Source organism: Lissotriton helveticus, chromosome 6 (genome assembly GCF_964261635.1).
Source record: "Lissotriton helveticus chromosome 6, aLisHel1.1, whole genome shotgun sequence".
Classification (NCBI taxonomy): Eukaryota; Metazoa; Chordata; class Amphibia; order Caudata; family Salamandridae; genus Lissotriton; species Lissotriton helveticus.
In genome coordinates, this window is record NC_136067.1 from 1367022621 (window position 1) to 1367166799 (window position 144179).

Genomic DNA, 144179 nt, shown 5'->3' on the forward strand with positions numbered 1-144179 from the left:
ATCCGGAAAATGGATTTTTTGGACTGTACCAAAAATGATTCATAATGTAAATTGGATCGTGCCTCATGTTGAATAACCACTTTTTAAGCCCTCACAGTTACCAAAATTGCCATTTTTACAGAGTTTTGCTTACCCAAAAGCTTCAATTTTGACCAATTTCGGGCACAGAAATGACTTTAAAGACACGTATTTTAGATGAAAAAGTCATAATTCACATCCAACAGTCATTTACAGTCAAAAAAATAAATGTTAAAATTTCATCCTTATTGACCATTTTGGGAACGTTCGACAGGTCCGGAGCCATCGTTTTTCATCAGAAAATAGATTTTTTGGACTGTACCAAAAATGATTCAAAATGTAAATTGGATCGTGCCTCATGTTGAATAACCACTTTTTAAACCCTAACAGTGACCAAAATTGCCATTTTTACAGAGTTTTGCTTACTCAAACGCTTCAATTTTGACCATTTCAGGGACAGAAATGACTTTAAACACACGTATTTTAGATGAAAAAGTCATTATTCACATCCAACAGTCATTTACAGTCAAAAAAATAAATGTGAAAATTTCATCCTTATTGACCATTTTGGGAACGTTCGACAGGTCCGGAGTCATCGTTTTTCATCCGAAAATGGATTTTTTGGACTGTACCAAAAATGATTCATAATGTAAATTTGATCGTGCCTCATGTTGAATAACCACTTTTTAAGCCCTCACAGTGACCAAAATTGCCATGTTTACAGAGTTTTGCTTACTCAAAAGCTTCATTTTTGACCAATTTCAGGCACAGAAATGACTTTCAACACATTTATTTTAGTTGAAAAAGTCATAATTCACATCCAACAGTCATTTACAGTCAAAAAATGTAAATGTTAAAATTTCATCCATATTGACCATTTTGGGAACGTTCGACAGGTCCGGAGTCATCGTTTTTCATCCGAAAATGGATTTTTTGGACTGTACCAAAAATGATTCATAATGTAAATTGGATCGTGCCTCATGTTGAATAACCACTTTTTAAGCCCTCACAGTGACCAAAATTGCTATTTTTACAGAGTTTTGCTTACTCAAAAGCTTCATTTTTGACCAATTTCAGGCACAGAAATGACTTTAAACACATTTATTTTAGTAGAAAAAGTCATAATTCACATCCAACAATCATTTACAGTCAAAAAATTAAATGTTAAAATTTCATCCATATTGACCATATTGGGAACGTTCGACAGGTCCGGAGTCATCGTTTTTCATCCGAAAATGGATTTTTTGGACTGTACCAAAAATGATTCATAATGTAAATTGGATCGTGCCTCATGTTGAATAACCACTTTTTAAGCCCTCACAGTGACCAAAATTGCCATTTTTACAGAGTTTTGCTTACTCAAAAGCTTCATTTTTGACCAATTTCGGGCACAGAAATTACTTTAAACACATTTATTTTAGTTGAAAAAGTCATAATTCACATCCAACAGTCATTTACCGTCAAAAAATTACATGTTAAAATTTCATCCATATTGACCATTTTGGGAACGTTCGACAGGTCCGGAGTCATCGTTTTTTATCCGAAAATGGATTTTTTGGACTGTACCAAAAATGATTCATAATGTAAATTGGATCGTGCCTCATGTTGAATAACCACTTTTTAAGCCCTCACAGTGACCAAAATTGCCATGTTTACAGAGTTTTGCTTACTCAAAAGCTTCATTTTTGACCAATTTCAGGCACAGAAATGACTTTCAACACATTTATTTTAGTTGAAAAAGTCATAATTCACATCCAACAGTCATTTACAGTCAAAAAATTAAATGTTAAAATTTCATCCATATTGACCATTTTGGGAACGTGCGACAGGTCCGGAGTCATCGTTTTTCATCCGAAAATGGATTTTTTGGACTGTACCAAAAATGATTCATAATGTAAATTGGATCGTGCCTCATGTTGAATATTCACTTTTTAAGCCCTCACAGTGACCAAAATTGCCATTTTTACAGAGTTTTGCTTACTCAAAAGCTTCATTTTTGACCAATTTCAGGCACAGAAATGACTTTAAACACATTTATTTTAGTTGAAAAAGTAATAATTCACATCCAACAGTCATTTACAGTCAAAAAATTAAATGTTAAAATTTCATCCATATTGACCTTTTTGGGAATGTTCGACAGGTTCGGAGTCATCGTTTTTCGTCCGAAAATTGATTTTTTGGACTGTACCAAAAATGATTCAAAATGTAAATTGGATCGTGCCTCATGTTGAATAACCACTTTTTAAACCCTCACAGTGACCAAAATTGCCATTTTTACAGAGTTTTGCTTACTCAAAAGCTTCATTTTTGACCAATTTCAGGCACAGAAATGACTTTAAACACATTTATTTTAGTTGAAAAAGTCATAATTCACATCCAACAGTCATTTACAGACAAAAAATTAAATGTTAAAATTTCATCCATATTGACCATTTCGGGAACGATCGACAGGTCCGGAGTCATCGTTTTTCATCTGAAAATTGATTTTTTGGACTGTACCAAAAATGATTCAAAATGTAAATTGGATCGTGCCTCATGTTGAATAACCACTTTTTAAACCCTCACAGTGACCAAAATTGCCATTTTTACAGAGTTTTGCCTACTCAAAAGCTTCATTTTTGACCAATTTCAGGCACAGAAATGACTTTAAACACATTTATTTTAGTTGAAAAAGTCATAATTCACATCCAACAGTCATTTACAGTCAAAAAATTAAATGTTTAAATTTCATCCATATTGACCATTGTGGGAACGTTCGACAGGTCCGGAGTCATCGTTTTTCATCCGAAAATTGATTTTTTGGACTGTACCAAAAATGATTCAAAATGTGAATTGGATCGTGCCTCATGTTGAATAACCACTTTTTAAACCCTAACAGTGACCAAAATTGCCATTTTTACAGAGTTTTGCTTACCCAAAAGCTTCAATTTTGACCAATTTCGGGCACAGAAATTACTTTAAAGACACGTATTTTAGATGAAAAAGTCATAATTCACATCCAACAGTCATTTACAGTCAAAAAAATAAATGTTAAAATTTCATCCTTATTGACCATTTTGGGAACGTTCGACAGGTCCGGAGCCATCGTTTTTCATCAGAAAATTGATTTTTTGGACTGTACCAAAAATGATTCAAAATGTAAATTGGATCGTGCCTCATGTTGAATAACCACTTTTTAAACCCTAACAGTGACCAAAATTGCCATTTTTACAGAGTTATGCTTACTCAAACGCTTCAATTTTGACCAATTTCAGGGACAGAAATGACTTTAAACACACGTATTTTAGATGAAAAAGTCATAATTCACATCCAACAGTCATTTACAGTCAAAAAAATAAATGTGAAAATTTCATCCTTATTGACCATTTTGGGAACGTTCGACAGGTCCGGAGCCATCGTTTTTCATCAGAAAATTGATTTTTTGGACTGTACCAAAAATGATTCAAAATGTAAATTGGATCGTGCCTCATGTTGAATAACCACTTTTTAAACCCTCACAGTGACCAAAATTGCCATTTTTACAGAGTTTTGCTTACTCAAAAGCTTTAATTGTGACCAACTTCAGGGACAGAAATTACTTTAAACACACTTATTTTAGTTGGAAAAGTCATAATTCAGATTCCAACAGTCATTTACAGTCAAAAAATTAAATGTTAAAATTTCATCCATATTGACCTTTTTGGGAATGTTCGACAGGTTCGGAGTCATCGTTTTTCATCCGAAAATTGATTTTTTGGACTGTACCAAAAATGATTCAAAATGTAAATTGGATCGTGCCTCATGTTGAATAACCACTTTTTAAACCCTCACAGTGACCAAAATTGCCATTTTTACAGAGTTTTCCTTACTCAAAAGCTTCATTTTTGACCAATTTCAGGCACAGAAATGACTTTAAACACACTTATTTTAGTTGAAAAAGTCATAATTCACATCCAACAGTCATTTACAGTCAAAAAAATAAATGTTAAAATTTCATCCATATTGACCATTTTGGGAACGTTCGACAGGTCCGGAGCCATCGTTTTTCATCAGAAAATTGATTTTTTGGACTGTACCAAAATTATTCAAAATGTAAATTGGATCATGCCTCATGTTAAATAACCACTTTTTAAACCCTCACAGTGACCAAAATTGCCATTTTTACAAAGTTTTGCTTACTCAAAAGCTTCAATTTTGACCAGATTCAGGCACAGAAATGACTTTAAACACACTTATTTTAGTTGAAAAAGTCATAATTCACATCCAAGAGTCATTTACAGTCAAAAAATTAAATGTTAAAATTTCATCCATATTGACCATTTTGGGAACGTTCGACAGGTCTGGAGTCATCGTTTTTCATCCGAAAACTGATTTTTTGGACTGTACCAAAAATGATTCAAAATGTAAATTGGATCGTGCCTCATGTTGAATAACCACTTTTTAAACCCTAACAGTGACCAAAATTGCCATTTTTACAGAGTTTTGCTTACTCAAAAGCTTCAATTTTGACCAATTTCAGGCACAGAAATGACTTTAAACACACATATTTTAGATGAAAAATTCATAATTCACATCCAACAGTCATTTACAGTCAAAAAAATAAATGTTAAAATTTCATCCTTATTGACCATTTTGGGAACGTTCGACAGGTCCGGAGCCATCGTTTTTCATCAGAAAATTGATTTTTTGGACTGTACCAAAAATGATTCAAAATGTAAATTGGATCGTGCCTCATGTTGAATAACCACTTTTTAAACCCTCACAGTGACCAAAATTGCCATTTTTACAGAGTTTTGCTTACTCAAAAGCTTCAATTTGGACCAATCTCAGGCACAGAAATGACTTTAAACACATTTATTTTAGTTGAAAAAGTCATAATTCAGATTCCAACAGTCATTTACAGTCAAAAAATTAAATGTTAAAATTTCATCCATATTGACCTTTTTGGGAATGTTCGACAGGTTCGGAGTCATCGTTTTTCATCCGAAAATGGATTTTTTGGACTGTACCAAAAATGATTCATAATGTAAATTGGATCGTGCCTCATGTTGAATATTCACTTTTTAAGCCCTCACAGTGACCAAAATTGCCATTTTTACAGAGTTTTGCTTACTCAAAAGCTTCATTTTTGACCAATTTCAGGCACAGAAATGACTTTAAACACATTTATTTTAGTTGAAAAAGTAATAATTCACATCCAACAGTCATTTACAGTCAAAAAATTAAATGTTAAAATTTCATCCATATTGACCTTTTTGGGAATGTTCGACAGGTTCGGAGTCATCGTTTTTCATCCGAAAATTGATTTTTTGGACTGTACCAAAAATGATTCAAAATGTAAATTGGATCGTGCCTCATGTTGAATAACCACTTTTTAAACCCTCACAGTGACCAAAATTGCCATTTTTACAGAGTTTTGCTTACTCAAAAGCTTCATTTTTGACCAATTTCAGGCACAGAAATGACTTTAAACACACTTATTTTAGTTGAAAAAGTCATAATTCACATCCAACAGTCATTTACAGTCAAAAAAATAAATGTTAAAATTTCATCCATATTGACCATTTTGGGAACGTTCGACAGGTCCGGAGTCATCGTTTTTCATCCGAAAATTGGATTTTTTGGACTGTACCAGAAATGATTCATAATGTAAATTGGATCGTGCCTCATGTTGAATAACCACTTTTTAAGCCCTCACAGTGACCAAAATTGCCATTTTTACAGAGTTTTGCTTACTCAAAAGCTTCATTTTTGACCAATTTCAGGCACAGAAATGACTTTAAACACACTTATTTTAGTTGAAAAAGTCATAATTAACATCCAAGAGACATTTACAGTCAAAAAATTAAATGTTAAAATTTCATCCATATTGACCATTTTGGGAACGTTCGACAGGTCCGGAGTCATCGTCTTTCATCCGAAAATTGATTTTTTGGACTGTACCAAAAATGATTCAAAATGTAAATTGGATCGTGCCTCATGTTGAATAAACACTTTTTAAACCCTCACAGTGACCAAAATTGCCATTTTTACAGAGTTTTGCTTACTCAAAAGCTTCAATTTTGACCAATTTCAGGCACAGAAATGACTTTAAACACACCTATTTTAGTTGAAAAAGTCATAATTCACATTCAACAGTCATTTACAGTCAAAAAATTACATGTTAAAATTTCATCCATATTGACCATTTTGGGAACGTTCGACAGGTCCGGAGTCATCGTTTTTCATCCGAAAATTGATTTTTTGGACTGTACCAAAAATGATTCATAATGTAAATTGGATCGTGCCTCATGTTGAATAACCACTTTTTAAGCCCTCACAGTGACCAAAATTGCCATGTTTACAGAGTTTTGCTTACTCAAAAGCTTCATTTTTGACCAATTTCAGGCACAGAAATGACTTTCAACACATTTATTTTAGTTGAAAAAGTCATAATTCACATCCAACAGTCATTTACAGTCAAAAAATTAAATGTTAAAATTTCATCCATATTGACCTTTTTGGGAATGTTCGACAGGTTCGGAGTCATCGTTTTTCATCCGAAAATTGAGTTTTTTCGACTGTACCAAAAATGATTCAAAATGTAAATTGGATCGTGCCTCATGTTGAATAACCTCTTTTTAAACCCTCACAGTGACCAAAATTGCCATTTTTACAGAGTTTTGCTTACTCAAAAGCTTCATTTTTGACCAATTTCAGGCACAGAAATGACTTTAAACACACTTATTTTAGTTGAAAAAGTCATAATTCACATCCAACAGTCATTTACAGTCAAAAAAATAAATGTTAAAATTTCATCCATATTGACCATATTGGGAACGTTCGACAGGTCCGGAGTCATCGTTTTTCATCCGAAAATTGATTTTTTGGACTGTACCAAAAATGATTCATAATGTAAATTGGATCGTGCCTCATGTTGAATAACCACTTTTTAAGCCCTCACAGTGACCAAAATAGCTATTTTTACAGAGTTTTGCTTACTCAAAAGCTTCATTTTTGACCAATTTCAGGCACAGAAATGACTTTCAACACATTTATTTTAGTTGAAAAAGTGATAATTCACATCCAACAGTCATTTACAGTCAAAAAATAAATGTTAAAATTTCATCCATATTGACCATTTTGGGAATGTTCGACAGGTCCGGAGTCATCGTTTTTCATCCGAAAATGGATTTTTTGGACTGTACCAAAAATGATTCATAATGTAAATTGGATCGTGCCTCATGTTGAATAACCACTTTTTAAGCCCTCACAGTGACCAAAATTGCCATTTTTACAGAGTTTTGCTTACTCAAAAGCTTCATTTTTGACCAATTTCAGGCACAGAAATGACTTTAAACACATTTATTTTAGTTGAAAAAGTAATAATTCACATCCAACAGTCATTTACAGTCAAAAAATTAAATGTTAAAATTTCATCCATATTGACCTTTTTGGGAATGTTCGACAGGTTCGGAGTCATCGTTTTTCATCCGAAAATTGATTTTTTGGACTGTACCAAAAATGATTCAAAATGTAAATTGGATCGTGCCTCATGTTGAATAACCACTTTTTAAACCCTCACAGTGACCAAAATTGCCATTTTTACAGAGTTTTGCTTACTCAAAAGCTTCATTTTTGACCAATTTCAGGCACAGAAATGACTTTAAACACACTTATTTTAGTTGAAAAAGTCATAATTCACATCCAACAGTCATTTACAGTCAAAAAAATAAATGTTAAAATTTCATCCATATTGACCATTTTGGGAACGTTCGACAGGTCCGGAGTCATCGTTTTTCATCCGAAAATGGATTTTTTGGACTGTACCAAAAATGATTCATAATGTAAATTGGATCGTGCCTCATGTTGAATAACCACTTTTTAAGCCCTCACAGTGACCAAAATTGCCATTTTTACAGAGTTTTTCTTACTCAAAAGCTTCATTTTTGACCAATTTCAGGCACAGAAATTACTTTAAACACATTTATTTTAGTTGAAAAAGTCATAATTCACATCCAACAGTCATTTACAGTCAAAAAATTAAATGTTAAAATTTCATCCATATTGACCATTTTGGGAACGTTCGACAGGTCCAGAGTCATCGTTTTTCATCCGAAAATTGGATTTTTTGGACTGTACCAAAAATGATTCATAATGTAAATTAGATCGTGCCTCATGTTGAATAACCACTTTTTAAGCCCTCACAGTGACCAAAATTGCCATTTTTACAGAGTTTTGCTTACTCAAAAGCTTCATTTTTGACCAATTTCAGGCACAGAAATGACTTTAAACACACTTATTTTAGTTGAAAAAGTCATAATTAACATCCAAGAGACATTTACAGTCAAAAAATTAAATGTTAAAATTTCATCCATATTGACCATTTTGGGAACGTTCGACAGGTCCGGAGTCATCGTCTTTCATCCGAAAATTGATTTTTTGGACTGTACCAAAAATGATTCAAAATGTAAATTGGATCGTGCCTCATGTTGAATAAACACTTTTTAAACCCTCACAGTGACCAAAATTGCCATTTTTACAGAGTTTTGCTTACTCAAAAGCTTCAATTTTGACCAATTTCAGGCACAGAAATGACTTTAAACACACCTATTTTAGTTGAAAAAGTCATAATTCACATTCAACAGTCATTTACAGTCAAAAAATTACATGTTAAAATTTCATCCATATTGACCATTTTGGGAACGTTCGACAGGTCCGGAGTCATCGTTTTTCATCCGAAAATTGATTTTTTGGACTGTACCAAAAATGATTCATAATGTAAATTGGATCGTGCCTCATGTTGAATAACCACTTTTTAAGCCCTCACAGTGACCAAAATTGCCATGTTTACAGAGTTTTGCTTACTCAAAAGCTTCATTTTTGACCAATTTCAGGCACAGAAATGACTTTCAACACATTTATTTTAGTTGAAAAAGTCATAATTCACATCCAACAGTCATTTACAGTCAAAAAATTAAATGTTAAAATTTCATCCATATTGACCTTTTTGGGAATGTTCGACAGGTTCGGAGTCATCGTTTTTCATCCGAAAATTGAGTTTTTTCGACTGTACCAAAAATGATTCAAAATGTAAATTGGATCGTGCCTCATGTTGAATAACCTCTTTTTAAACCCTCACAGTGACCAAAATTGCCATTTTTACAGAGTTTTGCTTACTCAAAAGCTTCATTTTTGACCAATTTCAGGCACAGAAATGACTTTAAACACACTTATTTTAGTTGAAAAAGTCATAATTCACATCCAACAGTCATTTACAGTCAAAAAAATAAATGTTAAAATTTCATCCATATTGACCATATTGGGAACGTTCGACAGGTCCGGAGTCATCGTTTTTCATCCGAAAATTGATTTTTTGGACTGTACCAAAAATGATTCATAATGTAAATTGGATCGTGCCTCATGTTGAATAACCACTTTTTAAGCCCTCACAGTGACCAAAATAGCTATTTTTACAGAGTTTTGCTTACTCAAAAGCTTCATTTTTGACCAATTTCAGGCACAGAAATGACTTTCAACACATTTATTTTAGTTGAAAAAGTGATAATTCACATCCAACAGTCATTTACAGTCAAAAAATAAATGTTAAAATTTCATCCATATTGACCATTTTGGGAATGTTCGACAGGTCCGGAGTCATCGTTTTTCATCCGAAAATGGATTTTTTGGACTGTACCAAAAATGATTCATAATGTAAATTGGATCGTGCCTCATGTTGAATAACCACTTTTTAAGCCCTCACAGTGACCAAAATTGCCATTTTTACAGAGTTTTGCTTACTCAAAAGCTTCATTTTTGACCAATTTCAGGCACAGAAATGACTTTAAACACATTTATTTTAGTTGAAAAAGTAATAATTCACATCCAACAGTCATTTACAGTCAAAAAATTAAATGTTAAAATTTCATCCATATTGACCTTTTTGGGAATGTTCGACAGGTTCGGAGTCATCGTTTTTCATCCGAAAATTGATTTTTTGGACTGTACCAAAAATGATTCAAAATGTAAATTGGATCGTGCCTCATGTTGAATAACCACTTTTTAAACCCTCACAGTGACCAAAATTGCCATTTTTACAGAGTTTTGCTTACTCAAAAGCTTCATTTTTGACCAATTTCAGGCACAGAAATGACTTTAAACACACTTATTTTAGTTGAAAAAGTCATAATTCACATCCAACAGTCATTTACAGTCAAAAAAATAAATGTTAAAATTTCATCCATATTGACCATTTTGGGAACGTTCGACAGGTCCGGAGTCATCGTTTTTCATCCGAAAATGGATTTTTTGGACTGTACCAAAAATGATTCATAATGTAAATTGGATCGTGCCTCATGTTGAATAACCACTTTTTAAGCCCTCACAGTGACCAAAATTGCCATTTTTACAGAGTTTTTCTTACTCAAAAGCTTCATTTTTGACCAATTTCAGGCACAGAAATTACTTTAAACACATTTATTTTAGTTGAAAAAGTCATAATTCACATCCAACAGTCATTTACAGTCAAAAAATTAAATGTTAAAATTTCATCCATATTGACCATTTTGGGAACGTTCGACAGGTCCAGAGTCATCGTTTTTCATCCGAAAATTGGATTTTTTGGACTGTACCAAAAATGATTCATAATGTAAATTAGATCGTGCCTCATGTTGAATAACCACTTTTTAAGCCCTCACAGTGACCAAAATTGCCATTTTTACAGAGTTTTGCTTACTCAAAAGCTTCATTTTTGACCAATTTCAGGCACAGAAATGACTTTAAACACATTTATTTTAGTTGAAAAAGTCATAATTCACATCCAACAGTCATTTACAGTCAAAAAATTAAATGTTAAAATTTCATCCATATTGACAATTTTGGGAACGATCGACAGGTCCGGAGTCATCGTTTTTCATCCGAAAATGGATTTTTTGGACTGTACCAAAAATGATTCAAAATGTAAATTGGATCGTGCCTCATGTTGAATAACCACTTTTTAAACCCTAACAGTGACCAAAATTGCCATTTTTACAGAGTTTTGCTTACTCAAATGCTTCAATTTTGACCAATTTCAGGCACAGAAATGACTTTAAACACACTTATTTTGGTTGAAAAAGTCATAATTCACATCCAAGAGACATTTACAGTCAAAAAATTAAATGTTAAAATTTCATCCATATTGACCATTTTGGGAACGTTCGACAGGTCCGGAGTCATCGTTTTTCATCCGAAAATTGATTTTTTGGACTGTACCAAAAATGATTCAAAATGTAAATTGGATCGTGCCTCATGTTGAATAACCACTTTTTAAACCCTAACAGTGACCAAAATTGCCATTTTTACAGAGTTTTGCTTACTCAAAAGCTTCAATTTTGACCAATTTCAGGCACAGAAATGACTTTAAACACACGTATTTTAGATGAAAAATTCATAATTCACATCCAACAGTCATTTACAGTCAAAAAATTACATGTTAAAATTTCATCCATATTGACCATTTTGGGAACGTTCGGCAGGTCCGGAGTCATCGTTTTTCATCCGAAAATTGATTTTTTGGACTGTACCAAAAATGATTCAAAATGTAAATTGGATCGTGCCTCATGTTGAATAACCACTTTTTAAACCCTCACAGTGACCAAAATTGCCATTTTTACAGAGTTTTGCTTACTCAAAAGCTTAAATTTGGACCAATTTCAGGCACAGAAATGACTTTAAACACATTTATTTTAGTTGAAAAAGTCATAATTCAGATTCCAACAGTCATTTACAGTCAAAAAATTAAATGTTAAAATTTCATCCATATTGACATTTTTGGGAATGTTCGACAGGTTCGGAGTCATCGTTTTTCATCCGAAAATGGATTTTTTGGACTGTACCAAAAATGATTCATAATGTAAATTGGATCGTGCCTCATGTTGAATATTCACTTTTTAAGCCCTCACAGTGACCAAAATTGCCATTTTTACAGAGTTTTGCTTACTCAAAAGCTTCATTTTTGACCAATTTCAGGCACAGAAATGACTTTAAACACATTTATTTTAGTTGAAAAAGTAATAATTCACATCCAACAGTCATTTACAGTCAAAAAATTAAATGTTAAAATTTCATCCATATTGACCTTTTTGGGAATGTTCGACAGGTTCGGAGTCATCGTTTTTCATCCGAAAATTGATTTTTTGGACTGTACCAAAAATGATTCAAAATGTAAATTGGATCGTGCCTCATGTTGAATAACCACTTTTTAAACCCTCACAGTGACCGAAATTGCCATTTTTACAGAGTTTTGCTTACTCAAAAGCTTCATTTTTGACCAATTTCAGGCACAGAAATGACTTTAAACACACTTATTTTAGTTGAAAAAGTCATAATTCACATCCAACAGTCATTTACAGTCAAAAAAATAAATGTTAAAATTTCATCCATATTGACCATTTTGGGAACGTTCGACAGGTCCGGAGTCATCGTTTTTCATCCGAAAATTGGATTTTTTGGACTGTACCAGAAATGATTCATAATGTAAATTGGATCGTGCCTCATGTTGAATAACCACTTTTTAAGCCCTCACAGTGACCAAAATTGCCATTTTTACAGAGTTTTGCTTACTCAAAAGCTTCATTTTTGACCAATTTCAGGCACAGAAATGACTTTAAACACACTTATTTTAGTTGAAAAAGTCATAATTCACATCCAAGAGACATTTACAGTCAAAAAATTAAATGTTAAAATTTCATCCATATTGACCATTTTGGGAACGTTCGACAGGTCCGGAGTCATCGTCTTTCATCCGAAAATTGATTTTTTGGACTGTACCAAAAATGATTCAAAATGTAAATTGGATCGTGCCTCATGTTGAATAAACACTTTTTAAACCCTCACAGTGACCAAAATTGCCATTTTTACAGAGTTTTGCTTACTCAAAAGCTTCAATTTTGACCAATTTCAGGCACAGAAATGACTTTAAACACACCTATTTTAGTTGAAAAAGTCATAATTCACATTCAACAGTCATTTACAGTCAAAAAATTACATGTTAAAATTTCATCCATATTGACCATTTTGGGAACGTTTGACAGGTCCGGAGTCATCGTTTTTCATCCGAAAATTGATTTTTTGGACTGTACCAAAAATGATTCATAATGTAAATTGGATCGTGCCTCATGTTGAATAACCACTTTTTAAGCCCTCACAGTGACCAAAATTGCCATGTTTACAGAGTTTTGCTTACTCAAAAGCTTCATTTTTGACCAATTTCAGGCACAGAAATGACTTTCAACACATTTATTTTAGTTGAAAAAGTCATAATTCACATCCAACAGTCATTTACAGTCAAAAAATTAAATGTTAAAATTTCATCCATATTGACCTTTTTGGGAATGTTCGACAGGTTCGGAGTCATCGTTTTTCATCCGAAAATTGAGTTTTTTCGACTGTACCAAAAATGATTCAAAATGTAAATTGGATCGTGCCTCATGTTGAATAACCACTTTTTAAACCCTCACAGTGACCAAAATTGCCATTTTTACAGAGTTTTTCTTACTCAAAAGCTTCATTTTTGACCAATTTCAGGCACAGAAATGACTTTAAACACACTTATTTTAGTTGAAAAAGTCATAATTCACATCCAACAGTCATTTACAGTCAAAAAAATAAATGTTAAAATTTCATCCATATTGACCATATTGGGAACGTTCGACAGGTCCGGAGTCATCGTTTTTCATCCGAAAATTGATTTTTTGGACTGTACCAAAAATGATTCATAATGTAAATTGGATCGTGCCTCATGTTGAATAACCACTTTTTAAGCCCTCACAGTGACCAAAATAGCTATTTTTACAGAGTTTTGCTTACTCAAAAGCTTCATTTTTGACCAATTTCAGGCACAGAAATGACTTTCAACACATTTATTTTAGTTGAAAAAGTGATAATTCACATCCAACAGTCATTTACAGTCAAAAAATAAATGTTAAAATTTCATCCATATTGACCATTTTGGGAATGTTCGACAGGTCCGGAGTCATCGTTTTTCATCCGAAAATGGATTTTTTGGACTGTACCAAAAATGATTCATAATGTAAATTGGATCGTGCCTCATGTTGAATAACCACTTTTTAAGCCCTCACAGTGACCAAAATTGCCATTTTTACAGAGTTTTGCTTACTCAAAAGCTTCATTTTTGACCAATTTCAGGCACAGAAATGACTTTAAACACATTTATTTTAGTTGAAAAAGTAATAATTCACATCCAACAGTCATTTACAGTCAAAAAATTAAATGTTAAAATTTCATCCATATTGACCTTTTTGGGAATGTTCAACAGGTTCGGAGTCATCGTTTTTCATCCGAAAATTGATTTTTTGGACTGTACCAAAAATGATTCAAAATGTAAATTGGATCGTGCCTCATGTTGAATAACCACTTTTTAAACCCTCACAGTGACCAAAATTGCCATTTTTACAGAGTTTTGCTTACTCAAAAGCTTCATTTTTGACCAATTTCAGGCACAGAAATGACTTTAAACACACTTATTTTAGTTGAAAAAGTCATAATTCACATCCAACAGTCATTTACAGTCAAAAAAATAAATGTTAAAATTTCATCCATATTGACCATTTTGGGAACGTTCGACAGGTCCGGAGTCATCGTTTTTCATCCGAAAATGGATTTTTTGGACTGTACCAAAAATGATTCATAATGTAAATTGGATCGTGCCTCATGTTGAATAACCACTTTTTAAGCCCTCACAGTGACCAAAATTGCCATTTTTACAGAGTTTTTCTTACTCAAAAGCTTCATTTTTGACCAATTTCAGGCACAGAAATTACTTTAAACACATTTATTTTAGTCAAAAAAGTCATAATTCACATCCAACAGTCATTTACAGTCAAAAAATTAAATGTTAAAATTTCATCCATATTGACCATTTTGGGAACGTTTGACAGGTCCGGAGTCATCGTTTTTCATCCGAAAATTGGATTTTTTGGACTGTACCAAAAATGATTCATAATGTAAATTAGATCGTGCCTCATGTTGAATAACCACTTTTTAAGCCCTCACAGTGACCAAAATTGCCATTTTTACAGAGTTTTGCTTACTCAAAAGCTTCATTTTTGACCAATTTCAGGCACAGAAATGACTTTAAACACATTTATTTTAGTTGAAAAAGTCATAATTCACATCCAACAGTTATTTACAGTCAAAAAATTAAATGTTAAAATTTCATCCATATTGACAATTTTGGGAACGATCGACAGGTCCGGAGTCATCGTTTTTCATCCGAAAATGGATTTTTTGGACTGTACCAAAAATGATTCAAAATGTAAATTGGATCGTGCCTCATGTTGAATAACCACTTTTTAAACCCTAACAGTGACCAAAATTGCCATTTTTACAGAGTTTTGCTTACTCAAATGCTTCAATTTTGACCAATTTCAGGCACAGAAATGACTTTAAACACACTTATTTTGGTTGAAAAAGTCATAATTCACATCCAAGAGACATTTACAGTCAAAAAATTAAATGTTAAAATTTCATCCATATTGACCATTTTGGAAACGTTCGACAGGTCCGGAGTCATCGTTTTTCATCCGAAAATTGATTTTTTGGACTGTACCAAAAATGATTCAAAATGTAAATTGGATCGTGCCTCATGTTGAATAACCACTTTTTAAACCCTAACAGTGACCAAAATTGCCATTTTTACAGAGTTTTGCTTACTCAAAAGCTTCAATTTTGACCAATTTCAGGCACAGAAATGACTTTAAACACACGTATTTTAGATGAAAAATTCATAATTCACATCCAACAGTCATTTACAGTCAAAAAATTACATGTTAAAATTTCATCCATATTGACCATTTTGGGAACGTTCGGCAGGTCCGGAGTCATCGTTTTTCATCCGAAAATTGATTTTTTGGACTGTACCAAAAATGATTCATAATGTAAATTGGATCGTGCCTCATGTTGAATAACCACTTTTTAAGCCCTCACAGTGACCAAAATTGCCATGTTTACAGAGTTTTGCTTACTCAAAAGCTTCATTTTTGACCAATTTCAGGCACAGAAATGACTTTCAACACATTTATTTTAGTTGAAAAAGTCATAATTCACATCCAACAGTCATTTACAGTCAAAAAATTAAATGTTAAAATTTCATCCATATTGACCATTTTGGGAACGTTCGACAGGTCCGGAGTCATCGTTTTTCATCCGAAAATGGATTTTTTGGACTGTACCAAAAATGATTCATAATGTAAATTGGATCGTGCCTCATGTTGAATAACCACTTTTTAAGCCCTCACAGTGACCAAAATTGCTATTTTTACAGAGTTTTGCTTACTCAAAAGCTTAATTTTTGACCAATTTCAGGCACAGAAATGACTTTAAACACATTTATTTTAGTTGAAAAAGTCATAATTCACATCCAACAGTCATTTACAGTCAAAAAATTAAATGTTAAAATGTCATCCATATTGACCATATTGGGAACGTTCGACAGGTCCGGAGTCATCGTTTTTCATCCGAAAATGGATTTTTTGGACTGTACCAAAAATGATTCATAATGTAAATTGGATCGTGCCTCATGTTGAATAACCACTTTTTAAGCCCTCACAGTGACCAAAATTGCCATTTTTACAGAGTTTTGCTTACTCAAAAGCTTCATTTTTGACCAATTTCGGGCACAGAAATGACTTTAAACACATTTATTTTAGTTGAAAAAGTCATAATTCACATCCAACAGTCATTTACAGTCAAAAAATTAAATGTTTAAATTTCATCCATATTGACCATTTTGGGAACGTTCGACAGGTCCGGAGTCATCGTTTTTCATCCAAAAATTGATTTTTTGGACTGTACCAAAAATGATTCAAAATGTAAATTGGATCGTGCCTCATGTTGAATAGCCACTTTTTAAACCCTAACAGTGACCAAAATTGCCATTTTTACAGAGTTTTGCTTACTCAAAAGCTTCAATTTTGACCAATTTCAGGCACAGAAATGACTTTAAACACACGTATTTTAGATGAAAAAGTCATAATTCACATCCAACAGTCATTTACAGTCAAAAAATTAAATGTTTAAATTTCATCCATATTGACCATTTTGGGAACGTTCGACAGGTCCGGAGCCATCGTTTTTCATCAGAAAATTGATTTTTTGGACTGTACCAAAAATGATTCAAAATGTAAATTGGATCGTGCCTCATGTTGAATAACCACTTTTTAAACCCTCACAGTGACCAAAATTGCCATTTTTACAGAGTTTTGCCTACTCAAAAGCTTCATTTTTGACCAATTTCAGGCACAGAAATGACTTTAAACACATTTATTTTAGTTGAAAAAGTCATAATTCACATCCAACAGTCATTTACAGTCAAAAAATTAAATGTTTAAATTTCATCCATATTGACCATTGTGGGAACGTTCGACAGGTCCGAAGTCATCGTTTTTCATCCGAAAATTGATTTTTTGGACTGTACCAAAAATGATTCAAAATGTGAATTGGATCGTGCCTCATGTTGAATAACCACTTTTTAAACCCTAACAGTGACCAAAATTGCCATTTTTACAGAGTTTTGCTTACCCAAAAGCTTCAATTTTGACCAATTTCGGGCACAGAAATGACTTTAAAGACACGTATTTTAGATGAAAAAGTCATAATTCACATCCAACAGTCATTTACAGTCAAAAAAATAAATGTTAAAATTTCATCCTTATTGACCATTTTGGGAACGTTCGACAGGTCCGGAGCCATCGTTTTTCATCAGAAAATTGATTTTTTGGACTGTACCAAAAATGATTCAAAATGTAAATTGGATCGTGCCTCATGTTGAATAACCACTTTTTAAACCCTAACAGTGACCAAAATTGCCATTTTTACAGAGTTATGCTTACTCAAACGCTTCAATTTTGACCAATTTCAGGGACAGAAATGACTTTAAACACACGTATTTTAGATGAAAAAGTCATAATTCACATCCAACAGTCATTTACAGTCAAAAAAATAAATGTGAAAATTTCATCCTTATTGACCATTTTGGGAACGTTCGACAGGTCCGGAGCCATCGTTTTTCATCAGAAAATTGATTTTTTGGACTGTACCAAAAATGATTCAAAATGTAAATTGGATCGTGCCTCATGTTGAATAACCACTTTTTAAACCCTCACAGTGACCAAAATTGCCATTTTTACAGAGTTTTGCTTACTCAAAAGCTTTAATTGTGACCAACTTCAGGGACAGAAATTACTTTAAACACACTTATTTTAGTTGGAAAAGTCATAATTCAGATTCCAACAGTCATTTACAGTCAAAAAATTAAATGTTAAAATTTCATCCATATTGACCTTTTTGGGAATGTTCGACAGGTTCGGAGTCATCGTTTTTCATCCGAAAATTGATTTTTTGGACTGTACCAAAAATGATTCAAAATGTAAATTGGATCGTGCCTCATGTTGAATAACCACTTTTTAAACCCTCACAGTGACCAAAATTGCCATTTTTACAGAGTTTTCCTTACTCAAAAGCTTCATTTTTGACCAATTTCAGGCACAGAAATGACTTTAAACACACTTATTTTAGTTGAAAAAGTCATAATTCACATCCAACAGTCATTTACAGTCAAAAAAATAAATGTTAAAATTTCATCCATATTGACCATTTTGGGAACGTTCGACAGGTCCGGAGCCATCGTTTTTCATCAGAAAATTGATTTTTTGGACTGTACCAAAATTATTCAAAATGTAAATTGGATCATGCCTCATGTTAAATAACCACTTTTTAAACCCTCACAGTGACCAAAATTGCCATTTTTACAGAGTTTTGCTTACTCAAAAGCTTCAATTTTGACCAGATTCAGGCACAGAAATGACTTTAAACACACTTATTTTAGTTGAAAAAGTCATAATTCACATCCAAGAGTCATTTACAGTCAAAAAATTAAATGTTAAAATTTCATCCATATTGACCATTTTGGGAACGTTCGACAGGTCCGGAGTCATCGTTTTTCATCCGAAAATTGATTTTTTGGACTGTACCAAAAATGATTCAAAATGTAAATTGGATCGTGCCTCATGTTGAATAACCACTTTTTAAACCCTAACAGTGACCAAAATTGCCATTTTTACAGAGTTTTGCTTACTCAAAAGCTTCAATTTTGACCAATTTCAGGCACAGAAATGACTTTAAACACACATATTTTAGATGAAAAATTCATAATTCACATCCAACAGTCATTTACAGTCAAAAAAATAAATGTTAAAATTTCATCCTTATTGACCATTTTGGGAACGTTCGACAGGTCCGGAGCCATCGTTTTTCATCAGAAAATTGATTTTTTGGACTGTACCAAAAATGATTCAAAATGTAAATTGGATCGTGCCTCATGTTGAATAACCACTTTTTAAACCCTCACAGTGACCAAAATTGCCATTTTTACAGAGTTTTGCTTACTCAAAAGCTTCAATTTGGACCAATTTCAGGCACAGAAATGACTTTAAACACATTTATTTTAGTTGAAAAAGTCATAATTCAGATTCCAACAGTCATTTACAGTCAAAAAATTAAATGTTAAAATTTCATCCATATTGACCTTTTTGGGAATGTTCGACAGGTTCGGAGTCATCGTTTTTCATCCGAAAATGGATTTTTTGGACTGTACCAAAAATGATTCATAATGTAAATTGGATCGTGCCTCATGTTGAATATTCACTTTTTAAGCCCTCACAGTGACCAAAATTGCCATTTTTACAGAGTTTTGCTTACTCAAAAGCTTCATTTTTGACCAATTTCAGGCACAGAAATGACTTTAAACACACTTATTTTAGTTGAAAAAGTCATAATTCACATCCAACAGTCATTTACAGTCAAAAAAATAAATGTTAAAATTTCATCCATATTGACCATTTTGGGAACGTTCGACAGGTCCGGAGTCATCGTTTTTCATCCGAAAATGGATTTTTTGGACTGTACCAAAAATGATTCATAATGTAAATTGGATCGTGCCTCATGTTGAATAACCAGTTTTTAAGCCCTCACAGTGACCAAAATTGCCATGTTTACAGAGTTTTGCTTACTCAAAAGCTTCATTTTTGACCAATTTCAGGCACAGAAATGACTTTCAACACATTTATTTTAGTTGAAAAAGTCATAATTCACATCCAACAGTCATTTACAGTCAAAAAATTAAATGTTAACATTTCATCCATATTGACCTTTTTGGGAATGTTCGACAGGTTCGGAGTCATCGTTTTTCATCCGAAAATTGAGTTTTTTCGACTGTACCAAAAATGATTCAAAATGTAAATTGGATCGTGCCTCATGTTGAATAACCACTTTTTAAACCCTCACAGTGACCAAAATTGCCATTTTTACAGAGTTTTGCTTACTCAAAAGCTTCATTTTTGACCAATTTCAGGCACAGAAATGACTTTAAACACACTTATTTTAGTTGAAAAAGTCATAATTCACATCCAACAGTCATTTACAGTCAAAAAAATAAATGTTAAAATTTCATCCATATTGACCATATTGGGAACGTTCGACAGGTCCGGCGTCATCGTTTTTCATCCGAAAATGGATTTTTTGGACTGTACCAAAAATTATTCATAATGTAAATTGGATCGTGCCTCATGTTGAATAACCACTTTTTAAGCCCTCACAGTGACCAAAATTGCCATTTTTACAGAGTTTTTCTTACTCAAAAGCTTCATTTTTGACCAATTTCAGGCACAGAAATTACTTTAAACACATTTATTTTAGTTGAAAAAGTCATAATTCACATCCAACAGTCATTTACAGTCAAAAAATTAAATGTTAAAATTTCATCCATATTGACCATTTTGGGAACGTTCGACAGGTCCGGAGTCATCGTTTTTCATCCGAAAATTGATTTTTTGGACTGTACCAAAAATGATTCATAATGTAAATTGGATCGTGCCTCATGTTGAATAACCACTTTTTAAGCCCTCACAGTGACCAAAATTGCTATTTTTACAGAGTTTTGCTTACTCAAAAGCTTCATTTTTGACCAATTTCAGGCACAGAAATGACTTTCAACACATTTATTTTAGTTGAAAAAGTGATAATTCACATCCAACAGTCATTTACAGTCAAAAAATAAATGTTAAAATTTCATCCATATTGACCATTTTGGGAATGTTCGACAGGTCCGGAGTCATCGTTTTTCATCCGAAAATGGATTTTTTGGACTGTACCAAAAATGATTCATAATGTAAATTGGATCGTGCCTCATGTTGAATAACCACTTTTTAAGCCCTCACAGTGACCAAAATTGCCATTTTTACAGAGTTTTGCTTACTCAAAAGCTTCATTTTTGACCAATTTCAGGCACAGAAATGACTTTAAACACATTTATTTTAGTTGAAAAAGTAATAATTCACATCCAACAGTCATTTACAGTCAAAAAATTAAATGTTAAAATTTCATCCATATTGACCTTTTTGGGAATGTTCGACAGGTTCGGAGTCATCGTTTTTCATCCGAAAATTGATTTTTTGGACTGTACCAAAAATGATTCAAAATGTAAATTGGATCGTGCCTCATGTTGAATAACCACTTTTTAAACCCTCACAGTGACCAAAATTGTCATTTTTACAGAGTTTTGCTTACTCAAAAGCTTCATTTTTGACCAATTTCAGGCACAGAAATGACTTTAAACACACTTATTTTAGTTGAAAAAGTCATAATTCACATCCAACAGTCATTTACAGTCAAAAAAATAAATGTTAAAATTTCATCCATATTGACCATTTTGGGAACGTTCGACAGGTCCGGAGTCATCGTTTTTCATCCGGAAAATGGATTTTTTGGACTGTACCAAAAATGATTCATAATGTAAATTGGATCGTGCCTCATGTTGAATAACCACTTTTTAAGCCCTCACAGTGACCAAAATTGCCATTTTTACAGAGTTTTTCTTACTCAAAAGCTTCATTTTTTACCAATTTCAGGCACAGAAATTACTTTAAACACATTTATTTTAGTTGAAAAAGTCATAATTCACATCCAACAGTCATTTACAGTCAAAAAATTAAATGTTAAAATTTCATCCATATTGACCATTTTGGGAACGTTCGACAGGTCCGGAGTCATCGTTTTTCATCCGAAAATTGGATTTTTTGGACTGTACCAAAAATGATTCATAATGTAAATTGGATCGTGCCTCATGTTGAATAACCACTTTTTAAGCCCTCACAGTGACAAAAATTGCCATTTTTACAGAGTTTTGCTTACTCAAAAGCTTCATTTTTGACCAATTTCAGGCACAGAAATGACTTTAAACACATTTATTTTAGTTGAAAAAGTCATAATTCACATCCAACAGTCATTTACAGTCAAAAAATTAAATGTTAAAATTTCATCCATATTGACAATTTTGGGAACGATCGACAGGTCCGGAGTCATCTTTTTTCATCCGAAAATGGATTTTTTGGACTGTACCAAAAATGATTCAAAATGTAAATTGGATCGTGCCTCATGTTGAATAACCACTTTTTAAACCCTAACAGTGACCAAAATTGCCATTTTTACAGAGTTTTGCTTACTCAAATGCTTCAATTTTGACCAATTTCAGGCACAGAAATGACTTTAAACACACTTATTTTGGTTGAAAAAGTCATAATTCACATCCAAGAGACATTTACAGTCAAAAAATTAAATGTTAAAATTTCATCCATATTGACCATTTTGGGAGCGTTCGACAGGTCCGGAGTCATCGTTTTTCATCCGAAAATTGATTTTTTGGACTGTACCAAAAATGATTCAAAATGTAAATTGGATCGTGCCTCATGTTGAATAACCACTTTTTAAATCCTAACAGTGACCAAAATTGCCATTTTTACAGAGTTTTGCTTACTCAAAAGCTTCAATTTTGACCAATTTCAGGCACAGAAATGACTTTAAACACACGTATTTTAGATGAAAAATTCATAATTCACATCCAACAGTCATTTACAGTCAAAAAATTACATGTTAAAATTTCATCCATATTGACCATTTTGGGAACGTTCGACAGGTCCGGAGTCATCGTTTTTCATCCGAAAATGGATTTTTTGGACTGTACCAAAAATGATTCATAATGTAAATTGGATCGTGCCTCATGTTGAATAACCACTTTTTAAGCCCTCACAGTGACCAAAATTGCTATTTTTACAGAGTTTTGCTTACTCAAAAGCTTCATTTTTGACCAATTTCAGGCACAGAAATGACTTTAAACACATTTATTTTAGTTGAAAAAGTCATAATTCACATCCAACAGTCATTTACAGTCAAAAAATTAAATGTTAAAATGTCATCCATATTGACCATATTGGGAACGTTCGACAGGTCCGGAGTCATCGTTTTTCATCCGAAAATGGATTTTTTGGACTGTACCAAAAATGATTCATAATGTAAATTGGATCGTGCCTCATGTTGAATAACCACTTTTTAAGCCCTCACAGTGACCAAAATTGCCATTTTTACAGAGTTTTGCTTACTCAAAAGCTTCATTTTTGACCAATTTCGGGCACAGAAATGACTTTAAACACATTTATTTTAGTTGAAAAAGTCATAATTCACATCCAACAGTCATTTACAGTCAAAAAATTACATGTTAAAATTTCATCCATATTGACCATTTTGGGAATGTTTGACAGGTTCGGAGTCATCGTTTTTCATCCGAAAATTGATTTTTTGGACTGTACCAAAAATGATTCAAAATGTAAATTGGATCGTGCCTCATGTTGAATAACCACTTTTTAAACCCTCACAGTGACCAAAATTGCCATTTTTACAGAGTTTTGCTTACTCAAAAGCTTCATTTTTGACCAATTTCAGGCACAGAAATGACTTTAAACACATTTATTTTAGTTGAAAAAGTCATAATTCACATCCAACAGTCATTTACAGTCAAAAAATTAAATGTTAAAATTTCATCCATATTGACCTTTTTGGGACCGTTCAACAGGTCCGGAGTCATCGTTTTTCATCTGAAAATGTATTTTTTGGACTGTACCAAAAATGATTCATAATGTAAATTGGATCGTGCCTCATGTTGAATAACCACTTTTTAAGCCCTCACAGTGACCAAAATTGCCATTTTTACAGAGTTTTGCTTACTCAAAAGCTTCATTTTTGACCAATTTCAGGCACAGAAATGACTTTAAACACATTTATTTTAGTTGAAAAAGTCATAATTCACATCCAACAGTCATTTACAGACAAAAAATTAAATGTTAAAATTTCATCCATATTGACCATTTTGGGAACGATCGACAGGTCCGGAGTCATCGTTTTTCATCTGAAAATTGATTTTTTGGACTGTACCAAAAATGATTCAAAATGTAAATTGGATCGTGCCTCATGTTGAATAACCACTTTTTAAACCCTAACAGTGACCAAAATTGCCATTTTTACAGAGTTTTGCTTATTCAAAAGCTTCAATTGTGACCAATTTCAGGCACAGAAATGACTTTAAACACACTTATTTAAGTTGAAAAAGTCATAATTCACATCCAACAGTCATTTACAGTCAAACAATTAAATGTTAAAATTTCATCCATATTGACCATTTTGGGAACGTTCGACAGGTCCGGAGTCATCGTTTTTCATCCGAAAATGGATTTTTTGGACTGTACCAAAAATGATTCATAATGTAAATTGGATTGTGCCTCATGTTGAAAAACCACTTTTTAAACAATCACAGTGACCAAAATTGCCATTTTTACAGAGTTTTGCCTACTCAAAAGCTTCATTTTTGAGCAATTTCAGGCACAGAAATGACTTTAAACACATTTATTTTAGTTGAAAAAGTCATAATTCACATCCAACAGTCATTTACAGTCAAAAAATTAAATGTTTAAATTTCATCCATATTGACCATTTTGGGAACGTTCGACAGGTCCGGAGTCATCGTTTTTCATCCAAAAATTGATTTTTTGGACTGTACCAAAATGATTCAAAATGTAAATTGGATCGTGCCTCATGTTGAATAGCCACTTTTTAAACCCTAACAGTGACCAAAATTGCCATTTTTACAGAGTTTTGCTTACTCAAAAGCTTCAATTTTGACCAATTTCAGGCACAGAAATGACTTTAAACACACGTATTTTAGATGAAAAAGTCATAATTCACATCCAACAGTCATTTACAGTCAAAAAAATAAATGTTAAAATTTCATCCATATTGACCATTTTGGGAACGTTCGACAGGTCCGGAGCCATCGTTTTTCATCAGAAAATTGATTTTTTGGACTGTACCAAAAATGATTCAAAATGTAAATTGGATCGTGCCTCAAGTTGAATAACCACTTTTTAAACCCTCACAGTGACCAAAATTGCCATTTTTACAGAGTTTTGCCTACTCAAAAGCTTCATTTTTGACCAATTTCAGGCACAGAAATGACTTTAAACACATTTATTTTAGTTGAAAAAGTCATAATTCACATCCAACAGTCATTTACAGTCAAAAAATTAAATGTTTAAATTTCATCCATATTGACCATTGTGGGAACGTTCGACAGGTCCGGAGTCATCGTTTTTCATCCGAAAATTGATTTTTTGGACTGTACCAAAAATGATTCAAAATGTAAATTGGATCGTGCCTCATGTTGAATAACCACTTTTTAAACCCTCACAGTGACCAAAATTGCCATTTTTACAGAGTTTTGCTTACTCAAAAGCTTCATTTTTGACCAATTTCAGGCACAGAAATGACTTTAAACACACTTATTTTAGTTGAAAAAGTCATAATTCACATCCAACAGTCATTTACAGTCAAAAAAATAAATGTTAAAATTTCATCCATATTGACCATTTTGGGAACGTTCGACAGGTCCGGAGCCATCGTTTTTCATCAGAAAATTGATTTTTTGGACTGTACCAAAATTATTCAAAATGTAAATTGGATCATGCCTCATGTTAAATAACCACTTTTTAAACCCTCACAGTGACCAAAATTGCCATTTTTACAGAGTTTTGCTTACTCAAAAGCTTCAATTTTGACCAGATTCAGGCACAGAAATTACTTTAAACACACTTATTTTAGTTGAAAAAGTCATAATTCACATCCAAGAGTCATTTACAGTCAAAAAATTAAATGTTAAAATTTCATCCATATTGACCATTTTGGGAACGTTCGACAGGTCTGGAGTCATCGTTTTTCATCCGAAAATTGATTTTTTGGACTGTACCAAAAATGATTCAAAATGTAAATTGGATCGTGCCTCATGTTGAATAACCACTTTTTAAACCCTCACAGTGACCAAAATTGCCATTTTTACAGAGTTTTGCTTACTCAAAAGCTTCAATTTGGACCAATTTCAGGCACAGAAATGACTTTAAACACATTTATTTTAGTTGAAAAAGTCATAATTCAGATTCCAACAGTCATTTACAGTCAAAAAATTAAATGTTAAAATTTCATCCATATTGACCTTTTTGGGAATGTTCGACAGGTTCGGAGTCATCGTTTTTCATCCGAAAATGGATTTTTTGGACTGTACCAAAAATGATTCATAATGTAAATTGGATCGTGCCTCATGTTGAATATTCACTTTTTAAGCCCTCACAGTGACCAAAATTGCCATTTTTACAGAGTTTTGCTTACTCAAAAGCTTCATTTTTGACCAATTTCAGGCACAGAAATGACTTTAAACACATTTATTTTAGTTGAAAAAGTAATAATTCACATCCAACAGTCATTTACAGTCAAAAAATTAAATGTTAAAATTTCATCCATATTGACCTTTTTGGGAATGTTCGACAGGTTCGGAGTCATCGTTTTTCATCCGAAAATTGATTTTTTGGACTGTACCAAAAATGATTCAAAATGTAAATTGGATCGTGCCTCATGTTAAATAACCACTTTTTAAACCCTCACAGTGACCAAAATTGCCATTTTTACAGAGTTTTGCTTACTCAAAAGCTTCATTTTTGACCAATTTCAGGCACAGAAATGACTTTAAACACACTTATTTTAGTTGAAAAAGTCATAATTCACATCCAACAGTCATTTACAGTCAAAAAAATAAATGTTAAAATTTCATTCATATTGACCATTTTGGGAACGTTCGACAGGTCTGGAGCCATCGTTTTTCATCAGAAAATTGATTTTTTGGACTGTACCAAAAATGATTCAAAATGTAAATTGGATCGTGCCTCATGTTGAATAACCACTTTTTAAACCCTCACAGTGACCAAAATTGCCATTTTTACAGAGTTTTGCTTACTCAAAAGCTTCATTTTTGACCAATTTCAGGCACAGAAATGACTTTAAACACACTTATTTTAGTTGAAAAAGTCATAATTCACATCCAACAGTCATTTACAGTCAAAAAATTACATGTTAAAATTTCATCCATATTGACCATTTTGGGAACGTTCGACAGGTCCGGAGTCATCGTTTTTCATCCGAAAATGGATTTTTTGGACTGTACCAAAAATGATTCATAATGTAAATTGGATCGTGCCTCATGTTGAATAACCACTTTTTAAGCCCTCACAGTGACCAAAATTGCCATTTTTACAGAGTTTTTCTTACTCAAAAGCTTCATTTTTGACCAATTTCAGGCACAGAAATTACTTTAAACACATTTATTTTAGTTGAAAAAGTCATAATTCACATCCAACAGTCATTTACAGTCAAAAAATTAAATGTTAAAATTTCATCCATATTGACCATTTTGGGAACGTTCGACAGGTCCGGAGTCATCGTTTTTCATCCGAAAATTGATTTTTTGGACTGTACCAAAAATGATTCATAATGTAAATTGGATCGTGCCTCATGTTGAATAACCACTTGTTAAGCCCTCACAGTGACCAAAATTGCTATTTTTACAGAGTTTTGCTTACTCAAAAGCTTCATTTTTGACCAGTTTCAGGCACAGAAATGACTTTCAACACATTTATTTTAGTTGAAAAAGTGATAATTCACATCCAACAGTCATTTACAGTCAAAAAATAAATGTTAAAATTTCATCCATATTGACCATTTTGGGAATGTTCGACAGGTCCGGAGTCATCGTTTTTCATCCGAAAATGGATTTTTTGGACTGTACCAAAAATGATTCATAATGTAAATTGGATCGTGCCTCATGTTGAATAACCACTTTTTAAGCCCTCACAGTGACCAAAATTGCCATTTTTACAGAGTTTTGCTTACTCAAAAGCTTCATTTTTGACCAATTTCGGGCACAGAAATGACTTTAAACACATTTATTTTAGTTGAAAAAGTAATAATTCACATCCAACAGTCATTTACAGTCAAAAAATTAAATGTTAAAATTTCATCCATATTGACCTTTTTGGGAATGTTCGACAGGTTCGGAGTCATCGTTTTTCATCCGAAAATTGATTTTTTGGACTGTACCAAAAATGATTCAAAATGTAAATTGGATCGTGCCTCATGTTGAATAACCACTTTTTAAACCCTCACAGTGACCAAAATTGCCATTTTTACAGAGTTTTGCTTACTCAAAAGCTTCATTTTTGACCAATTTCAGGCACAGAAATGACTTTAAACACACTTATTTTAGTTGAAAAAGTCATAATTCACATCCAACAGTCATTTACAGTCAAAAAAATAAATGTTAAAATTTCATCCATATTGACCATTTTGGGAACGTTCGACAGGTCCGGAGTCATCGTTTTTCATCCGAAAATGGATTTTTTGGACTGTACCAAAAATGATTCATAATGTAAATTGGATCGTGCCTCATGTTGAATAACCACTTTTTAAGCCCTCACAGTGACCAAAATTGCCATTTTTACAGAGTTTTTCTTACTCAAAAGCTTCATTTTTGACCAATTTCAGGCACAGAAATTACTTTAAACACATTTATTTTAGTTGAAAAAGTCATAATTCACATCCAACAGTCATTTACAGTCAAAAAATTAAATGTTAAAATTTCATCCATATTGACCATTTTGGGAACGTTCGACAGGTCCGGAGTCATCGTTTTTCATCCGAAAATTGGATTTTTTGGACTGTACCAAAAATGATTCATAATGTAAATTGGATTGTGCCTCATGTTGAATAACCACTTTTTAAGCCCTCACAGTGACCAAAATTGCCATTTTTACAGAGTTTTGCTTACTCAAAAGCTTCATTTTTGACCAATTTCAGGCACAGAAATGACTTTAAACACATTTATTTTAGTTGAAAAAGTCATAATTCACATCCAACAGTCATTTACAGTCAAAAAATTAAATGTTAAAATTTCATCCATATTGACAATTTTGGGAACGATCGACAGGTCCGGAGTCATCGTTTTTCATCCGAAAATGGATTTTTTGGACTGTACCAAAAATGATTCAAAATGTAAATTGGATCGTGCCTCATGTTGAATAACCACTTTTTAAACCCTAACAGTGACCAAAATTGCCATTTTTACAGAGTTTTGCTTACTCAAATGCTTCAATTTTGACCAATTTCAGGCACAGAAATGACTTTAAACACACTTATTTTGGTTGAAAAAGTCATAATTCACATCCAACAGTCATTTACAGACAAAAAATTAAATGTTAAAATTTCATCCATATTGACCATTTTGGGAACGATCGACAGGTCCGGAGTCATCGTTTTTCATCCGAAAATTGATTTTTTGGACTGTACCAAAAATGATTCAAAATGTAAATTGGATCGTGCCTCATGTTGAATAACCACTTTTTAAACCCTAACAGTGACCAAAATTGCCATTTTTACAGAGTTTTGCTTACTCAAAAGCTTCAATTTTGACCAATTTCAGGCACAGAAATGACTTTAAACACACGTATTTTAGATGAAAAATTCATAATTCACATCCAACAGTCATTTACAGTCAAACAATTAAATGTTAAAATTTCATCCATATTGACCATTTTGGGAACGTTCGACAGGTCCGGAGTCATCGTTTTTCATCCGAAAATGGATTTTTTGGACTGTACCAAAAATTATTCATAATGTAAATTGGATTGTGCCTCATGTTGAAAAACCACTTTTTAAACAATCACAGTGACCAAAATTGCCATTTTTACAGAGTTTTGCCTACTCAAAAGCTTCATTTTTGAGCAATTTCAGGCACAGAAATGACTTTAAACACATTTATTTTAGTTGAAAAAGTCATAATTCACATCCAACAGTCATTTACAGTCAAAAAATTAAATGTTTAAATTTCATCCATATTGACCATTTTGGGAACGTTCGACAGGTCCGGAGTCATCGTTTTTCATCCAAAAATTGATTTTTTGGACTGTACCAAAAATGATTCAAAATGTAAATTGGATCGTGCCTCATGCTGAATAGCCACTTTTTAAACCCTAACAGTGACCAAAATTGCCATTTTTACAGAGTTTTGCTTACTCAAAAGCTTCAATTTTGACCAATTTCAGGCACAGAAATGACTTTAAACACACGTATTTTAGATGAAAAAGTCATAATTCACATCCAACAGTCATTTACAGTCAAAAAAATAAATGTTAAAATTTCATCCATATTGACCATTTTGGGAACGTTCGACAGGTCCGGAGTCATCGTTTTTCATCCGAAAATTGATTTTTTGGACTGTACCAAAAATGATTCAAAATGTGAATTGGATCGTGCCTCATGTTGAATAACCACTTTTTAAACCCTAACAGTGACCAAAATTGCCATTTTTACAGAGTTTTGCTTACCCAAAAGCTTCAATTTTGACCAATTTCGGGCACAGAAATGACTTTAAAGACACGTATTTTAGATGAAAAAGTCATAATTCACATCCAACAGTCATTTACAGTCAAAAAAATAAATGTTAAAATTTCATCCTTATTGACCATTTTGGGAACGTTCGACAGGTCCGGAGCCATCGTTTTTCATCAGAAAATTGATTTTTTGGACTGTACCAAAAATGATTCAAAATGTAAATTGGATCATGCCTCATGTTGAATAACCACTTTTTAAACCCTCACAGTGACCAAAATTGCCATTTTTACAGAGTTTTGCTTACTCAAAAGCTTTAATTGTGACCAACTTCAGGGACAGAAATTACTTTAAACACACTTATTTTAGTTGGAAAAGTCATAATTCAGATTCCAACAGTCATTTACAGTCAAAAAATTAAATGTTAAAATTTCATCCATATTGACCTTTTTGGGAATGTTCGACAGGTTCGGAGTCATCGTTTTTCATCCGAAAATTGATTTTTTGGACTGTACCAAAAATGATTCAAAATGTAAATTGGATCATGCCTCATGTTGAATAACCACTTTTTAAACCCTCACAGTGACCAAAATTGCCATTTTTACAGAGTTTTGCTTACTCAAAAGCTTCAATTTTGACCAATTTCAGGCACAGAAATTACTTTAAACACACTTATTTTAGTTGAAAAAGTCATAATTCACATCCAAGAGTCATTTACAGTCAAAAAATTAAATGTTAAAATTTCATCCATATTGACCATTTTGGGAACGTTCGACAGGTCTGGAGTCATCGTTTTTCATCCGAAAATTGATTTTTTGGACTGTACCAAAAATGATTCAAAATGTAAATTGGATCGTGCCTCATGTTGAATAACCACTTTTTAAACCCTAACAGTGACCAAAATTGCCATTTTTACAGAGTTTTGCTTACTCAAAAGCTTCAATTTTGACCAATTTCAGGCACAGAAATGACTTTAAACACACATATTTTAGATGAAAAATTCATAATTCACATCCAACAGTCATTTACAGTCAAAAAAATAAATGTTAAAATTTCATCCTTATTGACCATTTTGGGAACGTTCGACAGGTCCGGAGCCATCGTTTTTCATCAGAAAATTGATTTTTTGGACTGTACCAAAAATGATTCAAAATGTAAATTGGATCGTGCCTCATGTTGAATAACCACTTTTTAAACCCTCACAGTGACCAAAATTGCCATTTTTACCGAGTTTTGCTTACTCAAAAGCTTCAATTTGGACCAATTTCAGGCACAGAAATGACTTTAAACACATTTATTTTAGTTGAAAAAGTCATAATTCAGATTCCAACAGTCATTTACAGTCAAAAAATTAATTGTTAACATTTCATCCATATTGACCTTTTTGGGAATGTTCGACAGGTTCGGAGTCATCGTTTTTCATCCGAAAATGGATTTTTTGGACTGTACCAAAAATGATTCATAATGTAAATTGGATCGTGCCTCATGTTGAATATTCACTTTTTAAGCCCTCACAGTGACCAAAATTGCCATTTTTACAGAGTTTTGCTTACTCAAAAGCTTCATTTTTGACCAATTTCAGGCACAGAAATGACTTTAAACACATTTATTTTAGTTGAAAAAGTAATAATTCACATCCAACAGTCATTTACAGTCAAAAAATTAAATGTTACAATTTCATCCATATTGACCTTTTTGGGAATGTTCGACAGGTTCGGAGTCATCGTTTTTCATCCGAAAATTGATTTTTTGGACTGTACCAAAAATGATTCAAAATGTAAATTGGATCGTGCCTCATGTTAAATAACCACTTTTTAAACCCTCACAGTGACCAAAATTGCCATTTTTACAGAGTTTTGCTTACTCAAAAGCTTCATTTTTGACCAATTTCAGGCACAGAAATGACTTTAAACACACTTATTTTAGTTGAAAAAGTCATAATTCACATCCAACAGTCATTTACAGTCAAAAAAATAAATGTTAACATTTCATCCATATTGACCATTTTGGGAACGTTCGACAGGTCCGGAGTCATCGTTTTTCATACGAAAATGGATTTTTTGGACTGTACCAAAAATGATTCATAATGTAAATTGGATCGTGCCTCATGTTGAATAACCACTTTTTAAGCCCTCACAGTGACCAAAATTGCCATTTTTACAGAGTTTTTCTTACTCAAAAGCTTCATTTTTGACCAATTTCAGGCACAGAAATGACTTTAAACACATTTATTTTAGTTGAAAAAGTCATAATTCACATCCAACAGTCATTTACAGTCAAAAAAATTAAATGTTAAAATTTCATCCATATTGACCATTTTGGGAACGATCGACAGGTCCGGAGTCATCGTTTTTCATCCGAAAATGGATTTTTTGGACTGTACCAAAAATGATTCAAAATGTAAATTGGATCGTGCCTCATGTTGAATAACCACTTTTTAAACCCTAACAGTGACCAAAATTGCCATTTTTACAGACTTTTGCTTACTCAAAAGCTTCAATTTTGACCAATTTCAGGCACAGAAATGACTTTAAACACACTTATTTTAGTTGAAAAAGTCATAATTCACATCCAAGAGACATTTACAGTCAAAAAATTAAATGTTAAAATTTCATCCATATTGACCATTTTGGGAACGTTCGACAGGTCCGGAGTCATCGTCTTTCATCCGAAAATTGATTTTTTGGACTGTACCAAAAATGATTCAAAATGTAAATTGGATCGTGCCTCATGTTGAATAACCACTTTTTAAACCCTCACAGTGACCAAAATTGCCATTTTTACAGAGTTTTGCTTACTCAAAAGCTTCATTTTTGACCAATTTCAGGCACAGAAATGACTTTAAACACACTTATTTTAGTTGAAAAAGTCATAATTCACATCCAACAGTCATTTACAGTCAAAAAAATAAATGTTAACATTTCATCCATATTGACCATTTTGGGAACGTTCGACAGGTCCGGAGTCATCGTTTTTCATACGAAAATGGATTTTTTGGACTGTACCAAAAATGATTCATAATGTAAATTGGATCGTGCCTCATGTTGAATAACCACTTTTTAAGCCCTCACAGTGACCAAAATTGCCATTTTTACAGAGTTTTTCTTACTCAAAAGCTTCATTTTTGACCAATTTCAGGCACAGAAATGACTTTAAACACATTTATTTTAGTTGAAAAAGTCATAATTCACATCCAACAGTCATTTACAGTCAAAAAAATTAAATGTTAAAATTTCATCCATATTGACCATTTTGGGAACGATCGACAGGTCCGGAGTCATCGTTTTTCATCCGAAAATGGATTTTTTGGACTGTACCAAAAATGATTCAAAATGTAAATTGGATCGTGCCTCATGTTGAATAACCACTTTTTAAACCCTAACAGTGACCAAAATTGCCATTTTTACAGACTTTTGCTTACTCAAAAGCTTCAATTTTGACCAATTTCAGGCACAGAAATGACTTTAAACACACTTATTTTAGTTGAAAAAGTCATAATTCACATCCAAGAGACATTTACAGTCAAAAAATTAAATGTTAAAATTTCATCCATATTGACCATTTTGGGAACGTTCGACAGGTCCGGAGTCATCGTCTTTCATCCGAAAATTGATTTTTTGGACTGTACCAAAAATGATTCAAAATGTAAATTGGATCGTGCCTCATGTTGAATAAACACTTTTTAAACCCTCACAGTGACCAAAATTGCAATTTTTACAGAGTTTTGCCTACTCAAAAGCTTCAATTTTGACCAATTTCAGGCACAGAAATGACTTTAAACACACCTATTTTAGTTGAAAAAGTCATAATTCACATCCAACAGTCATTTACAGTCAAAAAATTACATGTTAAAATTTCATCCATATTGACCATTTTGGGAACGTTCGACAGGTCCGGAGTCATCGTTTTTCATCCGAAAATTGAGTTTTTTGGACTGTACCAAAAATGATTCAAAATGTAAATTGGATCGTGCCTCATGTTGAATAACCACTTTTTAAACCCTCACAGTGACCAAAATTGCCATTTTTACAGAGTTTTGCTTACTCAAAAGCTTCATTTTTGACCAATTTCAGGCACAGAAATGACTTTAAACACACTTATTTTAGTTGAAAAAGTCATAATTCACATCCAACAGTCATTTACAGTCAAAAAATTTAAATGTTAAAATTTCATCCATATTGACCATTTTGGGAACGATCGACAGGTCCGGAGTCATCGTTTTTCATCCGAAAATTGATTTTTTGGACTGTACCAAAAATGATTCAAAATGTAAATTGGATCGTGCCTCATGTTGAATAACCACTTTTTAAACCCTAACAGTGACCAAAATTGCCATTTTTACAGAGTTTTGCTTACTCAAAAGCTTCAATTTTGACCAATTTCAGGCACAGAAATGACTTTAAACACACTTATTTTAGTTGAAAAAGTCATAATTCACATCCAAGAGACATTTACAGTCAAAAAATTAAATGTTAAAATTTCATCCATATTGACCATTTTGGGAACGTTTGACAGGTCCGGAGTCATCGTCTTTCATCCGAAAATTGATTTTTTGGACTGTACCAAAAATGATTCAAAATGTAAATTGGATCGTGCCTCATGTTGAATAAACACTTTTTAAACCCTCACAGTGACCAAAATTGCCATTTTTACAGAGTTTTGCTTACTCAAAAGCTTCAATTTTGACCAATTTCAGGCACAGAAATGACTTTAAACACACCTATTTTAGTTGAAAAAGTCATAATTCACATCCAACAGTCATTTACAGTCAAAAAATTACATGTTAAAATTTCATCCATATTGACCATTTTGGGAACGTTCGACAGGTCCGGAGTCATCGTTTTTCATCCGAAAATGGATTTTTTGGACTGTACCAAAAATGATTCATAATGTAAATTGGATCGTGCCTCATGTTGAATAACCACTTTTTAAGCCCTCACAGTGACCAAAATTGCCATGTTTACAGAGTTTTGCTTACTCAAAAGCTTCATTTTTGACCAATTTCAGGCACAGAAATGACTTTCAACACATTTATTTTAGTTGAAAAGTCATAATTCACATCAAAAGTCATTTACAGTCAAAAAATTAAATGTTAAAATTTCATCCATATTGACCTTTTTGGGAATGTTCGACAGGTTCGGAGTCATCGTTTTTCATCCGAAAATTGAGTTTTTTGGACTGTACCAAAAATGATTCAAAATGTAAATTGGATCGTGCCTCATGTTGAATAACCACTTTTTAAACCCTCACAGTGACCAAAATTGCCATTTTTACAGAGTTTTGCTTACTCAAAAGCTTCATTTTTGACCAATTTCAGGCACAGAAATGACTTTAAACACACTTATTTTAGTTGAAAAAGTCATAATTCACATCCAACAGTCATTTACAGTCAAAAAAATAAATGTTAAAATTTCATCCATATTGACCATATTGGGAACGTTCGACAGGTCCGGAGTCATCGTTTTTCATCCGAAAATGGATTTTTTGGACTGTACCAAAAATTATTCATAATGTAAATTGGATCGTGCCTCATGTTGAATAACCACTTTTTAAGCCCTCACAGTGACCAAAATTGCCATTTTTACAGAGTTTTGCTTACTCAAAAGCTTCATTTTTGACCAATTTCAGGCACAGAAATGACTTTAAACACATTTATTTTAGTTGAAAAAGTAATAATTCACATCCAACAGTCATTTACAGTCAAAAAATTAAATGTTAAAATTTCATCCATATTGACCTTTTTGGGAATGTTCGACAGGTTCGGAGTCATCGTTTTTCATCCGAAAATTGATTTTTTGGACTGTACCAAAAATGATTCAAAATGTAAATTGGATCGTGCCTCATGTTGAATAACCACTTTTTAAACCCTCACAGTGACCAAAATTGCCATTTTTACAGAGTTTTGCTTACTCAAAAGCTTCATTTTTGACCAATTTCAGGCACAGAAATGACTTTAAACACACTTATTTTAGTTGAAAAAGTCATAATTCACATCCAACAGTCATTTACAGTCAAAAAAATAAATGTTAAAATTTCATCCATATTGACCATTTTGGGAACGTTCGACAGGTCCGGAGTCATCGTTTTTCATCCGAAAATGGATTTTTTGGACTGTACCAAAAATGATTCATAATGTAAATTGGATCGTGCCTCATGTTGAATAACCACTTTTTAAGCCCTCACAGTGACCAAAATTGCCATTTTTACAGAGTTTTTCTTACTCAAAAGCTTCATTTTTGACCAATTTCAGGCACAGAAATTACTTTAAACACATTTATTTTAGTTGAAAAAGTCATAATTCACATCCAACAGTCATTTACAGTCAAAAAATTAAATGTTAAAATGTCATCCATATTGACCATTTTGGGAACGTTCGACAGGTCCGGAGTCATCGTTTTTCATCCGAAAATTGGATTTTTTGGACTGTACCAAAATGATTCATAATGTAAATTGGATCGTGCCTCATGTTGAATAACCACTTTTTAAGCCCTCACAGTGACCAAAATTGCCATTTTTACAGAGTTTTGCTTACTCAAAAGCTTCATTTTTGACCAATTTCAGGCACAGAAATGACTTTAAACACATTTATTTTAGTTGAAAAAGTAATAATTCACATCCAACAGTCATTTACAGTCAAAAAATTAAATGTTAAAATTTCATCCATATTGACCTTTTTGGGAATGTTCGACAGGTTCGGAGTCATCGTTTTTCATCCGAAAATTGATTTTTTGGACTGTACCAAAAATGATTCAAAATGTAAATTGGATCGTGCCTCATGTTGAATAACCACTTTTTAAACCCTCACAGTGACCAAAATTGCCATTTTTACAGAGTTTTGCTTACTCAAAAGCTTCATTTTTGACCAATTTCAGGCACAGAAATGACTTTAAACACACTTATTTTAGTTGAAAAAGTCATAATTCACATCCAACAGTCATTTACAGTCAAAAAAATAAATGTTAAAATTTCATCCATATTGACCATTTTGGGAACGTTCGACAGGTCCGGAGTCATCGTTTTTCATCCGAAAATGGATTTTTTGGACTGTACCAAAAATGATTCATAATGTAAATTGGATCGTGCCTCATGTTGAATAACCACTTTTTAAGCCCTCACAGTGACCAAAATTGCCATTTTTACAGAGTTTTTCTTACTCAAAAGCTTCATTTTTGACCAATTTCAGGCACAGAAATTACTTTAAACACATTTATTTTAGTTGAAAAAGTCATAATTCACATCCAACAGTCATTTACAGTCAAAAAATTAAATGTTAAAATTTCATCCATATTGACCATTTTGGGAACGTTCGACAGGTCCGGAGTCATCGTTTTTCATCCGAAAATTTGATTTTTTGGACTGTACCAAAAATGATTCATAATGTAAATTGGATCGTGCCTCATGTTGAATAACCACTTTTTAAGCCCTCACAGTGACCAAAATTGCCATTTTTACAGAGTTTTGCTTACTCAAAAGCTTCATTTTTGACCAATTTCAGGCACAGAAATGACTTTAAACACATTTATTTTAGTTGAAAAAGTAATAATTCACATCCAACAGTCATTTACAGTCAAAAAATTAAATGTTAAAATTTCATCCATATTGACCTTTTTGGGAATGTTCGACAGGTTCGGAGTCATCGTTTTTCATCCGAAAATTGATTTTTTGGACTGTACCAAAAATGATTCAAAATGTAAATTGGATCGTGCCTCATGTTGAATAACCACTTTTTAAACCCTCACAGTGACCAAAATTGCCATTTTTACAGAGTTTTTCTTACTCAAAAGCTTCATTTTTGACCAATTTCAGGCACAGAAATTACTTTAAACACATTTATTTTAGTTGAAAAAGTCATAATTCACATCCAACAGTCATTTACAGTCAAAAAATTAAATGTTAAAATTTCATCCATATTGACCTTTTTGGGAATGTTCGACAGGTTCGGAGTCATCGTTTTTCATCCGAAAATTGATTTTTTTGGACTGTACCAAAAATGATTCAAAATGTAAATTGGATCGTGCCTCATGTTGAATAACCACTTTTTAAACCCTCACAGTGACCAAAATTGCCATTTTTACAGAGTTTTGCTTACTCAAAAGCTTCATTTTTGACCAATTTCAGGCACAGAAATGACTTTAAACACACTTATTTTAGTTGAAAAAGTCATAATTCACATCCAACAGTCATTTACAGTCAAAAAAATAAATGTTAAAATTTCATCCATATTGACCATTTTGGGAACGTTCGACAGGTCCGGAGTCATCGTTTTTCATCCGAAAATGGATTTTTTGGACTGTACCAAAAATGATTCATAATGTAAATTGGATCGTGCCTCATGTTGAATAACCACTTTTTAAGCCCTCACAGTGACCAAAATTGCCATTTTTACAGAGTTTTTCTTACTCAAAAGCTTCATTTTTGATCAATTTCAGGCACAGAAATTACTTTAAACACATTTATTTTAGTTGAAAAAGTCATAATTCACATCCAACAGTCATTTACAGTCAAAAAATTAAATGTTAAAATGTCATCCATATTGACCATTTTGGGAACGTTCGACAGGTCCGGAGTCATCGTTTTTCATCCGAAAATTGATTTTTTGGACTGTACCAAAAATGATTCAAAATGTAAATTGGATCGTGCCTCATGTTGAATAACCACTTTTTAAGCCCTCACAGTGACCAAAATTGCCATTTTTACAGAGTTTTGCTTACTCAAAAGCTTCATTTTTGACCAATTTCAGGCACAGAAATGACTTTAAACACATTTATTTTAGTTGAAAAAGTAATAATTCACATCCAACAGTCATTTACAGTCAAAAAATTAAATGTTAAAATTTCATCCATATTGACCTTTTTGGGAATGTTCGACAGGTTCGGAGTCATCGTTTTTCATCCGAAAATTGATTTTTTGGACTGTACCAAAAATGATTCAAAATGTAAATTGGATCGTGCCTCATGTTGAATAACCACTTTTTAAACCCTCACAGTGACCAAAATTGCCATTTTTACAGAGTTTTGCTTACTCAAAAGCTTCATTTTTGACCAATTTCAGGCACAGAAATGACTTTAAACACATTTATTTTAGTTGAAAAAGTAATAATTCACATCCAACAGTCATTTACAGTCAAAAAATTAAATGTTAAAATTTCATCCATATTGACCTTTTTGGGAATGTTCGACAGGTTCGGAGTCATCGTTTTTCATCCGAAAATTGATTTTTTGGACTGTACCAAAAATGATTCAAAATGTAAATTGGATCGTGCCTCATGTTGAATAACCACTTTTCAAACCCTCACAGTGACCAAAATTGCCATTTTTACAGAGTTTTGCTTACTCAAAAGCTTCATTTTTGACCAATTTCAGGCACAGAAATGACTTTAAACACACTTATTTTAGTTGAAAAAGTCATAATTCACATCCAACAGTCATTTACAGTCAAAAAAATAAATGTTAAAATTTCATCCATATTGACCATTTTGGGAACGTTCGACAGGTCCGGAGTCATCGTTTTTCATCCGAAAATGGATTTTTTGGACTGTACCAAAAATGATTCATAATGTAAATTGGATCGTGCCTCATGTTGAATAACCACTTTTTAAGCCCTCACAGTGACCAAAATTGCCATTTTTACAGAGTTTTTCTTACTCAAAAGCTTCATTTTTGACCAATTTCAGGCACAGAAATTACTTTAAACACATTTATTTTAGTTGAAAAAGTCATAATTCACATCCAACAGTCATTTACAGTCAAAAAATTAAATGTTAAAATTTCATCCATATTGACCATTTTGGGAACGTTCGACAGGTCCGGAGTCATCGTTTTTCATCCGAAAATTTGATTTTTTGGACTGTACCAAAAATGATTCATAATGTAAATTGGATCGTGCCTCATGTTGAATAACCACTTTTTAAGCCCTCACAGTGACCAAAATTGCCATTTTTACAGAGTTTTGATTACTCAAAAGCTTCATTTTTGACCAATTTCAGGCACAGAAATAACTTTAAACACATTTATTTTAGTTGAAAAAGTAATAATTCACATCCAACAGTCATTTACAGTCAAAAAATTAAATGTTAAAATTTCATCCATATTGACCTTTTTGGGAATGTTCGACAGGTTCGGAGTCATCGTTTTTCATCCGAAAATGGATTTTTTGGACTGTACCAAAAATGATTCATAATGTAAATTGGATCGTGCCTCATGTTGAATAACCACTTTTTAAGCCCTCACAGTGACCAAAATTGCCATTTTTACAGAGTTTTTCTTACTCAAAAGCTTCATTTTTGACCAATTTCAGGCACAGAAATTACTTTAAACACATTTATTTTAGTTGAAAAAGTCATAATTCACATCCAACAGTCATTTACAGTCAAAAAATTAAATGTTAAAATTTCATCCATATTGACCATTTTGGGAACGTTCGACAGGTCCGGAGTCATCGTTTTTCATCCGAAAATTGGATTTTTTGGACTGTACCAAAAATGATTCATAATGTAAATTGGATCGTGCCTCATGTTGAATAACCACTTTTTAAGCCCTCACAGTGACCAAAATTGCCATTTTTACAGAGTTTTGCTTACTCAAAAGCTTCAATTTTGACCAATTTCAGGCACAGAAATGACTTTAAACACACCTATTTTAGTTGAAAAAGTCATAATTCACATCCAACAGTCATTTACAGTCAAAAAATTACATGTTAAAATTTCATCCATATTGACCATTTTGGGAACGTTCGACAGGTCCGGAGTCATCGTTTTTCATCCGAAAATGGATTTTTTGGACTGTACCAAAAATGATTCATAATGTAAATTGGATCGTGCCTCATGTTGAATAACCACTTTTTAAGCCCTCACAGTGACCAAAATTGCCATGTTTACAGAGTTTTGCTTACTCAAAAGCTTCATTTTTGACCAATTTCAGGCACAGAAATGACTTTCAACACATTTATTTTAGTTGAAAAAGTCATAATTCACATCCAACAGTCATTTACAGTCAAAAAATTAAATGTTAAAATTTCATCCATATTGACCTTTTTGGGAATGTTCGACAGGTTCGGAGTCATCGTTTTTCATCCGAAAATTGAGTTTTTTGGACTGTACCAAAAATGATTCAAAATGTAAATTGGATCGTGCCTTATGTTGAATAACCACTTTTTAAACCCTCACAGTGACCAAAATTGCCATTTTTACAGAGTTTTGCTTACTCAAAAGCTTCATTTTTGACCAATTTCAGGCACAGAAATGACTTTAAACACACTTATTTTAGTTGAAAAAGTCATAATTCACATCCAAGAGACATTTACAGTCAAAAAATTAAATGTTAAAATTTCATCCATATTGACCATTTTGGGAACGTTCGACAGGTCCGGAGTCATCGTTTTTCATCCGAAAATGGATTTTTTGGACTGTACCAAAAATGATTCAAAATGTAAATTGGATCGTGCCTCATGTTGAATAACCACTTTTTAAACCCTAACAGTGACCAAAATTGCCATTTTTACAGAGTTTTGCTTACTCAAAAGCTTCAATTTTGACCAATTTCAGGCACAGAAATGACTTTAAACACACTTATTTTAGTTGAAAAAGTCATAATTCACATCCAAGAGACATTTACAGTCAAAAAATTAAATGTTAAAATTTCATCCATATTGACCATTTTGGGAACGTTCGACAGGTCCGGAGTCATCGTCTTTCATCCGAAAATTGATTTTTTGGACTGTACCAAAAATGATTCAAAATGTAAATTGGATCGTGCCTCATGTTGAATAAACACTTTTTAAACCCTCACAGTGACCAAAATTGCCATTTTTACAGAGCTTTGCTTACTCAAAAGCTTCAATTTTGACCAATTTCAGGCACAGAAATGACTTTAAACACACCTATTTTAGTTGAAAAAGTCATAATTCACATCCAACAGTCATTTACAGTCAAAAAATTACATGTTAAAATTTCATCCATATTGACCATTTTGGGAACGTTCGACAGGTCCGGAGTCATCGTTTTTCATCCGAAAATGGATTTTTTGGACTGTACCAAAAATGATTCATAATGTAAATTGGATCGTGCCTCATGTTGAATAACCACTTTTTAAGCCCTCACAGTGACCAAAATTGCCATGTTTACAGAGTTTTGCTTACTCAAAAGCTTCATTTTTGACCAATTTCAGGCACAGAAATGACTTTCAACACATTTATTTTAGTTGAAAAAGTCATAATTCACATCCAACAGTCATTTACAGTCAAAAAATTAAATGTTAAAATTTCATCCATATTGACCTTTTTGGGAATGTTCGACAGGTTCGGAGTCATCGTTTTTCATCCGAAAATTGATTTTTTTGGACTGTACCAAAAATTATTCAAAATGTAAATTGGATCGTGCCTCATGTTGAATAACCACTTTTTAAACCCTCACAGTGACCAAAATTGCCATTTTTACAGAGTTTTGCTTACTCAAAAGCTTCATTTTTGACCAATTTCAGGCATAGGAATGACTTTAAACACACTTATTTTAGTTGAAAAAGTCATAATTCACATCCAACAGTCATTTACAGTCAAAAAAATAAATGTTAAAATTTCATCCATATTGACCATATTGGGAACGTTCGACAGGTCCGGAGTCATCGTTTTTCATCCGAAAATGGATTTTTTGGACTGTACCAAAAATTATTCATAATGTAAATTGGATCGTGCCTCATGTTGAATAACCACTTTTTAAGCCCTCACAGTGACCAAAATTGCCATTTTTACAGAGTTTTTCTTACTCAAAAGCTTCATTTTTGACCAATTTCAGGCACAGAAATTACTTTAAACACACTTATTTAAGTTGAAAAAGTCATAATTCACATCCAACAGTCATTTACAGTCAAACAATTAAATGTTAAAATTTCATCCATATTGACCATTTTGGGAACGTTCGACAGGTCCGGAGTCATCGTTTTTCATCCGAAAATGGATTTTTTGGACTGTACCAAAAATGATTCATAATGTAAATTGGATTGTGCCTCATGTTGAATAACCACTTTTTAAACAATCACAGTGACCAAAATTGCCATTTTTACAGAGTTTTGCCTACTCAAAAGCTTCATTTTTGACCAATTTCAGGCACAGAAATGACTTTAAACACATTTATTTTAGTTGAAAAAGTCATAATTCACATCCAACAGTCATTTACAGTCAAACAATTAAATGTTAAAATTTCCTCCATATTGACCATTATGGGAACGTTCGACAGGTCCGGAGCCATCGTTTTTCATCAGAAAATTGATTTTTTGGACTGTACCAAAAATGATTCAAAATGTAAATTGGATCGTGCCTCATGTTGAATAACCACTTTTTAAACCCTCACAGTGACCAAAATTGCCATTTTTACAGAGTTTTGCTTACTCAAAAGCTTTAATTGTGACCAACTTCAGGGACAGAAATTACTTTAAACACACTTATTTTAGTTGGAAAAGTCATAATTCAGATTCCAACAGTCATTTACAGTCAAAAAATTAAATGTTAAAATTTCATCCATATTGACCTTTTTGGGAATGTTCGACAGGTTCGGAGTCATCGTTTTTCATCAGAAAATTGATTTTTTGGACTGTACCAAAATTATTCAAAATGTAAATTGGATCATGCCTCATGTTAAATAACCACTTTTTAAACCCTCACAGTGACCAAAATTGCCATTTTTACAGAGTTTTGCTTACTCAAAAGCTTCAATTTTGACCAGATTCAGGCACAGAAATGACTTTAAACACACTTATTTTAGTTGAAAAAGTCATAATTCACATCCAAGAGTCATTTACAGTCAAAAAATTAAATGTTCAAATTTCATCCATATTGACCATTTTGGGAACGTTCGACAGGTCTGGAGTCATCGTTTTTCATCCGAAAATTGATTTTTTGGACTTTACCAAAAATGATTCAAAATGTAAATTGGATCGTGCCTCATGTTGAATAACCACTTTTTAAACCCTAACAGTGACCAAAATTGCCATTTTTACAGAGTTTTGCTTACTCAAAAGCTTCCATTTTGACCAATTTCAGGCACAGAAATGACTTTAAACACACATATTTTAGATGAAAAATTCATAATTCACATCCAACAGTCATTTACAGTCAAAAAAATAAATGTTAAAATTTCATCCTTATTGACCATTTTGGGAACGTTCGACAGGTCCGGAGCCATCGTTTTTCATCAGAAAATTGATTTTTTGGACTGTACCAAAAATGATTCAAAATGTAAATTGGATCGTGCCTCATGTTGAATAACCACTTTTTAAACCCTCACAGTGACCAAAATTGCCATTTTTACAGAGTTTTGCTTACTCAAAAGCTTCAATTTGGACCAATTTCAGGCACAGAAATGACTTTAAACACATTTATTTTAGTTGAAAAAGTCATAATTCACATCCAACAGTCATTTACAGTCAAAAAATTAAATGTTAAAATTTCATCCATATTGACCTTTTTGGGAATGTTCGACAGGTTCGGAGTCATCGTTTTTCATCCGAAAATGGATTTTTTGGACTGTACCAAAAATGATTCATAATGTAAATTGGATCGTGCCTCATGTTGAATATTCACTTTTTAAGCCCTCACAGTGACCAAAATTGCCATTTTTACAGAGTTTTGCTTACTCAAAAGCTTCATTTTTGACCAATTTCAGGCACAGAAATGACTTTAAACACACTTATTTTAGTTGAAAAAGTCATAATTCACATCCAACAGTCATTTACAGTCAAAAAAATAAATGTTAAAATTTCATCCATATTGACCATATTGGGAACGTTCGACAGGTCCGGAGTCATCGTTTTTCATCCGAAAATGGATTTTTTGGACTGTACCAAAAATGATTCAAAATGTAAATTGGATCGTGCCTCATGTTGAATAACCACTTTTTAAGCCCTCACAGTGACCAAAATTGCCATTTTTACAGAGTTTTGCTTACTCAAAAGCTTCATTTTTGACCAATTTCAGGCACAGAAATGACTTTAAACACATTTATTTTAGTTGAAAAAGTCATAATTCACATCCAACAGTCATTTACAGTCAAAAAATTAAATGTTAAAATTTCATCCATATTGACCATTTTGGGAACGATCGACAGGTCCGGAGTCATCGTTTTTCATCCGAAAATGGATTTTTTGGACTGTACCAAAAATGATTCAAAATGTAAATTGGATCGTGCCTCATGTTGAATAACCACTTTTTAAACCCTAACAGTGACCAAAATTGCCATTTTTACAGAGTTTTGCTTACTCAAAAGCTTCAATTTTGACCAATTTCAGGCACAGAAATGACTTTAAACACACTTATTTTAGTTGAAAACGTCATAATTCACATCCAAGAGACATTTACAGTCAAAAAATTAAATGTTAAAATTTCATCCATATTGACCATTTTGGGAACGTTCGACAGGTCCGGAGTCATCGTCTTTCATCCGAAAATTGATTTTTTGGACTGTACCAAAAATGATTCAAAATGTAAATTGGATCGTGCCTCATGTTGAATAAACACTTTTTAAACCCTCACAGTGACCAAAATTGCCATTTTTACAGAGTTTTGCTTACTCAAAAGCTTCAATTTTGACCAATTTCAGGCACAGAAATGACTTTAAACACACCTATTTTAGTTGAAAAAGTCATAATTCACATCCAACAGTCATTTACAGTCAAAAAATTACATGTTAAAATTTCATCCATATTGACCATTTTGGGAACGTTCGACAGGTCCGGAGTCATCGTTTTTCATCCGAAAATGGATTTTTTGGACTGTACCAAAAATGATTCATAATGTAAATTGGATCGTGCCTCATGTTGAATAACCACTTTTTAAGCCCTCACAGTGACCAAAATTGCCATGTTTACAGAGTTTTGCTTACTCAAAAGCTTCATTTTTGACCAATTTCAGGCACAGAAATGACTTTCAACACATTTATTTTAGTTGAAAAAGTCATAATTCACATCCAACAGTCATTTACAGTCAAAAAATTAAATGTTAAAATTTCATCCATATTGACCTTTTTGGGAATGTTCGACAGGTTCGGAGTCATCGTTTTTCATCCGAAAATTGATTTTTTTGGACTGTACCAAAAATTATTCAAAATGTAAATTGGATCGTGCCTCATGTTGAATAACCACTTTTTAAACCCTCACAGTGACCAAAATTGCCATTTTTACAGAGTTTTGCTTACTCAAAAGCTTCATTTTTGACCAATTTCAGGCATAGGAATGACTTTAAACACACTTATTTTAGTTGAAAAAGTCATAATTCACATCCAACAGTCATTTACAGTCAAAAAAATAAATGTTAAAATTTCATCCATATTGACCATATTGGGAACGTTCGACAGGTCCGGAGTCATCGTTTTTCATCCGAAAATGGATTTTTTGGACTGTACCAAAAATTATTCATAATGTAAATTGGATCGTGCCTCATGTTGAATAACCACTTTTTAAGCCCTCACAGTGACCAAAATTGCCATTTTTACAGAGTTTTTCTTACTCAAAAGCTTCATTTTTGACCAATTTCAGGCACAGAAATTACTTTAAACACACTTATTTAAGTTGAAAAAGTCATAATTCACATCCAACAGTCATTTACAGTCAAACAATTAAATGTTAAAATTTCATCCATATTGACCATTTTGGGAACGTTCGACAGGTCCGGAGTCATCGTTTTTCATCCGAAAATGGATTTTTTGGACTGTACCAAAAATGATTCATAATGTAAATTGGATTGTGCCTCATGTTGAATAACCACTTTTTAAACAATCACAGTGACCAAAATTGCCATTTTTACAGAGTTTTGCCTACTCAAAAGCTTCATTTTTGACCAATTTCAGGCACAGAAATGACTTTAAACACATTTATTTTAGTTGAAAAAGTCATAATTCACATCCAACAGTCATTTACAGTCAAACAATTAAATGTTAAAATTTCCTCCATATTGACCATTATGGGAACGTTCGACAGGTCCGGAGCCATCGTTTTTCATCAGAAAATTGATTTTTTGGACTGTACCAAAAATGATTCAAAATGTAAATTGGATCGTGCCTCATGTTGAATAACCACTTTTTAAACCCTCACAGTGACCAAAATTGCCATTTTTACAGAGTTTTGCTTACTCAAAAGCTTTAATTGTGACCAACTTCAGGGACAGAAATTACTTTAAACACACTTATTTTAGTTGGAAAAGTCATAATTCAGATTCCAACAGTCATTTACAGTCAAAAAATTAAATGTTAAAATTTCATCCATATTGACCTTTTTGGGAATGTTCGACAGGTTCGGAGTCATCGTTTTTCATCAGAAAATTGATTTTTTGGACTGTACCAAAATTATTCAAAATGTAAATTGGATCATGCCTCATGTTAAATAACCACTTTTTAAACCCTCACAGTGACCAAAATTGCCATTTTTACAGAGTTTTGCTTACTCAAAAGCTTCAATTTTGACCAGATTCAGGCACAGAAATGACTTTAAACACACTTATTTTAGTTGAAAAAGTCATAATTCACATCCAAGAGTCATTTACAGTCAAAAAATTAAATGTTCAAATTTCATCCATATTGACCATTTTGGGAACGTTCGACAGGTCTGGAGTCATCGTTTTTCATCCGAAAATTGATTTTTTGGACTTTACCAAAAATGATTCAAAATGTAAATTGGATCGTGCCTCATGTTGAATAACCACTTTTTAAACCCTAACAGTGACCAAAATTGCCATTTTTACAGAGTTTTGCTTACTCAAAAGCTTCCATTTTGACCAATTTCAGGCACAGAAATGACTTTAAACACACATATTTTAGATGAAAAATTCATAATTCACATCCAACAGTCATTTACAGTCAAAAAAATAAATGTTAAAATTTCATCCTTATTGACCATTTTGGGAACGTTCGACAGGTCCGGAGCCATCGTTTTTCATCAGAAAATTGATTTTTTGGACTGTACCAAAAATGATTCAAAATGTAAATTGGATCGTGCCTCATGTTGAATAACCACTTTTTAAACCCTCACAGTGACCAAAATTGCCATTTTTACAGAGTTTTGCTTACTCAAAAGCTTCAATTTGGACCAATTTCAGGCACAGAAATGACTTTAAACACATTTATTTTAGTTGAAAAAGTCATAATTCAGATTCCAACAGTCATTTACAGTCAAAAAATTAAATGTTAAAATTTCATCCATATTGACCTTTTTGGGAATGTTCGACAGGTTCGGAGTCATCGTTTTTCATCCGAAAATGGATTTTTTGGACTGTACCAAAAATGATTCATAATGTAAATTGGATCGTGCCTCATGTTGAATATTCACTTTTTAAGCCCTCACAGTGACCAAAATTGCCATTTTTACAGAGTTTTGCTTACTCAAAAGCTTCATTTTTGACCAATTTCAGGCACAGAAATGACTTTAAACACACTTATTTTAGTTGAAAAAGTCATAATTCACATCCAACAGTCATTTACAGTCAAAAAAATAAATGTTAAAATTTCATCCATATTGACCATATTGGGAACGTTCGACAGGTCCGGAGTCATCGTTTTTCATCCGAAAATGGATTTTTTGGACTGTACCAAAAATGATTCAAAATGTAAATTGGATCGTGCCTCATGTTGAATAACCACTTTTTAAGCCCTCACAGTGACCAAAATTGCCATTTTTACAGAGTTTTGCTTACTCAAAAGCTTCATTTTTGACCAATTTCAGGCACAGAAATGACTTTAAACACATTTATTTTAGTTGAAAAAGTCATAATTCACATCCAACAGTCATTTACAGTCAAAAAATTAAATGTTAAAATTTCATCCATATTGACCATTTTGGGAACGATCGACAGGTCCGGAGTCATCGTTTTTCATCCGAAAATGGATTTTTTGGACTGTACCAAAAATGATTCAAAATGTAAATTGGATCGTGCCTCATGTTGAATAACCACTTTTTAAACCCTAACAGTGACCAAAATTGCCATTTTTACAGAGTTTTGCTTACTCAAAAGCTTCAATTTTGACCAATTTCAGGCACAGAAATGACTTTAAACACACTTATTTTAGTTGAAAACGTCATAATTCACATCCAAGAGACATTTACAGTCAAAAAATTAAATGTTAAAATTTCATCCATATTGACCATTTTGGGAACGTTCGACAGGTCCGGAGTCATCGTCTTTCATCCGAAAATTGATTTTTTGGACTGTACCAAAAATGATTCAAAATGTAAATTGGATCGTGCCTCATGTTGAATAAACACTTTTTAAACCCTCACAGTGACCAAAATTGCCATTTTTACAGAGTTTTGCTTACTCAAAAGCTTCAATTTTGACCAATTTCAGGCACAGAAATGACTTTAAACACACCTATTTTAGTTGAAAAAGTCATAATTCACATCCAACAGTCATTTACAGTCAAAAAATTACATGTTAAAATTTCATCCATATTGACCATTTTGGGAACGTTCGACAGGTCCGGAGTCATCGTTTTTCATCCGAAAATGGATTTTTTGGACTGTACCAAAAATGATTCATAATGTAAATTGGATCGTGCCTCATGTTGAATAACCACTTTTTAAGCCCTCACAGTGACCAAAATTGCCATGTTTACAGAGTTTTGCTTACTCAAAAGCTTCATTTTTGACCAATTTCAGGCACAGAAATGACTTTCAACACATTTATTTTAGTTGAAAAAGTCATAATTCACATCCAACAGTCATTTACAGTCAAAAAATTAAATGTTAAAATTTCATCCATATTGACCTTTTTGGGAATGTTCGACAGGTTCGGAGTCATCGTTTTTCATCCGAAAATTGCGTTTTTTGGACTGTACCAAAAATGATTCAAAATGTAAATTGGATCGTGCCTCATGTTGAATAACCACTTTTTAAACCCTCACAGTGACCAAAATTGCCATTTTTACAGAGTTTTGCTTACTCAAAAGCTTCATTTTTGACCAATTTCAGGCACAGAAATGACTTTAAACACACTTATTTTAGTTGAAAAAGTCATAATTCACATCCAACAGTCATTTACAGTCAAAAAAATAAATGTTAAAATTTCATCCATATTGACCATATTGGGAACGTTCGACAGGTCCGGAGTCATCGTTTTTCATCCAAAAATGGATTTTTTGGACTGTACCAAAAATTATTCATAATGTAAATTGGATCGTGCCTCATGTTGAATAACCACTTTTTAAGCCCTCACAGTGACCAAAATTGCCATTTTTACAGAGTTTTTCTTACTCAAAAGCTTCATTTTTGACCAATTTCAGGCACAGAAATTACTTTAAACACATTTATTTTAGTTGAAAAAGTCATAATTCACATCCAACAGTCATTTACAGTCAAAAAATTAAATGTTAAAATTTCATCCATATTGACCATTTTGGGAACGTTCGACAGGTCCGGAGTCATCGTTTTTCATCCGAAAATAGATTTTTTGGACTGTACCAAAAATGATTCATAATGTAAATTGGATCGTGCCTCATGTTGAATAACCACTTTTTAAGCCCTCACAGTGACCAAAATTGCTATTTTTACAGAGTTTTGCTTACTCAAAAGCTTCCTTTTTGACCAATTTCAGGCACAGAAATGACTTTAAACACACTTATTTTAGTTGAAAAAGTCATAATTCACATCCAACAGTCATTTACAGTCAAAAAAATAAATGTTAAAATTTCATCCATATTGACCATTTTGGGAACGTTCGACAGGTCCGGAGTCATCGTTTTTCATCCGAAAATGGATTTTTTGGACTGTACCAAAAATGATTCATAATGTAAATTGGATCGTGCCTCATGTTGAATAACCACTTTTTAAGCCCTCACAGTGACCAAAATTGCCATTTTTACAGAGTTTTTCTTACTCAAAAGCTTCATTTTTGACCAATTTCAGGCACAGAAATTACTTTAAACACATTTATTTTAGTTGAAAAAGTCATAATTCACATCCAACAGTCATTTACAGTCAAATAATTAAATGTTAAAATTTCATCCATATTGACCATTTTGGGAATGTTCGACAGGTCCGGAGTCATCGTTTTTCATCCGAAAATTGGATTTTTTGGACTGTACCAAAAATGATTCATAATGTAAATTGGATCGTGCCTCATGTTGAATAACCACTTTTTAAGCCCTCACAGTGACCAAAATTGCCATTTTTACAGAGTTTTGCTTACTCAAAAGCTTCATTTTTGACCAATTTCAGGCACAGAAATGACTTTAAACACATTTATTTTAGTTGAAAAAGTCATAATTCACATCCAACAGTCATTTACAGTCAAAAAATTAAATGTTAAAATTTCATCCATATTGACCATTTTGGGAACGATCGACAGGTCCGGAGTCATCGTTTTTCATCCGAAAATGGATTTTTTGGACTGTACAAAAAATGATTCAAAATGTAAATTGGATCGTGCCTCATGTTGAATAACCACTTTTTAAACCCTAACAGTGACCAAAATTGCCATTTTTACAGAGTTTTGCTTACTCAAAAGCTTCAATTTTGAACAATTTCAGGCACAGAAATGACTTTAAACACACTTATTTTAGTTGAAAAAGTCATAATTCACATCCAAGAGACATTTACAGTCAAAAAATTAAATGTTAAAATTTCATCCATATTGACCATTTTGGGAACGTTCGACAGGTCCGGAGTCATCGTCTTTCATCCGAAAATTGATTTTTTGGACTGTACCAAAAATGATTCAAAATGTAAATTGGATCGTGCCTCATGTTGAATAAACACTTTTTAAACCCTCACAGTGACCAAAATTGCCATTTTTACAGAGTTTTGCTTACTCAAAAGCTTCAATTTTGACCAATTTCAGGCACAGAAATGACTTTAAACACACCTATTTTAGTTGAAAAAGTCATAATTCACATCCAACAGTCATTTACAGTCAAAAAATTACATGTTAAAATTTCATCCATATTGACCTTTTTGGGAATGTTCGACAGGTTCGGAGTCATCGTTTTTCATCCGAAAATTGAGTTTTTTGGACTGTACCAAAAATGATTCAAAATGTAAATTGGATCGTGCCTCATGTTGAATAACCACTTTTTAAACCCTCACAGTGACCAAAATTGCCATTTTTACAGAGTTTTGCTTACTCAAAAGCTTCATTTTTGACCAATTTCAGGCACAGAAATGACTTTAAACACACTTATTTTAGTTGAAAAAGTCATAATTCACATCCAACAGTCATTTACAGTCAAAAAAATAAATGTTAAAATTTCATCCATATTGACCATATTGGGAACGTTCGACAGGTCCGGAGTCATCGTTTTTCATCCGAAAATGGATTTTTTGGACTGTACCAAAAATGATTCATAATGTAAATTGGATCGTGCCTCATGTTGAATAACCACTTTTTAAGCCCTCACAGTGACCAAAATTGCCATTTTTACAGAGTTTTGCTTACTCAAAAGCTTCATTTTTGACCAATTTCAGGCACAGAAATGACTTTAAACACATTTATTTTAGTTGAAAAAGTCATAATTCACATCCAACAGTCATTTACAGTCAAAAAATTAAATGTTAAAATTTCATCCATATTGACCATTTTGGGAACGATCGACAGGTCCGGAGTCATCGTTTTTCATCCGAAAATGGATTTTTTGGACTGTACCAAAAATGATTCAAAATGTAAATTGGATCGTGCCTCATGTTGAATAACCACTTTTTAAACCCTAACAGTGACCAAAATTGCCATTTTTACAGAGTTTTGCTTACTCAAAAGCTTCAATTTTGACCAATTTCAGGCACAGAAATGACTTTAAACACACTTATTTTAGTTGAAAACGTCATAATTCACATCCAAGAGACATTTACAGTCAAAAAATTAAATGTTAAAATTTCATCCATATTGACCATTTTGGGAACGTTCGACAGGTTCGGAGTCATCGTTTTTCATCCGAAAATGGATTTTTTGGACTGTACCAAAAATGATTCATAATGTAAATTGGATCGTGCCTCATGTTGAATAACCACTTTTTAAGCCCTCACAGTGACCAAAATTGCCATTTTTACAGAGTTTTTCTTACTCAAAAGCTTCATTTTTGACCAATTTCAGGCACAGAAATTACTTTAAACACATTTATTTTAGTTGAAAAAGTCATAATTCACATCCAACAGTCATTTACAGTCAAAAAATTAAATGTTAAAATTTCATCCATATTGACCATTTTGGGAACGTTCGACAGGTCCGGAGTCATCGTTTTTCATCCGAAAATTGGATTTTTTGGACTGTACCAAAAATGATTCATAATGTAAATTGGATCGTGCCTCATGTTGAATAACCACTTTTTAAGCCCTCACAGTGACCAAAATTGCCATTTTTACAGAGTTTTGCTTACTCAAAAGCTTCAATTTTGACCAATTTCAGGCACAGAAATGACTTTAAACACACCTATTTTAGTTGAAAAAGTCATAATTCACATCCAACAGTCATTTACAGTCAAAAAATTACATGTTAAAATTTCATCCATATTGACCATTTTGGGAACGTTCGACAGGTCCGGAGTCATCGTTTTTCATCCGAAAATGGATTTTTTGGACTGTACCAAAAATGATTCATAATGTAAATTGGATCGTGCCTCATGTTGAATAACCACTTTTTAAGCCCTCACAGTGACCAAAATTGCCATGTTTACAGAGTTTTGCTTACTCAAAAGCTTCATTTTTGACCAATTTCAGGCACAGAAATGACTTTCAACACATTAATTTTAGTTGAAAAAGTCATAATTCACATCCAACAGTCATTTACAGTCAAAAAATTACATGTTAAAATTTCATCCATATTGACCATTTTGGGAACGTTCGACAGGTCCGGAGTCATCGTTTTTCATCCGAAAATGGATTTTTTGGACTGTACCAAAAATGATTCATAATGTAAATTGGATCGTGCCTCATGTTGAATAACCACTTTTTAAGCCCTCACAGTGACCAAAATTGCCATGTTTACAGAGTTTTGCTTACTCAAAAGCTTCATTTTTGACCAATTTCAGGCACAGAAATGACTTTCAACACATTTATTTTAGTTGAAAAAGTCATAATTCACATCCAACAGTCATTTACAGTCAAAAAATTAAATGTTAAAATTTCATCCATATTGACCTTTTTGGGAATGTTCGACAGGTTCGGAGTCATCGTTTTTCATCCGAAAATTGAGTTTTTTGGACTGTACCAAAAATGATTCAAAATGTAAATTGGATCGTGCCTTATGTTGAATAACCACTTTTTAAACCCTCACAGTGACCAAAATTGCCATTTTTACAGAGTTTTGCTTACTCAAAAGCTTCATTTTTGACCAATTTCAGGCACAGAAATGACTTTAAACACACTTATTTTAGTTGAAAAAGTCATAATTCACATCCAACAGTCATTTACAGTCAAAAAAATAAATGTTAAAATTTCATCCATATTGACCATATTGGGAACGTTCGACAGGTCCGGAGTCATCGTTTTTCGTCCGAAAATGGATTTTTTGGACTGTACCAAAAATGATTCATAATGTAAATTGGATCGTGCCTCATGTTGAATAACCACTTTTTAAGCCCTCACAGTGACCAAAATTGCCATTTTTACAGAGTTTTGCTTACTCAAAAGCTTCATTTTTGACCAATTTCAGGCACAGAAATGACTTTAAACACATTTATTTTAGTTGAAAAAGTCATAATTCCTATCCAACAGTCATTTACAGTCAAAAAATTAAATGTTAAAATTTCATCCATATTGACCATTTTGGGAACGATCGACAGGTCCGGAGTCATCGTTTTTCATCCGAAAATGGATTTTTTGGACTGTACCAAAAATGATTCAAAATGTAAATTGGATCGTGCCTCATGTTGAATAACCACTTTTTAAACCCTAACAGTGACCAAAATTGCCATTTTTACAGAGTTTTGCTTACTCAAAAGCTTCAATTTTGACCAATTTCAGGCACAGAAATGACTTTAAACACACTTATTTTAGTTGAAAAAGTCATAATTCACATCCAAGAGACATTTACAGTCAAAAAATTAAATGTTAAAATTTCATCCATATTGACCATTTTGGGAACGTTCGACAGGTCCGGAGTCATCGTCTTTCATCCGAAAATTGATTTTTTGGACTGTACCAAAAATGATTCAAAATGTAAATTGGATCGTGCCTCATGTTGAATAAACACTTTTTAAACCCTCACAGTGACCAAAATTGCCATTTTTACAGAGTTTTGCTTACTCAAAAGCTTCAATTTTGACCAATTTCAGGCACAGAAATGACTTTAAACACACCTACTTTAGTTGAAAAAGTCATAATTCACATCCAACAGTCATTTACAGTCAAAAAATTACATGTTAAAATTTCATCCATATTGACCATTTTGGGAACGTTCGACAGGTCCGGAGTCATCGTTTTTCATCCGAAAATGGATTTTTTGGACTGTACCAAAAATGATTCATAATGTAAATTGGATCGTGCCTCATGTTGAATAACCACTTTTTAAGCCCTCACAGTGACCAAAATTGCCATGTTTACAGAGTTTTGCTTACTCAAAAGCTTCATTTTTGACCAATTTCAGGCACAGAAATGACTTTCAACACATTTATTTTAGTTGAAAAAGTCATAATTCACATCCAACAGTCATTTACAGTCAAAAAATTAAATGTTAAAATTTCATCCATATTGACCTTTTTGGGAATGTTCGACAGGTTCGGAGTCATCGTTTTTCATCCGAAAATTGATTTTTTTGGACTGTACCAAAAATTATTCAAAATGTAAATTGGATCGTGCCTCATGTTGAATAACCACTTTTTAAACCCTCACAGTGACCAAAATTGCCATTTTTACAGAGTTTTGCTTACTCAAAAGCTTCATTTTTGACCAATTTCAGGCATAGGAATGACTTTAAACACACTTATTTTAGTTGAAAAAGTCATAATTCACATCCAACAGTCATTTACAGTCAAAAAAATAAATGTTAAAATTTCATCCATATTGACCATATTGGGAACGTTCGACAGGTCCGGAGTCATCGTTTTTCATCCGAAAATGGATTTTTTGGACTGTACCAAAAATTATTCATAATGTAAATTGGATCGTGCCTCATGTTGAATAACCACTTTTTAAGCCCTCACAGTGACCAAAATTGCCATTTTTACAGAGTTTTTCTTACTCAAAAGCTTCATTTTTGACCAATTTCAGGCACAGAAATTACTTTAAACACATTTATTTTAGTTGAAAAAGTCATAATTCACATCCAACAGTCATTTACAGTCAAAAAATTAAATGTTAAAATTTCATCCATATTGACCATTTTGGGAACGATCGACAGGTCCGGAGTCATCGTTTTTCATCTGAAAATTGATTTTTTGGACTGTACCAAAAATGATTCAAAATGTAAATTGGATCGTGCCTCATGTTGAATAACCACTTTTTAAACCCTAACAGTGACCAAAATTGCCATTTTTACAGAGTTTTGCTTATTCAAAAGCTTCAATTGTGACCAATTTCAGGCACAGAAATGACTTTAAACACACTTATTTAAGTTGAAAAAGTCATAATTCACATCCAACAGTCATTTACAGTCAAACAATTAAATGTTAAAATTTCATCCATATTGACCATTTTGGGAACGTTCGACAGGTCCGGAGTCATCGTTTTTCATCCGAAAATGGATTTTTTGGACTGTACCAAAAATGATTCATAATGTAAATTGGATTGTGCCTCATGTTGAATAACCACTTTTTAAACAATCACAGTGACCAAAATTGCCATTTTTACAGAGTTTTGCCTACTCAAAAGCTTCATTTTTGACCAATTTCAGGCACAGAAATGACTTTAAACACATTTATTTTAGTTGAAAAAGTCATAATTCACATCCAACAGTCATTTACAGTCAAACAATTAAATGTTAAAATTTCCTCCATATTGACCATTATGGGAACGTTCGACAGGTCCGGAGCCATCGTTTTTCATCAGAAAATTGATTTTTTGGACTGTACCAAAAATGATTCAAAATGTAAATTGGATCGTGCCTCATGTTGAATAACCACTTTTTAAACCCTCACAGTGACCAAAATTGCCATTTTTACAGAGTTTTGCTTACTCAAAAGCTTTAATTGTGACCAACTTCAGGGACAGAAATTACTTTAAACACACTTATTTTAGTTGGAAAAGTCATAATTCACATCCAACAGTCATTTACAGTCAAAAAAATAAATGTTAAAATTTCATCCATATTGACCATTTTGGGAACGTTCGACAGGTCCGGAGCCATCGTTTTTCATCAGAAAATTGATTTTTTGGACTGTACCAAAATTATTCAAAATGTAAATTGGATCATGCCTCATGTTAAATAACCACTTTTTAAACCCTCACAGTGACCAAAATTGCCATTTTTACAGAGTTTTGCTTACTCAAAAGCTTCAATTTTGACCAGATTCAGGCACAGAAATGACTTTAAACACACTTATTTTAGTTGAAAAAGTCATAATTCACATCCAAGAGTCATTTACAGTCAAAAAATTAAATGTTCAAATTTCATCCATATTGACCATTTTGGGAACGTTCGACAGGTCTGGAGTCATCGTTTTTCATCCGAAAATTGATTTTTTGGACTTTACCAAAAATGATTCAAAATGTAAATTGGATCGTGCCTCATGTTGAATAACCACTTTTTAAACCCTAACAGTGACCAAAATTGCCATTTTTACAGAGTTTTGCTTACTCAAAAGCTTCCATTTTGACCAATTTCAGGCACAGAAATGACTTTAAACACACATATTTTAGATGAAAAATTCATAATTCACATCCAACAGTCATTTACAGTCAAAAAAATAAATGTTAAAATTTCATCCTTATTGACCATTTTGGGAACGTTCGACAGGTCCGGAGCCATCGTTTTTCATCAGAAAATTGATTTTTTGGACTGTACCAAAAATGATTCAAAATGTAAATTGGATCGTGCCTCATGTTGAATAACCACTTTTTAAACCCTCACAGTGACCAAAATTGCCATTTTTACAGAGTTTTGCTTACTCAAAAGCTTCAATTTGGACCAATTTCAGGCACAGAAATGACTTTAAACACATTTATTTTAGTTGAAAAAGTCATAATTCAGATTCCAACAGTCATTTACAGTCAAAAAATTAAATGTTAAAATTTCATCCATATTGACCTTTTTGGGAATGTTCGACAGGTTCGGAGTCATCGTTTTTCATCCGAAAATGGATTTTTTGGACTGTACCAAAAATGATTCATAATGTAAATTGGATCGTGCCTCATGTTGAATATTCACTTTTTAAGTCCTCACAGTGACCAAAATTGCCATTTTTACAGAGTTTTGCTTACTCAAAAGCTTCATTTTTGACCAATTTCAGGCACAGAAATGACTTTAAACACACTTATTTTAGTTGAAAAAGTCATAATTCACATCCAACAGTCATTTACAGTCAAAAAAATAAATGTTAAAATTTCATCCATATTGACCATATTGGGAACGTTCGACAGGTCCGGAGTCATCGTTTTTCATCCGAAAATGGATTTTTTGGACTGTACCAAAAATGATTCAAAATGTAAATTGGATCGTGCCTCATGTTGAATAACCACTTTTTAAGCCCTCACAGTGACCAAAATTGCCATTTTTACAGAGTTTTGCTTACTCAAAAGCTTCATTTTTGACCAATTTCAGGCACAGAAATGACTTTAAACACATTTATTTTAGTTGAAAAAGTCATAATTCACATCCAACAGTCATTTACAGTCAAAAAATTAAATGTTAAAATTTCATCCATATTGACCATTTTGGGAACGATCGACAGGTCCGGAGTCATCGTTTTTCATCCGAAAATGGATTTTTTGGACTGTACCAAAAATGATTCAAAATGTAAATTGGATCGTGCCTCATGTTGAATAACCACTTTTTAAACCCTAACAGTGACCAAAATTGCCATTTTTACAGAGTTTTGCTTACTCAAAAGCTTCAATTTTGACCAATTTCAGGCACAGAAATGACTTTAAACACACTTATTTTAGTTGAAAACGTCATAATTCACATCCAAGAGACATTTACCGTCAAAAAATTAAATGTTAAAATTTCATCCATATTGACCATTTTGGGAACGTTCGACAGGTCCGGAGTCATCGTCTTTCATCCGAAAATTGATTTTTTGGACTGTACCAAAAATGATTCAAAATGTAAATTGGATCGTGCCTCATGTTGAATAAACACTTTTTAAACCCTCACAGTGACCAAAATTGCCATTTTTACAGAGTTTTGCTTACTCAAAAGCTTCAATTTTGACCAATTTCAGGCACAGAAATGACTTTAAACACACCTATTTTAGTTGAAAAAGTCATAATTCACATCCAACAGTCATTTACAGTCAAAAAATTACATGTTAAAATTTCATCCATATTGACCATTTTGGGAACGTTCGACAGGTCCAGAGTCATCGTTTTTCATCCGAAAATGGATTTTTTGGACTGTACCAAAAATGATTCATAATGTAAATTGGATCGTGCCTCATGTTGAATAACCACTTTTTAAGCCCTCACAGTGACCAAAATTGCCATGTTTACAGAGTTTTGCTTACTCAAAAGCTTCATTTTTGACCAATTTCAGGCACAGAAATGACTTTCAACACATTTATTTTAGTTGAAAAAGTCATAATTCACATCCAACAGTCATTTACAGTCAAAAAATTAAATGTTAAAATTTCATCCATATTGACCTTTTTGGGAATGTTCGACAGGTTCGGAGTCATCGTTTTTCATCCGAAAATTGCGTTTTTTGGACTGTACCAAAAATGATTCAAAATGTAAATTGGATCGTGCCTCATGTTGAATAACCACTTTTTAAACCCTCACAGTGACCAAAATTGCCATTTTTACAGAGTTTTGCTTACTCAAAAGCTTCATTTTTGACCAATTTCAGGCACAGAAATGACTTTAAACACACTTATTTTAGTTGAAAAAGTCATAATTCACATCCAACAGTCATTTACAGTCAAAAAAATAAATGTTAAAATTTCATCCATATTGACCATATTGGGAACGTTCGACAGGTCCGGAGTCATCGTTTTTCATCCAAAAATGGATTTTTTGGACTGTACCAAAAATTATTCATAATGTAAATTGGATCGTGCCTCATGTTGAATAACCACTTTTTAAGCCCTCACAGTGACCAAAATTGCCATTTTTACAGAGTTTTTCTTACTCAAAAGCTTCATTTTTGACCAATTTCAGGCACAGAAATTACTTTAAACACATTTATTTTAGTTGAAAAAGTCATAATTCACATCCAACAGTCATTTACAGTCAAAAAATTAAATGTTAAAATTTCATCCATATTGACCATTTTGGGAACGTTCGACAGGTCCGGAGTCATCGTTTTTCATCCGAAAATAGATTTTTTGGACTGTACCAAAAATGATTCATAATGTAAATTGGATCGTGCCTCATGTTGAATAACCACTTTTTAAGCCCTCACAGTGACCAAAATTGCTATTTTTACAGAGTTTTGCTTACTCAAAAGCTTCATTTTTGACCAATTTCAGGCACAGAAATGACTTTAAACACACTTATTTTAGTTGAAAAAGTCATAATTCACATCCAACAGTCATTTACAGTCAAAAAAATAAATGTTAAAATTTCATCCATATTGACCATTTTGGGAACGTTCGACAGGTCCGGAGTCATCGTTTTTCATCCGAAAATGGATTTTTTGGACTGTACCAAAAATGATTCATAATGTAAATTGGATCGTGCCTCATGTTGAATAACCACTTTTTAAGCCCTCACAGTGACCAAAATTGCCATTTTTACAGAGTTTTTCTTACTCAAAAGCTTCATTTTTGACCAATTTCAGGCACAGAAATTACTTTAAACACATTTATTTTAGTTGAAAAAGTCATAATTCACATCCAACAGTCATTTACAGTCAAATAATTAAATGTTAAAATTTCATCCATATTGACCATTTTGGGAATGTTCGACAGGTCCGGAGTCATCGTTTTTCATCCGAAAATTGGATTTTTTGGACTGTACCAAAAATGATTCATAATGTAAATTGGATCGTGCCTCATGTTGAATAACCACTTTTTAAGCCCTCACAGTGACCAAAATTGCCATTTTTACAGAGTTTTGCTTACTCAAAAGCTTCATTTTTGACCAATTTCAGGCACAGAAATGACTTTAAACACATTTATTTTAGTTGAAAAAGTCATAATTCACATCCAACAGTCATTTACAGTCAAAAAATTAAATGTTAAAATTTCATCCATATTGACCATTTTGGGAACGATCGACAGGTCCGGAGTCATCGTTTTTCATCCGAAAATGGATTTTTTGGACTGTACAAAAAATGATTCAAAATGTAAATTGGATCGTGCCTCATGTTGAATAACCACTTTTTAAACCCTAACAGTGACCAAAATTGCCATTTTTACAGAGTTTTGCTTACTCAAAAGCTTCAATTTTGAACAATTTCAGGCACAGAAATGACTTTAAACACACTTATTTTAGTTGAAAAAGTCATAATTCACATCCAAGAGACATTTACAGTCAAAAAATTAAATGTTAAAATTTCATCCATATTGACCATTTTGGGAACGTTCGACAGGTCCGGAGTCATCGTCTTTCATCCGAAAATTGATTTTTTGGACTGTACCAAAAATGATTCAAAATGTAAATTGGATCGTGCCTCATGTTGAATAAACACTTTTTAAACCCTCACAGTGACCAAAATTGCCATTTTTACAGAGTTTTGCTTACTCAAAAGCTTCAATTTTGACCAATTTCAGGCACAGAAATGACTTTAAACACACCTATTTTAGTTGAAAAAGTCATAATTCACATCCAACAGTCATTTACAGTCAAAAAATTACATGTTAAAATTTCATCCATATTGACCTTTTTGGGAATGTTCGACAGGTTCGGAGTCATCGTTTTTCATCCGAAAATTGAGTTTTTTGGACTGTACCAAAAATGATTCAAAATGTAAATTGGATCGTGCCTCATGTTGAATAACCACTTTTTAAACCCTCACAGTGACCAAAATTGCCATTTTTACAGAGTTTTGCTTACTCAAAAGCTTCATTTTTGACCAATTTCAGGCACAGAAATGACTTTAAACACACTTATTTTAGTTGAAAAAGTCATAATTCACATCCAACAGTCATTTACAGTCAAAAAAATAAATGTTAAAATTTCATCCATATTGACCATATTGGGAACGTTCGACAGGTCCGGAGTCATCGTTTTTCATCCGAAAATGGATTTTTTTGACTGTACCAAAAATGATTCATAATGTAAATTGGATCGTGCCTCATGTTGAATAACCACTTTTTAAGCCCTCACAGTGACCAAAATTGCCATTTTTACAGAGTTTTGCTTACTCAAAAGCTTCATTTTTGACCAATTTCAGGCACAGAAATGACTTTAAACACATTTATTTTAGTTGAAAAAGTCATAATTCACATCCAACAGTCATTTACAGTCAAAAAATTAAATGTTAAAATTTCATCCATATTGACCATTTTGGGAACGATCGACAGGTCCGGAGTCATCGTTTTTCATCCGAAAATGGATTTTTTGGACTGTACCAAAAATGATTCAAAATGTAAATTGGATCGTGCCTCATGTTGAATAACCACTTTTTAAACCCTAACAGTGACCAAAATTGCCATTTTTACAGAGTTTTGCTTACTCAAAAGCTTCAATTTTGACCAATTTCAGGCACAGAAATGACTTTAAACACACTTATTTTAGTTGAAAACGTCATAATTCACATCCAAGAGACATTTACAGTCAAAAAATTAAATGTTAAAATTTCATCCATATTGACCATTTTGGGAACGTTCGACAGGTCCGGAGTCATCGTCTTTCATCCGAAAATTGATTTTTTGGACTGTACCAAAAATGATTCAAAATGTAAATTGGATCGTGCCTCATGTTGAATAAACACTTTTTAAACCCTCACAGTGACCAAAATTGCAATTTTTACAGAGTTTTGCTTACTCAAAAGCTTCAATTTTGACCAATTTCAGGCACAGAAATGACTTTAAACACACCTATTTTAGTTGAAAAAGTCATAATTCACATCCAACAGTCATTTACAGTCAAAAAATTACATGTTAAAATTTCATCCATATTGACCATTTTGGGAACGTTCGACAGGTCCGGAGTCATCGTTTTTCATCCGAAAATGGATTTTTTGGACTGTACCAAAAATGATTCATAATGTAAATTGGATCGTGCCTCATGTTGAATAACCACTTTTTAAGCCCTCACAGTGACCAAAATTGCCATGTTTACAGAGTTTTGCTTACTCAAAAGCTTCATTTTTGACCAATTTCAGGCACAGAAATGACTTTCAACACATTTATTTTAGTTGAAAAAGTCATAATTCACATCCAACAGTCATTTACAGTCAAAAAATTAAATGTTAAAATTTCATCCATATTGACCTTTTTGGGAATGTTCGACAGGTTCGGAGTCATCGTTTTTCATCCGAAAATTGAGTTTTTTGGACTGTACCAAAAATGATTCAAAATGTAAATTGGATCGTGCCTCATGTTGAATAACCACTTTTTAAACCCTCACAGTGACCAAAATTGCCATTTTTACAGAGTTTTGCTTACTCAAAAGCTTCATTTTTGACCAATTTCAGGCACAGAAATGACTTTAAACACACTTATTTTAGTTGAAAAAGTCATAATTCACATCCAACAGTCATTTACAGTCAAAAAAATAAATGTTAAAATTTCATCCATATTGACCATATTGGGAACGTTCGACAGGTCCGGAGTCATCGTTTTTCATCCAAAAATGGATTTTTTGGACTGTACCAAAAATTATTCATAATGTAAATTGGATCGTGCCTCATGTTGAATAACCACTTTTTAAGCCCTCACAGTGACCAAAATTGCCATTTTTACAGAGTTTTTCTTACTCAAAAGCTTCATTTTTGACCAATTTCAGGCACAGAAATTACTTTAAACACATTTATTTTAGTTGAAAAAGTCATAATTCACATCCAACAGTCATTTACAGTCAAAAAATTAAATGTTAAAATTTCATCCATATTGACCATTTTGGGAACGTTCGACAGGTCCGGAGTCATCGTTTTTCATCCGAAAATAGATTTTTTGGACTGTACCAAAAATGATTCATAATGTAAATTGGATCGTGCCTCATGTTGAATAACCACTTTTTAAGCCCTCACAGTGACCAAAATTGCTATTTTTACAGAGTTTTGCTTACTCAAAAGCTTCATTTTTGACCAATTTCAGGCACAGAAATGACTTTCAACACATTTATTTTAGTTGAAAAAGTAATAATTCACATCCAACAGTCATTTACAGTCAAAAAATTAAATGTTAAAATTTCATCCATATTGACCTTTTTGGGAATGTTCGACAGGTTCGGAGTCATCGTTTTTCATCCGAAAATTGATTTTTTGGACTGTACCAAAAATGATTCAAAATGTAAATTGGATCGTGCCTCATGTTGAATAACCACTTTTTAAACCCTCACAGTGACCAAAATTGCCATTTTTACAGAGTTTTGCTTACTCAAAAGCTTCATTTTTGACCAATTTCAGGCACAGAAATGACTTTAAACACACTTATTTTAGTTGAAAAAGTCATAATTCACATCCAACAGTCATTTACAGTCAAAAAAATAAATGTTAAAATTTCATCCATATTGACCATTTTGGGAACGTTCGACAGGTCCGGAGTCATCGTTTTTCATCCGAAAATGGATTTTTTGGACTGTACCAAAAATGATTCATAATGTAAATTGGATCGTGCCTCATGTTGAATAACCACTTTTTAAGCCCTCACAGTGACCAAAATTGCCATTTTTACAGAGTTTTTCTTACTCAAAAGCTTCATTTTTGACCAATTTCAGGCACAGAAATGACTTTCAACACATTTATTTTAGTTGAAAAAGTCATAATTCACATCCAACAGTCATTTACAGTCAAAAAATTAAATGTTTAAATTTCATCCATATTGACCATTTTGGGAACGTTCGACAGGTCCGGAGTCATCGTTTTTCATCCGAAAATTGGATTTTTTGGACTGTACCAAAAATGATTCATAATGTAAATTGGATCGTGCCTCATGTTGAATAACCACTTTTTAAGCCCTCACAGTGACCAAAATTGCCATTTTTACAGAGTTTTGCTAACTCAAAAGCTTCATTTTTGACCAATTTCAGGCACAGAAATGACTTTAAACACATTTATTTTAGTTGAAAAAGTCATAATTCACATCCAACAGTCATTTACAGACAAAAAAATTAAATGTTAAAATTTCATCCATATTGACCATTTTGGGAACGTTCGACAGGTCCGGAGTCATCGTTTTTCATCCGAAAATGGATTTTTTGGACTGTACCAAAAATGATTCATAATGTAAATTGGATTGTGCCTCATGTTGAATAACCACTTTTTAAACAATCACAGTGACCAAAATTGCCATTTTTACAGAGTTTTGCCTACTCAAAAGCTTCATTTTTGACCAATTTCAGGCACAGAAATGACTTTAAACACATTTATTTTAGTTGAAAAAGTCATAATTCACATCCAACAGTCATTTACAGTCAAAAAATTAAATGTTTAAATTTCATCCATATTGACCATTTTGGGAACGTTCGACAGGTCCGGAGTCATCGTTTTTCATCCAAAAATTGATTTTTTGGACTGTACCAAAAATGATTCAAAATGTAAATTGGATCGTGCCTCATGTTGAATAACCACTTTTTAAACCCTCACAGTGACCAAAATTGCCATTTTTACAGAGTTTTGCTTACTCAAAAGCTTCAATTTTGACCAATTTCAGGCACAGAAATGACTTTAAACACACGTATTTTAGATGAAAAAGTCATAATTCACATCCAACAGTCATTTACAGTCAAAAAAATAAATGTTAAAATTTCATCCATATTGACCATTTTGGGAACGTTCGACAGGTCCGGAGCCATCGTTTTTCATCAGAAAATTGATTTTTTGGACTGTACCAAAAATGATTCAAAATGTAAATTGGATCGTGCCTCATGTTGAATAACCACTTTTTAAACCCTCACAGTGACCAAAATTGCCATTTTTACAGAGTTTTGCCTACTCAAAAGCTTCATTTTTGACCGATTTCAGGCACAGAAATGATTTTAAACACATTTATTTTAGTTGAAAAAGTCATAATTCACATCCAACAGTCATTTACAGTCAAAAAAATAAATGTTAAAATTTCATCCATATTGACCATTTTGGGAACGTTCGACAGGTCCGGAGCTATCGTTTTTCATCCGAAAATTGATTTTTTGGACTGTACCAAAAATGATTCAAAATGTGAATTGGATCGTGCCTCATGTTGAATAACCACTTTTTAAACCCTAACAGTGACCAAAATTGCCATTTTTACAGAGTTTTGCTTACTCAAAAGCTTTAATTGTGACCAACTTCAGGGACAGAAATTACTTTAAACACACTTATTTTAGTTGGAAAAGTCATAATTCAGATTCCAACAGTCATTTACAGTCAAAAAATTAAATGTTAAAATTTCATCCATATTGACCTTTTTGGGAATGTTCGACAGGTTCGGAGTCATCGTTTTTCATCCGAAAATTGATTTTTTGGACTGTACCAAAAATGATTCAAAATGTAAATTGGATCGTGCCTCATGTTGAATAACCACTTTTTAAGCCCTCACAGTGACCAAAATTGCCATGTTTACAGAGTTTTGCTTACTCAAAAGCTTCAATTTGGACCAATTTCAGGCACAGAAATGACTTTCAACACATTTATTTTAGTTGAAAAAGTCATAATTCACATCCAACAGTCATTTACAGTCAAAAAATTAAATGTTAAAATTTCATCCATATTGACCATTTTGGGAACGATCGACAGGTCCGGAGTCATCGTTTTTCATCCGAAAATGGATTTTTTGGACTGTACCAAAAATGATTCATAATGTAAATTGTATCGTGCCTCATGTTGAATAACCACTTTTTAAGCCCTAACAGTGACCAAAATTGCCATTTTTACAGAGTTTTGCTTACTCAAAAGCTTCAATTTTGACCAATTTCAGGCACAGAAATGACTTTAAACACACGTATTTTAGATGAAAAAGTCATAATTCACATCCAACAGTCATTTACAGTCAAAAAAATAAATGTTAAAATTTCATCCATATTGACCATTTTGGGAACGTTCGACAGGTCCGGAGCCATCGTTTTTCATCAGAAAATTGATTTTTTGGACTGTACCAAAAATGATTCAAAATGTAAATTGGATCGTGCCTCATGTTGAATAACCACTTTTTAAACCCTCACAGTGACCAAAATTGCCATTTTTACAGAGTTTTGCCTACTCAAAAGCTTCATTTTTGACCAATTTCAGGCACAGAAATGACTTTAAACACATTTATTTTAGTTGAAAAAGTCATAATTCACATCCAACAGTCATTTACAGTCAAAAAATTAAATGTTTAAATTTCATCCATATTGACCATTGTGGGAACGTTCGACAGGTCCGGAGTCATCGTTTTTCATCCGAAAATTGATTTTTTGGACTGTACCAAAAATGATTCAAAATGTAAATTGGATCGTGCCTCATGTTGAATAACCACTTTTTAAACCCTCACAGTGACCAAAATTGCCATTTTTACAGAGTTTTGCTTACTCAAAAGCTTCATTTTTGACCAATTTCAGGCACAGAAATGACTTTAAACACACTTATTTTAGTTGAAAAAGTCATAATTCACATCCAACAGTCATTTACAGTCAAAAAAATAAATGTTAAAATTTCATCCATATTGACCATTTTGGGAACGTTCGACAGGTCCGGAGTCATCGTTTTTCATCCGAAAATGGATTTTTTGGACTGTACCAAAAATGATTCATAATGTAAATTGGATCGTGCCTCATGTTGAATAACCACTTTTTAAGCCCTCACAGTGACCAAAATTGCCATTTTTACAGAGTTTTTCTTACTCAAAAGCTTCATTTTTGACCAATTTCAGGCACAGAAATTACTTTAAACACATTTATTTTAGTTGAAAAAGTCATAATTCACATCCAACAGTCATTTACAGTCAAAAAATTAAATGTTAAAATTTCATCCATATTGACCATTTTGGGAATGTTCGACAGGTCCGGAGTCATCGTTTTTCATCCGAAAATTGGATTTTTTGGACTGTACCAAAAATGATTCATAATGTAAATTGGATCGTGCCTCATGTTGAATAACCACTTTTTAAGCCCTCACAGTGACCAAAATTGCCATTTTTACAGAGTTTTGCTAACTCAAAAGCTTCATTTTTGACCAATTTCAGGCACAGAAATGACTTTAAACACATTTATTTTAGTTGAAAAAGTCATAATTCACATCCAACAGTCATTTACAGACAAAAAATTAAATGTTAAAATTTCATCCATATTGACCATTTTGGGAACGTTCGACAGGTCCGGAGTCATCGTTTTTCATCCGAACATGGATTTTTTGGACTGTACCAAAAATGATTCATAATGTAAATTGGATTGTGCCTCATGTTGAATAACCACTTTTTAAACAATCACAGTGACCAAAATTGCCATTTTTACAGAGTTTTGCCTACTCAAAAGCTTCATTTTTGACCAATTTCAGGCACAGAAATGACTTTAAACACATTTATTTTAGTTGAAAAAGTCATAATTCACATCCAACAGTCATTTACAGTCAAAAAATTAAATGTTTAAATTTCATCCATATTGACCATTTTGGGAACGTTCGACAGGTCCGGAGTCATCGTTTTTCATCCAAAAATTGATTTTTTGGACTGTACCAAAAATGATTCAAAATGTAAATTGGATCGTGCCTCATGTTGAATAACCACTTTTTAAACCCTCACAGTGACCAAAATTGCCATTTTTACAGAGTTTTGCTTACTCAAAAGCTTCAATTTTGACCAATTTCAGGCACAGAAATGACTTTAAACACACGTATTTTAGATGAAAAAGTCATAATTCACATCCAACAGTCATTTACAGTCAAAAAAATAAATGTTAAAATTTCATCCATATTGACCATTTTGGGAACGTTCGACAGGTCCGGAGCCATCGTTTTTCATCAGAAAATTGATTTTTTGGACTGTACCAAAAATGATTCAAAATGTAAATTGGATCGTGCCTCATGTTGAATAACCACTTTTTAAACCCTCACAGTGACCAAAATTGCCATTTTTACAGAGTTTTGCCTACTCAAAAGCTTCATTTTTGACCGATTTCAGGCACAGAAATGATTTTAAACACATTTATTTTAGTTGAAAAAGTCATAATTCACATCCAACAGTCATTTACAGTCAAAAAAATAAATGTTAAAATTTCATCCATATTGACCTTTTTGGGAATGTTCGACAGGTTCGGAGTCATCGTTTTTCATCCGAAAATTGATTTTTTGGACTGTACCAAAAATGATTCAAAATGTAAATTGGATCGTGCCTCATGTTGAATAACCACTTTTTAAACCCTCACAGTGACCAAAATTGCCATTTTTACAGAGTTTTGCTTACTCAAAAGCTTCATTTTTGACCAATTTCAGGCACAGAAATGACTTTAAACACACTTATTTTAGTTGAAAAAGTCATAATTCACATCCAACAGTCATTTACAGTCAAAAAAATAAATGTTAAAATTTCATCCATATTGACCATTTTGGGAACGTTCGACAGGTCCGGAGTCATCGTTTTTCATCCGAAAATGGATTTTTTGGACTGTACCAAAAATGATTCATAATGTAAATTGGATCGTGCCTCATGTTGAATAACCACTTTTTAAGCCCTCACAGTGACCAAAATTGCCATTTTTACAGAGTTTTTCTTACTCAAAAGCTTCATTTTTGACCAATTTCAGGCACAGAAATTACTTTAAACACATTTATTTTAGTTGAAAAAGTCATAATTCACATCCAACAGTCATTTACAGTCAAAAAATTAAATGTTAAAATTTCATCCATATTGACCATTTTGGGAATGTTCGACAGGTCCGGAGTCATCGTTTTTCATCCGAAAATTGGATTTTTTGGACTGTACCAAAAATGATTCATAATGTAAATTGGATCGTGCCTCATGTTGAATAACCACTTTTTAAGCCCTCACAGTGACCAAAATTGCCATTTTTACAGAGTTTTGCTAACTCAAAAGCTTCATTTTTGACCAATTTCAGGCACAGAAATGACTTTAAACACATTTATTTTAGTTGAAAAAGTCATAATTCACATCCAACAGTCATTTACAGACAAAAAATTAAATGTTAAAATTTCATCCATATTGACCATTTTGGGAACGTTCGACAGGTCCGGAGTCATCGTTTTTCATCCGAAAATGGATTTTTTGGACTGTACCAAAAATGATTCATAATGTAAATTGGATTGTGCCTCATGTTGAATAACCACTTTTTAAACAATCACAGTGACCAAAATTGCCATTTTTACAGAGTTTTGCCTACTCAAAAGCTTCATTTTTGACCAATTTCAGGCACAGAAATGACTTTAAACACATTTATTTTAGTTGAAAAAGTCATAATTCACATCCAACAGTCATTTACAGTCAAAAAATTAAATGTTTAAATTTCATCCATATTGACCATTTTGGGAACGTTCGACAGGTCCGGAGTCATCGTTTTTCATCCAAAAATTGATTTTTTGGACTGTACCAAAAATGATTCAAAATGTAAATTGGATCGTGCCTCATGTTGAATAACCACTTTTTAAACCCTCACAGTGACCAAAATTGCCATTTTTACAGAGTTTTGCTTACTCAAAAGCTTCAATTTTGACCAATTTCAGGCACAGAAATGACTTTAAACACACGTATTTTAGATGAAAAAGTCATAATTCACATCCAACAGTCATTTACAGTCAAAAAAATAAATGTTAAAATTTCATCCATATTGACCATTTTGGGAACGTTCGACAGGTCCGGAGCCATCGTTTTTCATCAGAAAATTGATTTTTTGGACTGTACCAAAAATGATTCAAAATGTAAATTGGATCGTGCCTCATGTTGAATAACCACTTTTTAAACCCTCACAGTGACCAAAATTGCCATTTTTACAGAGTTTTGCCTACTCAAAAGCTTCATTTTTGACCGATTTCAGGCACAGAAATGATTTTAAACACATTTATTTTAGTTGAAAAAGTCATAATTCACATCCAACAGTCATTTACAGTCAAAAAAATAAATGTTAAAATTTCATCCATATTGACCATTTTGGGAACGTTCGACAGGTCCGGAGCCATCGTTTTTCATCCGAAAATTGATTTTTTGGACTGTACCAAAAATGATTCAAAATGTGAATTGGATCGTGCCTCATGTTGAATAACCACTTTTTAAACCCTAACAGTGACCAAAATTGCCATTTTTACAGAGTTTTGCTTACTCAAAAGCTTTAATTGTGACCAACTTCAGGGACAGAAATTACTTTAAACACACTTATTTTAGTTGGAAAAGTCATAATTCAGATTCCAACAGTCATTTACAGTCAAAAAATTAAATGTTAAAATTTCATCCATATTGACCTTTTTGGGAATGTTCGACAGGTTCGGAGTCATCGTTTTTCATCCGAAAATTGATTTTTTGGACTGTACCAAAAATGATTCAAAATGTAAATTGGATCGTGCCTCATGTTGAATAACCACTTTTTAAGCCCTCACAGTGACCAAAATTGCCATGTTTACAGAGTTTTGCTTACTCAAAAGCTTCAATTTGGACCAATTTCAGGCACAGAAATGACTTTCAACACATTTATTTTAGTTGAAAAAGTCATAATTCACATCCAACAGTCATTTACAGTCAAAAAATTAAATGTTAAAATTTCATCCATATTGACCATTTTGGGAACGATCGACAGGTCCGGAGTCATCGTTTTTCATCCGAAAATGGATTTTTTGGACTGTACCAAAAATGATTCATAATGTAAATTGGATCGTGCCTCATGTTGAATAACCACTTTTTAAGCCCTAACAGTGACCAAAATTGCCATTTTTACAGAGTTTTGCTTACTCAAAAGCCTCAATTTTGACCAATTTCAGGCACAGAAATGACTTTAAACACACGTATTTTAGATGAAAAAGTCATAATTCACATCCAACAGTCATTTACAGTCAAAAAAATAAATGTTAAAATTTCATCCATATTGACCATTTTGGGAACGTTCGACAGGTCCGGAGCCATCGTTTTTCATCAGAAAATTGATTTTTTGGACTGTACCAAAAATGATTCAAAATGTAAATTGGATCGTGCCTCATGTTGAATAACCACTTTTTAAACCCTCACAGTGACCAAAATTGCCATTTTTACAGAGTTTTGCCTACTCAAAAGCTTCATTTTTGACCAATTTCAGGCACAGAAATGACTTTAAACACATTTATTTTAGTTGAAAAAGTCATAATTCACATCCAACAGTCATTTACAGTCAAAAAATTAAATGTTTAAATTTCATCCATATTGACCATTGTGGGAACGTTCGACAGGTCCGGAGTCATCGTTTTTCATCCGAAAATTGATTTTTTGGACTGTACCAAAAATGATTCAAAATGTGAATTGGATCGTGCCTCATGTTGAATAACCACTTTTTAAACCCTAACAGTGACCAAAATTGCCATTTTTACAGAGTTTTGCTTACTCAAAAGCTTTAATTGTGACCAACTTCAGGGACAGAAATTACTTTAAACACACTTATTTTAGTTGGAAAAGTCATAATTCAGATTCCAACAGTCATTTACAGTCAAAAAATTAAATGTTAAAATTTCATCCATATTGACCTTTTTGGGAATGTTCGACAGGTTCGGAGTCATCGTTTTTCATCCGAAAATTGATTTTTTGGACTGTACCAAAAATGATTCAAAATGTAAATTGGATCGTGCCTCATGTTGAATAACCACTTTTTAAGCCCTCACAGTGACCAAAATTGCCATGTTTACAGAGTTTTGCTTACTCAAAAGCTTCAATTTGGACCAATTTCAGGCACAGAAATGACTTTCAACACATTTATTTTAGTTGAAAAAGTCATAATTCACATCCAACAGTCATTTACAGTCAAAAAATTAAATGTTAAAATTTCATCCATATTGACCTTTTTGGGAATGTTCGACAGGTTCGGAGTCATCGTTTTTCATCCGAAAATTGAGTTTTTTGGACTGTACCAAAAATGATTCAAAATGTAAATTGGATCGTGCCTCATGTTGAATAACCACTTTTTAAACCCTCACAGTGACCAAAATTGCCATTTTTACAGAGTTTTGCTTACTCAAAAGCTTCATTTTTGACCAATTTCAGGCACAGAAATGACTTTAAACACACTTATTTTAGTTGAAAAAGTCATAATTCACATCCAACAGTCATTTACAGTCAAAAAAATAAATGTTAAAATTTCATCCATATTGACCATATTGGGAACGTTCGACAGGTCCGGAGTCATCGTTTTTCATCCGAAAATGGATTTTTTGGACTGTACCAAAAATGATTCATAATGTAAATTGGATCGTGCCTCATGTTGAATAACCACTTTTTAAGCCCTCACAGTGACCAAAATTGCCATGTTTACAGAGTTTTGCTTACTCAAAAGCTTCATTTTTGACCAATTTCAGGCACAGAAATGACTTTCAACACATTTATTTTAGTTGAAAAAGTCATAATTCACATCCAACAGTCATTTACAGTCAAAAAATTAAATGTTAAAATTTCATCCATATTGACCTTTTTGGGAATGTTCGACAGGTTCGGAGTCATCGTTTTTCATCCGAAAATTGAGTTTTTTGGACTGTACCAAAAATGATTCAAAATGTAAATTGGATCGTGCCTCATGTTGAATAACCACTTTTTAAACCCTCACAGTGACCAAAATTGCCATTTTTACAGAGTTTTGCTTACTCAAAAGCTTCATTTTTGACCAATTTCAGGCACAGAAATGACTTTAAACACACTTATTTTAGTTGAAAAAGTCATAATTCACATCCAACAGTCATTTACAGTCAAAAAAATAAATGTTAAAATTTCATCCATATTGACCATATTGGGAACGTTCGACAGGTCCGGAGTCATCGTTTTTCATCCGAAAATGGATTTTTTGGACTGTACCAAAAATGATTCATAATGTAAATTGGATCGTGCCTCATGTTGAATAACCACTTTTTAAGCCCTCACAGTGACCAAAATTGCCATTTTTACAGAGTTTTGCTTACTCAAAAGCTTCATTTTTGACCAATTTCAGGCACAGAAATGACTTTAAACACATTTATTTTAGTTGAAAAAGTCATAATTCACATCCAACAGTCATTTACAGTCAAAAAATTAAATGTTAAAATTTCATCCATATTGACCATTTTGGGAACGATCGACAGGTCCGGAGTCATCGTTTTTCATCCGAAAATGGATTTTTTGGACTGTACCAAAAATGATTCAAAATGTAAATTGGATCGTGCCTCATGTTGAATAACCACTTTTTAAACCCTAACAGTGACCAAAATTGCCATTTTTACAGAGTTTTGCTTACTCAAAAGCTTCAATTTTGACCAATTTCAGGCACAGAAATGACTTTAAACACACTTATTTTAGTTGAAAACGTCATAATTCACATCCAAGAGACATTTACAGTCAAAAAATTAAATGTTAAAATTTCATCCATATTGACCATTTTGGGAACGTTCGACAGGTCCGGAGTCATCGTCTTTCATCCGAAAATTGATTTTTTGGACTGTACCAAAAATGATTCAAAATGTAAATTGGATCGTGCCTCATGTTGAATAACCACTTTTTAAACCCTCACAGTGACCAAAATTGCCATTTTTACAGAGTTTTGCTTACTCAAAAGCTTTAATTGTGACCAACTTCAGGGACAGAAATTACTTTAAACACACTTATTTTAGTTGAAAAAGTCATAATTCACATCCAACAGTCATTTACAGTCAAAAAATTAAATGTTAAAATTTCATCCATATTGACCTTTTTGGGAATGTTCGACAGGTTCGGAGTCATCGTTTTTCATCCGAAAATTGATATTTTTGGACTGTACCAAAAATGATTCAAAATGTAAATTGGATCGTGCCTCATGTTGAATAACCACTTTTTAAACCCTCACAGTGACCAAAATTGCCATTTTTACAGAGTTTTGCTTACTCAAAAGCTTCATTTTTGACCAATTTCAGGCATAGAAATGACTTTAAACACACTTATTTTAGTTGAAAAAGTCATAATTCACATCCAACAGTCATTTACAGTCAAAAAAATAAATGTTAAAATTTCATCCATATTGACCATATTGGGAACGTTCGACAGGTCCGGAGTCATCGTTTTTCATCCGAAAATGGATTTTTTGGACTGTACCAAAAATTATTCATAATGTAAATTGGATCGTGCCTCATGTTGAATAACCACTTTTTAAGCCCTCACAGTGACCAAAATTGCCATTTTTACAGAGTTTTTCTTACTCAAAAGCTTCATTTTTGACCAATTTCAGGCACAGAAATTACTTTAAACACATTTATTTTAGTTGAAAAAGTCATAATTCACATCCAACAGTCATTTACAGTCAAAAAATTAAATGTTAAAATTTCATCCATATTGACCATTTTGGGAACGATCGACAGGTCCGGAGTCATCGTTTTTCATCCAAAAATGGATTTTTTGGACTGTACCAAAAATGATTCATAATGTAAATTGGATTGTGCCTCATGTTGAATAACCACTTTTTAAACAATCACAGTGACCAAAATTGCCATTTTTACAGAGTTTTGCCTACTCAAAAGCTTCATTTTTGACCAATTTCAGGCACAGAAATGACTTTAAACACATTTATTTTAGTTGAAAAAGTCATAATTCAGATTCCAACAGTCATTTACAGTCAAAAAATTAAATGTTAAAATTTCATCCATATTGACCTTTTTGGGAATGTTCGACAGGTTCGGAGTCATCGTTTTTCATCCGAAAATTGATTTTTTGGACTGTACCAAAAATGATTCAAAATGTAAATTGGATCGTGCCTCATGTTGAATAACCACTTTTTAAACCCTCACAGTGACCAAAATTGCCATTTTTACAGAGTTTTGCTTACTCAAAAGCTTCATTTTTGACCAATTTCAGGCACAGAAATGACTTTAAACACACTTATTTTAGTTGAAAAAGTCATAATTCACATCCAACAGTCATTTACAGTCAAAAAAATAAATGTTAAAATTTCATCCATATTGACCATTTTGGGAACGTTCGACAGGTCCGGAGCCATCGTTTTTCATCAGAAAATTGATTTTTTGGACTGTACCAAAATTATTCAAAATGTAAATTGGATCATGCCTCATGTTAAATAACCACTTTTTAAACCCTCACAGTGACCAAAATTGCCATTTTTACAGAGTTTTGCTTACTCAAAAGCTTCAATTTTGACCAGATTCAGGCACAGAAATGACTTTAAACACACTTATTTTAGTTGAAAAAGTCATAATTCACATCCAAGAGTCATTTACAGTCAAAAAATTAAATGTTCAAATTTCATCCATATTGACCATTTTGGGAACGTTCGACAGGTCTGGAGTCATCGTTTTTCATCCGAAAATTGATTTTTTGGACTGTACCAAAAATGATTCAAAATGTAAATTGGATCGTGCCTCATGTTGAATAACCACTTTTTAAACCCTAACAGTGACCAAAATTGCCATTTTTACAGAGTTTTGCTTACTCAAAAGCTTCCATTTTGACCAATTTCAGGCACAGAAATGACTTTAAACACACATATTTTAGATGAAAAATTCATAATTCACATCCAACAGTCATTTACAGTCCAAAAAATAAATGTTAAAATTTCATCCTTATTGACCATTTTGGGAACGTTCGACAGGTCCGGAGCCATCGTTTTTCATCAGAAAATTGATTTTTTGGACTGTACCAAAAATGATTCAAAATGTAAATTGGATCGTGCCTCATGTTGAATAACCACTTTTTAAACCCTCACAGTGACCAAAATTGCCATTTTTACAGAGTTTTGCTTACTCAAAAGCTTCAATTTGGACCAATTTCAGGCACAGAAATGACTTTAAACACATTTATTTTAGTTGAAAAAGTCATAATTCAGATTCCAACAGTCATTTACAGTCAAAAAATTAAATGTTAAAATGTCATCCATATTGACCTTTTTGGGAATGTTCGACAGGTTCGGAGTCATCGTTTTTCATCCGAAAATGGATTTTTTGGACTGTACCAAAAATGATTCATAATGTAAATTGGATCGTGCCTCATGTTGAATATTCACTTTTTAAGCCCTCACAGTGACCAAAATTGCCATTTTTACAGAGTTTTGCTTACTCAAAAGCTTCATTTTTGACCAATTTCAGGCACAGAAATGACTTTAAACACATTTATTTTAGTTGAAAAAGTAATAATTCACATCCAACAGTCATTTACAGTCAAAAAATTAAATGTTAAAATTTCATCCATATTGACCTTTTTGGGAATGTTCGACAGGTTCGGAGTCATCGTTTTTCATCCGAAAATTGATTTTTTGGACTGTACCAAAAATTATTCAAAATGTAAATTGGATCGTGCCTCATGTTAAATAACCACTTTTTAAACCCTCACAGTGACCAAAATTGCCATTTTTACAGAGTTTTGCTTACTCAAAAGCTTCGTTTTGACCAATTTCAGGCACAGAAATGACTTTAAACACACTTATTTTAGTTGAAAAAGTCATAATTCACATCCAACAGTCATTTACAGTCAAAAAAATAAATGTTAAAATTTCATCCATATTGACCATTTTGGGAACGTTCGACAGGTCCGGAGTCATCGTTTTTCATCCGAAAATGGATTTTTTGGACTGTACCAAAAATGATTCATAATGTAAATTGGATCGTGCCTCATGTTGAATAACCACTTTTTAAGCCCTCACAGTGACCAAAATTGCCATTTTTACAGAGTTTTTCTTACTCAAAAGCTTCATTTTTGACCAATTTCAGGCACAGAAATTACTTTAAACACATTTATTTTAGTTGAAAAAGTCATAATTCACATCCAACAGTCATTTACAGTCAAAAAATTAAATGTTAAAATTTCATCCATATTGACCATTTTGGGAACGATCGACAGGTCCGGAGTCATCGTTTTTCATCCGAAAATGGATTTTTTGGACTGTACAAAAAATGATTCAAAATGTAAATTGGATCGTGCCTCATGTTGAATAACCACTTTTTAAACCCTAACAGTGACCAAAATTGCCATTTTTACAGAGTTTTGCTTACTCAAAAGCTTCAATTTTGACCAATTTCAGGCACAGAAATGACTTTAAACACACTTATTTTAGTTGAAAAAGTCATAATTCACATCCAAGAGACATTTACAGTCAAAAAATTAAATGTTAAAATTTCATCCATATTGACCATTTTGGGAACGTTCGACAGGTCCGGAGTCATCGTCTTTCATCCGAAAATTGATTTTTTGGACTGTACCAAAAATGATTCAAAATGTAAATTGGATCGTGCCTCATGTTGAATAAACACTTTTTAAACCCTCACAGTGACCAAAATTGCCATTTTTACAGAGTTTTGCTTACTCAAAAGCTTCAATTTTGACCAATTTCAGGCACAGAAATGACTTTAAACACACCTATTTTAGTTGAAAAAGTCATAATTCACATCCAACAGTCATTTACAGTCAAAAAATTACATGTTAAAATTTCATCCATATTGACTATTTTGGGAACGTTCGACAGGTCCGGAGTCATCGTTTTTCATCCGAAAATGGATTTTTTGGACTGTACCAAAAATGATTCATAATGTAAATTGGATCGTGCCTCATGTTGAATAACCACTTTTTAAGCCCTCACAGTGACCAAAATTGCCATGTTTACAGAGTTTTGCTTACTCAAAAGCTTCATTTTTGACCAATTTCAGGCACAGAAATGACTTTCAACACATTTATTTTAGTTGAAAAAGTCATAATTCACATCCAACAGTCATTTACAGTCAAAAAATTAAATGTTAAAATTTCATCCATATTGACCTTTTTGGGAATGTTCGACAGGTTCGGAGTCATCGTTTTTCATCCGAAAATTGAGTTTTTTGGACTGTACCAAAAATGATTCAAAATGTAAATTGGATCGTGCCTCATGTTGAATAACCACTTTTTAAACCCTCACAGTGACCAAAATTGCCATTTTTACAGAGTTTTGCTTACTCAAAAGCTTCATTTTTGACCAATTTCAGGCACAGAAATGACTTTAAACACACTTATTTTAGTTGAAAAAGTCATAATTCACATCCAACAGTCATTTACAGTCAAAAAAATAAATGTTAAAATTTCATCCATATTGACCATATTGGGAACGTTCGACAGGTCCGGAGTCATCGTTTTTCATCCGAAAATGGATTTTTTGGACTGTACCAAAAATGATTCATAATGTAAATTGGATCGTGCCTCATGTTGAATAACCACTTTTTAAGCCCTCACAGTGACCAAAATTGCCATTTTTACAGAGTTTTGCTTACTCAAAAGCTTCATTTTTGACCAATTTCAGGCACAGAAATGACTTTAAACACATTTATTTTAGTTGAAAAAGTCATAATTCACATCCAACAGTCATTTACAGTCAAAAAATTAAATGTTAAAATTTCATCCATATTGACCATTTTGGGAACGATCGACAGGTCCGGAGTCATCGTTTTTCATCCGAAAATGGATTTTTTGGACTGTACCAAAAATGATTCAAAATGTAAATTGGATCGTGCCTCATGTTGAATAACCACTTTTTAAACCCTAACAGTGACCAAAATTGCCATTTTTACAGAGTTTTGCTTACTCAAAAGCTTCAATTTTGACCAATTTCAGGCACAGAAATGACTTTAAACACACTTATTTTAGTTGAAAACGTCATAATTCACATCCAAGAGACATTTACAGTCAAAAAATTAAATGTTAAAATTTCATCCATATTGACCATTTTGGGAACGTTCGACAGGTCCGGAGTCATCGTCTTTCATCCGAAAATTGATTTTTTGGACTGTACCAAAAATGATTCAAAATGTAAATTGGATCGTGCCTCATGTTGAATAAACACTTTTTAAACCCTCACAGTGACCAAAATTGCCATTTTTACAGAGTTTTGCTTACTCAAAAGCTTCAATTTTGACCAATTTCAGGCACAGAAATGACTTTAAACACACCTATTTTAGTTGAAAAAGTCATAATTCACATCCAACAGTCATTTACAGTCAAAAAATTACATGTTAAAATTTCATCCATATTGACCATTTTGGGAACGTTCGACAGGTCCGGAGTCATCGTTTTTCATCCGAAAATGGATTTTTTGGACTGTACCAAAAATGATTCATAATGTAAATTGGATCGTGCCTCATGTTGAATAACCACTTTTTAAGCCCTCACAGTGACCAAAATTGCCATGTTTACAGAGTTTTGCTTACTCAAAAGCTTCATTTTTGACCAATTTCAGGCACAGAAATGACTTTCAACACATTTATTTTAGTTGAAAAAGTCATAATTCACATCCAACAGTCATTTACAGTCAAAAAATTAAATGTTAAAATTTCATCCATATTGACCTTTTTGGGAATGTTCGACAGGTTCGGAGTCATCGTTTTTCATCCGAAAATTGAGTTTTTTGGACTGTACCAAAAATGATTCAAAATGTAAATTGGATCGTGCCTCATGTTGAATAACCACTTTTTAAACCCTCACAGTGACCAAAATTGCCATTTTTACAGAGTTTTGCTTACTCAAAAGCTTCATTTTTGACCAATTTCAGGCACAGAAATGACTTTAAACACACTTATTTTAGTTGAAAAAGTCATAATTCACATCCAACAGTCATTTACAGTCAAAAAAATAAATGTTAAAATTTCATCCATATTGACCATATTGGGAACGTTCGACAGGTCCGGAGTCATCGTTTTTCATCCAAAAATGGATTTTTTGGACTGTACCAAAAATTATTCATAATGTAAATTGGATCGTGCCTCATGTTGAATAACCACTTTTTAAGCCCTCACAGTGACCAAAATTGCTATTTTTACAGAGTTTTGCTTACTCAAAAGCTTCATTTTTGACCAATTTCAGGCACAGAAATGACTTTCAACACATTTATTTTAGTTGAAAAAGTCATAATTCACATCCAACAGTCATTTACAGTCAAAAAATTAAATGTTAAAATTTCATCCATATTGACCTTTTTGGGAATGTTCGACAGGTTCGGAGTCATCGTTTTTCATCCGAAAATTGATTTTTTGGACTGTACCAAAAATGATTCAAAATGTAAATTGGATCGTGCCTCATGTTGAATAACCACTTTTTAAACCCTCACAGTGACCAAAATTGCCATTTTTACAGAGTTTTGCTTACTCAAAAGCTTCATTTTTGACCAATTTCAGGCACAGAAATGACTTTAAACACACTTATTTTAGTTGAAAAAGTCATAATTCACATCCAACAGTCATTTACAGTCAAAAAAATAAATGTTAAAATTTCATCCATATTGACCATTTTGGGAACGTTCGACAGGTCCGGAGTCATCGTTTTTCATCCGAAAATGGATTTTTTGGACTGTACCAAAAATGATTCATAATGTAAATTGGATCGTGCCTCATGTTGAATAACCACTTTTTAAGCCCTCACAGTGACCAAAATTGCCATTTTTACAGAGTTTTTCTTACTCAAAAGCTTCATTTTTGACCAATTTCAGGCACAGAAATTACTTTAAACACATTTATTTTAGTTGAAAAAGTCATAATTCACATCCAACAGTCATTTACAGTCAAAAAATTAAATGTTAAAATTTCATCCATATTGACCATTTTGGGAATGTTCGACAGGTCCGGAGTCATCGTTTTTCATCCGAAAATTGGATTTTTTGGACTGTACCAAAAATGATTCATAATGTAAATTGGATCGTGCCTCATGTTGAATAACCACTTTTTAAGCCCTCACAGTGACCAAAATTGCCATTTTTACAGAGTTTTGCTAACTCAAAAGCTTCATTTTTGACCAATTTCAGGCACAGAAATGACTTTAAACACATTTATTTTAGTTGAAAAAGTCATAATTCACATCCATCAGTCATTTACAGTCAAAAAATTAAATGTTTAAATTTCATCCATATTGACCATTTTGGGAATGTTCGACAGGTCCGGAGTCATCGTTTTTCATCCGAAAATGGATTTTTTGGACTGTACCAAAAATGATTCATAATGTAAATTGGATTGTGCCTCATGTTGAATAACCACTTTTTAAACAATCACAGTGACCAAAATTGCCATTTTTACAGAGTTTTGCCTACTCAAAAGCTTCATTTTTGACCAATTTCAGGCACAGAAATGACTTTAAACACATTTATTTTAGTTGAAAAAGTCATAATTCACATCCATCAGTCATTTACAGTCAAAAAATTAAATGTTTAAATTTCATCCATATTGACCATTTTGGGAACGTTCGACAGGTCCGGAGTCATCGTTTTTCATCCAAAAATTGATTTTTTGGACTGTACCAAAAATGATTCAAAATGTAAATTGGATCGTGCCTCATGTTGAATAACCACTTTTTAAACCCTCACAGTGACCAAAATTGCCATTTTTACAGAGTTTTGCTTACTCAAAAGCTTCAATTTTGACCAATTTCAGGCACAGAAATGACTTTAAACACACGTATTTTAGATGAAAAAGTCATAATTCACATCCAACAGTCATTTACAGTCAAAAAAATAAATGTTAAAATTTCATCCATATTGACCATTTTGGGAACGTTCGACAGGTCCGGAGCCATCGTTTTTCATCAGAAAATTGATTTTTTGGACTGTACCAAAAATGATTCAAAATGTAAATTGGATCGTGCCTCATGTTGAATAACCACTTTTTAAACCCTCACAGTGACCAAAATTGCCATTTTTACAGAGTTTTGCCTACTCAAAAGCTTCATTTTTGACCGATTTCAGGCACAGAAATGACTTTAAACACATTTATTTTAGTTGAAAAAGTCATAATTCACATCCAACAGTCATTTACAGTCAAAAAATTAAATGTTTAAATTTCATCCATATTGACCATTGTGGGAACGTTCGACAGGTCCGGAGTCATCGTTTTTCATCCGAAAATTGATTTTTTGGACTGTACCAAAAATGATTCAAAATGTGAATTGGATCGTGCCTCATGTTGAATAACCACTTTTTAAACCCTAACAGTGACCAAAATTGCCATTTTTACAGAGTTTTGCTTACTCAAAAGCTTTAATTGTGACCAACTTCAGGGACAGAAATTACTTTAAACACACTTATTTTAGTTGGAAAAGTCATAATTCAGATTCCAACAGTCATTTACAGTCAAAAAATTAAATGTTAAAATTTCATCCATATTGACCTTTTTGGGAATGTTCGACAGGTTCGGAGTCATCGTTTTTCATCCGAAAATTGATTTTTTGGACTGTACCAAAAATGATTCAAAATGTAAATTGGATCGTGCCTCATGTTGAATAACCACTTTTTAAGCCCTCACAGTGACCAAAATTGCCATGTTTACAGAGTTTTGCTTACTCAAAAGCTTCAATTTGGACCAATTTCAGGCACAGAAATGACTTTCAACACATTTATTTTAGTTGAAAAAGTCATAATTCACATCCAACAGTCATTTACAGTCAAAAAATTAAATGTTAAAATTTCATCCATATTGACCATTTTGGGAACGATCGACAGGTCCGGAGTCATCGTTTTTCATCCGAAAATGGATTTTTTGGACTGTACCAAAAATGATTCATAATGTAAATTGGATCGTGCCTCATGTTGAATAACCACTTTTTAAGCCCTAACAGTGACCAAAATTGCCATTTTTACAGAGTTTTGCTTACTCAAAAGCTTCAATTTTGACCAATTTCAGGCACAGAAATGACTTTAAACACACGTATTTTAGATGAAAAAGTCATAATTCACATCCAACAGTCATTTACAGTCAAAAAAATAAATGTTAAAATTTCATCCATATTGACCATTTTGGGAACGTTCGACAGGTCCGGAGCCATCGTTTTTCATCAGAAAATTGATTTTTTGGACTGTACCAAAAATGATTCAAAATGTAAATTGGATCGTGCCTCATGTTGAATAACCACTTTTTAAACCCTCACAGTGACCAAAATTGCCATTTTTACAGAGTTTTGCCTACTCAAAAGCTTCATTTTTGACCAATTTCAGGCACAGAAATGACTTTAAACACATTTATTTTAGTTGAAAAAGTCATAATTCACATCCAACAGTCATTTACAGTCAAAAAATTAAATGTTTAAATTTCATCCATATTGACCATTGTGGGAACGTTCGACATGTCCGGAGTCATCGTTTTTCATCCGAAAATTGATTTTTTGGACTGTACCAAAAATGATTCAAAATGTGAATTGGATCGTGCCTCATGTTGAATAACCACTTTTTAAACCCTAACAGTGACCAAAATTGCCATTTTTACAGAGTTTTGCTTACTCAAAAGCTTCATTTTTGACCAATTTCAGGCACAGAAATGACTTTAAACACACTTATTTTAGTTGAAAAAGTCATAATTCACATCCAACAGTCATTTACAGTCAAAAAAATAAATGTTAAAATTTCATCCATATTGACCATATTGGGAACGTTCGACAGGTCCGGAGTCATCGTTTTTCATCCGAAAATGGATTTTTTGGACTGTACCAAAAATGATTCATAATGTAAATTGGATCGTGCCTCATGTTGAATAACCACTTTTTAAGCCCTCACAGTGACCAAAATTGCCATGTTTACAGAGTTTTGCTTACTCAAAAGCTTCATTTTTGACCAATTTCAGGCACAGAAATGACTTTCAACACATTTATTTTAGTTGAAAAAGTCATAATTCACATCCAACAGTCATTTACAGTCAAAAAATTAAATGTTAAAATTTCATCCATATTGACCTTTTTGGGAATGTTCGACAGGTTCGGAGTCATCGTTTTTCATCCGAAAATTGAGTTTTTTGGACTGTACCAAAAATGATTCAAAATGTAAATTGGATCGTGCCTCATGTTGAATAACCACTTTTTAAACCCTCACAGTGACCAAAATTGCCATTTTTACAGAGTTTTGCTTACTCAAAAGCTTCATTTTTGACCAATTTCAGGCACAGAAATGACTTTAAACACACTTATTTTAGTTGAAAAAGTCATAATTCACATCCAACAGTCATTTACAGTCAAAAAAATAAATGTTAAAATTTCATCCATATTGACCATATTGGGAACGTTCGACAGGTCCGGAGTCATCGTTTTTCATCCGAAAATGGATTTTTTGGACTGTACCAAAAATGATTCATAATGTAAATTGGATCGTGCCTCATGTTGAATAACCACTTTTTAAGCCCTCACAGTGACCAAAATTGCCATTTTTACAGAGTTTTGCTTACTCAAAAGCTTCATTTTTGACCAATTTCAGGCACAGAAATGACTTTAAACACATTTATTTTAGTTGAAAAAGTCATAATTCACATCCAACAGTCATTTACAGTCAAAAAATTAAATGTTAAAATTTCATCCATATTGACCATTTTGGGAACGATCGACAGGTCCGGAGTCATCGTTTTTCATCCGAAAATGTATTTTTTGGACTGTACCAAAAATGATTCAAAATGTAAATTGGATCGTGCCTCATGTTGAATAACCACTTTTTAAACCCTAACAGTGACCAAAATTGCCATTTTTACAGAGTTTTGCTTACTCAAAAGCTTCAATTTTGACCAATTTCAGGCACAGAAATGACTTTAAACAGACTTATTTTAGTTGAAAACGTCATAATTCACATCCAAGAGACATTTACAGTCAAAAAATTAAATGTTAAAATTTCATCCATATTGACCATTTTGGGAACGTTCGACAGGTCCGGAGTCATCGTCTTTCATCCGAAAATTGATTTTTTGGACTGTACCAAAAATGATTCAAAATGTAAATTGGATCGTGCCTCATGTTGAATAAACACTTTTTAAACCCTCACAGTGACCAAAATTGCCATTTTTACAGAGTTTTGCTTACTCAAAAGCTTCAATTTTGACCAATTTCAGGCACAGAAATGACTTTAAACACACCTATTTTAGTTGAAAAAGTCATAATTCACATGCAACAGTCATTTACAGTCAAAAAATTACATGTTAAAATTTCATCCATATTGACCATTTTGGGAACGTTCGACAGGTCCGGAGTCATCGTTTTTCATCCGAAAATGGATTTTTTGGACTGTACCAAAAATGATTCATAATGTAAATTGGATCGTGCCTCATGTTGAATAACCACTTTTTAAGCCCTCACAGTGACCAAAATTGCCATGTTTACAGAGTTTTGCTTACTCAAAAGCTTCATTTTTGACCAATTTCAGGCACAGAAATGACTTTCAACACATTTATTTTAGTTGAAAAAGTCATAATTCACATCCAACAGTCATTTACAGTCAAAAAATTAAATGTTAAAATTTCATCCATATTGACCTTTTTGGGAATGTTCGACAGGTTCGGAGTCATCGTTTTTCATCCGAAAATTGAGTTTTTTGGACTGTACCAAAAATGATTCAAAATGTAAATTGGATCGTGCCTCATGTTGAATAACCACTTTTTAAACCCTCACAGTGACCAAAATTGCCATTTTTACAGAGTTTTGCTTACTCAAAAGCTTCATTTTTGACCAATTTCAGGCACAGAAATGACTTTAAACACACTCATTTTAGTTGAAAAAGTCATAATTCACATCCAACAGTCATTTACAGTCAAAAAAATAAATGTTAAAATTTCATCCATATTGACCATATTGGGAACGTTCGACAGGTCCGGAGTCATCGTTTTTCATCCAAAAATGGATTTTTTGGACTGTACCAAAAATTATTCATAATGTAAATTGGATCGTGCCTCATGTTGAATAACCACTTTTTAAGCCCTCACAGTGACCAAAATTGCCATTTTTACAGAGTTTTTCTTACTCAAAAGCTTCATTTTTGACCAATTTCAGGCACAGAAATTACTTTAAACACATTTATTTTAGTTGAAAAAGTCATAATTCACATCCAACAGTCATTTACAGTCAAAAAATTAAATGTTGAAATTTCATCCATATTGACCATTTTGGGAACGTTCGACAGGTCCGGAGTCATCGTTTTTCATCCGAAAATAGATTTTTTGGACTGTACCAAAAATGATTCATAATGTAAATTGGATCGTGCCTCATGTTGAATAACCACTTTTTAAGCCCTCACAGTGACCAAAATTGCTATTTTTACAGAGTTTTGCTTACTCAAAAGCTTCATTTTTCACCAATTTCAGGCACAGAAATGACTTTCAACACATTTATTTTAGTTGAAAAAGTAATAATTCACATCCAACAGTCATTTACAGTCAAAAAATTAAATGTTAAAATTTCATCCATATTGACCTTTTTGGGAATGTTCGACAGGTTCGGAGTCATCGTTTTTCATCCGAAAATTGATTTTTTGGACTGTACCAAAAATGATTCAAAATGTAAATTGGATCGTGCCTCATGTTGAATAACCACTTTTTAAACCCTCACAGTGACCAAAATTGCCATTTTTACAGAGTTTTGCTTACTCAAAAGCTTCATTTTTGACCAATTTCAGGCACAGAAATGACTTTAAACACACTTATTTTAGTTGAAAAAGTCATAATTCACATCCAACAGTCATTTACAGTCAAAAAAATAAATGTTAAAATTTCATCCATATTGACCATTTTGGGAACGTTCGACAGGTCCGGAGTCATCGTTTTTCATCCGAAAATGGATTTTTTGGACTGTACCAAAAATGATTCATAATGTAAATTGGATCGTGCCTCATGTTGAATAACCACTTTTTAAGCCCTCACAGTGACCAAAATTGCCATTTTTACAGACTTTTTCTTACTCAAAAGCTTCATTTTTGACCAATTTCAGGCACAGAAATTACTTTAAACACATTTATTTTAGTTGAAAAAGTCATAATTCACATCCAACAGTCATTTACAGTCAAAAAATTAAATGTTAAAATTTCATCCATATTGACCATTTTGGGAATGTTCGACAGGTCCGGAGTCATCGTTTTTCATCCGAAAATTGGATTTTTTGGACTGTACCAAAAATGATTCATAATGTAAATTGGATCGTGCCTCATGTTGAATAACCACTTTTTAAGCCCTCACAGTGACCAAAATTGCCATTTTTACAGAGTTTTGCTAACTCAAAAGCTTCATTTTTGACCAATTTCAGGCACAGAAATGACTTTAAACACATTTATTTTAGTTGAAAAAGTCATAATTCACATCCAACAGTCATTTACAGACAAAAAATTAAATGTTAAAATTTCATCCATATTGACCATTTTGGGAACGTTCGACAGGTCCGGAGTCATCGTTTTTCATCGGAAAATGGATTTTTTGGACTGTACCAAAAATGATTCATAATGTAAATTGGATTGTGCCTCATGTTGAATAACCACATTTTAAACAATCACAGTGACCAAAATTGCCATTTTTACAGAGTTTTGCCTACTCAAAAGCTTCATTTTTGACCAATTTCAGGCACAGAAATGACTTTAAACACATTTATTTTAGTTGAAAAAGTCATAATTCACATCCAACAGTCATTTACAGTCAAAAAATTAAATGTTTAAATTTCATCCATATTGACCATTTTGGGAACGTTCGACAGGTCCGGAGTCATCGTTTTTCATCCGAAAATGGATTTTTTGGACTGTACCAAAAATGATTCAAAATGTAAATTGGATCGTGCCTCATGTTGAATAACCACTTTTTAAACCCTCACAGTGACCAAAATTGCAATTTTTACAGAGTTTTGCTTACTCAAAAGCTTCAATTTTGACCAATTTCAGGCACAGAAATGACTTTAAACACACGTATTTTAGATGAAAAGGTCATAATTCACATCCAACAGTCATTTACAGTCAAAAAAATAAATGTTAAAATTTCATCCATATTGACCATTTTGGGAACGTTCGACAGGTCCGGAGCCATCGTTTTTCATCAGAAAATTGATTTTTTGGACTGTACCAAAAATGATTCAAAATGTAAATTGGATCGTGCCTCATGTTGAATAACCACTTTTTAAACCCTCACAGTGACCAAAATTGCCATTTTTACAGAGTTTTGCCTACTCAAAAGCTTCATTTTTGACCGATTTCAGGCACAGAAATGACTTTAAACACATTTATTTTAGTTGAAAAAGTCATAATTCACATCCAACAGTCATTTACAGTCAAAAAATTAAATGTTTAAATTTCATCCATATTGACCATTGTGGGAACGTTCGACAGGTCCGGAGTCATCGTTTTTCATCCGAAAATTGATTTTTTGGACTGTACCAAAAATGATTCAAAATGTGAATTGGATCGTGCCTCATGTTGAATAACCACTTTTTAAACCCTAACAGTGACCAAAATTGCCATTTTTACAGAGTTTTGCTTACTCAAAAGCTTTAATTGTGACCAACTTCAGGGACAGAAATTACTTTAAACACACTTATTTTAGTTGGAAAAGTCATAATTCAGATTCCAACAGTCATTTACAGTCAAAAAATTAAATGTTAAAATTTCATCCATATTGACCTTTTTGGGAATGTTCGACAGGTTCGGAGTCATCGTTTTTCATCCGAAAATTGATTTTTTGGACTGTACCAAAAATGATTCAAAATGTAAATTGGATCGTGCCTCATGTTGAATAACCACTTTTTAAGCCCTCACAGTGACCAAAATTGCCATGTTTACAGAGTTTTGCTTACTCAAAAGCTTCAATTTGGACCAATTTCAGGCACAGAAATGACTTTCAACACATTTATTTTAGTTGAAAAAGTCATAATTCACATCCAACAGTCATTTACAGTCAAAAAATTAAATGTTAAAATTTCATCCATATTGACCATTTTGGGAACGATCGACAGGTCCGGAGTCATCGTTTTTCATCCGAAAATGGATTTTTTGGACTGTACCAAAAATGATTCATAATGTAAATTGGATCGTGCCTCATGTTGAATAACCACTTTTTAAGCCCTAACAGTGACCAAAATTGCCATTTTTATAGAGTTTTGCTTACTCAAAAGCTTCAATTTTGACCAATTTCAGGCACAGAAATGACTTTAAACACACGTATTTTAGATGAAAAAGTCATAATTCACATCCAACAGTCATTTACAGTCAAAAAAATAAATGTTAAAATTTCATCCATATTGACCATTTTGGGAACGTTCGACAGGTCCGGAGCCATCGTTTTTCATCAGAAAATTGATTTTTTGGACTGTACCAAAAATGATTCAAAATGTAAATTGGATCGTGCCTCATGTTGAATAACCACTTTTTAAACCCTCACAGTGACCAAAATTGCCATTTTTACAGAGTTTTGCCTACTCAAAAGCTTCATTTTTGACCAATTTCAGGCACAGAAATGACTTTAAACACATTTATTTTAGTTGAAAAAGTCATAATTCACATCCAACAGTCATTTACAGTCAAAAAATTAAATGTTAAAATTTCATCCATATTGACCTTTTTGGGAATGTTCGACAGGTTCGGAGTCATCGTTTTTCATCCGAAAATTGATTTTTTGGACTGTACCAAAAATGATTCAAAATGTAAATTGGATCGTGCCTCATGTTGAATAACCACTTTTTAAACCCTCACAGTGACCAAAATTGCCATTTTTACAGAGTTTTGCCTACTCAAAAGCTTCATTTTTGACCAACTTCAGGGACAGAAATTACTTTAAACACACTTATTTTAGTTGGAAAAGTCATAATTCAGATTCCAACAGTCATTTACAGTCAAAAAATTAAATGTTAAAATTTCATCCATATTGACCTTTTTGGGAATGTTCGACAGGTTCGGAGTCATCGTTTTTCATCCGAAAATTGATTTTTTGGACTGTACCAAAAATGATTCAAAATGTAAATTGGATCGTGCCTCATGTTGAATAACCACTTTTTAAGCCCTCACAGTGACCAAAATTGCCATGTTTACAGAGTTTTGCTTACTCAAAAGCTTCAATTTGGACCAATTTCAGGCACAGAAATGACTTTCAACACATTTATTTTAGTTGAAAAAGTCATAATTCACATCCAACAGTCATTTACAGTCAAAAAATTAAATGTTAAAATTTCATCCATATTGACCTTTTTGGGAATGTTCGACAGGTTCGGAGTCATCGTTTTTCATCCGAAAATTGAGTTTTTTGGACTGTACCAAAAATGATTCAAAATGTAAATTGGATCGTGCCTCATGTTGAATAACCACTTTTTAAACCCTCACAGTGACCAAAATTGCCATTTTTACAGAGTTTTGCTTACTCAAAAGCTTCATTTTTGACCAATTTCAGGCACAGAAATGACTTTAAACACACTTATTTTAGTTGAAAAAGTCATAATTCACATCCAACAGTCATTTACAGTCAAAAAAATAAATGTTAAAATTTCATCCATATTGACCATATTGGGAACGTTCGACAGGTCCGGAGTCATCGTTTTTCATCCAAAAATGGATTTTTTGGACTGTACCAAAAATTATTCATAATGTAAATTGGATCGTGCCTCATGTTGAATAACCACTTTTTAAGCCCTCACAGTGACCAAAATTGCCATTTTTACAGAGTTTTTCTTACTCAAAAGCTTCATTTTTGACCAATTTCAGGCACAGAAATTACTTTAAACACATTTATTTTAGTTGAAAAAGTCATAATTCACATCCAACAGTCATTTACAGTCAAAAAATTAAAAGTTAAAATTTCATCCATATTGACCATTTTGGGAACGTTCGACAGGTCCGGAGTCATCGTTTTTCATCCGAAAATAGATTTTTTGGACTGTACCAAAAATGATTCATAATGTAAATTGGATCGTGCCTCATGTTGAATAACCACTTTTTAAGCCCTCACAGTGACCAAAATTGCTATTTTTACAGAGTTTTGCTTACTCAAAAGCTTCATTTTTGACCAATTTCAGGCACAGAAATGACTTTCAACACATTTATTTTAGTTGAAAAAGTAATAATTCACATCCAACAGTCATTTACAGTCAAAAAATTAAATGTTAAAATTTCATCCATATTGACCTTTTTGGGAATGTTCGACAGGTTCGGAGTCATCGTTTTTCATCCGAAAATTGATTTTTTGGACTGTACCAAAAATGATTCAAAATGTAAATTGGATCGTGCCTCATGTTGAATAACCACTTTTTAAACCCTCACAGTGACCAAAATTGCCATTTTTACAGAGTTTTGCTTACTCAAAAGCTTCATTTTTGACCAATTTCAGGCACAGAAATGACTTTAAACACACTTATTTTAGTTGAAAAAGTCATAATTCACATCCAACAGTCATTTACAGTCAAAAAAATAAATGTTAACATTTCATCCATATTGACCATTTTGGGAACGTTCGACAGGTCCGGAGTCATCGTTTTTCATCCGAAAATGGATTTTTTGGACTGTACCAAAAATGATTCATAATGTAAATTGGATCGTGCCTCATGTTGAATAACCACTTTTTAAGCCCTCACAGTGACCAAAATTGCCATTTTTACAGAGTTTTGCTTACTCAAAAGCTTCAATTTTGACCAATTTCAGGCACAGAAATGACTTTAAACACACCTATTTTAGTTGAAAAAGTCATAATTCACATCCAACAGTCATTTACAGTCAAAAAATTACATGTTAAAATTTCATCCATATTGACCATTTTGGGAACGTTCGACAGGTCCGGAGTCATCGTTTTTCATCCGAAAATGGATTTTTTGGACTGTACCAAAAATGATTCATAATGTAAATTGGATCGTGCCTCATGTTGAATAACCACTTTTTAAGCCCTCACAGTGACCAAAATTGCTATTTTTACAGAGTTTTGCTTACTCAAAAGCTTCATTTTTGACCAATTTCAGGCACAGAAATGACTTTCAACACATTTATTTTAGTTGAAAAAGTGATAATTCACATCCAACAGTCATTTACAGTCAAAAAATTAAATGTTAAAATTTCATCCATATTGACCATTTTGGGAATGTTCGACAGGTCCGGAGTCATCGTTTTTCATCCGAAAACGGATTTTTTGGACTGTACCAAAAATGATTCATAATGTAAATTGGATCGTGCCTCATGTTGAATAACCACTTTTTAAGCCCTCACAGTGACCAAAATTGCCATTTTTACAGAGTTTTGCTTACTCAAAAGCTTCATTTTTGACCAATTTCAGGCACAGAAATGACTTTAAACACATTTATTTTAGTTGAAAAAGTCATAATTCACATCCAACAGTCATTTACAGACAAAAAATTAAATGTTAAAATTTCATCCATATTGACCATTTTGGGAACGTTCGACAGGTCCGGAGTCATCGTTTTTCATCCGAAAATGGATTTTTTGGACTGTACCAAAAATGATTCATAATGTAAATTGGATTGTGCCTCATGTTGAATAACCACTTTTTAAACAATCACAGTGACCAAAATTGCCATTTTTACAGAGTTTTGCCTACTCAAAAGCTTCATTTTTGACCAATTTCAGGCACAGAAATGACTTTAAACACATTTATTTTAGTTGAAAAAGTCATAATTCACATCCAACAGTCATTTACAGTCAAAAAATTAAATGTTAAAATTTCATCCATATTGACCATTTTGGGAACGATCGACAGGTCCGGAGTCATCGTTTTTCATCCGAAAATGGATTTTTTGGACTGTACCAAAAATGATTCAAAATGTAAATTGGATCGTGCCTCATGTTGAATAACCACTTTTTAAACCCTAACAGTGACCAAAATTGCCATTTTTACAGAGTTTTGCTTACTCAAAAGCTTCAATTTTGACCAATTTCAGGCACAGAAATGACTTTAAACACACTTATTTTAGTTGAAAAAGTCATAATTCACATCCAAGAGACATTTACAGTCAAAAAATTAAATGTTAAAATTTCATCCATATTGACCATTTTGGGAACGTTCGACAGGTCCGGAGTCATCGTCTTTCATCCGAATATTGATTTTTTGGACTGTACCAAAAATGATTCAAATTGTAAATTGGATCGTGCCTCATGTTGAATAAACACTTTTTAAACCCTCACAGTGACCAAAATTGCCATTTTTACAGAGTTTTGCTTACTCAAAAGCTTCAATTTTGACCAATTTCAGGCACAGAAATCACTTTAAACACACCTATTTTAGTTGAAAAAGTCATAATTCACATCCAACAGTCATTTACAGTCAAAAAATTAAATGTTTAAATTTCATCCATATTGACCATTGTGGGAACGTTCGACAGGTCCGGAGTCATCGTTTTTCATCCGAAAATTGATTTTTTGGACTGTACCAAAAATGATTCAAAATGTGAATTGGATCGTGCCTCATGTTGAATAACCACTTTTTAAACCCTAACAGTGACCAAAATTGCCATTTTTACAGAGTTTTGCTTACTCAAAAGCTTTAATTGTGACCAACTTCAGGGACAGAAATTACTTTAAACACACTTATTTTAGTTGGAAAAGTCATAATTCAGATTCCAACAGTCATTTACAGTCAAAAAATTAAATGTTAAAATTTCATCCATATTGACCTTTTTGGGAATGTTCGACAGGTTCGGAGTCATCGTTTTTCATCCGAAAATTGATTTTTTGGACTGTACCAAAAATGATTCAAAATGTAAATTGGATCGTGCCTCATGTTGAATAACCACTTTTTAAGCCCTCACAGTGACCAAAATTGCCATGTTTACAGAGTTTTGCTTACTCAAAAGCTTCAATTTGGACCAATTTCAGGCACAGAAATGACTTTCAACACATTTATTTTAGTTGAAAAAGTCATAATTCACATCCAACAGTCATTTACAGTCAAAAAATTAAATGTTAAAATTTCATCCATATTGACCTTTTTGAGAATGTTCGACAGGTTCGGAGTCATCGTTTTTCATCCGAAAATTGAGTTTTTTGGACTGTACCAAAAATGATTCAAAATGTAAATTGGATCGTGCCTCATGTTGAATAACCACTTTTTAAACCCTAACAGTGACCAAAATTGCCATTTTTACAGAGTTTTGCTTACTCAAAAGCTTCAATTTTGACCAATTTCAGGCACAGAAATGACTTTAAACACACTTATTTTAGTTGAAAAAGTCATAATTCACATCCAAGAGACATTTACAGTCAAAAAATTAAATGTTAAAATTTCATCCATATTGACCATTTTGGGAACGTTCGACAGGTCCGGAGTCATCGTCTTTCATCCGAAAATTGATTTTTTGGACTGTACCAAAAATGATTCAAAATGTAAATTGGATCGTGCCTCATGTTGAATAAACACTTTTTAAACCCTCACAGTGACCAAAATTGCCATTTTTACAGAGTTTTGCTTACTCAAAAGCTTAAATTTTGACCAATTTCAGGCACAGAAATCACTTTAAACACACCTATTTTAGTTGAAAAAGTCATAATTCACATCCAACAGTCATTTACAGTCAAAAAATTACATGTTAAAATTTCATCCATATTGACCATTTTGGGAACGTTCGACAGGTCCGGAGTCATCGTTTTTCATCCGAAAATGGATTTTTTGGACTGTACCAAAAATGATTCATAATGTAAATTGGATCGTGCCTCATGTTGAATAACCACTTTTTAAGCCCTCACAGTGACCAAAATGGCCATGTTTACAGAGTTTTGCTTACTCAAAAGCTTCATTTTTGACCAATTTCAGGCACAGAAATGACTTTCAACACATTTATTTTAGTTGAAAAAGTCATAATTCACATCCAACAGTCATTTACAGTCAAAAAATTAAATGTTAAAATTTCATCCATATTGACCTTTTTGGGAATGTTCGACAGGTTCGGAGTCATCGTTTTTCATCCGAAAATGGATTTTTTGGACTGTACCAAAAATGATTCATAATGTAAATTGGATCGTGCCTCATGTTGAATAACCACTTTTTAAGCCCTCACAGTGACCAAAATTGCCATTTTTACAGAGTTTTGCTTACTCAAAAGCTTCATTTTTGACCAATTTCAGGCACAGAAATGACTTTAAACACATTTATTTTAGTTGAAAAAGTCATAATTCACATCCAACAGTCATTTACAGTCAAAAAATTAAATGTTAAAATTTCATCCATATTGACCATTTTGGGAACTATCGACAGGTCCGGAGTCATCGTTTTTCATCCGAAAATGGATTTTTTGAACTGTACCAAAAATGATTCAAAATGTGAGTTGGATCGTGCCTCATGTTGAATAACCACTTTTTAAACCCTAACAGTGACCAAAATTGCCATTTTTACAGAGTTTTGCTTACTCAAAAGCTTCAATTTTGACCAATTTCAGGCACAGAAATGACTTTAAACACACTTATTTTAGTTGAAAAAGTCATAATTCACATCCAAGAGACATTTACAGTCAAAAAATTAAATGTTAAAATTTCATCCATATTGACCATTTTGGGAACGTTCGACAGGTCCGGAGTCATCGTCTTTCATCCGAAAATTGATTTTTTGGACTGTACCAAAAATGATTCAAAATGTAAATTGGATCGTGCCTCATGTTGAATAAACACTTTTTAAACCCTCACAGTGATCAAAATTGCCATTTTTACAGAGTTTTGCTTACTCAAAAGCTTCAATTTTGACCAATTTCAGGCACAGAAATGACTTTAAACACACCTATTTTAGTTGAAAAAGTCATAATTCACATCCAACAGTCATTTACAGTCAAAAAATTACATGTTAAAATTTCATCCATATTGACCATTTTGGGAACGTTCGACAGGTCCGGAGTCATCGTTTTTCATCCGAAAATGGATTTTTTGGACTGTACCAAAAATGATTCATAATATAAATTGGATCGTGCCTCATGTTGAATAACCACTTTTTAAGCCCTCACAGTGACCAAAATTGCCATGTTTACAGAGTTTTGCTTACTCAAAAGCTTCATTTTTGACCAATTTCAGGCACAGAAATGACTTTCAACACATTTATTTTAGTTGAAAAAGTCATAATTCACATCCAACAGTCATTTACAGTCAAAAAATTAAATGTTAAAATTTCATCCATATTGACCTTTTTGGGAATGTTCGACAGGTTCGGAGTCATCGTTTTTCATCCGAAAATTGAGTTTTTTGGACTGTACCAAAAATGATTCAAAATGTAAATTGGATCGTGCCTCATGTTGAATAACCACTTTTTAAACCCTCACAGTGACCAAAATTGCCATTTTTACAGAGTTTTGCTTACTCAAAAGCTTCATTTTTGACCAATTTCAGGCACAGAAATGACTTTAAACACACTTATTTTAGTTGAAAAAGTCATAATTCACATCCAACAGTCATTTACAGTCAAAAAAATAAATGTTAAAATTTCATCCATATTGACCATATTGGGAACGTTCGACAGGTCCGGAGTCATCGTTTTTCATCCAAAAATGGATTTTTTGGACTGTACCAAAAATTATTCATAATGTAAATTGGATCGTGCCTCATGTTGAATAACCACTTTTTAAGCCCTCACAGTGACCAAAATTGCCATTTTTACAGAGTTTTTCTTACTCAAAAGCTTCATTTTTGACCAATTTCAGGCACAGAAATTACTTTAAACACATTTATTTTAGTTGAAAAAGTCATAATTCACATCCAACAGTCATTTACAGTCAAAAAATTAAATGTTAAAATTTCATCCATATTGACCATTTTGGTAACGTTCGACAGGTCCGGAGTCATCGTTTTTCATCCGAAAATAGATTTTTTGGACTGTACCAAAAATGATTCATAATGTAAATTGGATCGTGCCTCATGTTGAATAACCACTTTTTAAGCCCTCACAGTGACCAAAATTGCTATTTTTACAGAGTTTTGCTTACTCAAAAGCTTCATTTTTGACCAATTTCAGGCACAGAAATGACTTTCAACACATTTATTTTAGTTGAAAAAGTAATAATTCACATCCAACAGTCATTTACAGTCAAAAAATTAAATGTTAAAATTTCATCCATATTGACCTTTTTGGGAATGTTCGACAGGTTCGGAGTCATCGTTTTTCATCCGAAAATTGATTTTTTGGACTGTACCAAAAATGATTCAAAATGTAAATTGGATCGTGCCTCATGTTGAATAACCACTTTTTAAACCCTCACAGTGACCAAAATTGCCATTTTTACAGAGTTTTGCTTACTCAAAAGCTTCATTTTTGACCAATTTCAGGCACAGAAATGACTTTAAACACACTTATTTTAGTTGAAAAAGTCATAATTCACATCCAACAGTCATTTACAGTCAAAAAAATAAATGTTAAAATTTCATCCATATTGACCATTTTGGGAACGTTCGACAGGTCCGGAGTCATCGTTTTTCATCCGAAAATGGATTTTTTGGACTGTACCAAAAATGATTCATAATGTAAATTGGATCGTGCCTCATGTTGAATAACCACTTTTTAAGCCCTCACAGTGACCAAAATTGCCATTTTTACAGAGTTTTTCTTACTCAAAAGCTTCATTTTTGACCAATTTCAGGCACAGAAATTACTTTAAACACATTTATTTTAGTTGAAAAAGTCATAATTCACATCCAACAGTCATTTACAGTCAAAAAATTAAATGTTAAAATTTCATCCATATTGACCATTTTGGGAACGTTCGACAGGTCCGGAGTCATCGTTTTTCATCCGAAAATTGGATTTTTTGGACTGTACCAAAAATGATTCATAATGTAAATTGGATCGTGCCTCATGTTGAATAACCACTTTTTAAGCCCTCACAGTGACCAAAATTGCCATTTTTACAGAGTTTTGCTTACTCAAAAGCTTCAATTTTGACCAATTTCAGGCACAGAAATGACTTTAAACACACCTATTTTAGTTGAAAAAGTCATAATTCACATCCAACAGTCATTTACAGTCAAAAAATTACATGTTAAAATTTCATCCATATTGACCATTTTGGGAACGTTCGACAGGTCCGGAGTCATCGTTTTTCATCCGAAAATGGATTTTTTGGACTGTACCAAAAATGATTCATAATGTAAATTGGATCGTGCCTCATGTTGAATAACCACTTTTTAAGCCCTCACAGTGACCAAAATTGCTATTTTTACAGAGTTTTGCTTACTCAAAAGCTTCATTTTTGACCAATTTCAGGCACAGAAATGACTTTCAACACATTTATTTTAGTTGAAAAAGTGATAATTCACATCCAACAGTCATTTACAGTCAAAAAATTAAATGTTTAAATTTCATCCATATTGACCATTTTGGGAACGTTCGACAGGTCCGGAGTCATCGTTTTTCATCCGAAAATAGATTTTTTGGACTGTACCAAAAATGATTCATAATGTAAATTGGATCGTGCCTCATGTTGAATAACCACTTTTTAAGCCCTCACAGTGACCAAAATTGCTATTTTTACAGAGTTTTGCTTACTCAAAAGCTTCATTTTTGACCAATTTCAGGCACAGAAATGACTTTCAACACATTTATTTTAGTTGAAAAAGTAATAATTCACATCCAACAGTCATTTACAGTCAAAAAATTAAATGTTAAAATTTCATCCATATTGACCTTTTTGGGAATGTTCGACAGGTTCGGAGTCATCGTTTTTCATCCGAAAATTTATTTTTTGGACTGTACCAAAAATGATTCAAAATGTAAATTGGATCGTGCCTCATGTTGAATAACCACTTTTTAAACCCTCACAGTGACCAAAATTGCCATTTTTACAGAGTTTTGCTTACTCAAAAGCTTCATTTTTGACCAATTTCAGGCACAGAAATGACTTTAAACACACTTATTTTAGTTGAAAAAGTCATAATTCACATCCAACAGTCATTTACAGTCAAAAAAATAAATGTTAAAATTTCATCCATATTGACCATTTTGGGAACGTTCGACAGGTCCGGAGTCATCGTTTTTCATCCGAAAATGGATTTTTTGGACTGTACCAAAAATGATTCATAATGTAAATTGGATCGTGCCTCATGTTGAATAACCACTTTTTAAGCCCTCACAGTGACCAAAATTGCCATTTTTACAGAGTTTTTCTTACTCAAAAGCTTCATTTTTGACCAATTTCAGGCACAGAAATTACTTTAAACACATTTATTTTAGTTGAAAAAGTCATAATTCACATCCAACAGTCATTTACAGTCAAAAAATTAAATGTTAAAATTTCATCCATATTGACCATTTTGGGAACGTTCGACAGGTCCGGAGTCATCGTTTTTCATCCGAAAATTGGATTTTTTGGACTGTACCAAAAATGATTCATAATGTAAATTGGATCGTGCCTCATGTTGAATAACCACTTTTTAAGCCCTCACAGTGACCAAAATTGCCATTTTTACAGAGTTTTGCTTACTCAAAAGCTTCATTTTTGACCAATTTCAGGCACAGAAATGACTTTCAACACATTTATTTTAGTTGAAAAAGTGATAATTCACATCCAACAGTCATTTACAGTCAAAAAATTAAATGTTAAAATTTCATCCATATTGACCATTTTGGGAATGTTCGACAGGTCATCGTTTTTCATCCGAAAACGGATTTTTTGGACTGTACCAAAAATGATTCATAATGTAAATTGGATCGTGCCTCATGTTGAATAACCACTTTTTAAGCCCTCACAGTGACCAAAATTGCCATTTTTACAGAGTTTTGCTTACTCAAAAGCTTCATTTTTGACCAATTTCAGGCACAGAAATGACTTTAAACACATTTATTTTAGTTGAAAAAGTCATAATTCACATCCAACAGTCATTTACAGACAAAAAATTAAATGTTAAAATTTCATCCATATTGACCATTTTGGGAACGTTCGACAGGTCATCGTTTTTCATCCGAAAATGGATTTTTTGGACTGTACCAAAAATGATTCATAATGTAAATTGGATTGTGCCTCATGTTGAATAACCACTTTTTAAACAATCACAGTGACCAAAATTGCCATTTTTACAGAGTTTTGCCTACTCAAAAGCTTCATTTTTGACCAATTTCAGGCACAGAAATGACTTTAAACACATTTATTTTAGTTGAAAAAGTCATAATTCACATCCAACAGTCATTTACAGTCAAAAAATTAAATGTTTAAATTTCATCCATATTGACCATTTTGGGAACGTTCGACAGGTCCGGAGTCATCGTTTTTCATCCAAAAATTGATTTTTTGGACTGTACCAAAAATGATTCAAAATGTAAATTGGATCGTGCCTCATGTTGAATAACCACTTTTTAAACCCTAACAGTGACCAAAATTGCCATTTTTACAGAGTTTTGCTTACTCAAAAGCTTTAATTGTGACCACCTTCAGGGACAGAAATTACTTTAAACACACTTATTTTAGTTGGAAAAGTCATAATTCAGATTCCAACAGTCATTTACAGTCAAAAAATTAAATGTTAAAATTTCATCCATATTGACCTTTTTGGGAATGTTCGACAGGTTCGGAGTCATCGTTTTTCATCCGAAAATTGATTTTTTGGACTGTTCCAAAAATGATTCAAAATGTAAATTGGATCGTGCCTCATGTTGAATAACCACTTTTTAAGCCCTCACAGTGACCAAAATTGCCATGTTTACAGAGTTTTGCTTACTCAAAAGCTTCAATTTGGACCAATTTCAGGCACAGAAATGACTTTCAACACATTTATTTTAGTTGAAAAAGTCATAATTCACATCCAACAGTCATTTACAGTCAAAAATTTAAATGTTAAAATTTCATCCATATTGACCTTTTTGGGAATGTTCGACAGGTTCGGAGTCATCGTTTTTCATCCGAAAATTTAGTTTTTTGGACTGTACCAAAAATGATTCAAAATGTAAATTGGATCGTGCCTCATGTTGAATAACCACTTTTTAAACCCTCACAGTGACCAAAATTGCCATTTTTACAGAGTTTTGCTTACTCAAAAGCTTCATTTTTGACCAATTTCAGGCACAGAAATGACTTTAAACACACTTATTTTAGTTGAAAAAGTCATAATTCACATCCAACAGTCATTTACAGTCAAAAAAATAAATGTTAAAATTTCATCCATATTGACCATATTGGGAACGTTCGACAGGTCCGGAGTCATCGTTTTTCATCCGAAAATGGATTTTTTGGCCTGTACCAAAAATGATTCATAATGTAAATTGGATCGTGCCTCATGTTGAATAACCACTTTTTAAGCCCTCACAGTGACCAAAATTGCAATTTTTACAGAGTTTTGCTTACTCAAAAGCTTCATTTTTGACCAATTTCAGGCACAGAAATGACTTTAAACACATTTATTTTAGTTGAAAAAGTCATAATTCACATCCAACAGTCATTTACAGTCAAAAAATTAAATGTTAAAATTTCATCCATATTGACCATTTTGGGAACGATCGACAGGTCCGGAGTCATCGTTTTTCATCCGAAAATGGATTTTTTGGACTGTACCAAAAATGATTCAAAATGTAAATTGGATCGTGCCTCATGTTGAATAACCACTTTTTAAACCCTAACAGTGACCAAAATTGCCATTTTTACAGAGTTTTGCTTACTCAAAAGCTTCAATTTTGACCAATTTCAGGCACAGAAATGACTTTAAACACACTTATTTTAGTTGAAAAAGTCATAATTCACATCCAAGAGACATTTACAGTCAAAAAATTAAATGTTAAAATTTCATCCATATTGACCATTTTGGGAACGTTCGACAGGTCCGGAGTCATCGTCTTTCATCCGAAAATTGATTTTTTGGACTGTACCAAAAATGATTCAAAATGTAAATTGGATCGTGCCTCATGTTGAATAAACACTTTTTAAACCCTCACAGTGACCAAAATTGCCATTTTTACAGAGTTTTGCTTACTCAAAAGCTTCAATTTTGACCAATTTCAGGCACAGAAATGACTTTAAACACACCTATTTTAGTTGAAAAAGTCATAATTCACATCCAACAGTCATTTACAGTCAAAAAATTACATGTTAAAATTTCATCCATATTGACCATTTTGGGAACGTTCGACAGGTCCGGAGTCATCGTTTTTCATCCGAAAATGGATTTTTTGGACTGTACCAAAAATGATTCATAATGTAAATTGGATCGTGCCTCATGTTGAATAACCACTTTTTAAGCCCTCACAGTGACCAAAATTGCCATGTTTACAGAGTTTTGCTTACTCAAAAGCTTCATTTTTGACCAATTTCAGGCACAGAAATGACTTTCAACACATTTATTTTAGTTGAAAAAGTCATAATTCACATCCAACAGTCATTTACAGTCAAAAAATTAAATGTTAAAATTTCATCCATATTGACCTTTTTGGGAATGTTCGACAGGTTCGGAGTCATCGTTTTTCATCCGAAAATTGAGTTTTTTGGACTGTACCAAAAATGATTCAAAATGTAAATTGGATCGTGCCTCATGTTGAATAACCACTTTTTAAACCCTCACAGTGACCAAAATTGCCATTTTTACAGAGTTTTGCTTACTCAGAAGCTTCATTTTTGACCAATTTCAGGCACAGAAATGACTTTAAACACACTTATTTTAGTTGAAAAAGTCATAATTCACATCCAACAGTCATTTACAGTCAAAAAAATAAATGTTAAAATTTCATCCATATTGACCATATTGGGAACGTTCGACAGGTCCGGAGTCATCGTTTTTCATCCGAAAATGGATTTTTTGGACTGTACCAAAAATTATTCATAATGTAAATTGGATCGTGCCTCATGTTGAATAACCACTTTTTAAGCCCTCACAGTGACCAAAATTGCCATTTTTACAGAGTTTGTCTTACTCAAAAGCTTCATTTTTGACCAATTTCAGGCACAGAAATTACTTTAAACACATTTATTTTAGTTGAAAAAGTCATAATTCACATCCAACAGTCATTTACAGTCAAAAAATTAAATGTTAAAATTTCATCCATATTGACCATTTTGGGAACGTTCGACAGGTCCGGAGTCATCGTTTTTCATCCGAAAATGGATTTTTTGGACTGTACCAAAAATGATTCAAAATGTAAATTGGATCGTGCCTCATGTTGAATAACCACTTTTTAAGCCCTCACAGTGACCAAAATTGCCATTTTTACAGAGTTTTGCTTACTCAAAAGCTTCATTTTTGACCAATTTCAGGCACAGAAATGACTTTAAACACATTTATTTTAGTTGAAAAAGTAATAATTCACATCCAACAGTCATTTACAGTCAAAAAATTAAATGTTAAAATTTCATCCATATTGACCTTTTTGGGAATGTTCGACAGGTTCGGAGTCATCGTTTTTCATCCGAAAATTGATTTTTTGGACTGTACCAAAAATGATTCAAAATGTAAATTGGATCGTGCCTCATGTTGAATAACCACTTTTTAAACCCTCACAGTGACCAAAATTGCCATTTTTACAGAGTTTTGCTTACTCAAAAGCTTCATTTTTGACCAATTTCAGGCACAGAAATGACTTTAAACACACTTATTTTAGTTGAAAAAGTCATAATTCACATCCAACAGTCATTTACAGTCAAAAAAATAAATGTTAAAATTTCATCCATATTGACCATTTTGGGAACGTTCGACAGGTCCGGAGTCATCGTTTTTCATCCGAAAATTGATTTTTTGGACTGTACCAAAAATGATTCATAATGTAAATTGGATCGTGCCTCATGTTGAATAACCACTTTTTAAGCCCTCACAGTGACCAAAATTGCCATTTTTACAGAGTTTTTCTTACTCAAAAGCTTCATTTTTGACCAATTTCAGGCACAGAAATTACTTTAAACACATTTATTTTAGTTGAAAAAGTCATAATTCACATCCAACAGTCATTTACAGTCAAAAAATTACATGTTAAAATTTCATCCATATTGACCATTTTGGGAACGTTCGACAGGTCCGGAGTCATCGTTTTTCATCCGAAAATGGATTTTTTGGACTGTACCAAAAATGATTCATAATGTAAATTGGATCGTGCCTCATGTTGAATAAACACTTTTTAAACCCTCACAGTGACCAAAATTGCCATTTTTACAGAGTTTTGCTTACTCAAAAGCTTCATTTTTGACCAATTTCAGGCACAGAAATGACTTTCAACACATTTATTTTAGTTGAAAAAGTCATAATTCACATCCAACAGTCATTTACAGTCAAAAAATTACATGTTAAAATTTCATCCATATTGACCATTTTGGGAACGTTCGACAGGTCCGGAGTCATCGTTTTTCATCCGAAAATGGATTTTTTGGACTGTACCAAAAATGATTCATAATGTAAATTGGATCGTGCCTCATGTTGAATAACCACTTTTTAAGCCCTCACAGTGACCAAAATTGCCATGTTTACAGAGTTTTGCTTACTCAAAAGCTTCATTTTTGACCAATTTCAGGCACAGAAATGACTTTCAACACATTTATTTTAGTTGAAAAAGTCATAATTCACATCCAACAGTCATTTACAGTCAAAAAATTAAATGTTAAAATTTCATCCATATTGACCTTTTTGGGAATGTTCGACAGGTTCGGAGTCATCGTTTTTCATCCGAAAATTGAGTTTTTTGGACTGTACCAAAAATGATTCAAAATGTAAATTGGATCGTGCCTCATGTTGAATAACCACTTTTTAAACCCTCACAGTGACCAAAATTGCCATTTTTACAGAGTTTTGCTTACTCAGAAGCTTCATTTTTGACCAATTTCAGGCACAGAAATGACTTTAAACACACTTATTTTAGTTGAAAAAGTCATAATTCACATCCAACAGTCATTTACAGTCAAAAAAATAAATGTTAAAATTTCATCCATATTGACCATATTGGGAACGTTCGACAGGTCCGGAGTCATCGTTTTTCATCCGAAAATGGATTTTTTGGACTGTACCAAAAATTATTCATAATGTAAATTGGATCGTGCCTCATGTTGAATAACCACTTTTTAAGCCCTCACAGTGACCAAAATTGCTATTTTTACAGAGTTTTGCTTACTCAAAAGCTTCATTTTTCACCAATTTCAGGCACAGAAATGACTTTCAACACATTTATTTTAGTTGAAAAAGTGATAATTCACATCCAACAGTCATTTACAGTCAAAAAATTAAATGTTAAAATTTCATCCATATTGACCATTTTGGGAATGTTCGACAGGTCCGGAGTCATCGTTTTTCATCCGAAAATGGATTTTTTGGACTGTACCAAAAATGAATCATAATGTAAATTGGATCGTGCCTCATGTTGAATAACCACTTTTTAAGCCCTCACAGTGACCAAAATTGCCATTTTTACAGAGTTTTGCTTACTCAAAAGCTTCATTTTTGACCAATTTCAGGCACAGAAATGACTTTAAACACACTTATTTTAGTTGAAAAAGTCATAATTCACATCCAACAGTCATTTACAGTCAAAAAAATAAATGTTAAAATTTCATCCATATTGACCATTTTGGGAACGTTCGACAGGTCCGGAGTCATCGTTTTTCATCCGAAAATGGATTTTTTGGACTGTACCAAAAATGATTCATAATGTAAATTGGATCGTGCCTCATGTTGAATAACCACTTTTTAAGCCCTCACAGTGACCAAAATTGCCATTTTTACAGAGTTTTTCTTACTCAAAAGCTTCATTTTTGACCAATTTCAGGCACAGAAATTACTTTAAACACATTTATTTTAGTTGAAAAAGTCATAATTCACATCCAACAGTCATTTACAGTCAAAAAATTAAATGTTAAAATTTCATCCATATTGACCATTTTGGGAACGTTCGACAGGTCCGGAGTCATCGTTTTTCATCCGAAAATTGGATTTTTTGGACTGTACCAAAAATGATTCATAATGTAAATTGGATCGTGCCTCATGTTGAATAACCACTTTTTAAGCCCTCACAGTGACCAAAATTGCCATTTTTACAGAGTTTTTCTTACTCAAAAGCTTCATTTTTGACCAATTTCAGGCACAGAAATTACTTTAAACACATTTATTTTAGTTGAAAAAGTCATAATTCACATCCAACAGTCATTTACAGTCAAAAAATTAAATGTTAAAATTTCATCCATATTGACCATTTTGGGAACGTTCGACAGGTCCGGAGTCATCGTTTTTCATCCGAAAATTGATTTTTTGGACTGTACCAAAAATGATTCATAATGTAAATTGGATCGTGCCTCATGTTGAATAACCACTTTTTAAGCCCTCACAGTGACCAAAATTGCTATTTTTACAGAGTTTTGCTTACTCAAAAGCTTCATTTTTGACCAATTTCAGGCACAGAAATGACTTTCAACACATTTATTTTAGTTGAAAAAGTGATAATTCACATCCAACAGTCATTTACAGTCAAAAAATTAAATGTTAAAATTTCATCCATATTGACCATTTTGGGAATGTTCGACAGGTCCGGAGTCATCGTTTTTCATCCGAAAATGGATTTTTTGGACTGTACCAAAAATGATTCATAATGTAAATTGGATCGTGCCTCATGTTGAATAACCACTTTTTAAGCCCTCACAGTGACCAAAATTGCCATTTTTACAGAGTTTTGCTTACTCAAAAGCTTCATTTTTGACCAATTTCAGGCACAGAAATGACTTTAAACACATTTATTTTAGTTGAAAAAGTAATAATTCACATCCAACAGTCATTTACAGTCAAAAAATTAAATGTTAAAATTTCATCCATATTGACCTTTTTGGGAATGTTCGACAGGTTCGGAGTAATCGTTTTTCATCCGAAAATTGATTTTTTGGACTGTACCAAAAATGATTCAAAATGTAAATTGGATCGTGCCTCATGTTGAATAACCACTTTTTAAACCCTCACAGTGACCAAAATTGCCATTTTTACAGAGTTTTGCTTACTCAAAAGCTTCATTTTTGACCAATTTCAGGCACAGAAATGACTTTAAACACACTTATTTTAGTTGAAAAAGTCATAATTCACATCCAACAGTCATTTACAGTCAAAAAAATAAATGTTAAAATTTCATCCATATTGACCATTTTGGGAACGTTCGACAGGTCCGGAGTCATCGTTTTTCATCCGAAAATTGATTTTTTGGACTGTACCAAAAATGATTCATAATGTAAATTGGATCGTGCCTCATGTTGAATAACCACTTTTTAAGCCCTCACAGTGACCAAAATTGCCATTTTTACAGAGTTTTTCTTACTCAAAAGCTTCATTTTTGACCAATTTCAGGCACAGAAATTACTTTAAACACATTTATTTTAGTTGAAAAAGTCATAATTCACATCCAACAGTCATTTACAGTCAAAAAATTAAATGTTAAAATTTCATCCATATTGACCATTTTGGGAACGTTCGACAGGTCCGGAGTCATCGTTTTTCATCCGAAAATTGGATTTTTTGGACTGTACCAAAAATGATTCATAATGTAAATTGGATCGTGCCTCATGTTGAATAACCACTTTTTAAGCCCTCACAGTGACCAAAATTGCCATTTTTACAGAGTTTTGCTTACTCAAAAGCTTCAATTTTGACCAATTTCAGGCACAGAAATGACTTTAAACACACCTATTTTAGTTGAAAAAGTCATAATTCACATCCAACAGTCATTTACAGTCAAAAAATTACATGTTAAAATTTCATCCATATTGACCATTTTGGGAACGTTCGACAGGTCCGGAGTCATCGTTTTTCATCCGAAAATGGATTTTTTGGACTGTACCAAAAATGATTCATAATGTAAATTGGATCGTGCCTCATGTTGAATAACCACTTTTTAAGCCCTCACAGTGACCAAAATTGCCATGTTTACAGAGTTTTGCTTACTCAAAAGCTTCATTTTTGACCAATTTCAGGCACAGAAATGACTTTCAACACATTTATTTTAGTTGAAAAAGTCATAATTCACATCCAACAGTCATTTACAGTCAAAAAATTAAATGTTAAAATTTCCTCCATATTGACCTTTTTGGGAATGTTCGACAGGTTCGGAGTCATCGTTTTTCATCCGAAAATTGAGTTTTTTGGACTGTACCAAAAATGATTCAAAATGTAAATTGGATCGTGCCTCATGTTGAATAACCACTTTTTAAACCCTCACAGTGACCAAAATTGCCATTTTTACAGAGTTTTGCTTACTCAAAAGCTTCATTTTTGACCAATTTCAGGCACAGAAATGACTTTAAACACACTTATTTTAGTTGAAAAAGTCATAATTCACATCCAACAGTCATTTACAGTCAAAAAAATAAATGTTAAAATTTCATCCATATTGACCATTTTGGGAACGTTCGACAGGTCCGGAGTCATCGTTTTTCATCCGAAAATGGATTTTTTGGACTGTCCCAAAAATGATTCATAATGTAAATTGGATCGTGCCTCATGTTGAATAACCACTTTTTAAGCCCTCACAGTGACCAAAATTGCCATTTTTACAGAGTTTTGCTTACTCAAAAGCTTCATTTTTGACCAATTTCAGGCACAGAAATGACTTTAAACACATTTATTTTAGTTGAAAAAGTCATAATTCACATCCAACAGTCATTTACAGTCAAAAAATTAAATGTTAAAATTTCATCCATATTGACCATTTTGGGAACGATCGACAGGTCCGGAGTCATCGTTTTTCATCCGAAAATGGATTTTTTGGACTGTACCAAAAATGATTCAAAATGTAAATTGGATCGTGCCTCATGTTGAATAACCACTTTTTAAACCCTAACAGTGACCAAAATTGCCATTTTTACAGAGTTTTGCTTACTCAAAAGCTTCAATTTTGACCAATTTCAGGCACAGAAATGACTTTAAACACACTTATTTTAGTTGAAAAAGTCATAATTCACATCCAAGAGACATTTACAGTCAAAAAATTAAATGTTAAAATTTCATCCATATTGACCATTTTGGGAACGTTCGACAGGTCCGGAGTCATCGTCTTTCATCCGAAAATTGATTTTTTGGACTGTACCAAAAATGATTCAAAATGTAAATTGGATCGTGCCTCATGTTGAATAAACACTTTTTAAACCCTCACAGTGACCAAAATTGCCATTTTTACAGAGTTTTGCTTACTCAAAAGCTTCAATTTTGACCAATTTCAGGCACAGAAATGACTTTAAACACACCTATTTTAGTTGAAAAAGTCATAATTCACATCCAACAGTCATTTGCAGTCAAAAAATTACATGTTAAAATTTCATCCATATTGACCATTTTGGGAACGTTCGACAGGTCCGGAGTCATCGTTTTTCATCCGAAAATGGATTTTTTGGACTGTACCAAAAATGATTCATAATGTAAATTGGATCGTGCCTCATGTTGAATAACCACTTTTTAAGCCCTCACAGTGACCAAAATTGCCATGTTTACAGAGTTTTGCTTACTCAAAAGCTTCATTTTTGACCAATTTCAGGCACAGAAATGACTTTCAACACATTTATTTTAGTTGAAAAAGTCATAATTCACATCCAACAGTCATTTACAGTCAAAAAATTAAATGTTAAAATTTCATCCATATTGACCTTTTTGGGAATGTTCGACAGGTTCGGAGTCATCGTTTTTCATCCGAAAATTGAGTTTTTTGGACTGTACCAAAAATGATTCAAAATGTAAATTGGATCGTGCCTCATGTTGAATAACCACTTTTTAAACCCTCACAGTGACCAAAATTGCCATTTTTACAGAGTTTTGCTTACTCAGAAGCTTCATTTTTGACCAATTTCAGGCACAGAAATGACTTTAAACACACTTATTTTAGTTGAAAAAGTCATAATTCACATCCAACAGTCATTTACAGTCAAAAAAATAAATGTTAAAATTTCATCCATATTGACCATATTGGGAACGTTCGACAGGTCCGGAGTCATCGTTTTTCATCCGAAAATGGATTTTTTGGACTGTACCAAAAATTATTCATAATGTAAATTGGATTGTGCCTCATGTTGAATAACCACTTTTTAAGCCCTCACAGTGACCAAAATTGCTATTTTTACAGAGTTTTGCTTACTCAAAAGCTTCATTTTTCACCAATTTCAGGCACAGAAATGACTTTCAACACATTTATTTTAGTTGAAAAAGTGATAATTCACATCCAACAGTCATTTACAGTCAAAAAATTAAATGTTAAAATTTCATCCATATTGACCATTTTGGGAATGTTCGACAGGTCCGGAGTCATCGTTTTTCATCCGAAAATGGATTTTTTGGACTGTACCAAAAATGATTCATAATGTAAATTGGATCGTGCCTCATGTTGAATAACCACTTTTTAAGCCCTCACAGTGACCAAAATTGCCATTTTTACAGAGTTTTGCTTACTCAAAAGCTTCATTTTTGACCAATTTCAGGCACAGAAATGACTTTAAACACATTTATTTTAGTTGAAAAAGTAATAATTCACATCCAACAGTCATTTACAGTCAAAAAATTAAATGTTAAAATTTCATCCATATTGACCTTTTTGGGAATGTTCGACAGGTTCGGAGTCATCGTTTTTCATCCGAAAATTGATTTTTTGGACTGTACCAAAAATGATTCAAAATATAAATTGGATCGTGCCTCATGTTGAATAACCACTTTTTAAACCCTCACAGTGACCAAAATTGCCATTTTTACAGAGTTTTGCTTACTCAAAAGCTTCATTTTTGACCAATTTCAGGCACAGAAATGACTTTAAACACACTTATTTTAGTTGAAAAAGTCATAATTCACATCCAACAGTCATTTACAGTCAAAAAAATAAATGTTAAAATTTCATCCATATTGACCATTTTGGGAACGTTCGACAGGTCCGGAGTCATCGTTTTTCATCCGAAAATGGATTTTTTGGACTGTACCAAAAATGATTCATAATGTAAATTGGATCGTGCCTCATGTTGAATAACCACTTTTTAAGCCCTCACAGTGACCAAAATTGCCATTTTTACAGAGTTTTTCTTACTCAAAAGCTTCATTTTTGACCAATTTCAGGCACAGAAATTACTTTAAACACATTTATTTTAGTTGAAAAAGTCATAATTCACATCCAACAGTCATTTACAGTCAAAAAATTAAATGTTAAAATTTCATCCATATTGACCATTTTGGGAACGTTCGACAGGTCCGGAGTCATCGTTTTTCATCCGAAAATTGGATTTTTTGGACTGTACCAAAAATGATTCATAATGTAAATTGGATCGTGCCTCATGTTGAATAACCACTTTTTAAGCCCTCACAGTGACCAAAATTGCCATTTTTACAGAGTTTTTCTTACTCAAAAGCTTCATTTTTGACCAATTTCAGGCACAGAAATTACTTTAAACACATTTATTTTAGTTGAAAAAGTCATAATTCACATCCAACAGTCATTTACAGTCAAAAAATTAAATGTTAAAATTTCATCCATATTGACCATTTTGGGAACGTTCGACAGGTCCGGAGTCATCGTTTTTCATCCGAAAATTGATTTTTTGGACTGTACCAAAAATGATTCATAATGTAAATTGGATCGTGCCTCATGTTGAATAACCACTTTTTAAGCCCTCACAGTGACCAAAATTGCTATTTTTACAGAGTTTTGCTTACTCAAAAGCTTCATTTTTGACCAATTTCAGGCACAGAAATGACTTTCAACACATTTATTTTAGTTGAAAAAGTGATAATTCACATCCAACAGTCATTTACAGTCAAAAAATTAAATGTTAAAATTTCATCCATATTGACCATTTTGGGAATGTTCGACAGGTCCGGAGTCATCGTTTTTCATCCGAAAATGGATTTTTTGGACTGTACCAAAAATGATTCATAATGTAAATTGGATCGTGCCTCATGTTGAATAACCACTTTTTAAGCCCTCACAGTGACCAAAATTGCCATTTTTACAGAGTTTTGCTTACTCAAAAGCTTCATTTTTGACCAATTTCAGGCACAGAAATGACTTTAAACACATTTATTTTAGTTGAAAAAGTAATAATTCACATCCAACAGTCATTTACAGTCAAAAAATTAAATGTTAAAATTTCATCCATATTGACCTTTTTGGGAATGTTCGACAGGTTCGGAGTCATCGTTTTTCATCCGAAAATTGATTTTTTGGACTGTACCAAAAATGATTCAAAATGTAAATTGGATCGTGCCTCATGTTGAATAACCACTTTTTAAACCCTCACAGTGACCAAAATTGCCATTTTTACAGAGTTTTGCTTACTCAAAAGCTTCATTTTTGACCAATTTCAGGCACAGAAATGACTTTAAACACACTTATTTTAGTTGAAAAAGTCATAATTCACATCCAACAGTCATTTACAGTCAAAAAAATAAATGTTAAAATTTCATCCATATTGACCATTTTGGGAACGTTCGACAGGTCCGGAGTCATCGTTTTTCATCCGAAAATTGATTTTTTTGACTGTACCAAAAATGATTCATAATGTAAATTGGATCGTGCCTCATGTTGAATAACCACTTTTTAAGCCCTCACAGTGACCAAAATTGCTATTTTTACAGAGTTTTGCTTACTCAAAAGCTTCATTTTTCACCAATTTCAGGCACAGAAATGACTTTCAACACATTTATTTTAGTTGAAAAAGTGATAATTCACATCCAACAGTCATTTACAGTCAAAAAATTAAATGTTAAAATTTCATCCATATTGACCATTTTGGGAATGTTCGACAGGTCCGGAGTCATCGTTTTTCATCCGAAAATGGATTTTTTGGACTGTACCAAAAATGATTCATAATGTAAATTGGATCGTGCCTCATGTTGAATAACCACTTTTTAAGCCCTCACAGTGACCAAAATTGCCATTTTTACAGAGTTTTGCTTACTCAAAAGCTTCATTTTTGACCAATTTCAGGCACAGAAATGACTTTAAACACATTTATTTTAGTTGAAAAAGTAATAATTCACATCCAACAGTCATTTACAGTCAAAAAATTAAATGTTAAAATTTCATCCATATTGACCTTTTTGGGAATGTTCGACAGGTTCGGAGTCATCGTTTTTCATCCGAAAATTGATTTTTTGGACTGTACCAAAAATGATTCAAAATATAAATTGGATCGTGCCTCATGTTGAATAACCACTTTTTAAACCCTCACAGTGACCAAAATTGCCATTTTTACAGAGTTTTGCTTACTCAAAAGCTTCATTTTTGACCAATTTCAGGCACAGAAATGACTTTAAACACACTTATTTTAGTTGAAAAAGTCATAATTCACATCCAACAGTCATTTACAGTCAAAAAAATAAATGTTAAAATTTCATCCATATTGACCATTTTGGGAACGTTCGACAGGTCCGGAGTCATCGTTTTTCATCCGAAAATGGATTTTTTGGACTGTACCAAAAATGATTCATAATGTAAATTGGATCGTGCCTCATGTTGAATAACCACTTTTTAAGCCCTCACAGTGACCAAAATTGCCATTTTTACAGAGTTTTTCTTACTCAAAAGCTTCATTTTTGACCAATTTCAGGCACAGAAATTACTTTAAACACATTTATTTTAGTTGAAAAAGTCATAATTCACATCCAACAGTCATTTACAGTCAAAAAATTAAATGTTAAAATTTCATCCATATTGACCATTTTGGGAACGTTCGACAGGTCCGGAGTCATCGTTTTTCATCCGAAAATTGGATTTTTTGGACTGTACCAAAAATGATTCATAATGTAAATTGGATCGTGCCTCATGTTGAATAACCACTTTTTAAGCCCTCACAGTGACCAAAATTGCCATTTTTACAGAGTTTTTCTTACTCAAAAGCTTCATTTTTGACCAATTTCAGGCACAGAAATTACTTTAAACACATTTATTTTAGTTGAAAAAGTCATAATTCACATCCAACAGTCATTTACAGTCAAAAAATTAAATGTTAAAATTTCATCCATATTGACCATTTTGGGAACGTTCGACAGGTCCGGAGTCATCGTTTTTCATCCGAAAATTGATTTTTTGGACTGTACCAAAAATGATTCATAATGTAAATTGGATCGTGCCTCATGTTGAATAACCACTTTTTAAGCCCTCACAGTGACCAAAATTGCTATTTTTACAGAGTTTTGCTTACTCAAAAGCTTCATTTTTGACCAATTTCAGGCACAGAAATGACTTTCAACACATTTATTTTAGTTGAAAAAGTGATAATTCACATCCAACAGTCATTTACAGTCAAAAAATTAAATGTTAAAATTTCATCCATATTGACCATTTTGGGAATGTTCGACAGGTCCGGAGTCATCGTTTTTCATCCGAAAATGGATTTTTTGGACTGTACCAAAAATGATTCATAATGTAAATTGGATCGTGCCTCAAGTTGAATAACCACTTTTTAAGCCCTCACAGTGACCAAAATTGCCATTTTTACAGAGTTTTGCTTACTCAAAAGCTTCATTTTTGACCAATTTCAGGCACAGAAATGACTTTAAACACATTTATTTTAGTTGAAAAAGTAATAATTCACATCCAACAGTCATTTACAGTCAAAAAATTAAATGTTAAAATTTCATCCATATTGACCTTTTTGGGAATGTTCGACAGGTTCGGAGTCATCGTTTTTCATCCGAAAATTGATTTTTTGGACTGTACCAAAAATGATTCAAAATGTAAATTGGATCGTGCCTCATGTTGAATAACCACTTTTTAAACCCTCACAGTGACCAAAATTGCCATTTTTACAGAGTTTTGCTTACTCAAAAGCTTCATTTTTGACCAATTTCAGGCACAGAAATGACTTTAAACACACTTATTTTAGTTGAAAAAGTCATAATTCACATCCAACAGTCATTTACAGTCAAAAAAATAAATGTTAAAATTTCATCCATATTGACCATTTTGGGAACGTTCGACAGGTCCGGAGTCATCGTTTTTCATCCGAAAATTGATTTTTTTGACTGTACCAAAAATGATTCATAATGTAAATTGGATCGTGCCTCATGTTGAATAACCACTTTTTAAGCCCTCACAGTGACCAAAATTGCCATTTTTACAGAGTTTTGCTTACTCAAAAGCTTCAATTTTGACCAATTTCAGGCACAGAAATGACTTTAAATACACCTATTTTAGTTGAAAAAGTCATAATTCACATCCAACAGTCATTTACAGTCAAAAAATTACATGTTAAAATTTCATCCATATTGACCATTTTGGGAACGTTCGACAGGTCCGGAGTCATCGTTTTTCATCCGAAAATGGATTTTTTGGACTGTACCAAAAATGATTCATAATGTAAATTGGATCGTGCCTCATGTTGAATAACCACTTTTTAAGCCCTCACAGTGACCAAAATTGCCATGTTTACAGAGTTTTGCTTACTCAAAAGCTTCATTTTTGACCAATTTCAGGCACAGAAATGACTTTCAACACATTTATTTTAGTTGAAAAAGTCATAATTCACATCCAACAGTCATTTACAGTCAAAAAATTAAATGTTAAAATTTCATCCATATTGACCTTTTTGGGAATGTTCGACAGGTTCGGAGTCATCGTTTTTCATCCGAAAATTGAGTTTTTTGGACTGTACCAAAAATTATTCAAAATGTAAATTGGATCGTGCCTCATGTTGAATAACCACTTTTTAAACCCTCACAGTGACCAAAATTGCCATTTTTACAGAGTTTTGCTTACTCAAAAGCTTCATTTTTGACCAATTTCAGGCACAGAAATGACTTTAAACACACTTATTTTAGTTGAAAAAGTCATAATTCACATCCAACAGTCATTTACAGTCAAAAAAATAAATGTTAAAATTTCATCCATATTGACCATTTTGGGAACGTTCGACAGGTCCGGAGTCATCGTTTTTCATCCGAAAATGGATTTTTTGGACTGTCCCAAAAATGATTCATAATGTAAATTGGATCGTGCCTCATGTTGAATAACCACTTTTTAAGCCCTCACAGTGACCAAAATTGCCATTTTTACAGAGTTTTGCTTACTCAAAAGCTTCATTTTTGACCAATTTCAGGCACAGAAATGACTTTAAACACATTTATTTTAGTTGAAAAAGTCATAATTCACGTCCAACAGTCATTTACAGTCAAAAAATTAAATGTTAAAATTTCATCCATATTGACCATTTTGGGAACGATCGACAGGTCCGGAGTCATCGTTTTTCATCCGAAAATGGATTTTTTGGACTGTACCAAAAATGATTCAAAATGTAAATTGGATCGTGCCTCATGTTGAATAACCACTTTTTAAACCCTAACAGTGACCAAAATTGCCATTTTTACAGAGTTTTGCTTACTCAAAAGCTTCAATTTTGACCAATTTCAGGCACAGAAATGACTTTAAACACACTTATTTTAGTTGAAAAAGTCATAATTCACATCCAAGAGACATTTACAGTCAAAAAATTAAATGTTAAAATTTCATCCATATTGACCATTTTGGGAACGTTCGACAGGTCCGGAGTCATCGTCTTTCATCCGAAAATTGATTTTTTGGACTGTACCAAAAATGATTCAAAATGTAAATTGGATCGTGCCTCATGTTGAATAAACACTTTTTAAACCCTCACAGTGACCAAAATTGCCATTTTTACAGAGTTTTGCTTACTCAAAAGCTTCAATTTTGACCAATTTCAGGCACAGAAATGACTTTAAACACACCTATTTTAGTTGAAAAAGTCATAATTCACATCCAACAGTCATTTGCAGTCAAAAAATTACATGTTAAAATTTCATCCATATTGACCATTTTGGGAACGTTCGACAGGTCCGGAGTCATCGTTTTTCATCCGAAAATGGATTTTTTGGACTGTACCAAAAATGATTCATAATGTAAATTGGATCGTGCCTCATGTTGAATAACCACTTTTTAAGCCCTCACAGTGACCAAAATTGCCATGTTTACAGAGTTTTGCTTACTCAAAAGCTTCATTTTTGACCAATTTCAGGCACAGAAATGACTTTCAACACATTTATTTTAGTTGAAAAAGTCATAATTCACATCCAACAGTCATTTACAGTCAAAAAATTAAATGTTAAAATTTCATCCATATTGACCTTTTTGGGAATGTTCGACAGGTTCGGAGTCATCGTTTTTCATCCGAAAATTGAGTTTTTTGGACTGTACCAAAAATGATTCAAAATGTAAATTGGATAGTGCCTCATGTTGAATAACCACTTTTTAAACCCTCACAGTGACCAAAATTGCCATTTTTACAGAGTTTTGCTTACTCAGAAGCTTCATTTTTGACCAATTTCAGGCACAGAAATGACTTTAAACACACTTATTTTAGTTGAAAAAGTCATAATTCACATCCAACAGTCATTTACAGTCAAAAAAATAAATGTTAAAATTTCATCCATATTGACCATATTGGGAACGTTCGACAGGTCCGGAGTCATCGTTTTTCATCCGAAAATGGATTTTTTGGACTGTACCAAAAATTATTCATAATGTAAATTGGATCGTGCCTCATGTTGAATAACCACTTTTTAACCCTCACAGTGACCAAAATTGCTATTTTTACAGAGTTTTGCTTACTCAAAAGCTTCATTTTTTACCAATTTCAGGCACAGAAATGACTTTCAACACATTTATTTTAGTTGAAAAAGTGATAATTCACATCCAACAGTCATTTACAGTCAAAAAATTAAATGTTAAAATTTCATCCATATTGACCATTTTGGGAATGTTCGACAGGTCCGGAGTCATCGTTTTTCATCCGAAAATGGATTTTTTGGACTGTACCAAAAATGATTCATAATGTAAATTGGATCGTGCCTCATGTTGAATAACCACTTTTTAAGCCCTCACAGTGACCAAAATTGCCATTTTTACAGAGTTTTGCTTACTCAAAAGCTTCATTTGTGACCAATTTCAGGGTCAGAAATGACTTTAAACACATTTATTTTAGTTGAAAAAGTAATAATTCACATCCAACAGTCATTTACAGTCAAAAAATTAAATGTTAAAATTTCATCCATATTGACCTTTTTGGGAATGTTCGACAGGTTCGGAGTCATCGTTTTTCATCCGAAAATTGATTTTTTGGACTGTACCAAAAATGATTCAAAATGTAAATTGGATCGTGCCTCATGTTGAATAACCACTTTTTAAACCCTCACAGTGACCAAAATTGCCATTTTTACAGAGTTTTGCTTACTCAAAAGCTTCATTTTTGACCAATTTCAGGCACAGAAATGACTTTAAACACACTTATTTTAGTTGAAAAAGTCATAATTCACATCCAACAGTCATTTACAGTCAAAAAAATAAATGTTAAAATTTCATCCATATTGACCATTTTGGGAACGTTCGACAGGTCCGGAGTCATCGTTTTTCATCCGAAAATGGATTTTTTGGACTGTACCAAAAATGATTCATAATGTAAATTGGATCGTGCCTCATGTTGAATAACCACTTTTTAAGCCCTCACAGTGACCAAAATTGCCATTTTTACAGAGTTTTTCTTACTCAAAAGCTTCATTTTTGACCAATTTCAGGCACAGAAATTACTTTAAACACATTTATTTTAGTTGAAAAAGTCATAATTCACATCCAACAGTCATTTACAGTCAAAAAATTAAATGTTAAAATTTCATCCATATTGACCATTTTGGGAACGTTCGACAGGTCCGGAGTCATCGTTTTTCATCCGAAAATTGGATTTTTTGGACTGTACCAAAAATGATTCATAATGTAAATTGGATCGTGCCTCATGTTGAATAACCACTTTTTAAGCCCTCACAGTGACCAAAATTGCCATTTTTACAGAGTTTTGCTTACTCAAAAGCTTCAATTTTGACCAATTTCAGGCACAGAAATGACTTTAAACACACCTATTTTAGTTGAAAAAGTCATAATTCACATCCAACAGTCATTTACAGTCAAAAAATTACATGTTAAAATTTCATCCATATTGACCATTTTGGGAACGTTCGACAGGTCCGGAGTCATCGTTTTTCATCCGAAAATGGATTTTTTGGACTGTACCAAAAATGATTCATAATGTAAATTGGATCGTGCCTCATGTTGAATAACCACTTTTTAAGCCCTCACAGTGACCAAAATTGCCATGTTTACAGAGTTTTGCTTACTCAAAAGCTTAATTTTTGACCAATTTCAGGCACAGAAATGACTTTCAACACATTTATTTTAGTTGAAAAAGTCATAATTCACATCCAACAGTCATTTACAGTCAAAAAATTAAATGTTAAAATTTCATCCATATTGACCTTTTTGGGAATGTTCGACAGGTTCGGAGTCATCGTTTTTCATCCGAAAATTTATTTTTTTGGACTGTACCAAAAATGATTCAAAATGTAAATTGGATCGTGCCTCATGTTGAATAACCACTTTTTAAACCCTCACAGTGACCAAAATTGCCATTTTTACAGAGTTTTGCTTACTCAAAAGCTTCATTTTTGACCAATTTCAGGCACAGAAATGACTTTAAACACACTTATTTTAGTTGAAAAAGTCATAATTCACATCCAACAGTCATTTACAGTCAAAAAAATAAATGTTAAAATTTCATCCATATTGACCATATTGGGAACGTTCGACAGGTCCGGAGTCATCGTTTTTCATCCGAAAATGGATTTTTTGGACTGTACCAAAAATTATTCATAATGTAAATTGGATCGTGCCTCATGTTGAATAACCACTTTTTAAGCCCTCACAGTGACCAAAATTGCCATTTTTACAGAGTTTTTCTTACTCAAAAGCTTCATTTTTGACCAATTTCAGGCACAGAAATTACTTTAAACACATTTATTTTAGTTGAAAAAGTCATAATTCACATCCAACAGTCATTTACAGTCAAAAAATTAAATGTTAAAATTTCATCCATATTGACCATTTTGGGAACGATCGACAGGTCCGGAGTCATCGTTTTTCATCCGAAAATTGATTTTTTGGACTGTACCAAAAATGATTCAAAATGTAAATTGGATCGTGCCTCATGTTGAATAAACACTTTTTAAACCCTCACAGTGACCAAAATTGCCATTTTTACAGAGTTTTGCTTACTCAAAAGCTTCAATTTTGACCAATTTCAGGCACAGAAATGACTTTAAACACACCTATTTTAGTTGAAAAAGTCATAATTCACATCCAACAGTCATTTACAGTCAAAAAATTACATGTTAAAATTTCATCCATATTGACCATTTTGGGAACGATCGACAGGTCCGGAGTCATCGTTTTTCATCCGAAAATGGATTTTTTGGACTGTACCAAAAATGATTCAAAATGTAAATTGGATCGTGCCTCATGTTGAATAACCACTTTTTAAACCCTAACAGTGACCAAAATTGCCATTTTTACAGAGTTTTGCTTACTCAAAAGCTTCAATTTTGACCAATTTCAGGCACAGAAATGACTTTAAACACACTTATTTTAGTTGAAAAAGTCATAATTCACATCCAAGAGACATTTACAGTCAAAAAATTAAATGTTAAAATTTCATCCATATTGACCATTTTGGGAACGTTCGACAGGTCCGGAGTCATCGTTTTTCATCCAAAAATTGATTTTTTGGACTGTACCAAAAATGATTCAAAATGTAAATTGGATCGTGCCTCATGTTGAATAAACACTTTTTAAACCCTCACAGTGACCAAAATTGCCATTTTTACAGAGTTTTGCTTACTCAAAAGCTTCAATTTTGACCAATTTCAGGCACAGAAATGACTTTAAACACACCTATTTTAGTTGAAAAAGTCATAATTCACATCCAACAGTCATTTACAGTCAAAAAATTACATGTTAAAATTTCATCCATATTGACCATTTTGGGAACGTTCGACAGGTCCGGAGTCAACGTTTTTCATCCGAAAATGGATTTTTTGGACTGTACCAAAAATGATTCATAATGTAAATTGGATCGTGCCTCATGTTGAATAACCACTTTTTAAGCCCTCACAGTGACCAAAATTGCCATGTTTACAGAGTTTTGCTTACTCAAAAGCTTAATTTTTGACCAATTTCAGGCACAGAAATGACTTTCAACACATTTATTTTAGTTGAAAAAGTCATAATTCACATCCAACAGTCATTTACAGTCAAAAAATTAAATGTTAAAATTTCATCCATATTGACCTTTTTGGGAATGTTCGACAGGTTCGGAGTCATCGTTTTTCATCCGAAAATTGAGTTTTTTGGACTGTACCAAAAATGATTCAAAATGTAAATTGGATCGTGCCTCATGTTGAATAACCACTTTTTAAACCCTCACAGTGACCAAAATTGCCATTTTTACAGAGTTTTGCTTACTCAAAAGCTTCATTTTTGACCAATTTCAGGCACAGAAATGACTTTAAACACACTTATTTTAGTTGAAAAAGTCATAATTCACATCCAACAGTCATTTACAGTCAAAAAAATAAATGTTAAAATTTCATCCATATTGACCATATTGGGAACGTTCGACAGGTCCGGAGTCATCGTTTTTCATCCGAAAATGGATTTTTTGGACTGTACCAAAAATTATTCATAATGTAAATTGGATCGTGCCTCATGTTGAATAACCACTTTTTAAGCCCTCACAGTGACCAAAATTGCCATTTTTACAGAGTTTTTCTTACTCAAAAGCTTCATTTTTGACCAATTTCAGGCACAGAAATTACTTTAAACACATTTATTTTAGTTGAAAAAGTCATAATTCACATCCAACAGTCATTTACAGTCAAAAAATTAAATGTTAAAATTTCATCCATATTGACCATTTTGGGAACGTTCGACAGGTCCGGAGTCATCGTTTTTCATCCGAAAATTGATTTTTTGGACTGTACCAAAAATGATTCATAATGTAAATTGGATCGTGCCTCATGTTGAATAACCACTTTTTAAGCCCTCACAGTGACCAAAATTGCTATTTTTACAGAGTTTTGCTTACTCAAAAGCTTCATTTTTGACCAATTTCAGGCACAGAAATGACTTTCAACACATTTATTTTAGTTGAAAAAGTGATAATTCACATCCAACAGTCATTTACAGTCAAAAAATTAAATGTTAAAATTTCATCCATATTGACCATTTTGGGAATGTTCGACAGGTTCGGAGTCATCGTTTTTCATCCGAAAATTGATTTTTTGGACTGTACCAAAAATGTTTCATAATGTAAATTGGATCGTGCCTCATGTTGAATAACCACTTTTTAAGCCCTCACAGTGACCAAAATTGCCATTTTTACAGAGTTTTGCTTACTCAAAAGCTTCATTTTTGACCAGTTTCAGGCTCAGAAATGACTTTAAACACACTTATTTTAGTTGAAAAAGTCATAATTCACATCCAACAGTCATTTACAGTCAAAAAATTACATGTTAAAATTTCATCCATATTGACCATTTTGGGAACGTTCGACAGGTCCGGAGTCATCGTTTTTCATCAAAAAATTGATTTTTTGGACTGTACCAAAAATGATTCATAATGTAAATTGGATCGTGCCTCATGTTGAATAACCACTTTTTAAGCCCTCACAGTGACCAAAATTGCCATGTTTACAGAGTTTTGCTTACTCAAAAGCTTCATTTTTGACCAATTTCAGGCACAGAAATGACTTTAAACATATTTATTTTAGTTGAAACAGTCATAATTCACATCCAACAGTCATTTACAGTCAAAAAATTAAATGTTAAAATTTCATCCATATTGACCATTTTGGGAACGTTCGACAGGTCCGGAGTCATCGTTTTTCATCCGAAAATGGATTTATTGGACTGTACCAAAAATGATTCATAATGTAAATTGGATCGTGCCTCATGTTGAATATTCACTTTTTAAGCCCTCACAGTGACCAAAATTGCCTTTTTTACAGAGTTTTGCTTACTCAAAAGCTTCATTTTTGACCAATTTCAGGCACAGAAATGACTTTAAACACACTTATTTTAGTTGAAAAAGTCATAATTCACATCCAACAGTCATTTACAGTCAAAAAATTACATGTTAAAATTTCATCCATATTGACCATTTTGGGAACGTTCGACAGGTCCGGAGTCATCGTTTTTCATCAAAAAATTGATTTTTTGGACTGTACCAAAAATGATTCATAATGTAAATTGGATCGTGCCTCATGTTGAATAACCACTTTTTAAGCCCTCACAGTGACCAAAATTGCCATGTTTACAGAGTTTTGCTTACTCAAAAGCTTCATTTTTGACCAATTTCAGGCACAGAAATGACTTTAAACACATTTATTTTAGTTGAAACAGTCATAATTCACATCCAACAGTCATTTACAGTCAAAAAATTAAATGTTAAAATTTCATCCATATTGACCATTTTGGGAACGTTCGACAGGTCCGGAGTCATCGTTTTTCATCCGAAAATGGATTTATTGGACTGTACCAAAAATGATTCATAATGTAAATTGGATCGTGCCTCATGTTGAATATTCACTTTTTAAGCCCTCACAGTGACCAAAATTGCCATTTTTACAGAGTTTTGCTTACTCAAAAGCTTCATTTTTGACCAATTTCAGGCACAGAAATGACTTTAAACACATTTATTTTAGTTGAAAAAGTAATAATTCACATCCAACAGTCATTTACAGTCAAAAAATTAAATGTTAAAATTTCATCCATATTGACCTTTTTGGGAATGTTCGACAGGTTCGGAGTCATCATTTTTCATCCGAAAATTGATTTTTTGGACTGTACCAAAAATGATTCATAATGTAAATTGGATCGTGCCTCATGTTGAATAACCACTTTTTAAGCCCTCACAGTGACCAAAATTGCCATTTTTACAGAGTTTTGCTTACTCAAAAGCTTCATTTTTGACCAATTTCAGGCACAGAAATGACTTTAAACACATTTATTTTAGTTGAAAAAGTAATAATTCACATCCAACAGTCATTTACAGTCAAAAAATTAAATGTTAAAATTTCATCCATATTGACCTTTTTGGGAATGTTCGACAGGTTCGGAGTCATCGTTTTTCATCCGAAAATTGATTTTTTGGACTGTACCAAAAATGATTCAAAATGTAAATTGGATCGTGCCTCATGTTGAATAACCACTTTTTAAACCCTCACAGTGACCAAAATTGCCATTTTTACAGAGTTTTGCTTACTCAAAAGCTTCATTTTTGACCAATTTCAGGCACAGAAATGACTTTAAACACACTTATTTTAGTTGAAAAAGTCATAATTCACATCCAACAGTCATTTACAGTCAAAAAAATAAATGTTAAAATTTCATCCATATTGACCATATTGGGAACGTTCGACAGGTCCGGAGTCATCGTTTTTCATCCGAAAATGGATTTTTTGGACTGTACCAAAAATTATTCATAATGTAAATTGGATCGTGCCTCATGTTGAATAACCACTTTTTAAGCCCTCACAGTGACCAAAATTGCCATGTTTACAGAGTTTTGCTTACTCAAAAGCTTAATTTTTGACCAATTTCAGGCACAGAAATGACTTTCAACACATTTATTTTAGTTGAAAAAGTCATAATTCACATCCAACAGTCATTTACAGTCAAAAAATTAAATGTTAAAATTTCATCCAAATAGACCTTTTTGGGAATGTTCGACAGGTTCGGAGTCATCGTTTTTCATCCGAAAATTTAGTTTTTTGGACTGTACCAAAAATGATTCAAAATGTAAATTGGATCGTGCCTCATGTTGAATAACCACTTTTTAAACCCTCACAGTGACCAAAATTGCCATTTTTACAGAGTTTTGCTTACTCAAAAGCTTCATTTTTGACCAATTTCAGGCACAGAAATGACTTTAAACACACTTATTTTAGTTGAAAAAGTCATAATTCACATCCAACAGTCATTTACAGTCAAAAAAATAAATGTTAAAATTTCATCCATATTGACCATTTTGGGAACGATCGACAGGTCCGGAGTCATCGTTTTTCATCCGAAAATGGATTTTTTGGACTGTACCAAAAATGATTCAAAATGTAAATTGGATCGTGCCTCATGTTGAATAACCACTTTTTAAACCCTAACAGTGACCAAAATTGCCATTTTTACAGAGTTTTGCTTACTCAAAAGCTTCAATTTTGACCAATTTCAGGCACAGAAATGACTTTAAACACACTTATTTTAGTTGAAAAAGTCATAATTCACATCCAAGAGACGTTTACAGTCAAAAAATTAAATGTTAAAATTTCATCCATATTGACCATTTTGGGAACGTTCGACAGGTCCGGAGTCATCGTTTTTCATCCGAAAATTGATTTTTTGGACTGTACCAAAAATGATTCAAAATGTAAATTGGATCGTGCCTCATGTTGAATAAACACTTTTTAAACCCTCACAGTGACCAAAATTGCCATTTTTACAGAGTTTTGCTTACTCAAAAGCTTCAATTTTGACCAATTTCAGGCACAGAAATTACTTTAAACACACCTATTTTAGTTGAAAAAGTCATAATTCACATCCAACAGTCATTTACAGTCAAAAAATTACATGTTAAAATTTCATCCATATTGACCATTTTGGGAACGATCGACAGGTCCGGAGTCATCGTTTTTCATCCGAAAATGGATTTTTTGGACTGTACCAAAAATGATTCAAAATGTAAATTGGATCGTGCCTCATGTTGAATAACCACTTTTTAAACCCTAACAGTGACCAAAATTGCCATTTTTACAGAGTTTTGCTTACTCAAAAGCTTCAATTTTGACCAATTTCAGGCACAGAAATGACTTTAAACACACTTATTTTAGTTGAAAAAGTCATAATTCACATCCAAGAGACATTTACAGTCAAAAAATTAAATGTTAAAATTTCATCCATATTGACCATTTTGGGAACGTTCGACAGGTCCGGAGTCATCGTTTTTCATCCAAAAATTGATTTTTTGGACTGTACCAAAAATGATTCAAAATGTAAATTGGATCGTGCCTCATGTTGAATAAACACTTTTTAAACCCTCACAGTGACCAAAATTGCCATTTTTACAGAGTTTTGCTTACTCAAAAGCTTCAATTTTGACCAATTTCAGGCACAGAAATGACTTTAAACACACCTATTTTAGTTGAAAAAGTCATAATTCACATCCAACAGTCATTTACAGTCAAAAAATTACATGTTAAAATTTCATCCATATTGACTATTTTGGGAACGTTCGACAGGTCCGGAGTCAACGTTTTTCATCCGAAAATGGATTTTTTGGACTGTACCAAAAATGATTCATAATGTAAATTGGATCGTGCCTCCTCATGTTGAATAACCACTTTTTAAGCCCTCACAGTGACCAAAATTGCCATTTTTACAGAGTTTTTCTTACTCAAAAGCTTCATTTTTGACCAATTTCAGGCACAGAAATTACTTTAAACACATTTATTTTAGTTGAAAAAGTCATAATTCACATCCAACAGTCATTTACAGTCAAAAAATTAAATGTTAAAATTTCATCCATATGGACCATTTTGGGAACGTTCGACAGGTCCGGAGTCATCGTTTTTCATCCGAAAATTGATTTTTTGGACTGTACCAAAAATGATTCATAATGTAAATTGGATCGTGCCTCATGTTGAATAACCACTTTTTAAGCCCTCACAGTGACCAAAATTGCTATTTTTACAGAGTTTTGCTTACTCAAAAGCTTCATTTTTGACCAATTTCAGGCACAGAAATGACTTTCAACACATTTATTTTAGTTGAAAAAGTGATAATTCACATCCAACAGTCATTTACAGTCAAAAAATTAAATGTTAAAATTTCATCCATATTGACCATTTTGGGAATGTTCGACAGGTCCGGAGTCATCGTTTTTCATCCGAAAATGGATTTTTTGGACTGTACCAAAAATGATTCATAATGTAAATTGGATCGTGCCTCATGTTGAATAACCACTTTTTAAGCCCTCACAGTGACCAAAATTGCCATTTTTACAGAGTTTTGCTTACTCAAAAGCTTCATTTTTGACCAATTTCAGGCACAGAAATGACTTTAAACACACTTATTTTAGTTGAAAAAGTCATAATTCACATCCAACAGTCATTTACAGTCAAAAAATTACATGTTAAAATTTCATCCATATTGACCATTTTGGGAACGTTCGACAGGTCCGGAGTCATCGTTTTTCATCAAAAAATTGATTTTTTGGACTGTACCAAAAATGATTCATAATGTAAATTGGATCGTGCCTCATGTTGAATAACCACTTTTTAAGCCCTCACAGTGACCAAAATTGCCATGTTTACAGAGTTTTGCTTACTCAAAAGCTTCATTTTTGACAAATTTCAGGCACAGAAATGACTTTAAACACATTTATTTTAGTTGAAAAAGTGATAATTCACATCCAACAGTCATTTACAGTCAAAAAATTAAATGTTAAAATTTCATCCATATTGACCATTTTGGGAATGTTCGACAGGTCCGGAGTCATCGTTTTTCATCCGAAAATGGATTTTTTGGACTGTACCAAAAATGATTCATAATGTAAATTGGATCGTGCCTCATGTTGAATAACCACTTTTTAAGCCCTCACAGTGACCAAAATTGCCATTTTTACAGAGTTTTGCTTACTCAAAAGCTTCATTTTTGACCAATTTCAGGCACAGAAATGACTTTAAACACACTTATTTTAGTTGAAAAAGTCATAATTCACATCCAACAGTCATTTACAGTCAAAAAATTACATGTTAAAATTTCATCCATATTGACCATTTTGGGAACGTTCGACAGGTCCGGAGTCATCGTTTTTCATAAAAAAATTGATTTTTTGGACTGTACCAAAAATGATTCATAATGTAAATTGGATCGTGCCTCATGTTGAATAACCACTTTTTAAGCCCTCACAGTGACCAAAATTGCCATGTTTACAGAGTTTTGCTTACTCAAAAGCTTCATTTTTGACCAATTTCAGGCACAGAAATGACTTTAAACACATTTATTTTAGTTGAAAAAGTCATAATTCACATCCAACAGTCATTTACAGTCAAAAAATTAAATGTTAAAATTTCATCCATATTGACCATTTTGGGAACGTTCGACAGGTCCGGAGTCATCGTTTTTCATCAAAAATGGATTTATTGGACTGTACCAAAAATGATTCATAATGTAAATTGGATCGTGCCTCATGTTGAATATTCACTTTTTAAGCCCTCACAGTGACCAAAATTGCCATTTTTACAGAGTTTTGCTTACTCAAAAGCTTCATTTTTGACCAATTTCAGGCACAGAAATGACTTTAAACACATTTATTTTAGTTGAAAAAGTAATAATTCACATCCAACAGTCATTTACAGTCAAAAAATTAAATGTTAAAATTTCATCCATATTGACCTTTTTGGGAATGTTCGACAGGTTCGGAGTCATCGTTTTTCATCCGAAAATGGATTTTTTGGACTGTACCAAAAATGATTCAAAATGTAAATTGGATCGTGCCTCATGTTGAATAACCACTTTTTAAACCCTCACAGTGACCAAAATTGCCATTTTTACAGAGTTTTTCTTACTCAAAAGCTTCATTTTTGACCAATTTCAGGCACAGAAATTACTTTAAACACATTTATTTTAGTTGAAAAACTCATAATTCACATCCAACAGTCATTTACAGTCAAAAAATTTAATGTTAAAATTTCATCCATATTGACCATTTTGGGAACGTTCGACAGGTCCGGAGTCATCGTTTTTCATCCGAAAATTGATTTTTTGGACTGTACCAAAAATGATTCATAATGTAAATTGGATCGTGCCTCATGTTGAATAACCACTTTTTAAGCCCTCACAGTGACCAAAATTGCTATTTTTACAGAGTTTTGCTTACTCAAAAGCTTCAATTTTGACCAATTTCAGGCACAGAAATGACTTTAAACACACCTATTTTAGTTGAAAAAGTCATAATTCACATCCAACAGTCATTTACAGTCAAAAAATTACATGTTAAAATTTCATCCATATTGACCATTTTGGGAACGATCGACAGGTCCGGAGTCATCGTTTTTCATCCGAAAATGGATTTTTTGGACTGTACCAAAAATGATTCATAATGTAAATTGGATCGTGCCTCATGTTGAATAACCACTTTTTAAGCCCTCACAGTGACCAAAATTGCCATTTTTACAGAGTTTTGCTTACTCAAAAGCTTCATTTTTGACCAATTTCAGGCACAGAAATGACTTTAAACACACTTATTTTAGTTGAAAAAGTCATAATTCACATCCAACAGTCATTTACAGTCAAAAAATTACATGTTAAAATTTCATCCATATTGACCATTTTGGGAACGTTCGACAGGTCCGGAGTCATCGTTTTTCATAAAAAAATTGATTTTTTGGACTGTACCAAAAATGATTCATAATGTAAATTGGATCGTGCCTCATGTTGAATAACCACTTTTTAAGCCCTCACAGTGACCAAAATTGCCATGTTTACAGAGTTTTGCTTACTCAAAAGCTTCATTTTTGACCAATTTCAGGCACAGAAATGACTTTAAACACATTTATTTTAGTTGAAAAAGTCATAATTCACATCCAACAGTCATTTACAGTCAAAAAATTAAATGTTAAAATTTCATCCATATTGACCATTTTGGGAACGTTCGACAGGTCCGGAGTCATCGTTTTTCATCAAAAATGGATTTATTGGACTGTACCAAAAATGATTCATAATGTAAATTGGATCGTGCCTCATGTTGAATATTCACTTTTTAAGCCCTCACAGTGACCAAAATTGCCATTTTTACAGAGTTTTGCTTACTCAAAAGCTTAATTTTTGACCAATTTCAGGCACAGAAATGACTTTCAACACATTTATTTTAGTTGAAAAAGTCATAATTCACATCCAACAGTCATTTACAGTCAAAAAATTAAATGTTAAAATTTCATCCATATTGACCTTTTTGGGAATGTTCGACAGGTTCGGAGTCATCGTTTTTCATCCGAAAAATGAGTTTTTTGGACTGTACCAAAAATGATTCAAAATGTAAATTGGATCGTGCCTCATGTTGAATAACCACTTTTTAAACCCTCACAGTGACCAAAATTGCCATTTTTACAGAGTTTTGCTTACTCAAAAGCTTCATTTTTGACCAATTTCAGGCACAGAAATGACTTTAAACACACTTATTTTAGTTGAAAAAGTCATAATTCACATCCAACAGTCATTTACAGTCAAAAAAATAAATGTTAAAATTTCATCCATATTGACCATATTGGGAACGTTCGACAGGTCCGGAGTCATCGTTTTTCATCCGAAAATGGATTTTTTGGACTGTACCAAAAATTATTCATAATGTAAATTGGATCGTGCCTCATGTTGAATAACCACTTTTTAAGCCCTCACAGTGACCAAAATTGCCATTTTTACAGAGTTTTGCTTACTCAAAAGCTTCATTTTTGACCAATTTCAGGCACAGAAATGACTTTAAACACACTTATTTTAGTTGAAAAAGTCATAATTCACATCCAACAGTCATTTACAGTCAAAAAATTACATGTTAAAATTTCATCCATATTGACCATTTTGGGAACGTTCGACAGGTCCGGAGTCATCGTTTTTCATCCGAAAATTGATTTTTTGGACTGTACCAAAAATGATTCATAATGTAAATTGGATCGTGCCTCATGTTGAATAACCACTTTTTAAGCCCTCACAGTGACCAAAATTGCCATTTTTACAGAGTTTTGCTTACTCAAAAGCTTCATTTTTGACCAATTTCAGGCACAGAAATGACTTTAAACACACTTATTTTAGTTGAAAAAGTCATAATTCACATCCAACAGTCATTTACAGTCAAAAAATTACATGTTAAAATTTCATCCATATTGACCATTTTGGGAACGTTTGACAGGTCCGGAGTCATCGTTTTTCATAAAAAAATTGATTTTTTGGACTGTACCAAAAATGATTCATAATGTAAATTGGATCGTGCCTCATGTTGAATAACCACTTTTTAAGCCCTCACAGTGACCAAAATTGCCATGTTTACAGAGTTTTGCTTACTCAAAAGCTTCATTTTTGACCAATTTCAGGCACAGAAATGACTTTAAACACATTTATTTTAGTTGAAAAAGTCATAATTCACATCCAACAGTCATTTACAGTCAAAAAATTAAATGTTAAAATTTCATCCATATTGACCATTTTGGGAACGTTCGACAGGTCCGGAGTCATCGTTTTTCATCCGAAAATGGATTTATTGGACTGTACCAAAAATGATTCATAATGTAAATTGGATCGTGCCTCATGTTGAATATTCACTTTTTAAGCCCTCACAGTGACCAAAATTGCCATTTTTACAGAGTTTTGCTTACTCAAAAGCTTCATTTTTGACCAATTTCAGGCACAGAAATGACTTTAAACACATTTATTTTAGTTGAAAAAGTAATAATTCACATCCAACAGTCATTTACAGTCAAAAAATTAAATGTTAAAATTTCATCCATATTGACCTTTTTGGGAATGTTCGACAGGTTCGGAGTCATCGTTTTTCATCCGAAAATGGATTTTTTGGACTGTACCAAAAATGATTCAAAATGTAAATTGGATCGTGCCTCATGTTGAATAACCACTTTTTAAACCCTCACAGTGACCAAAATTGCCATTTTTACAGAGTTTTTCTTACTCAAAAGCTTCATTTTTGACCAATTTCAGGCACAGAAATTACTTTAAACACATTTATTTTAGTTGAAAAACTCATAATTCACATCCAACAGTCATTTACAGTCAAAAAATTTAATGTTAAAATTTCATCCATATTGACCATTTTGGGAACGTTCGACAGGTCCGGAGTCATCGTTTTTCATCCGAAAATTGATTTTTTGGACTGTACCAAAAATGATTCATAATGTAAATTGGATCGTGCCTCATGTTGAATAACCACTTTTTAAGCCCTCACAGTGACCAAAATTGCTATTTTTACAGAGTTTTGCTTACTCAAAAGCTTCAATTTTGACCAATTTCAGGCACAGAAATGACTTTAAACACACCTATTTTAGTTGAAAAAGTCATAATTCACATCCAACAGTCATTTACAGTCAAAAAATTACATGTTAAAATTTCATCCATATTGACCATTTTGGGAACGATCGACAGGTCCGGAGTCATCGTTTTTCATCCGAAAATGGATTTTTTGGACTGTACCAAAAATGATTCAAAATGTAAATTGGATCGTGCCTCATGTTGAATAACCACTTTTTAAACCCTAACAGTGACCAAAATTGCCATTTTTACAGAGTTTTGCTTACTCAAAAGCTTCAATTTTGACCAATTTCAGGCACAGAAATGACTTTAAACACACTTATTTTAGTTGAAAAAGTCATAATTCACATCCAAGAGACATTTACAGTCCAAAAATTAAATGTTAAAATTTCATCCATATTGACCATTTTGGGAACGTTCGACAGGTCCGGAGTCATCGTTTTTCATCCGAAAATTGATTTTTTGGACTGTACCAAAAATGATTCAAAATGTAAATTGGATCGTGCCTCATGTTGAATAAACACTTTTTAAACCCTCACAGTGACCAAAATTGCCATTTTTACAGAGTTTTGCTTACTCAAAAGCTTCAATTTTGACCAATTTCAGGCACAGAAATGACTTTAAACACACCTATTTTAGTTGAAAAAGTCATAATTCACATCCAACAGTCATTTACAGTCAAAAAATTACATGTTAAAATTTCATCCATATTGACCATTTTGGGAACGTTCGACAGGTCCGGAGTCATCGTTTTTCATCCGAAAAATGAGTTTTTTGGACTGTACCAAAAATGATTCAAAATGTAAATTGGATCGTGCCTCATGTTGAATAACCACTTTTTATACCCTCACAGTGACCAAAATTGCCATTTTTACAGAGTTTTGCTTACTCAAAAGCTTCATTTTTGACCAATTTCAGGCACAGAAATGACTTTAAACACACTTATTTTAGTTGAAAAAGTCATAATTCACATCCAACAGTCATTTACAGTCAAAAAAATAAATGTTAAAATTTCATCCATATTGACCATATTGGGAACGTTCGACAGGTCCGGAGTCATCGTTTTTCATCCGAAAATGGATTTTTTGGACTGTACCAAAAATTATTCATAATGTAAATTGGATCGTGCCTCATGTTGAATAACCACTTTTTAAGCCCTCACAGTGACCAAAATTGCCATTTTTACAGAGTTTTTCTTACTCAAAAGCTTCATTTTTGACCAATTTCAGGCACAGAAATTACTTTAAACACATTTATTTTAGTTGAAAAAGTCATAATTCACATCCAACAGTCATTTACAGTCAAAAAATTAAATGTTAAAATTTCATCCATATGGACCATTTTGGGAACGTTCGACAGGTCCGGAGTCATCGTTTTTCATCCGAAAATTGATTTTTTGGACTGTACCAAAAATGATTCATAATGTAAATTGGATCGTGCCTCATGTTGAATAACCACTTTTTAAGCCCTCACAGTGACCAAAATTGCTATTTTTACAGAGTTTTGCTTACTCAAAAGCTTCATTTTTGACCAATTTCAGGCACAGAAATGACTTTCAACACATTTATTTTAGTTGAAAAAGTGATAATTCACATCCAACAGTCATTTACAGTCAAAAAATTAAATGTTAAAATTTCATCCATATTGACCATTTTGGGAATGTTCGACAGGTCCGGAGTCATCGTTTTTCATCCGAAAATGGATTTTTTGGACTGTACCAAAAATGATTCATAATGTAAATTGGATCGTGCCTCATGTTGAATAACCACTTTTTAAGCCCTCACAGTGACCAAAATTGCCATTTTTACAGAGTTTTGCTTACTCAAAAGCTTCATTTTTGACCAATTTCAGGCACAGAAATGACTTTAAACACACTTATTTTAGTTGAAAAAGTCATAATTCACATCCAACAGTCATTTACAGTCAAAAAATTACATGTTAAAATTTCATCCATATTGACCATTTTGGGAACGTTCGACAGGTCCGGAGTCATCGTTTTTCATCAAAAAATTGATTTTTTGGACTGTACCAAAAATGATTCATAATGTAAATTGGATCGTGCCTCATGTTGAATAACCACTTTTTAAGCCCTCACAGTGACCAAAATTGCCATGTTTACAGAGTTTTGCTTACTCAAAAGCTTCATTTTTGACCAATTTCAGGCACAGAAATGACTTTAAACACATTTATTTTAGTTGAAAAAGTGATAATTCACATCCAACAGTCATTTACAGTCAAAAAATTAAATGTTAAAATTTCATCCATATTGACCATTTTGGGAATGTTCGACAGGTCCGGAGTCATCGTTTTTCATCCGAAAATGGATTTTTTGGACTGTACCAAAAATGATTCATAATGTAAATTGGATCGTGCCTCATGTTGAATAACCACTTTTTAAGCCCTCACAGTGACCAAAATTGCCATTTTTACAGAGTTTTGCTTACTCAAAAGCTTCATTTTTGACCAATTTCAGGCACAGAAATGACTTTAAACACACTTATTTTAGTTGAAAAAGTCATAATTCACATCCAACAGTCATTTACAGTCAAAAAATTACATGTTAAAATTTCATCCATATTGACCATTTTGGGAACGTTCGACAGGTCCGGAGTCATCGTTTTTCATAAAAAAATTGATTTTTTGGACTGTACCAAAAATGATTCATAATGTAAATTGGATCGTGCCTCATGTTGAATAACCACTTTTTAAGCCCTCACAGTGACCAAAATTGCCATGTTTACAGAGTTTTGCTTACTCAAAAGCTTCATTTTTGACCAATTTCAGGCACAGAAATGACTTTAAACACATTTATTTTAGTTGAAAAAGTCATAATTCACATCCAACAGTCATTTACAGTCAAAAAATTAAATGTTAAAATTTCATCCATATTGACCATTTTGGGAACGTTCGACAGGTCCGGAGTCATCGTTTTTCATCAAAAATGGATTTATTGGACTGTACCAAAAATGATTCATAATGTAAATTGGATCGTGCCTCATGTTGAATATTCACTTTTTAAGCCCTCACAGTGACCAAAATTGCCATTTTTACAGAGTTTTGCTTACTCAAAAGCTTCATTTTTGACCAATTTCAGGCACAGAAATGACTTTAAACACATTTATTTTAGTTGAAAAAGTAATAATTCACATCCAACAGTCATTTACAGTCAAAAAATTAAATGTTAAAATTTCATCCATATTGACCTTTTTGGGAATGTTCGACAGGTTCGGAGTCATCGTTTTTCATCCGAAAATGGATTTTTTGGACTGTACCAAAAATGATTCAAAATGTAAATTGGATCGTGCCTCATGTTGAATAACCACTTTTTAAACCCTCACAGTGACCAAAATTGCCATTTTTACAGAGTTTTTCTTACTCAAAAGCTTCATTTTTGACCAATTTCAGGCACAGAAATTACTTTAAACACATTTATTTTAGTTGAAAAACTCATAATTCACATCCAACAGTCATTTACAGTCAAAAAATTTAATGTTAAAATTTCATCCATATTGACCATTTTGGGAACGTTCGACAGGTCCGGAGTCATCGTTTTTCATCCGAAAATTGATTTTTTGGACTGTACCAAAAATGATTCATAATGTAAATTGGATCGTGCCTCATGTTGAATAACCACTTTTTAAGCCCTCACAGTGACCAAAATTGCTATTTTTACAGAGTTTTGCTTACTCAAAAGCTTCAATTTTGACCAATTTCAGGCACAGAAATGACTTTAAACACACCTATTTTAGTTGAAAAAGTCATAATTCACATCCAACAGTCATTTACAGTCAAAAAATTACATGTTAAAATTTCATCCATATTGACCATTTTGGGAACGATCGACAGGTCCGGAGTCATCGTTTTTCATCCGAAAATGGATTTTTTGGACTGTACCAAAAATGATTCATAATGTAAATTGGATCGTGCCTCATGTTGAATAACCACTTTTTAAGCCCTCACAGTGACCAAAATTGCCATTTTTACAGAGTTTTGCTTACTCAAAAGCTTCATTTTTGACCAATTTCAGGCACAGAAATGACTTTAAACACACTTATTTTAGTTGAAAAAGTCATAATTCACATCCAACAGTCATTTACAGTCAAAAAATTACATGTTAAAATTTCATCCATATTGACCATTTTGGGAACGTTCGACAGGTCCGGAGTCATCGTTTTTCATAAAAAAATTGATTTTTTGGACTGTACCAAAAATGATTCATAATGTAAATTGGATCGTGCCTCATGTTGAATAACCACTTTTTAAGCCCTCACAGTGACCAAAATTGCCATGTTTACAGAGTTTTGCTTACTCAAAAGCTTCATTTTTGACCAATTTCAGGCACAGAAATGACTTTAAACACATTTATTTTAGTTGAAAAAGTCATAATTCACATCCAACAGTCATTTACAGTCAAAAAATTAAATGTTAAAATTTCATCCATATTGACCATTTTGGGAACGTTCGACAGGTCCGGAGTCATCGTTTTTCATCAAAAATGGATTTATTGGACTGTACCAAAAATGATTCATAATGTAAATTGGATCGTGCCTCATGTTGAATATTCACTTTTTAAGCCCTCACAGTGACCAAAATTGCCATTTTTACAGAGTTTTGCTTACTCAAAAGCTTCATTTTTGACCAATTTCAGGCACAGAAATGACTTTAAACACATTTATTTTAGTTGAAAAAGTAATAATTCACATCCAACAGTCATTTACAGTCAAAAAATTAAATGTTAAAATTTCATCCATATTGACCTTTTTGGGAATGTTCGACAGGTTCGGAGTCATCGTTTTTCATCCGAAAATGGATTTTTTGGACTGTACCAAAAATGATTCAAAATGTAAATTGGATCGTGCCTCATGTTGAATAACCACTTTTTAAACCCTCACAGTGACCAAAATTGCCATTTTTACAGAGTTTTTCTTACTCAAAAGCTTCATTTTTGACCAATTTCAGGCACAGAAATTACTTTAAACACATTTATTTTAGTTGAAAAACTCATAATTCACATCCAACAGTCATTTACAGTCAAAAAATTTAATGTTAAAATTTCATCCATATTGACCATTTTGGGAACGTTCGACAGGTCCGGAGTCATCGTTTTTCATCCGAAAATTGATTTTTTGGACTGTACCAAAAATGATTCATAATGTAAATTGGATCGTGCCTCATGTTGAATAACCACTTTTTAAGCCCTCACAGTGACCAAAATTGCTATTTTTACAGAGTTTTGCTTACTCAAAAGCTTCAATTTTGACCAATTTCAGGCACAGAAATGACTTTAAACACACCTATTTTAGTTGAAAAAGTCATAATTCACATCCAACAGTCATTTACAGTCAAAAAATTACATGTTAAAATTTCATCCATATTGACCATTTTGGGAACGATCGACAGGTCCGGAGTCATCGTTTTTCATCCGAAAATGGATTTTTTGGACTGTACCAAAAATGATTCAAAATGTAAATTGGATCGTGCCTCATGTTGAATAACCACTTTTTAAACCCTAACAGTGACCAAAATTGCCATTTTTACAGAGTTTTGCTTACTCAAAAGCTTCAATTTTGACCAATTTCAGGCACAGAAATGACTTTAAACACACTTATTTTAGTTGAAAAAGTCATAATTCACATCCAAGAGACATTTACAGTCCAAAAATTAAATGTTAAAATTTCATCCATATTGACCATTTTGGGAACGTTCGACAGGTCCGGAGTCATCGTTTTTCATCCGAAAATTGATTTTTTGGACTGTACCAAAAATGATTCAAAATGTAAATTGGATCGTGCCTCATGTTGAATAAACACTTTTTAAACCCTCACAGTGACCAAAATTGCCATTTTTACAGAGTTTTGCTTACTCAAAAGCTTCAATTTTGACCAATTTCAGGCACAGAAATGACTTTAAACACACCTATTTTAGTTGAAAAAGTCATAATTCACATCCAACAGTCATTTACAGTCAAAAAATTACATGTTAAAATTTCATCCATATTGACCATTTTGGGAACGTTCGACAGGTCCGGAGTCAACGTTTTTCATCCGAAAATGGATTTTTTGGACTGTACCAAAAATGATTCATAATGTAAATTGGATCGTGCCTCATGTTGAATAACCACTTTTTAAGCCCTCACAGTGACCAAAATTGCCATGTTTACAGAGTTTTGCTTACTCAAAAGCTTAATTTTTGACCAATTTCAGGCACAGAAATGACTTTCAACACATTTATTTTAGTTGAAAAAGTCATAATTCACATCCAACAGTCATTTACAGTCAAAAAATTAAATGTTAAAATTTCATCCATATTGACCTTTTTGGGAATGTTCGACAGGTTCGGAGTCATCGTTTTTCATCCGAAAAATGAGTTTTTTGGACTGTACCAAAAATGATTCAAAATGTAAATTGGATCGTGCCTCATGTTGAATAACCACTTTTTATACCCTCACAGTGACCAAAATTGCCATTTTTACAGAGTTTTGCTTACTCAAAAGCTTCATTTTTGACCAATTTCAGGCACAGAAATGACTTTAAACACACTTATTTTAGTTGAAAAAGTCATAATTCACATCCAACAGTCATTTACAGTCAAAAAAATAAATGTTAAAATTTCATCCATATTGACCATATTGGGAACGTTCGACAGGTCCGGAGTCATCGTTTTTCATCCGAAAATGGATTTTTTGGACTGTACCAAAAATTATTCATAATGTAAATTGGATCGTGCCTCATGTTGAATAACCACTTTTTAAGCCCTCACAGTGACCAAAATTGCCATTTTTACAGAGTTTTTCTTACTCAAAAGCTTCATTTTTGACCAATTTCAGGCACAGAAATTACTTTAAACACATTTATTTTAGTTGAAAAAGTCATAATTCACATCCAACAGTCATTTACAGTCAAAAAATTAAATGTTAAAATTTCATCCATATTGACCATTTTGGGAATGTTCGACAGGTCCGGAGTCATCGTTTTTCATCCGAAAATGGATTTTTTGGACTGTACCAAAAATGATTCATAATGTAAATTGGATCGTGCCTCATGTTGAATAACCACTTTTTAAGCCCTCACAGTGACCAAAATTGCCATTTTTACAGAGTTTTGCTTACTCAAAAGCTTCATTTTTGACCAATTTCAGGCACAGAAATGACTTTAAACACACTTATTTTAGTTGAAAAAGTCATAATTCACATCCAACAGTCATTTACAGTCAAAAAATTACATGTTAAAATTTCATCCATATTGACCATTTTGGGAACGTTCGACAGGTCCGGAGTCATCGTTTTTCATCAAAAAATTGATTTTTTGGACTGTACCAAAAATGATTCATAATGTAAATTGGATCGTGCCTCATGTTGAATAACCACTTTTTAAGCCCTCACAGTGACCAAAATTGCCATGTTTACAGAGTTTTGCTTACTCAAAAGCTTCATTTTTGACCAATTTCAGGCACAGAAATGACTTTAAACACATTTATTTTAGTTGAAAAAGTCATAATTCACATCCAACAGTCATTTACAGTCAAAAAATTAAATGTTAAAATTTCATCCATATTGACCATTTTGGGAACGTTCGACAGGTCCGGAGTCATCGTTTTTCATCCGAAAATGGATTTATTGGACTGTACCAAAAATGATTCATAATGTAAATTGGATCATGCCTCATGTTGAATATTCACTTTTTAAGCCCTCACAGTGACCAAAATTGCCATTTTTACAGAGTTTTGCTTACTCAAAAGCTTCATTTTTGACCAATTTCAGGCACAGAAATGACTTTAAACACACTTATTTTAGTTGAAAAAGTCATAATTCACATCCAAGAGACATTTACAGTCCAAAAATTAAATGTTAAAATTTCATCCATATTGACCATTTTGGGAACGTTCGACAGGTCCGGAGTCATCGTTTTTCATCCGAAAATTGATTTTTTGGACTGTACCAAAAATGATTCAAAATGTAAATTGGATCGTGCCTCATGTTGAATAAACACTTTTTAAACCCTCACAGTGACCAAAATTGCCATTTTTACAGAGTTTTGCTTACTCAAAAGCTTCAATTTTGACCAATTTCAGGCACAGAAATGACTTTAAACACACCTATTTTAGTTGAAAAAGTCATAATTCACATCCAACAGTCATTTACAGTCAAAAAATTACATGTTAAAATTTCATCCATATTGACCATTTTGGGAACGTTCGACAGGTCCGGAGTCAACGTTTTTCATCCGAAAATGGATTTTTTGGACTGTACCAAAAATGATTCATAATGTAAATTGGATCGTGCCTCATGTTGAATAACCACTTTTTAAGCCCTCACAGTGACCAAAATTGCCATGTTTACAGAGTTTTGCTTACTCAAAAGCTTAATTTTTGACCAATTTCAGGCACAGAAATGACTTTCAACACATTTATTTTAGTTGAAAAAGTCATAATTCACATCCAACAGTCATTTACAGTCAAAAAATTAAATGTTAAAATTTCATCCATATTGACCTTTTTGGGAATGTTCGACAGGTTCGGAGTCATCGTTTTTCATCCGAAAAATGAGTTTTTTGGACTGTACCAAAAATGATTCAAAATGTAAATTGGATCGTGCCTCATGTTGAATAACCACTTTTTATACCCTCACAGTGACCAAAATTGCCATTTTTACAGAGTTTTGCTTACTCAAAAGCTTCATTTTTGACCAATTTCAGGCACAGAAATGACTTTAAACACACTTATTTTAGTTGAAAAAGTCATAATTCACATCCAACAGTCATTTACAGTCAAAAAAATAAATGTTAAAATTTCATCCATATTGACCATATTGGGAACGTTCGACAGGTCCGGAGTCATCGTTTTTCATCCGAAAATGGATTTTTTGGACTGTACCAAAAATTATTCATAATGTAAATTGGATCGTGCCTCATGTTGAATAACCACTTTTTAAGCCCTCACAGTGACCAAAATTGCCATTTTTACAGAGTTTTTCTTACTCAAAAGCTTCATTTTTGACCAATTTCAGGCACAGAAATTACTTTAAACACATTTATTTTAGTTGAAAAAGTCATAATTCACATCCAACAGTCATTTACAGTCAAAAAATTAAATGTTAAAATTTCATCCATATTGACCATTTTGGGAACGTTCGACAGGTCCGGAGTCATCGTTTTTCATCCGAAAATTGATTTTTTGGACTGTACCAAAAATGATTCATAATGTAAATTGGATCGTGCCTCATGTTGAATAACCACTTTTTAAGCCCTCACAGTGACCAAAATTGCTATTTTTACAGAGTTTTGCTTACTCAAAAGCTTCATTTTTGACCAATTTCAGGCACAGAAATGACTTTCAACACATTTATTTTAGTTGAAAAAGTGATAATTCACATCCAACAGTCATTTACAGTCAAAAAATTAAATGTTAAAATTTCATCCATATTGACCATTTTGGGAATGTTCGACAGGTCCGGAGTCATCGTTTTTCATCCGAAAATGGATTTTTTGGACTGTACCAAAAATGATTCATAATGTAAATTGGATCGTGCCTCATGTTGAATAACCACTTTTTAAGCCCTCACAGTGACCAAAATTGCCATTTTTACAGAGTTTTGCTTACTCAAAAGCTTCATTTTTGACCAATTTCAGGCACAGAAATGACTTTAAACACACTTATTTTAGTTGAAAAAGTCATAATTCACATCCAACAGTCATTTACAGTCAAAAAATTACATGTTAAAATTTCATCCATATTGACCATTTTGGGAACGTTCGACAGGTCCGGAGTCATCGTTTTTCATCAAAAAATTGATTTTTTGGACTGTACCAAAAATGATTCATAATGTAAATTGGATCGTGCCTCATGTTGAATAACCACTTTTTAAGCCCTCACAGTGACCAAAATTGCCATGTTTACAGAGTTTTGCTTACTCAAAAGCTTCATTTTTGACCAATTTCAGGCACAGAAATGACTTTAAACACATTTATTTTAGTTGAAAAAGTCATAATTCACATCCAACAGTCATTTACAGTCAAAAAATTAAATGTTAAAATTTCATCCATATTGACCATTTTGGGAACGTTCGACAGGTCCGGAGTCATCGTTTTTCATCCGAAAATGGATTTATTGGACTGTACCAAAAATGATTCATAATGTAAATTGGATCATGCCTCATGTTGAATATTCACTTTTTAAGCCCTCACAGTGACCAAAATTGCCATTTTTACAGAGTTTTGCTTACTCAAAAGCTTCATTTTTGACCAATTTCAGGCACAGAAATGACTTTAAACACATTTATTTTAGTTGAAAAAGTAATAATTCACATCCAACAGTCATTTACAGTCAAAAAATTAAATGTTAAAATTTCATCCATATTGACCTTTTTGGGAATGTTCGACAGGTTCGGAGTCATCGTTTTTCATCCGAAAATGGATTTTTTGGACTGTACCAAAAATGATTCAAAATGTAAATTGGATCGTGCCTCATGTTGAATAACCACTTTTTAAACCCTCACAGTGACCAAAATTGCCATTTTTACAGAGTTTTTCTTACTCAAAAGCTTCATTTTTGACCAATTTCAGGCACAGAAATTACTTTAAACACATTTATTTTAGTTGAAAAACTCATAATTCACATCCAACAGTCATTTACAGTCAAAAAATTTAATGTTAAAATTTCATCCATATTGACCATTTTGGGAACGTTCGACAGGTCCGGAGTCATCGTTTTTCATCCGAAAATTGATTTTTTGGACTGTACCAAAAATGATTCATAATGTAAATTGGATCGTGCCTCATGTTGAATAACCACTTTTTAAGCCCTCACAGTGACCAAAATTGCTATTTTTACAGAGTT